We start from the raw sequence: 143,532 nt of genomic DNA, 5'->3' as shown, positions 1-143,532 counted from the left end.
GTGGCATCAAGCATCTCATTTCTGAGCCTTCTCTTTGGAGTGGAACCCAGCGGGAGAGTGTTTAGGAGCATCTGGCTTCCCGTCACCTGTAGATTATTATGTCACATCTCCGAGAGGCTCAGCAGCGGCAGTGACATCAGCTGACGAGGGACATGGTGGGTTAACATGAGAGTGAAGTAATTCCCTTTTTGTCCTTCACTCGGGGTACGGGAGGGCCTTGTTAACTTTATTTAATGTCATCGTGGGTATGCCCACCCAATCCTCACTTTATAACATGCCCAGTGCTTTATAATATTGATTTATTAAAAAAAAAGGGGGGGACTGGGGAGATGGCTCAGTGGGTAAAGTGCTTGCCATGCAAGTGCAAGGACCTAAGTTTGAATCCCCATCACCCATGTGGGTGCCAGGCAGGCGTGGCAGCCCAGTGTATGGGAGGCAGAGATAAGGGCGCCCCAGAGAATGGTGGCTAGTCACCCTAGCTCCATGAGCATTGCGTGCCCCTGTCTCAATATATGAGGGGAAGAACAATGAAGAAGAGACTGTATGTCAACTTCTGACCTCTGCATGCAAACACACACATATTGCGGTAAATAAGGATCAGGATAAACAAATAGGCCGAATAGATGTTTATTCAGGGAGAAATAACTTACAACCTAGACAGATGAACACCAGGAAATTTAACCCGATCCTCTCCTGTCCGAGTCACGCCAGCAAGAGAGCGCCTTCCTCGCCCCCTCCGACCTCCTTCCTCAGGTCACCTCTGCCCATCGCTCCACCCCCCAATGGGCGTGGTCAGTGCTACAGAAGGACTACCTCACTACACACACACATTCGCCTGCACATGTGTAAACACACACACACACATGCACAGAGTTCCCTTGGAAACAGCTAAGACCAATGACCCGTTTCTCATGGAAGTCCCATGGCCACGTATGTCTAGACCAGTCAAGTGAAAATCCCAATACCTTTCCTTCTGAGCTGGCCTCAGTTTCTCCATCTGTGAGACAGTATGAGGGCCCACCTCACGGGTCTCCAACGGCTCCATGTGAGAAGGTGTCAGAGCGCAGGGCTTAATGTTCGGTAGGTGCTCACAGCTAACGTCCCAGGAACGTTAATAAATAGCATTAAAACTGAAGAGCCAAGTTCCCAAATTATTTCATTTGAGAAAATAAACACCACACACTGAATTTCGGTTCTGAGACAAATAATTATGGAGCGGAGTCTGCGGCTGAGCCATGTGGTTGTCAGAGGCTTTTAGTGGCAGTGAAATTAAGGATTGCATAAAATGATTAACCTGATGGGGTGGCTCCTGGGTGGGAAGGCATTTAATTAAACTCCAGGCATGGCTTCTGGGTAACTGCACTCAGGCAGGCATCATCCCAGGTGTCCAGCTCTCTACACGGCAGGCTCTTTTCTTGAGTAACAGTGGCAGTTCCGGGGGAGGGCCCTTCCACCATCTTCTGGGGTGGCTTAAATACTGTGACAGACAGCCCCAGAAAGGTCCCGGTGCTGTGCACTGCCCAGAGCCTGCAGGTGACAATTGCTGGGTATTGGATATGGAGATGAAACATGCCAGCCACAACCTATCTCTGTGCATGACCTGATATGGAAAGGCTGAGGATTGGAGGGCTGAGGATACCTGACAAACAGGGAGCTTGTAAGTGTCTTTTAAAAAATTGGTTATTATGACTAGTGTGTTTGTGTGTGCACATATGATGCCTGTGTGCCACGATGTGCATGTGGGAGGTCAGAGGGCAATTTTTGTGGAGTTGGTGCTCTCCATCCTCTTTCATGTGGGTTCTGGGGATTGAACTCAGGTCGTCAGGGCTATGTGGCAAGCACTCTTACCCACTGGGCCATCTTGCCAGCCCATAACTGTCTTTAGCTCTCTGGAATTACTTTATTGATATCTCTCTAGGGCTCAGAGCAGCCCGACTCCTTTTCCTGGGGGAAGGTTTTATCTTGCTTTCAATTTTCACTCGCTAATGCTCTGTCATTCACGGCCAAGTGGAAACACAAGACATAAAGTCTTTAATTCAACAACAGTTTGGTTTCCGGCACTTCTGAGGAGCTAGGTGCCTTCTGGGGCTGAAGACAGCTTTGAACACAGTGTCTCACACTGTGATATGTGTGACATGGACACAGTGAATGAACCTCACATGCATGGATGGAGGGAGGTGAGAGGAATCCCTTCCCAGAATGGTGTAGGTATTTGCTAAAAGCAAAACAATAACAGCTAAGGTGTGTGTGTGTGTGTGTGTGTGTGTGTGTGTGTGTGTGTGTGTGTGAGAGAGAGAGAGAGAGAGAGAGAGAGAGAGAGAGAGAGATATTTTTGGACATTTAAAAAGTTAGACTTAGAAATGCAATTTTAGGTTTCAAAGATTTAGGGTCCCATTCCCCACTTGTTACTTTTCCCCACCACCTTATAGGAAGGCACATTTTTAACACAAGTGAGACCCAATATTGGGGCTGTTACGTCCACAGGTCCATAGGTTCCCAGAACTGTGTGCCCTATGGGGTAGGGGACCCACAAGGGAAGGGAGAGACCGTAGGAGAGGCAGTACCTTCTGGGCTCTACTTAATTGTTGAAACACAGATTCCACAGTGGCTCCATCTGTGTGACTCACCGGGACAGATATGCCTGGTGCTAGCAGCCCCCATTTACAGATTGAATTTCCTCTCTATTGACTGACACAAAACCACTCCCGAGCCCAGGGCTGTCTATGAATAAGTAAACAGTCTTCCAGCCCCGTGTGGAGCAGAGCAGAGCAGAGCAGCCAGGGTTGGAGCTGGGAGAAGCTGGTGAACACTGGGGTGCTGGAGGGGAGGCCTGGCCAGCCACTGACCCCATATCTGTAAGTACCTGCTATGTGGGATGGGGAGAGTCAGGCAAGTGACTGATCTTCCCCTTAGCTGGACAGACGGAAAGCCTAGCCTCCCTGTGGGTTGTAGCTGGCAGCAAGAGGAATTGCTGGGCCTGGGGATGGGAAGGTGGGGGGAGTGTATGGCAGACTTTCCAGCCTCCATGTGTAACTCATGCCTCAAAATCCTCCAGGCTCTAATTATGGTTTACATTTCTGTTGTGATCTGTGGACTTAGCTATAGACATGTCCCCAGGCCAATGTCAGCCAGGAGAGAGAGATCTGCTGGGTCATCCCATGGGATAGATTGCAAGGAAGATGTTCAACATCCCTCCCCTCCCCATGTCACTCAGGACAATAAGGGCCTCACAGGTAGACCTGTGGCAGGGTGCGTGCTGCCATTCCTTAGAAGTGCTGTTCCTTTTGAGAGCACTTTTGAGGCTTTGCCTTTGCTTATTTAAACAACACACCCGAACTTAAGCATGGAGTCTATTCATCCTGAAGATGCCTTGGGCAGAATCTTTTCTCTGCTTCCTATTCCATTTGAGATTAATGATTTTCAAGTTTTAAGGCTGCCGGATGAGACCAGGCTTAACCACATGAGGAGTTTAGAGGGGCAAATAGAATCAGGGAGTGATCAGGAGGATCTTATCATCCTGTATCAGTGTTAGCTGGAAGCTCCTACTGGCTGAAGAGCAGAGGGTAGTTTATTTTGTCAGGGTAGGGTGAATCCAAGGAAACAGACCCACCCTCATGGTAGAAGTAGCCCCCTGCTTTTCAATGGTCCTGTTTACAAGGCTGAGCAGGTAGCCTGTGTTTGTGTATGTGGCTCAGCATTTGATGTCTGAGGTAAAAGGTACATCAATTAATCATGGCTTCTGTTCCGATCTTCCTACACAGCTCAGTTAATTAAAGCTCGGCACGAAGTGATAGCCTACCTCTGCGCTCAGTTCTGCCATGCACATCTTCTCAAAGCTGTTATCCAGCCGGACCACTTTTGAATTAATAATCCTAACTCCTGGGAAGCCTCTGAGAGCAGTTTCCCACGCTTCCCAGCCACGAGCAGACTATCCCACAGTCAGCCATGTGGGAGATTAGACCTCACCCAGGAGCCCAAATGATGAGAAGCCAGTTGACTGATTCTATGCAGAGACACCCCCTCCCCAAAGTTCCTGAAATGTACCATAGAGCTAGGAATTATTGTTCTAAAAGCACACGGGCTTAGGGGCTGGAGAGAAGGTCAGTGGTTAAAGAGCTTACCAAGAAAACATGAAGAGCAGAGTTTGGGGCTCCAGAAATTGAAGAAATGCTGGGTGCTTGTGACCAACTCTCTGCCACCCTGTAATTCCAGCCTCTGAAGGCTGAGACAGAAAGTCTCCAGAGAAAACCAGCTAGCAAGCTGAGTAGTATTGGTGAGCTCTGGGTTTGATTGACAGACGCTGCCTCAATGAATAAGAGGAAGAGCAATGTCAGCCTTGGGTTTCCACACCCACACCTGCACACATCCGCATATGTATGCCCACGCACATGTAAAACATGCACACGTACATAGGCACACCACACACCTGAAAATGGACAAAGAAGAAGTTATAGGCTTGGGAAAGGGTCCTGTAACTTGCAGGTTACAACGAACTCTGTCATCTTGTTTATCTTACTCTAAATGGTTTTCTTGAGAAAGCATGGTGCCTCCAAGGAGAATGTGAGACAGAGGGAGGGACCAGGTGCTTGGCATTCTGAGGAGGAAGTCAGGTGGTAACCCTGACACATCTCTGCCAAACAGAGGATCACACTGGAGGGCTGGGCTTTGATGCATGGTCGTGTGTGTGTGTGTGTGTGTGTGTGTGTGTGTGTGTGTGTGTGTGTGGCATGCGTACACCTGCACCTGTGGCTCCAGACACTGCTGCTGGTTGTGTTGCTCTTCCTTGATTGTACCCCACCTTGTGTTTTGAGGAAGGGTGTCTCACTTGAACCCGGTGCTAGCTAGTTTGCTCCAGGGATTTCTAGATCCAGGGTGTTTACATTCCAGGTGGGCTGTGAGTATTTACGTGGGTTTGGAGGAATCTGAACTCTGGCCCTCACATTTTTGTGAGCCGTTTCCTCAGCCCTGCATTTTAAAAAGTATATTATTATTATTATCATTATCATCATTATTATTGATTGCTCATGTGCCTCTGTGTGTGTGTGTGTGTGTGTGTGTGTGTGTGTGTGTGTGTGTAGAGGCCAGAGGGCAACCTTAGGTGATCCTCAGAACCCATAAGTTTGCTGCTTGTCTCTATCTCTTCAGTGTAGACATTATAAGTGTGCACTGCTGTCTCTCTCTCTCTCTCTCTCTCTCTCTCTCTCTCTCTCTCTCTCTCTCTCTCTAAAATGTGAGTTCTGGGACATGAATTCCTGTCTCTTGAAAGAGCAACACATGCTCTTAACTGCCGAGTCATCCCTCCAGCCCTATACTGCTATTTTTTGACTAATCAAATTTCATAAATAAACAATAGCACTTTGTGCAATTGACAGATGAGTGGTTGTCTGGCAAGGACAAATTTGTCTTTCAGGGGAAAACCTGTCATGAGAGATGGAGAGCTGGTAGCATCTGGTTTTAGGGTTACTGCTCAATGATCCACTCTGAGAATTATCTGCCCAGAGTGTAGATAGGATGAGTGTGGGAAGCCCTGCAAGGGATGAGGAGTAACCCATTACCCCCATGACTTACACACATGGGTTGCTACTGTGCTCAAGCCAATAGTTAGCATTGAAGTTGTTATCATGTGACATATTAGCTATAGACCCGGCCAGTGGCAGGGATTACAGTTCTATATTGCACAGCTTTTAAATTTTCCTTGGAGTTATCCATCCCCTCTCTTTTTAATTATGTCATATATTAATACTTATTGCTTACACCATGCCTGGCAGAGTATGCAGCCTTCCCTTCTTAGACCCTCTCTATATCTCTAGTCATGTTCTCGCCCCCACCCGGGTCACATACAATTAGGATGAAATTGCATACTTTGGTTGGGATGTGTGGCTAGATGTTCAGGTGAGAGTCCCAGGACCCTCCCGTCAAGAGAACATCAAACGTCAACGAGCCTGTTTTTTGTGGGCAGACTCAGTTGAATTCCCGACCCCACCCTGTCACACACGTGTAGTATCAGAAGGGTTTTTTTTTTTTTTTTTCTTTTCCACACGCACTTCTGCTTTGGATAGTTTGCTGAGGTGAGGGGAAAGCTTGTGGGCCCCAGGGATGAAAGCATCTCTTACCCACTGAGCCACATCCCCTTTGACATCTAGATGGGAGGTTTGGTTTGAATGAAGTCATTGTAGTGGGGAGGAGGCTGCTTGATCCTAAAAAGCTTCACTGGCTGTCAGAGGTGAGTGAGCTCAGTCTAGATAGCTGGAAAGGAACTGTGGAGGCTTCTGGAACTACAGTACCAGAAGTGCTGTGGGGTGGTATTCATGTACAGGACACCTTCCAAGTCAGGAGGAACACCCACAGAAAAATTCATTTCTCTGTTTCTAATATGGTGACCTCTTGTGAGCTCTGCCTGCCCCCTCTTCATCCGGAGTACTTTCATTAAGTAGCTCCGGAAAGCAAGCCTCACTCTCCTGTCTAGACGGTCTTCCCGCACGTCCTCCTTGTATATTGTCCTAATCTTATTAGATTCCAGCTCTAGTTGAAAGTATATGCAAATGCTCCACCCTTCTCCACCAGCCCCGAGCCCTGAAAAGACTGGATAGCATTCACCACTGGTCTTGGGCCTGCCAGGCAGGGCAGAGGTGTGCGGTATGCGCTTGCTTAATTGAAGTAAATTGAATCTCAGCCACGCAGACGGGTTTTCAATTCTGAAGTCTGAGATGAAGCCTGGCTGTCTCTGTTCTTCCTGTCACTCACACCATTTTAATTCCTGCCCTGGGGTCACTTGTGAGCCTGCTGATGAGATCCAGGGCCATTCAAGTTGTCATCTTATCCTCTTGACTCTAGACAGTTGAAAAAAAAAAAAATCTTGTTTTAGCAAAATAAAAGGAAAAAGAATGTTTCATACTTTGTTTATCTCAATTAGAGGGTCTGGAGTGTGAACACAGAAACATAGCTCTTATCTCAAAGGGGATAAGAGATAGTTTATTCCGGAGCCAAATATGAGTGACCATGGCCTAGGAACAAAGACTCAGGTTACCCTAAGTTACTTGTTCCAACAAGCCAACAGTTTCATGAAGTTTTATAGTAGCAAAGTCATAAAGCAAGTTGCTTTTCAAACTCACTGGTAGAAGCACCAGGTAGGCAGGTTATAGCAAAGCCGGAAAACCTCCACTGGAGGCCTCAGGTGCTACTGGATGGATGTCTCTCTTAGCCTTTTGGTTGAGAAAGGAGGGGCTTGTTTATACATTGCAAAGGATTTTAATGATTGCCATGGTTATAGCTCATATACAGAGCTAGGTTATAAATGCCTGTTTATAAGGAGACTAAAGATAGACCAAGATAAATTATAACTGGACTCTGGATCTGCAACATTCCAACCTCCCCCCAATTATGGGGGCTCTAATCAGTTAACCAGCCTTGCAGAAGGTCGGGGCAAAGTGTCCTTCTAGTCATGGGTGACACACAGACATTTCTGCTCTTTGATACCTGGTGGGTAAATGGGCATCCTCTCATGCTTGCTGATTTTTCTGTTGGTTTTTATTTATTAATTTGGCTTATGGAAATACTTTCTGGATGATCAGTCTTGTTCTAATAACAAAGGCCAAGAGTAGAGAAAGCTCCATGTTGAATTCTACCCCCACTCTGGCTGTCATCAGCCCCTTCTGTGGAACGAGCCTCGTGCTGGTTAGTTTTTTATTGCCAGCTTGCCATAATCTAGAGTTGCCTAGAAAGAGGAAGTCCCAAGTGATTTGATCAGATTGGTCTGCAGGCCTGTGTAACAAGGGATTATTTTGATTGACAGTTAAAGTAGGTGGGCCCACTGCGGGCAGTACTATCCCTAGGCACGTGGGTCTAGGCTATATAAGAAAGCTTGCTGAGCATATGCTTGTGAGTGAGCCAGTGAGCAGTCTTCCTCCCTGGTTTCTGCTATGCTTTCCTTCAATGTTGACATCTTAGTTACTTTTCTATTGTTGTGATAAGACACCATGACCAAGGCAACTTATAGAAGAGAAACTTTCTTTGGGGCTTAGAGTTTCAGAGGGTTAGATAGAGTCCATGATCATCATGGCGGGGAGCGTGGCAGCAGGCAGGCGGGCACAACCCTGGAACAGCAGTTGAGGACTGATATCTGATCCACAAGCCGGAGGTAGAGGGAGCACACTGGGAATGGCATGGGCTTTGAAGACCCCAACCCCCCCCCAGTGACACTCCTTCTCTATTTCCACACCTCCCAATCCTTCCCACATGGTCCCACTAATCAGGGACCAAGTGTACAAACATATGAGCCTTTGGGTTGGTATTCTCATTAAATCACTACAGTTGGATGCTGACTTCAAAGTGTGAGCCAGATAACCCTTTTCCTAAGTTGTCTTTGGTCAGCTTTTTTTCTTTATGTAAATCACAACTAAGGAGAAGCAAACGAGAGCAAGCCCTAAATACATTGCTCTTGCAGAGTCCTGAACCTGGAGGACTATTCAAGGGTGTGGCTTAGTTGGTATACTGCTTGTGTAATGTGCAGAAGGCGGGTCCAATCACTGGTACCACATATACTGGGCTTGGAGGCACCTGCCTACAATCTTAGTGCTTGGGAGCTGGAGGTAGGAGGTCCAGAAGGTCAAGGTTATCCTTGGATGCAGAGTGCATTCAAGTCAGTATGATCTCCATGGGACCCTTCTGGAAAGAGCTCTGGAGGAGTATATGGTTTTTCATAGTTGCCAACCAGGAAATCTGGCTGAAGAAAAAGTTCTAGACTTGGACTATGAGTCAAGTCACTCAGCAGCCATTGACACTGACAGAGTAGTGTCACCCCTGACTCCCCTGCCCTTCAGGTATGGAGGACAGTTGAAGAGACTGAAGGCTGACCCTGAAGTGCTTCTGCCTGCAGAGACTCACGTGTGCTCTTTCTTGCTCTTTAGAAATGGCCCAGCACACCTGAAGACAGCAGGTGCTAGAGCCCATTTGACAGATCCAACACGGGGAAGACTCCTACTGTGTCCAGAGACAGGGAACCCAGCTGCAGTGGTTGGTGGTAAGTGGCCCTCTGGCCCTTCAGAAACTCTGTCCTTCTATGTTATAGAAGGGCTGTGCCCGGCCTTCATGGTTCAGCAGTTTAGCCAAGACTAATTTATCATGTGTCAATTGCATGTCTTTGGTTTGGGAAGCTGGAGGTGGTTTGTGCTCTTTTGAAGGCCTATCCTGGGAGGTGGTAGTGCAAAGGTCCTGAGGTCAGATGCACGGGGAGTGGTCTGTCTGGAACATCAATCATGGAATAGTAGGCCAGGCCAGAGTCTAGGTTAGGATGTTAATTGTAAGTCAAGTTTTGTATCTGCTAAAATCATGCCATGTTTTGAGTGTTGTGTCAAAGTCAGTGTGGAGCAAGGAGCATCTTCCAGAGTTTGAAGAGTCTGGAAATCCATGTTCAGGTATGCACTGAAGTCTGTTCCTATTCACTATGATTTCTCTGGGTGATACTTGGTTTGAGGCTTCTCATGCAGACAGAGGTGTGGCCTGAATACAATGAAGTTCACACTGTGACCAAGAGATGGAGTCAGTTGCTTCTGCTGGTTGGCCAGGTATTGACTGCTATAATTGTTGAATTTGCATTTGGGTCGTGAAGCAGGAAGTGAGCCAGTGGGAACTTGTCTATGCATGACATGGGGTGAGTCTCTGGCAGAATCAAATGGTGGAGAGCCTGAGACTCTAGGTGGTAGGTTGTTAGGAGAGGTAATGATGTCACATGATAAATATAGCTACTGCAGATGAGCAGGGGATGGCTATGGTGGGGATGATGATGATAATGATGGTGATTGATGGCAGTGGTGCTAATTGTGGCAATATGAGGATGGTGATGATGGTGATGGTATTGATGGTGATAATGATGGTATTGTGCTGATGATATTAATACTGGTGACAGTGATGGATGATATTGATGGTGATGATAGATGATATTAATAGTGATGGTGGTGATGGTATTGATGGTGACAATGGTAACAACAGTGATGATGATGACATTAATAGTGATGATGGTGATGGCGGTGATAATATTGATGGAAATGCCAGTAATGGTATTGACAGTGCTGCTGAGGAAAGGACCCAGACATTATGTGTTCCATACAATTGAATCTGCACCTAACCCTCTGATTTCTTTTGCCCTGCAAGGAGTCTGAATGGTCTGTTATATGCCTATCAGATATTTTGGATATAGGATGTGTGCTTGGGAACCATTTAGCTCCCATGATGAGAGAGCCACGAATCCTCACTGGACAAGTAAAGGAGATATCCTCAAAGGAGGGAGCTCCCTGGAAAACACCACATAGCTTTTAATTTTAGCATTATCTATATAATGGCATCAACTTAATTCCACAGTAGATATACTTTTTAGTGAGCAGCTATTTGTCCTAAAAAATCAGAAGGAGTTGTGAAGAATGCTGTGGAGGAGAGCTTGGCTTGGCTGGAGGAGGGGGTCATAATTGATCATTTTTTGTTTTGTTTTGTTTTTTCAAGTGTGTCTATTACATGTCAGCTCCAAGACAAGATCTGTAACAGTTACCTTGTTAGGTTATCTTAGGTGTCACAGAAGAGTATTTTGAAGGCTCATTACTTTGGAATATTTTCGAATTTTGGTTGTTCTGGGGCTGAGAGCTATAAAATAGACTACTAGCATGTTACGAATATGTTTTTCAGCTGGCCTGGTCCCAGAGCCGTGTCAGCCCTAAATAACACACAGAGATGCTGTATTAGATATAAAGCTGTTAGCCTGTTACTAGCATTTCTTATTGGCTAGCTCTGTCTTAAATATTAACCCATTTCTATTAATTTAAGTATTTTTACTTGGTCTTATCTTACCGGAGAGAGGGGCTGGCATTCTGCTCCCCCCACCCTACATCTTGAATCTCCTCCCTACTTCTTCCTCTCTCCTCCTAGTCTCCTATTGGCCAACAGGACTTTATTCATTAACCAATAAGAGAAACATATTTACAGAATGACATCTCCCATCAACTAACATGTATGAATCTTTGCTGTGTTTGGAATGGACTGATTTTTTTTTTTTTTTTTTTTTTTTTTTTTGGTGCCAGATTGTTGCCAACTTGAACTGGCCACACACCACTAACAACTGCATCTACATTTAGCTCTTCTCTTCCTTTGGGGGGGTATAAAATGTTTGAATTACTTAACCATGAAGGGAAAGTGAGAAGGTAGATTCCCCAGCTCTTTGAAACAGGGGGTCTTACCCATTGACCTAGGGACTCAGAGAAGGGGTGCTCAAAAGACTGGAGTACCTCAGCCTGAGGGATGTCATAGACTGTCATCTTAAGCATGCCTTTGCCATCACTAGGCATTAAGGTCTCTCAGGGCAGTGTTTTATAAACCGTAAAGAAAATGATTGTCACACCGTTGTAAACATCCCCTCAAACAGAGATCAGGGCTCCCTGGTGGGTTGAAAAAAAAATGTTAAAATGTTTATTCACAGGCCTGAGCTGGGAAAACTGTGGCATCCGCAACCCTTTCACAGAAGTGTGTTGTGTGTCTGCAGCTTTAAATAATTTACCCTGTCTTATTTCAAAGGCAACAGATGTGCCAGGAAAAAAAGAAATCTCGTTTTGCAGAGGGGCGTATGAAAGAAAATGTTAAAATGCTCCTGGATAGCTTTCCCGTTGCTAATCCCACTGACTACCACAGTTAGACTTTGGTATTTCTTTGCTGAAGTTGTAGCCCCAAAGACACAGATATGCAAGTGGCATGGTTGGTGTGATGTTCTAAAATGGACGAGAGTTAATCTTTCAGGTTCCTGCCTGGATGTGCGGTGTACATAGTCTAACATTACTTGCTGGTGTACATTACAGGAGCTGGGCAAATATTTATTAAGATAGGGATCTCTGACTCCGGCAGGAAGTGCCCTCCTCACCCTGTGCCTGAGAACCTTGAAGCACACCATCTGTTATTTTACCTTCTAGATAAGCCTTACCGAGCCAGACTCCTGGCTAGGTACACAACCACTATCTGTGTGATGTCATGAGGTCTGCATGCAGAGGTTAGATCTAAGCATTGAGTTGTGGAGAGAGGAAGAGGAGGAAAAAAGGAGGAAAGAGGGAAGGAAAGATATAGATAGATAGATAACATTTCTTCTGTCTTTAGAGAATTTGAGGGTTTTCTGTTTGGTGAAGCCATTGTGTATATCCATCTCCACAACCTGACATTTTCTGGAATGTTCTGCAGGCAACAAAAGAAACAATAGTGAATAACAAACTTCGTATTGTATTAATGGGGAAAAATATAAACTCCTCATTTATGGGGATGTGTTCTGAGAGTCCCCCAGAGGGTAATGGTTTATATCCTGTTCTGTGTTGGCCCATGGCAAAACTTAATTTACAAATGAGTATCAGGAGCCCAGATGTAGCTCAGTGGCCTTGCATTTGATCCCCAGCACTAAAACATATCAATCAATAAAGCACAGTGAGAGATTAACAGCTAGTGATAAAAGGGAATAGCCATAGCAATATACTATAGTGATCGTTATTTAGAACTTACCATTTCTGGACTTTCCATTTAATATTTTAAAACTGTGTTTGGGTGTGAATAACTGTGGCTATGTGGGAAGGGGCGGGGGGGCATGCCTATAGAATTATTTATAAGGAAAATAAAGAGTTCAGGGTCATCCTCTGCTATTTGGCCAGCCTGGGCTATGCAAGACACAGTTTCTAACGTGTGTGTGTGTGTGTGTGTGTGTGTGTGTGTGTGTGTGTGTGTGTGTGTGTGTTGGGGGTAGGGATGAGGAGATGGAGAGTCCTCTAACTAGCAAGCTAGCTAGTGTTTCCATCCAAACTTTCTTCTTCCCATATATTTGCATTTACAAAGTATCTCATTAAATGAAGTGGCAGTTCCCAGTGGGCACACTCTGGGAGCTATGTCTGAGAAGTGGGAACCCTGTTTCCTCTGCTCTTGGAGATGCACCCTGTGATGCCTTGGGTTGCTTGGTACACGGTGTCTGCTTCCTGAGACCCAGGACCGCCATTCTAAGCTGAGTCCTTGGTGGGTGGTTTGGCGAGAACCCCAGATCTTCCGGTTTGATTATAATGTTGTTTGGGCAGAAACATCTAGTTTAAGTGGCTCTTTATGTCATTATTCTTCCTGGATAAAGCAATTATTCATTTCAAATTGGATTTTGTTTACTCCTTTTACTTAAGTAGGCAAGACAACATGGGGTGGCTGTGTATATGTCAGAGACAGTGTCGGTCATAGGCAGGTGGGTTGCTTGTGACTTCCTGTCAGGCAAGTGATGGAGTTTGTCTGGCTTGCATGCTCAGAGCCTGGGGTGCTCTTGGCTCTGTGTTTGCCTCAAGGACAGTAAAGAGTAGAAGGGGGAGAGGAAAGGGGGAAGGGAGATACACTATTTTAGTAAGGTTTCTGCTGCTTTGATGAAGCACCATGACCAAAAAGCAAGTTGGGGAGGAAGAGTTTTGCTGTTCATCACCAAAGGAAATCAGGGCAGGAACCTGGAGGTAGGAGCTGATGCAGAGGCATGAGGGTTTACTGTCTTGTTCTTCATGGCTTTCTCAACCTGTTTTCTTATAGAACCAGGGACTACCAGCCCAGGGATGGCATCAGCCACCAAGGGCTGGGCCCACCTCCACCAATCACTAATTACGAAAATGCCCTACAGCCAGATCTTATAGAGGCATTTTCTTAATTGATAGATACTCTCTCCTTTCAGATGCCTCCAGCTTGTGTGAAGTTGGTATAAAACTAGCCAGGAAGCATCGTGAGAAGAGAAAAATGCATGTTGGCAGGAATGGTGGTCAGGACTCTGAAGTTGGCAGAGCACCATGGCAAGAGGTCTTTCTGTGCTTTGGAGATAGGTGCTCAAGTAACCTAGGCTGGCCTTGAACACCCGATCCTCCTGCCTCCTGCTAGGAGTACAGATGTGTACTATACCCCATTTGGTTTTATGTGGTGCTGGGTAGAATCCAGGACTTTGCATATCTAGTGTTAGGCAAGAACTCTACTGACTGAGCCACATCTCCAGCCCACAAAGAGACTAATGTCACACTCTCCCACTTGCTCTTGACAATGCAGATTCTGGGCCATGGATGACTGACTCCTCCTTCTTTGTTTGTAGACTAGAAAAAATGAAGCTGAATATGTGGCTGCATATTTAGGTTTCTGGAGTCACAACACCCAGTGACATCATTGATGTTAAGAGCTTTAGCTGGCTGGTGGTGGGAAACCAGCTCAAATCCCCCCCCCCCCCCGTAAGGACTGTAAGCGTGGGAGTTAACTGACCTCTTAACTGAAGTGGGGATTCTCTGGTTCAGGAATGGCTTGGTCCAGGAGCTCGAAGGCAATCTTAGAAAAGCAAACTCCTTCATCTTTCAGGCTGGCTTTGGCTTTAGTTAGACTCCCTTAACAAGTACTTTGCACACAGGTCTGTCACACTGTCACCTTCTGCTAACAGGCAGGGGAAAGGTGCTATCATTGTGTGGTCTCCATAGTTGTCCCTCAGGGGACAGTGTTCTCAATCTTAGCAGGCATTTGTTAAAGAATCCATCTCCTGGGTCCATGCAGAAGCTCAGGCAAGACAGGGTGTGAGACCACCGTTCAAACCAGGGAGGCCATACTTCCCAGGGTGCCACGGGGGATGGGGAGCCCCTCCTTTGCTTCTTCTGTAAAGGTTATGCTCATATCTTTATAAAATATTACATTTGCGTGTGCGTGCCTGCATGCCTGTCTGTGTGTGTACGCTGTGGCTCTTGTGTGGGGTCAGAAGACAACTTATAGGAGTTTTTTCTTTCCATCATAATATATACCCAGGGATCAAACTTAAGGGGTCGTGCCTGGCAGCAAGCTCTCTTAGCTGCTGTGTATCTTGCCAGTCCCTAGCTATCTGTTTTATGAAGGGACCTTGTTGAAGAATCCAGAAGGGCAAGTACCAGAAAAGCCTCGAGAGAGCCCTGTCAGCACAGGAACCTTCAGGGTGGTCCTGCAGGATGGGCCCCCTCACCACTCTCTGTCTGGTCCCTACTGCTTAATGATTAATTTCAAAGGGGCCTAACTGAACTCAGGCATCCTCCTTGGACTGGAGGAGGAGACCTAGCTTCATTTTCCCCAGATCATCCCCAAGCCAAAAGACTAAGCCATGCCTCTGATGCTGCCTCTTGGATCCAGAAGCTGTGTGCTCTTGTAGGATGCTATTTTAGGATCACCATGATTAAGGGCAACAGGGGCAGGAAAGAGGTTAGTCTGTTCACAGTCCCATATAACAGTCCATCATCAGAAACAGTGAGGATGGGAACCTGGAGGCAGGAGCTGATGCAGAGGGCATGGAGGAATTCTGCTTACTGGCTTGCTCCCTACGGTTTGCTTAGACATACACACGTACGCATATATGCATGCATACACGCGCGTGCGCGCACACACACACACACACACACACACACACACATACAAAGCAGGCTGGTGGTTCTCTAAGGATAGCTCTGTCCTACAAGGCAGAGGAAGTCCCTTCATATGTGGGTGTGGTGGGTTCATGTCACATGGTTGATGAGTAGCCCACACAGCATCGACCTACATCCTGTTCCTGGCTCTTGTGCCTGCTTGCTGGGTTGGTCCAGGAAGGGTCCTGCATTCTGGAGTGGGGGTGTGCAATTCAGAGGATGTGTGGGAAATGAGGAGGAGGAGTGTATTTTAGCTGAGCTGTAGCCACCTTAGCCCTCTGATGCCCAGAGTCTGGTAACATGAGGTAGGTAAACCTCCTTGCAGGAGTGAAAGTAGCAGATGTCTGGAATCTGCATACTTGGGGAATCTGTTAGGGGAATCACAGGCGGCTCTCAGTAGGAATCTTGCTATTTCCTAAACAGTAGCTTTGAGAAATGGGAGGTTGCATGGTAGGCATGGCCTGATCAGCTTTTCACTCAGAGACCTATCCCTCAACAACGGTAGACCTCTGCTTCTGGGCATCACTGTCTTTATGCATTATTTAAAAAGGGTAATTAAAACCGCCTGTGACATTTTAGCCTACTGTCTCTAAAGACTTTATGTTGATGGCTTTCAACTGGAGGGAGTGTAATGAGGGCTGCAGATGACAGAGACAAGGGCTGGGCATGGGGCGGGGGGTAGGGGAGATTCAGTTACCTCAGCAATTGCAAAGTTGCTCTGGGGACCAGGGAGCCTCCCAGGAGAGCCACACTGAGCATCTACCATAGATTTCTAAAATGACCAGGAAATCTGCCGCTTCACTCATCTGTCCTTGCAAGTCTTCCCAACAGTTGACCATATCTCCAGGTGACAGAGACAGCCAAGCTCCTCCTGTATGGAAGGTCACTGATACAGATTCAAGAAAGATACTGAGTTAGAGCATTGGGAGTAGTTGACTAGAAAAATTATTAGCATGACGGATGGACAAATAACAGCATGGTGTAGGGGCTCTGAGGGAAGAGGGCCCTTGTGATGAAGTGGGGGCTCTTCTACCTTGGGGGGGCGGTAAAGGTTTCACAGTAGGTGCCTGGAGTGAGGCTCTCTGATTCCCAGGCAGGAGACTGGGGATGGGTAGGGAGCAGGTATTGTGTGAGTACCAGTACCTATTCTGATGTAAACTCACTTCCCCATGTGAGAGACCCTGGCATTGGAGGTGTGATAGCTAAAGATGCATAGACAGTTTCTCAATGAGTGCCCAGGAGAGGGGAGAGGGCTGCTGCAGATACTGCAGCCTGAACAGCAGCCTGATTCCAACACTACATTCTTACACTGTTTTTCCAAAATAATGCAGAGCTGTTGATTTGGAGGGTCTGAGGCTTTGCCAGGTGGTGCCAAGCCAGGACATGCATGCAGCTCACGAGCCTTGCAAATGTCACCCCTCTCTTGTTGAAGGGAAGGTTTTGGATCTTCGGTGCCAGACATTGCAGGTGGCAGAGGCCTGGCTGTCACTTCTGGTCCCAAATGCAGCAGGGTATTCTCAGAACAGGCAGCCCCCTGACTTTGCTCTAGGCTCACATATACTGGAAAACACTGGCAGTCAGAGTGAATAGGGTATAAAGCTATTCTTTTAAAACTGTCCTTGAGAGGTGCAGGAAAATAGCTCTGTCCTGTGGCTGGCTGCCAGGTTGCGGAGACATCATGCATGCATGCATGCACGCATGCTTGCTTGCTTGCTTAAAGATTTGTTGATTTTAAATTACATGCATGTGCACATGTCTCTGTGTGGGTATGAACACATGAGTGTAATTGCCCATGGAGTTCAGAAGAGGGTGCTGGACCCCGGAAAGTAGAGTTACAGGCAGTTGTGAGCTGTCTGACATGAGTGCTTGGAACTGAACTCAGGGCTTCTACAAGTCATGCTTTTAAATGCTGAGCCATTTTTTTTCCAGCCCTAAGACTTAGCCACCTTGTTCCCTCATGACTCCAGAGGATTGGTCTGGTACACTACCAGCCCAGCTAGTACGCTGAAATTTCCTGTGGAGCTTCAGAGCTGGAAGGACTAAGGCCCTCTAGGTTTTCATGAGGGCAGGAGGGTCCCTGCTTCCCCATCTGCCAAGGAGCCATAATGAATGCCTGGTCCAGCATCCTTCATGATCATAGGGGTTAATGCCTGCCATGTGCCTGCTATAAATTGGCACTATGTAAAATGTTCATTAAATAAAGAAATCTCTGGAAACCTTCCATGGCCAGAGGCAATGGAGGTGTAATAGACAGCACTCTCTTTAACCCCTCTCAAGTTATATGCCATTTACTTAAGAGGAGAGCCCTAAGCTTCTCTGGGGAATTATGCCACAGTTGTTTGCATTCTAAATGCATAGTAGCTGCTGAATTAGATGTTTAATTTAATTAATGAATATGCCTCTCCGAAGAACCTTTCTCTCAGCAACGGATTCAGCTCCCTCATCTTTCTCTTTGAGCCTCGACTTGCTGGAGTGAGTCGTTGGAGATACATATAGATCAATAACTCTGTTTCCATTACGTGTGCGCACAGAGAGCCAGGGTGGACTCTCAGTGACTCTGGAGATAAGCAGCCTGTGTGCTAGGAGCTAATTGCATGATAGAGCTTGCAAACCTTTCACCCGACAATGAGGCCCGACTTGGGCAGAACCACAGCATCTCAGTGCTACCCTCACAATGAACTCAATTAAGGCATCAAGCTGGAAGCCAGGCTAGGAGTAAATTAATTTTTAATCTGTGGCCGTAGCTCCTTTTCAAGTGCAATGGATGTCCTGTGGCCTAAAGGCTGCCAATCCAACAAGAAATAAAGGAGATAAACATATTGGCCAGCTAGCAAACTGGCCTTTTCTCTGGTCCTGACTGGTCCATCCAGAGAGGGCCTAGCCTGGACTGGACGTTTGCAGCCAGCTAATGAAGTTTGTCTAGTTTCTGCAGACAGGAGTTCTGGTGGCCTGGACTGATTCAGCCTTGCCGGTGATCTTGATGGTGGTGCTGTTAGATTTGCTGAGTTGTAGGGAGTTTACCTTGACATTGAGACTCTAACCCCTTGTGAGCTTTCCCACTGTGATTAAGTGTGGTTCTGAGGAAGAGGTCTCTGTTTGGGGTCCTGGCAGGAAAAGTGGGGAGCTCTCACGTATGATTTGGTGGTGATGCTTGATTTGTAGAGATGTGGGCAGGGCTCAGCAGGTAGACAGGGATTCAGGTCTGGCCACACAGGGAACTGATATCTGTCCACTTCTTTAAGGGTACAGCTCAGATGAGTGTCCATCTAATAGTCTTAATAAATACTGTTTTTCATATTTTTTCCAGTTAGGTTTCTATGATTTTTTTAATGCAAATACTATTAGTCAAGAGGTAGAACTTGAGAGAATGACTCTATCTATATTAAAAAAGAAATTTATTGTCAGTTGGTGGTGGCACATACTTTTAATCCCAGCACTTGGGAGGCAGAGGCAGGTGGATCTCTGTAAGTTCGAGACCAGCCTGGTCTACAAGAGCTAATTCTAGGACAGGCTCCAAAACTACAGAGAAACCCTGTCTTCAAAAACAAAAAAGCAAAAAGCAAAAAGCAAAAAAAAAAAAAAAAAAAAAAAAAAAGTATTAGAGTGGCTTATAGGCTGTGGTCTACCTAGTCCTACAATGGCCATCTCCCAACTGGTAGATCAAGAATCTCAGTCGTTCCGTCCAGGAGGCTGGATGTCTTGGCCAGTCTTCATTCTGCATTGGACTCCAAAGAAGTATGTTTTAGTTCCAGTGAGAAATGCCTCAGCATCAGAATAGATGAACTTGCCAGTGGGAAAAAGGGCAAGCAGGCAAAAAGCAAAAACTTCCTCCTTCCATGTCTTTTTATGTGGGCTGCCCCCAGAAGTTATGGTCTTCCCACTTCAAATGATCCAATCAAAAAAATCCCTCTCAGGTGTGCCCGGATGCCTGGGATTTAGTTGATTATAGATGTAGTCAAGCTGATTAGCCATTACAAACACACATTTGAATGCCTTTCCCCAAGCTAGGTTTGCTTCTTACAGTTGCTATCTCAGTCAGTGCCTGGGAGGCTGAGGCAAGATGGTTCCCAAAAGTTAGATGCCAACCTGAGCTACACAGTATGAGCCTGCCTCAAAAAAAAAAAATTCCTTTCTTCAAGTGAGATGGTATTCCATTACTCAGTAAAAAATATTTGTTAAGAAATGAACCATGTGTATTTAAAGTACATAATTTAGGAGTTGACACTCACATGTATCCCTGGAACCATGTGCAGGGTTGGAGGGTGGAGACCTTCAGACTCAACAAGCGTTGCTTCATACCCATTGTGTGCATTTCTGGCTCCATCAGCAGGTAGCTGCATCTGCTCTGATTCTGTAGAGTGTATGTATATATGCCCGTATTTTTTGCAGACACGGAGTCCTCTTGCATTATAGCTTGCCTGCTTGTGGGACACTTGTTTCAAGATTCCCCCACTGGGGCAGGTATGAACAGCTTGTGGCCTGCTTGCCCAGCGGGGCCCACTTATAAACATGTCCCCACTAGCAGAAACCTTCCCCGGGGAGGGGACTCAGCTGCTGTGGATAGGCTGCTGGCAGTGCTGTGCTGAGAATCTTCACTTACAAGACTTCCACGTGGATGGTTAGCTCTCTAGAGCAGTGCTTCTCAACCTTCCTAATGCTGCAGCCCTTTAATACGGTTCCTCATGTCATGGTGACTCCCAACCATGACATTACTTTCGTTGCTACCTCATAACTTTAATTTTTCTACTGTCATGAACCATACTGTAAATATCTAGTATGCAAGACATCAGATATGCGAGCCCTGTGAAAGCGTCATTCAGCCTCAGAGGAGTCACCGTCCACAGGTTGTGAGTCACTGCTCTAGGGTGAAAATCAGGAGTGAAAAAATTACTGGCCTGCAAGTTGTCTTCCTCCCACGGATTTCGGGGAATCTGCTGTCCATTTTCACCCAGGCCCTTCTTGCTCTAGGCCCATCCTCTCCCTTCCATAGAGACCTTCTGGCAAGCTGTCCATGACACACCTCAGCCAGTCATGACCAGTTTGACTTGTAAAGGGGAAACTGGATTCTTCCAGCCTTGGCCTTTTCTGGTGGTTGAGACAAGTCAATCCAAAGGCACAGTGAAGGCTGCAATTTCTCAGTGGTTCTTGGCAGGAGGAGGTCTCCCAAAGTTACAGAGACCAGCAGTGTGCTTTGGGGACGGGCCGGGAACCCATCTAAAGACGAAAATCGGGTGCCTTCTAAACGCATCTGTGGCTTTTCTTTAATCAGTGTTTCAGTGTTTTTCCCAACTAAAGATATGTGCACGTTCCCATGATGGGCAGGGTTGGAGTTGAAAGGGAGGCTGTGTGCAGTTTTACTAGAGTTAATTTTGTAATGGAGGGAGGCAAGGGAGAAGGAAGGCCTATCTGATGCCCTTTGTTCCTGTCCACTGGAGAAAGAGGACATCTAAGGAAGGTGGGGACAATTGAGCACCTTGTCACTCAGCAGGACCCTTGGCAACTGCCTCCCTCACGGTTAGCGCTAGGCAAGTGTTCTCCCGCCAAGTTTCACTCCAACTCAAGTTCCCACTCAAGCAGTGCCTTGAAGAAACTTAACTGTACACAGTACTGGGGCATCTATTTCCTTATAGAGAACTGCTTCCAGGGGCCACTCGGTTATCCCTAACGTTCCTTTCTCTAGCAGTCAAGCAACAGCTACAGCTCATGTGCATTTCCCCTCTACCCTGTGTCCCCCTCAGTCATGGAAGGCTCCAGAAACAGAAGGACAGGGGTCCTGGGCAGAGTTATGGATAACTGGATGGCATCCTTCCTCTGCCTGTAGTAATTGTGGCTGTGTCTGAACCTCTGTTGCCCAGGTTTACTCCTCTAAGTGGGAAGCAAGGACAAGAGCTGAGTCACAGGTGGTGGCAAAGATAGAGTAGGGGACAGTACAGACACCTCCCTGAACACATGCCAGGCGCCCAGTGAGTGCTCTGTCACTCTGTGCCTGTGGGCCCTATGGCTGTCACCCTGGAATGGTCATGATGGTACTTTATTTGAATGCTATAGGCAGAGGGGACTGAAATGGAGTCCTGTTGAAGGACACTGGACGATTGACAGGCTGTTCTTCCTATCAAGAGAAAGTGTACCCACCTGTGGGTTTGTCAAACACAGCTAGAAGGGACCCTTTTTTCCGCCTCCCTCTTTTCCTTCCTTCTGTCCCTCCCTCCCTCCCTCATTTCCTTTCTCCCTCTTTTTCCTCCTTGTTCCTATCCCTTCTTTCTCCTCTCCCCCTTTCTTGTGCTGAGATAAAACCCAGAGCCTCCTGAATGCTAGGCAAGAGCTCTCCTTTGAGTTGGACCCCAACTCTGAAGGAAGAATTGTGGGAACCCGGGTTCTGGGGTTCTGGGATGTTGGTCTTTTCTCCTGCATGCACTATGTGGGTGCATTTGATTGACTGCTCTGCCCAAGGGTCCTCCGACTTAAGTCTTTGTCAGGGTTGTGGGATGCTGGGGGTCTGAATCACCAATAAACTCTCAAGTCCCTCTTCTGCTGCTGCTGGCTCAACTTCTGCTTCAGCCTCCACGCTGATGGATTAGGCTCTTGGGGCTGTTAGTAGGGCTGTCCTCAACAGCAAGGGTCACAGAAGAACCTGGAGTCCCCAAGCATGCTGAGCACACCTTCATTACTAGTGTTGCATGTAGAGATTTGATATCTGGAGTTCTTTTTCCGCTTCAGATCCCAGGATCATTATATAAACAGAGCTGAGCTCAAGCACCTGCTGTGCTAACTTGAAAAATAATTTGCAGTTGGATCCCATCTCTGGATGTTACACTGAAATAAATTCCAGACGGACTAAAGGTCGGAAGGAACCAGGTAAAATGCTAAGCCCATAAAAATGGTGAATGATTTACTGGGTGGGTTCCACCAGAGGAAGAGGGGCTAGGCAGGCTGGGGCTTTTATTTGGATGGATACTCACCAGAGACAGCCATCAAGGACTGGGGTCTCTCCGTGATTGGCTGCTGGTGTGACCAACCCAGTGGGGTGAACCCTGGAGAGGCTACAGAAGGAATCTATCGCACTGACACAGCGAGGTTGGTTCTTCTCAGACTGCCTTGGCTTTAGCATCTTTAGAGATGACAGTCCCCATGTTCTGGGTTCCCCTTCAGCCCTCAGGAAACCTGGTAGGCAGGAGCTAGCCACTGTGCAAAAAAGAAGAGTATCTGGGAGAAAGCCTCATGGCTAATACATGTCTCAATCTGAGCTGTCCCTGTGCCAGGAGCCGTACGCCACAGCTTATTGTGTACTGTCCTGTTGCTGACCCATCCTGCAGCTGAGAAATGACACTCATGGTTGACAGACAGGGACAGGACCAGTTGAGAGCATGGATGGTCAGCTGCTACTCAAGGAGAGCTGGATCTCTGGTCAGCTTCTCATTTCAACACAGGAAAAGCATTAGACAAGTTATGTGTACCCTGGTGAACACGTGTGTGTGTGTGTGTGTGTGTGTGTGTGTGTGTGTGTATAGACAGGTCTCTGTGAAAATCTTCCTTTTATGCATGGGTATCTCTTTGTATGTATGTGTGTTCGTGTGTGCAGGTGCTCATGTGTACCTGTGAGTGGAGAGTCCAAAGGACAACCTTGGATGTCATTCTTTAGGTGCCACCCAACTTGTTTTGTGTTTCCTTACTGGGCTATAACTTGCCAAGCAAACTAGACTAGTTGGCCACAAGCCCCAGGGTTCTTCCTCGTCTCTCTCTCCCTACCATAGGAATTACATCCACATGCCATTATGCCTGCTTTTCCTGTGAGCTCAAGGGATTGAATTCAGGTTATCCCACTGACTGAATCATCTCCCCACAGCCATGAGAAAACTTCTGATTTAGCCACAGTCTCCTGGATAGGAATCAGTGGGGTGTGCTGCTTTACTGGATGTGACTAGAATATTAAGATACATCCCGGGAGGTTTACTGTATTGATCTTTTGGTCACTGGGTAGCAGGTGTGACCAGCATGGAGCCACCAGCTTTCTCAGAGGCCAAGGCAGAAGACAATTGCCTGGTGTCCAGTCCAGTGGCATTGGAGTCCTGGAGAGACTAATTTCAGAAGAGAGTCCTGATTCTATCATTGCAAATGCCTGCCAGGGGACTCAAGGGTTGCAGGGGAGAATTTCAATCATGGCAGTTGAATAAAGTGTCCACTGGATGTATATCCTCTGTGAGCAGTATTGATCATAGGGCACCTTTGAAGACCCCTAGGGAAGCTGCAGGCCGACTCTCATTTGCAGAGAAAACAAAAGAATTTCTTAAAGGGCTTTTAATACAATAGTCTAATATATTCAGGTGACAAGCATGAAATTGATGTAAAGGAATATGTCCCAGTGTGTTACAAGACATCAAATCCCAAGGTGCCAACCTCCACTCTCCCAAGACCTCTGTCATGAGGCTGAATGGTCTCCAGGTTGTGTATAGTATCTCTGTGGCCTCTTGACAGGGTTGTATTCCTGCCCCCTGCCCCTATGCCTCAGCTCCAATAGCCTATGTGACCCCAGGTCCTAGTGATGTACAGTGCCCAGCAGGACATGGTCTGTTCTGTTTGTGTTTTTATTTACTCTTTAGAAGGAGACGATACTGGTGGTCTGCCTCACTATCGTAAAATTTAGTGTCCCTGAAGGAGAATTTATTTGATACAATGGTATAAGAATGTTAATTGATTTATATAAAAGTATTCCTAAATGAAGCCAGGCATTGGTGGTGCACGCCTTTAGTCCCAGAACTTGGGAGGCAGAGACAGGCAGATATCTGTGAGCTCTACAGAGCTAGTTCCAGGACAGGCTCCAAAGCTACAGAGAAACCCTGTCTGGGAAAACCATAAACAGACAAACAAATAAATAATTAAATAAAAAGTATTCATACATGAACGGAATAGTCAGGTGTGGATTTGGCATTGGAGGCAGGGGCACCTGCTTGTGTGAGGGTCAAGAGACAGAGCTGGGGAAGAGTTGGAAGCAGGACCAGGAAGAACGACTTCTAGAGTAGGCAGGACCCCAAGCTTGGTTTTGAAGCTTGAAGAGGAGTTGGATGATAGCCTGGGAGGGAAGATATTACGGGCAGGGTGGAGAAATGATAGAAGTCAAGGTTAAGAGTGTGAAGATGCTCTGAGGGCTGAGAGGCCTGTATGGCTGGTGGAGGCACAGTGGGGGCATGAGGGCGCGCGAGGAGGAAGAGGAAGGAGGAGGGGAGAGATTCAACAAGGTGCTCCAGACTTGTGAGAAGCCTGGTTTGGGAGCTGCCACCCAGCTCCTTGGGACAGGGTGGAAGGGAAGGGAGTCTCTCCTCTGAGTTTTCATCCTACTCTGCAAATTCCCCAGGGGGTAGACAGCAAGGAAATGCAGGGGTCTTATTGTTTCCTGATCGGTTACAGGGGCAGTCAGTCCAAGTAGCCACTCCCACACATTACTTGGGTCTTTTCTGGAGACCTTGCTCTTAGAAGCTCAGGACACGGGCTCAGATCCTGTGATGGAGGGGAAGCCAAGAGGAAGACATACAGACAAGGCAAGATGTAAGGGAACTGGTGTATGTATTGGGGACCAAGCCGCCTTAGCCTGACTGCCTTGAAGGGACAGCTCTGGCCTTGACCTAGCGCCAGAAGAATGTGTCAACTTGTGGGGCTACACTATTTGGTTTTAAACAGAAGACAGAAAGTGAGACTTGGGTAAAATCTATTTCCTAAAAATGACTAGTTAAAAAAATAACAATAACAACAAAAAACACCAAAACCCCCTCAGCTTCTAAGTTAAAATGTGAGTGAATGCTATGAGTTTGTTATCTGGGTTTAGATGGAGGTGTATGACCTCTGTTGTTCATATTATGTCCAGCAATTAAACCAGGAAAGGTAAGTCTCTCCACTACTCAGTATTTAAAGCAGATTTTTAACAAGGCACAGGCCCCCTTGTTACTTCAGTGATGGAGGAGATGAAGATGTTGATGACAGTAATGATGGTGATATTGTGGTGTTGGTGCAACTTATACTTTAAAAGTTCCTGATAGGTGCCAGGGACTTTCTGGGCAATCGTCTGTCATTAACTCATTGAACCCTCATTGAACAATCCAAAAAGGGGGACCATATTACCTTACCTTGCAAGCCAATGAAGCCGAGGACAGGGGCATTCTGCTCCTGACCACAAAGCACACTGTGTGTGTGTGGCTTTGGGACTTAGCATTAAAATCTGGACTCAATGCATGGGACACAGTTCCTCGTCCTTCACAGTCTACTCAGCTTGCATTCATACTTTGATGCAGAATGATATAACACAGGAGGGACCCTGCCTGGATCGTTGCTTTACATACTGTGTATACCTTATGTACCAGGTGTGAACCCATGAAGGCATTGGGGCTGTGATTGTGCCAATTATCTGTGCAATGAAGAGAAAATGCAGAGCAATGGTAGAGAGGGTGGTTGGGTGTCAGATGTGGAGGGGAGGCCTCTCTGAGAAGGTGATAGTGGCAGGGAGAGTATATGTTGAGAAAGAACCCAGCAAGGACAAGGTCTCCAGAGAGAGCACTCAGGCAAACAGGAGGGGCTGAGCAGAGGCCCCAGGACCACTGTAAGACTGGCACTTGAGAGACAGAATACAGGTGGTGTGCTGACCAGGACTAGGAGAATGAGGTATGCGTGGATGGAGATGTAGGACAGGGGAGGATGGGGCAAAACTGTGTGAGTTCAGAGGCTGGATAGGCTTGCAATTTCTACTGTTGTCAGTGGGAGCCATTGAGGACCCTTAGAGAAGGGTGTGGTAGTTTGAGTGTATTTGACCCCCATAAGCTCACAGGGAGCATTATTAGGAGATGTGGCCTTGTTGGAGGAGGCTAGATATCACAGCCTTTAATTCAGACCTTGAGGCTGGAGGGCACACCTTTAATCTGAGCCACACCTTCTGTTGGAAGAGCATCACTGGGGGGCAGGCTTGGAAGTCTTTTTCTCAAGCTTCATTCAGTGTGACAGCCAGTCATCTTCCTGTTGCCTCTGAGTCAAGATGTAGGACTCTCACCCAGCTCCAGGGCCACAGCAGGCAGCTGTGGCCATAGCCAGCATGAAGTACCACTTCCTGGTCTTTGTGTGCAGAATTCGAATCTAATCAAACCCATTGCTGCATCTCTCTCCAGAATCAGGCGTGTCCCTGTCTCTGTCTTATAGATGAGAGACAGTGTACAGATGAGAGGCCTCAGGCTGTGGCTTGTGCTCAGGACAGTGTGGTGGTCAACAGGCCACAAAGATTGAGGTGCACTGTGGCCCATCCTGGCCTCCATGCCTGGAGATCAGACCTTTCTCTCTCTCTCTCTCTCTCTCTCTCTCTCTCTCTCTCTCTCTCTCTCTCTCTCTCCCTCTTTCCTTCCTGACTTCTCATCAGTAGAGGTTCACTAGTCACTTTCTTTTTCCTTCCTAAACTTATTTTGTGTATACGAGTGTTTAACTGCATGGACTTCTGTACAGTATGTGAATGCCTGGTGCCCGAGGATGTGGTAAGCCTCCAAGTGGGTGCTGGGAATCAAACCCAGGTCCTTTGTAAGAACAAGTGCTCTCCACCACTAAGCCAAACTCCTCAAGCCCCCATTAATCACTTAAAAAAAATCTCTCCCCTTTCTGCTTTCTTGATGGAGTCTCACTCTAGCTCAGGCCAGCATTGAACTCACTGTGCACTCAAGGCTGCTTTGGAACTCATGGCTTTCCTCCTGCCTCAGCCTCCTAAGGATGAGGATTTCAAGCAAGGGACAGCCTACTTGGCTCATTCTTCAATCCATAGCTGGCTCATTCCTCAGTCTTTGGCCTCGGTGGGCAGAGCACAAAGTGCTCATTCTTTCCTCCTGGCTGCGGTGTCAGCTCTTTTCCCACGAAGGTCTCTGCGTCTTGGCCCCCGAACCTGGCAGGCTGTGATGGAAACCCATCGTCTTGCAATTTCTCCCCTGGTGGGATGCGTTTAGGACTGGGGTTTGTGCCATGTGGTGCCCGCATATGCCTAGGCAGCTCCGACTGCTACCTCCAGCAGTTTGTGCTAAAGAACTTGCACCCCCCTCTCATCCAGCCAGTGCCTCCCCTCGCCTTAATCCTCCCCTCTGCAGCTCTCCAGGCCCAGCGGGACACTTGGCCAGGAGGAGCACTACTGTCTGGCTTGATTCTCTCTCTTTTTTTGGGGGGGGGCATTGACTTGGGTCTGAGTATGAGCAAGTGCATGCGCACGCACACCTCCCCCCCCCCCGCCCCCAGGCACCATCTGCTTCTGCTGGAGGAGGTAAACACCTCCGCTTTGCTTCAGAGATGTGACTACAGGGCTTGAGCCAGCTGAGCTGCTCTTGGGACTGGGGAGGGGGGGGAGGATTACTGAGACCACAGACTTGTGGGGAGTGGAAGCCACAGAACATAGGGGGCCCTGGGTAGGATCAGAAACAATGTCCTTTGTGGGTAGGTGCAGTGGTCTTGCCGCCTGACACAAAGTCTTCCTTTGCCTGCTGGTCCGGCCTCCCAGCTCCTTCTTTCCTCCCTGTCTCCCCTTTCCACACCCTCCCCTCTTTATTTTCTTATCTTACTTTACTGTGGCCCTACGGTATTCAAGTTTGCATTAGAAGATCCAGAGAGATCAAAAAGACATGCTCAAAATAAGATCCCAGGTTCTTAGCTTAGCCACAGGACACGCCCATCAGCAGCTCCTCCCTCTCCCCTACGATCTGCCCCTAGTCACACCAGGGGCTCACTGTCTCCCAGTCTGTCCCCATCCAGTGTCTTCACCAGCACAACTTCTGTCTGTAGCACTCTTCCTTGAAGAGCCACACCAGCTCCTCCCTTATCTCGCTTGGCTTCCATCTTCCTGGTAAGCTGCCATCTGGGGGAGTAAGACACAGGAGGGTTATTTTCAACCACTAGACTCTAGGGGACCTGGGCCAGACAGAGACTCTTGTGGCTGCCTGGGGGCTGATATAAACTGATAGAGGGTGGCCTTTGTGGCCCACCTGTCTAACCCATTCTTTCCGTCCCTCTTACCTATTCAGATTTGGCAGTGTTCTCCCCCAGCCTGTGGGTTGTCGAGGGTGGCACTTTTTCTCTACTGTGGTACTCAGTGCCTGGAACAGGCCTGGCAGTTTGCATATCCAGGGAATTCCAGACGATAGCTGCATAGAGAGGCGTCCAGAGCAGCTGTGTCTGCGACAGCGGCAGCAGACTGGGACAAGGGTGTGCCCATTACTAGGCTGGGGACTCTGCTTCTTTTGATTACAGGGCTGTTGACTCTTGGATCTATCTGCACCGCATATGGCATGCTGTGGTGATAAGTGACCCCCTGCCTCTGCAGCTTTCACAGGGGGAGGGGGTCTGAAGAGATGGGGAAGCTTGCCTCTCACTCCTACCACCTGCCCATTCTGATTGGCTGGAACCTCTGCTCACTGCTGCTGCCCCACAGTGGCCCAGGCTCATCTGGCACTTTCTACCAGGGAGAGAGAGAGGCATTTAGACAACCTGCGCTCCATTCTCCGGTGCTCAGCCCCTCTGCAACACTGTGTTGAGAATAGGCCATATGGTCTATCCGGTGAGTGGAAAGACCCGGTGTAGGCTTTGCAGCAGGGTGACTGTCACAGAGCTTGGGAAAGGAGCACGGAGCTGAGCGTGAGGGTGGGGTTGCAGATTGAGCTGGCTGCTGGATGGAGGTCACCGGGTGCCCCGTTCCACATCCAGCAGGAGAGGTGCTGGGGTCTTCCCATGAGCCCAACAGTCACAGTCCTGCTTGTTAGAGGTGAGTTCACTTCTGAAGCCCCCAGAGGCCCGCTGCTGGTGCCCGGGGCCCCAAGACATTTGGGCTGCACTCAGAGAGGTACAGTCTCAGAGGAGCAATGCTTTCTGGAGGCCACCCAGCCACAGTGTTCCTTTGATATAACACAAATATGGCGATCACAGAAACTGCCTTATCTCTTGGTCTTGGACTCTCTAGCCTGGAGTTTCACTGATGGGCCAGGAAGAGGTCACCTTCCACCTTAGTCTACAATTTGGCACCATGGGTGCTTCTCCCCTCTGAACTAGTTAACTTAGGACATGAAAAAATTCACTGTGTTGCTAGATTGGAAGACGGAGACAGGAGGCTAGTTTGGGGCTCGGGGTAAGTTCAGGGACAACTTGGGCAACCTTTCAAGTCTGTTTCAAAATGAAAATAAATAAAGAATTGAGATGTGCCTAGAATGCACATCTAGTTGCCTAGAATGCATGAGACCCTGGGTTCCATTCCCATCACCAGTACCAAAAGGAAAAAAAAAAAAAAAAAAAAAAAAAAGACTAATGAATTTAGGAAGCCCATTCTCTCCCTGAGCTGGGGCTCTGTTAATCATACACATATGAAGGTGGCACAAGGCTACTTGCTGTTTAAAAGAAGAGTCAGTCTGCTGGGATGATGGCGGGACCAACTCATACATGGTAGCGTGGAGACATTTGCACCCAGTACCGAGCCAGTATGCATGTGGCAGAGGTGGGCTGCAGCATAGACATCAGTAAACATTATGGAAAAGGTGGTTCTTCTGGGAATCTGTCACAGCAAGGAGTTTGTTTAAAAAACTTTCAAATGCTGTTGGCACTTGAACGCAAAGCCAACACAACCTCCATCCTGGGTTGGGTCGACCCGGTGTACTTGGCCTCTTTATGGCTTTGAAAGGCTTCACCGAGAGCTGGACAGAGGGGCTGCGGAGCTGGCTTAGTGGTTAAGAGTGTGTACTGTGCAGTAGACATGATGAGTTCAGATCCCGGCACTAATGTTGGTGGGTGCACAACTGCCTCTAGGGAATCTGATGCCCTCTTGTGGATGCTGTAGGCACTGCATGCACGTATTCACTTCCTCATACACATAGTTAAAAGCAAATCTTAAACAATAGTAAGCATGCATTGGAGACATTGAACCTTACCTTATTGACCATTTTTTAATTAAAAAATTATTTACTTTATATGTATGGGTGTCTTGTCATGTTGTGCAGTGCCTGGTGTTGCCTGTAGAGGAAAGGCAAAATTATCCAATCCCCTGGAATTGGAGTTAAGATGGTTGTTGGCCACCATGTGGTGACTGGGAATTAAATCTGATTGCTCTAGAAGAACAGCCAGTGCTGTTAACTGCAGAGCCATTTCTCCAGCCTCTGTCTGACCTCTGATCTGGTATTCAGGACCACTCACAATGAGGTAACCTTTTCTTTCACAATGGATTTTACAAAGCCCTTAGACATAGGCCCAAACCCTGGGCAGTGATATTTCACTTCTAAGTTCCACATGGCACCAAGGGCTGCCAGCTTGTGATTTTGCCTTTAGAAAGAAGGATACAGGGAGTAGAGTGGACAGGACATGGTTCTGTGCCCACATCAGTCATGCTGACCCAGCTGTCACAGACTTCTGCTTGAATTACGTACAGGGCACAGGGAGTCCGTGCAAGCTCCACAATATTCCTGTCTTCGCCATTTCCTTCCGTTTTGAAAGTGGCTGAAGAGTTGTGACAAGCCGTCACATGCAGACAGCTCCCCAGAGAGGAGATTCGTGTTTACTGTGGCCATTGCCTTCCTCGCTCCTGTCCAGAAGAGCCTTATGTATTTTCAGACATCCGTTACTCATTCTGGGTCTCCACGTATACTAAGAGTGGAGAGAAGAGGAGCCTGAAGGTTCTTGAACAAAGGTTTCCAGCACCACCCCAGCCCCTCACTTCACACGCTGCCATGAAAAGATGCCTAGCTTTGCTGAACCCATTGAACTCCAGCCCAAGTGTCAGTCTCACACATGGGGATGAGTTGACGCTGGTCACTTGTCATTGCCGAGGCTGATCCGCTTTGAGGGAGTACAGCTATGTGTGTGCTCACAATTCTCCTGTATAAACTGATTTGTTGTTTTTTGTTTATTTGTTTGTTTGTTTCTTATGGGCCATTCTTAACTCTCACGGGCTTAGTAAACAAATCAGCACCCAAAGTTCCTAGGGGGGTAGCTTTGAAGTAATTTCACATACTCCATTTTCAGGTTAGACACCATTTCACTTGCCGAGTACTCAAAGAAGGCTAGGAGAATAACAGACACAATGTTTTGAGATCTAAGAAGGTTCACAAAGTGGCGTTTCTTCTGCGGTATCTGATGATGCAAGTCAGCATGAATGTTGCTCTCGAAGAGTCGGTAGAAAAAAAGAGGGTGGGCTGGATAGATAGATGACTTGGCAGGTAAGGGGGCTTGCTTGAAACAGATTTCTAACCTTTAGGAGGCAGGACTCGGATGGACATTAGCCTTCAGGAGCACTGGAAGGCGTAGCCCATCTTGACTTCCTGTCTCACACTCTGCTTCCTGTCTATAGCTGTATGAATAAGAGCTTCATACCCATCTGCCCTGAATGGGGCTTTGCATTCCACACAAGGGTGGACTGAACCCTTTGAACTGTGAGCCAGAGTAAACCCTTCCTTCCTCAAGTTGCTTATGTCAGATATTTTGTCATAGAGATGCAAAAGTAACGAATACTGACTATGAGAACATCGGCTCCAACCCTTCTACCTGGCACTGGTGGCAGCTGACAATCTTGAGCAGTCCTTGCCTCCAGAGACCACCCCAATCTCTATCTCAGTCCCCATATAGTTCTCTATCTCTGTCTCTAAACTGTCCTCTTTAATAAGGTCAGCGGGTATATGGCTGCAGACTATCTTTCTCCAGGGTGACCCCATTCTAACTTAGACTGGCCCATGAGCCTGTCTTCAAAGAAAGCAACATGATGAGATCCCGGAATCTTGATGTAGGAATCTGGTGGTGTTCACCCTTCACATATGCATGTGGTTATGAGGAACTTTTATTGGGTTCTTGGGTGCTGGGTGAGGTAAGATATTCTAGGTCCTAAGGGTTGATTCTTACCAGTGACTCCCCCTTTTAGAGGCTGGTTTCCATTTGGTATAGTCACATATGACATGGATTCCTCTCCTGGCTCATTATGTCAGTCATGGGAAGGAACACACACAGAAAAATCCTGTTGCCATCTGTGTGTGTATGTGTGTGTGTGTGTGTGTCTGTCTGTCTGTCTCCTGCCAAGGTTATTCCAGGTGAGGTTGGGTTCTCAGAAGGCCCCAGAGGACACTTGGCCATGCCTGGTGAAGGGTCTGGTTGCCCTTGCTGCATGTAACTAGGGACTCTGCTCAACATCCAAAGAGTCATCCAGGCTAGGGCTTGCAGAACCATGGATACCCAGCCCAAATAGGTCTTCACCAAAGATGGAGGCAGGCAGGACAAGGTTAAAGAAGGAGTTTGATAGGAGTCATGGCCCAGAATCTGGAACATGCTGAGAAGAGAGGGAAAACAGAAATACACCTGCCATGAAGCCTAGCCTTGGAACGGCTTTCTGTCTTTGTGATTACATTTTATCATTATAGTAACTGTCCTACTTGCCTTTCCCACGAAGTGAAACCCTGGATTGATACCTTATCATCTCAATCCCAGGGAGGGTATGACCTCCTGTTTGCGGTGAGCAAATACTGCCTCTTGATAAGCTGATTTTTTTTTTTTGTTGTTGTTGTTTTCGTATTATAACTGGGGTGAGGGTGGAAGACCAGTGAGCATTAAGGCTTCCTGCTAAATGATCTGTGAACAACTTGGGAGGGGCATGGTATCACTCACTTGCTGAAAGTTAGAACCACAGAGCAAGTAGGATTGAGCGAGGCACCAGATGGCTGCTTGGTGATGGGGCCGGACATTGACCTGTGGTCTCCAGGGTGAAGTGGCCCATAGCTAGCACCCTCAGCAGCCACGCTGCAGCCTCACCCAGCTGAGAGGCTGGAAGAACACATGTGAAACGGGCATTGGAGCTGGTGCCCTGTGCAGTCTCAACCTACCTCTGACACTGAAAGGAATCCAGCCTGACCATGTCAGCTCTGTGGCCAAGCCTGCAAGTCATTTGAGTGATAAAGATTTTGTTAGCAGCAACATAGAAAGCGACAGTTTCAGGAGGGGATGTGTGTCTTGGGGGCTCCTTAGGAATCCAAGGTCAAAGGCTAGGACACTTGCCTAGCATGCATGGGGCTATATGTTCAGTGCTCAGCAAGGCTGGGTAAAAAAGAAACCCAGGGTCTCAGGATATCCCTGGACTTCAGAAATCAGCATCTTCCTTCCCGTTTTGTCATCTAAGCTCCAGGAGTGCTGCTTCCGGCAACCTCTTAAAAAGGGCTACCTGCCCTTGACTTTGAACCAGCCCATCCAGGTAAATTCTGGTTGAGTACACTTTTGCCATCTCCCTTCATTCGTAGGAGTCTCCCAGCTGGGCTAACAAATGCCCTTCCCCTCTGGGGTCTCAGGGATGGGATCCGATATTGTCAGTGCTCATACGCCCTGGGACTGGCTCATGTAGAGGGTGCCAGCAGTTGTGATATGAGTCTGTTTCGGTCACTGGCGGAAGCAAACCAGCTCCCAGCAGCTGTGTTTGTTCACATGGGGAGGTGCGTCTGTCGGTGATCATAAAATATTATGATTCCATATGTCCCACCAATCACAGCTGTGGAAGTGTCTGTTTCCACCCTCATTTGATACGTGTGTTGTCACCCTGTTAAGAGCTGTCCTCAGGGAGACAACGAGGGAGGGCTCGGTGGTGGACTGACTCCTTTGGATGACAAGTATTCAAGCGCAGCTGCAGGAAGCCTGGGCTGGTATCTGGCTATTGCTGGTGAGCCTCATCCCTGGGTGATGGTTACCACCGTCACGTTCAAGGTCAATAGATGCATTCTCTCCAGGCAGGTGCCCTGCACAGGGCACTGGTGGTGTACATATGATGCAAGCATGTCACCCCACGAGGCTGGTGCTCTATCACACTTGCTTTACAGATGGGAAACTGAGTCACAGGAGGTTAAACGGAAGCTTAGATTTTAATCTTTTACTAACTAAAAACAAGTGTGTTGGTGCCTTTAATCCCAGCGCTCGGGAGGCAGAGGCAGGCAGATCTCTGTGTTTTCGAGGCCAGCCTGGTCTACAGAGCTAGTTCCAGGACAGGCTTCAAAGCAACACATAAATAAATAAGTAAATAAAATAAGTGTGGAAGAATTTGTGAAGTTGATCCTCCCCTGTTACCACATTGGTTTCAGACATGAGTCTCAGGCTGTCATGTTTGCCAGCAGCCTTAAGGCCTTAAACAGCTTGCTTACAGATAGCTCTGGGGTACAGGAGCTGGAGGGAGGCCGTTTGGCTCAGCCCATGGGATTGTCCCTTTGGTATTATTATCCTTCCATGAAGACAGAGGTGACAGTATTGTCTGTGGACAAGTCCTGGGAAAGGGGAGGGGCTTATGAATGATTAGTTATTATTCTTTAAAGACAGCTATGTCTGCTGCTATTGCCATGTCATAAGTCACCCCAGGCCTTTGGAGGGTTCCCACTGCTTGTCCCTGTGGGTCAGGAGCAGTGACACCTTAAACAGGGCCTTGCTTTATGTCTGATTTAGGTTCATAGGCAAGGTGTCTCCTGGAGTTGGCCATGTCTTAGAGGGGGTTCTGCGCCTGAGCTCACCCAGAGGTGACCCACCTTCTACTCACATGGCTGTGGCAGCCCTGGCGGCTGGACACTCAAGGCCGAGGTGCCGATTCCTTATGGGCTCTGGGGGAGTGTTCCAGCCCCTCCTGGAACTTCCAGGGGTCGCTGGTTTTTGGACACACTGCCTGTTTTCTAGCTGGTCTTTGTAGGGTCTTCCTGGCATGCGTCTATGTCCGAATGTCCCTTTTGTAAGGAATCTGGGTAGGGGAGGGCCCCCTCTCCTATAGGACTTTCATCTTAGCAGTCATGTTTGCAGTGGCCTGGCTTTCCAAATAAGGCTGTCTTCTGGGAGGTGGAGGCAGGGAATACAGCTCCCTGCACGGCAGGCCATGACAGATCTGTGTGGATAAGGTCACAGAGTCTGACAAGATGACAGGCATCTCCTGGCCTCGTGGCCAGTCCTGCCGCTCAGGCACTGGCCCTGTGTTTTCATCTCCACTCTTTGTCCTGAACCGTGCTCATCCAACCTTGCCTGAGACCCCACCAACCCCCGTGGATGCCATCGCTGTTGCTGCAGCACTCTGCCTTCTGGGGGATGTAGTCAGTGAGTAGCATCCTAGAGCTGGGATTGGAGAGAGCGGATGGGAGTGTCTCTCCTTCATTACTAGGTATGTGGTCTGGAAAGATGCACCTTGCCACAGGCCTTGTAGTCTAGAGCCATACAACTCAGCTCCTCCTGTTTCCCAAGATTCTCCATCCTCCAAGCTCCTCACTCTCCCCAACTCTCTTCTCTTCTCTGTCTTACTTCCCTGGCTCCTCCCGGCTCCTCCCTCATCCCAGCTCCTCTCTCCCTCAGCTCCTCCCTCACCCCAGCCTACCCCCTCACATCCCTTCCTCACACCAGCTCCTCTTGTCTTTGATCTTCTTTTACCCCAGCTACTCCTTCATCTCAGCTTCTCCCTCCTCCTAGTTTCCCCCTCACCAGGGCTCCTCCCTTCTTCCAAGTTATCATCTCACCCCACTCCTCCCCAGCCCCATTGAGCTCAGGGCTGTAATCACTTTCCACAGTTGCTCAGCCAGTTATCTCTGGTACCTGAGCATTCCTGCTGGGACCCGAGCCCTGCCCACGCCCTTCAGAATAGCTCCTTCATTAACTGTCTGGAATCCCAGCTGGCATCTTTGGATGCTGCTTCCTGAATTCCTGTCATTTGTGGGAGACAAATGGCAAGAGGAATGTTTCACAAACAGTAGCTCATGGGTCTCAGGGCTCTTGGGCGTCACCTGAATCACTGGATATGGAACTATTCTGAGCTTGTTCCTTGTGTTTTTGCTGTTAATGAAGGTCTGGCTACGCAGAGAACATATCACGTGTCACCAGAGCAGGTCTGCCATAGTATGATTCAAAAGGAAAGAAGTCTTTGCATTAAAAATGACTGTTTAAAGCCAAGACCCACATATATCAGCATAGCCAGGGTGGGGAATCTAATTCCATATTACCACCGTGGACTCTCCTTTCCTGAAGTGTAGGACTGATAGGCGCACCTGCCTCGCCAAGTGGTTGTCATGACAACCATAGAGTTTCCTTTCGGGCACTGCTTAGCCTGGCTCGCCACCACCACCACATTTATAGAAGCGGCTCTCGTCTGTTGCCTTTTGTGGTTATTGTTCAGATTGCAAGCAGACGCCGGTGAAGTTGCACAGATATGAAGTGTGCTATTTCCAGGGTCTCTGACAAAGTCTCTGCCAGGGCTCTAGTGATTGGCTTTGGTTGGCATGAACTGTTTTGTAGAGCAATCTTCTCAAGGTCCAGGGCCCTGAAAATACCATTAAAATCTCTGCTGCAAAGCAGAGACCAACTTGGGGAACCACTATGCCTCCCTACAGGTAGACCTTAGTTTTAGATTTTGAAAACCTCCGTATCATTTCTGAGAAGTGTTGTTGTCTGGCTTTTGTGGATCTCACAGAAAGTGTTTTCTCCAGTAGAGGCACAGCCCTGCCTGCAGATGAATGCGGAGTATGCGCAGGAACTGTGTGCAGTCCTTGACCCCATAAGGTGCAGTTGACCTCAGAGGTCCAAAGATGAGGTAAGATCACTGTGTCCAGGCCAGCAAGTGGCAGGCATTGTGCAGTCTGGCTTGCCACGTCTCAGGTCTTGGTCACTGTGGCTATGCAGCAATGGTTGTGGAAATGCTTGTTTCCTCTAGGAGCTTTCATGCTATATCCTAGTGTTCTGTGGGATGTACTTCCTGTCTTAATAGAGAGGTCTCCAAAGGGCATCTGGGACACAGAGTAAATGGTTCTGTGAGCAAGCTCTGGGGTCACAAGACTTTTATTGAATTCCAGTTCCACCGTCACCTTCTGGTGTGATCCCAGCAAGTTAGTTTTCCCTCCATCAAATGGGCGTGATGGTGATGCTGGATCCATAGGTTCATTGTAGACTTTGAGGGAGGCATGAGCTGAAGACATGCCTAGGGCCAGCAAGATGGGTTGGTAGGTAAAGGTGTCTGCTGCTAAGCCTGACTGCCTGAGTTCGATCCCTGGGATCCACAAGGTGGAAGGAGAAAACCAACTCCTGCAAGGTGTCCTCTGACCTCCACACAGGCACCATGATGTGCATATGTGCATATGCTAGCATGTGTGTGTGCATGAGCATGTATGTGCACCCCCCCCCACAATACACTTAGTGTTTTGCTCAAGCATGCCTTTATAGTCATATTCTTTTGTATCTGGCTCATTTGGTGTGTGTGTGTGTGTGTGTGTGTGTGTGTGTGTGTGTGTGTACATGTGTATGCAGGTACAGATGCACCTTCATGTGGGGTATACATGTATGTCCAGGTATGTGGAAGTGAGAGGCCAATCAGTGTTATTTTATAAGTGTCATCTGCTTTAGATCCACTTTATATCTTGAGGGAATTTTTCACTGTTCTGGAACTCACCAAATAGGCTATGATGACTGGTCAGAGTTTTTTCTGCCTCTTTGGCTCTAGGATTATAAGCATGTGCCACCATGCTGACTTGTTTTCATGGGTGCTAGGGATTGAAATCAGGTCCTCCTGTCTACAAAGCAAGCAGGTCACCAACGGAATCATCCACCAGTCCTTTGACCAAGTACCTGTTGTTAAGCATGCTTGTGTGCTATTTGTGATGCTAGCAGGGCTATGGGTTTTACTCACAATCATGAGGTTCCACACACACTTCCTATCATTTCCCTACCTATTCTGCTGGCCTTGGCAGAAATGCTGGATTCTTCTGGCATTTTTCTGGACATTTACTGCGAATTTAGCAAATCTGGATTATGCCACTTTCTCTCTCTGCAGGTTAAGACCTGTGGGAACTGAAGGTCACAGCAGAGGGGTGGAAGAGCCCTTGGGGGCTGTTTTCCATTTAGACAGTGCACATGGCTCAGTCAGTCTAGGCCAGAGGTTCTTAACTTTCCCAATGCTACGACCTTTTAATACAGTTTCTCATGTTGTGGTGATCCACACACACACACCATAAAATTATTTCCATTGCTACTTCATAACTGTAATTTTGCTACTGTTATGAATCATGACATAAATATCTGTTATGCAGGATACCTGATATGTGACCCCTGTGTTAAGGTCAGTTGATCTCCTGAAGAGCTCATGACCCACAGGTTGAGAACCACTGCTCTAGGTACTCACAGATCTGCTAACCACTGTCCCAACTCTATGCTATGGACATCACCACTATTGTGGGAAGCTCCCCCTATATTTCAGACAAGCCTTTTTCTGAGAGTGATTTTCTTTCAATGTCTTGAAAAGGAGTTTTCTCATATGAATATATTTACTTTTAGAAACATAAGATGACTTGTGCTGAAGGTAGCTTGGCATTTATGGCGGGAACATATTTGGCTGTTTTTTTTTTTTTTTTTTTTTTTGGTGGGCTCAAATGTCCCCTGACAGGGCTGGAGAGATGGCTAAGTGTTTAAGAGCACTGGCTGTTCTTCCAGAGGACCTGAGTTCAATTCCCAGCACATGTATGGCAGCTCACAACTGTCTGTAACTCCAGCTCCAGGGGGATCTAACTCCCTCAAACAGACACAGACATGTATGCGGGAAAAACACCAATTCACATAAAATAAATAATACGTAAATTTTTTTTTTTTTAAAAAAAAGTCTGCTGACATTTACCCCACGTAATCAAACAAATCCAGAGAATGTGGGTTCTTTGAGCCATTTTGCCCCACACAGGCAGCACTGACATCAGTTGTGTTATAAGCAACTCTTCACAATTTCACTCCATGGACATGGCTTCTAATCACATGGGTCATCAGAAGAGAAGCAGGGATGGTTGGATACAGGCCAGGCTTTTCCAAATCTATCCCATGCCATGATGGGTTCCTAGCGTTGGTTTCATATCTAAAAAGATGGGTCTTGGGGACCGTGCCTTGAGGATGCTATTTCATGATACTGTGATAGCCTCCTTTAGTAACTTCCCTTCCCCTGCAGCAGCAGCTGTAACACTCCCCCCCCCCCCCGCCTTGCTACCCAGCCAGGAGCTTCTGTGGGCTTTATTGTTGAGGCCTTACACAGAAGCCTTAGTAGTTCTGTTAAGAAGTGTTGGTGTGAGATGAAAATCTTGGACAGACATAAATCAAGATTTATCTTTCTGAACAGTTCATATAGTCATGCCCAAGAGCCCCACCCCAACCTATAGCTCAACATCATTATTTGGCTAGAAAACCAACTCCATTATGTAACACTAAAGGAATTCAGGGCTTGGAGGATGCTGCAGGGGCATACACGGGCATACATACACATGCTTAAAAATGTAGGTTGCTGTCTTTAGTCAGAGCCTGGCTGCTCTGAGCTCTGTTGCCTGAGGGGAGAGCAAGCAGACTCTGTCCCCTCAAAGGCCTTGGCAGTGACAACTTGGAAAAAACTGCAGAGCATTTACAGCCTGCACTCCAGGTCACTCGCGCTGCAGGAGCAGGTACAAGTAAATGATCCTTCTACACATGGGACTCTGACAGCACACCGCTCCACTCCTCAGTACCATGGGACCAACAGGGAATAAATAGACAGTGGTTCTCAACCTTCCTAATGCTGCAACCCTCTTATTGTGGTGATAAAATTATTTCATTGCTACTTCATAACTATAATTTTGGTACTATTAAGAATCATATTGTAAATATATGATATGTGACCCCCCCAGGGGGTTATGACACAGATTAAGAACCACCGAATAGAAGCCGAGTAGGCCTCCAGGGCTCCCTCTTTTCCAGCACAGGTGACTTGACTGGGGGACATTGAGGTGGCTGACACTTTCAGTTCCCCTGGAGTAGCCATGTTATCTATACGAAGTGTCTTGTTTTGGAGAGTGGGCTAGTAAATTAAGTACCAACGGAATCTCTTACACCAGCCATCGTGTGTGTGTGTGTGTGTGTGTGTGTGTGTGTGTGTGTGTGTGTGTGAATGATATGCTCAGGTATAGCGATGGCCACACATGATAGTTTTGCTACATGTGAAGATCACCTCTGGAGCAGAATAAAAAGACAAAAGCAAGCATTCTGAGACACATATCTAATCCCCTCACTCAGGAGGCAGAGGCGTGTTGATCTCTGAGTCTGAGGCCAGCTTGGTCTACATCAGGAGTTCCAGACCAGACAGGGTTACGTAGTGAGACACTGCACCCCTGAAAAATAAAAACCCAAATTAGAAACAACAACAAAAACTGAAAACAAAGTTGGCAGGAAGGAACCCGCTGTGATTCTGTGAGCGTCCCCAAAGGGGACAGCCCTATTCCCTGAGGGAAATATTTGGTGTGGATGCCTCCCCTCCCCCTTTTCCTCTCTTACCCCTTCTGAATTTTTGACATAGTGTTTCTCCATGTATCCCAGGCTGCCTTGTGCTGATGACTGTCTTTCCTCATTAGGAGTGTTGGGATTATAGGTGTTCAATACCATGCCTGACTCAATTTCTTTATATAAACTTTGTTTACATTTTTTCTTTTAAAAATTGTCTTTCATAATTTGGAAAAATTCTATTGTATTTTAAGCTTCTGCACTTATTCATTTATTGTGTGTGTGTGTGTGTTCCATGTGCATGCATGCCATAGGTTATGTGTGGTGGTCAGAGGACAGCTTGTGGGAGTTGGTTCTCTCTTTCCACCTTGTGGGTTCTGGAGAATGAACTTTGGCTTGGTGGCAGGCACTTTTACCTGCTGAGCCACATATTGACCTCCTAACTCTTTTTGATAAACCCCAAACTCGTGGCTTTGTGTTTCTTCCTGATAGCATGGAGCAGGGTAAGAAGCACAGAGCTGCAGTGTGTGATACCCCTAATGTCTGTTTAAACGGGAGCTAGACGTGACACACTGCTAAGGCTGGATACTGCTTGGCAGTGTGGCTCAGGGATCCCAGGACTCTCTGGGTCACAGCGTCTCTCCCTGCCAGCTCTCCACCTGTCCACACTGAGCTCAAGCACCCAGCAGGCTGAGCAGCCTCACCCCTAACCCTCCAGCCCTGTCAGTGTGCTGCCAGAACAAAGGACTCTGTCCATATCGGAATTGAAATCTTCAGACTGGAACACTACCTGCTTCCGTCTGAGACTCTCAGGAGTGAGCAGCATGCTAAGGGGCTGAGAAAAGAGAAGGGAGGGTGAGGGAGGCAGGGTCCCCAAGGCAGGCTTTCCGTTGAGTCGGCTGGTATCTTCATAGCTTACTATCCATGAGGATACTGTACTGCCATCCAAGAACACTGCCGAGAGCCCGGCACTGACCACACAACTGGACAGCATCATGGAGAGCAAATGTCCTCTCTACAGGGACTGCGAGGATCTGGTGTGGGGTGGACAGGAAGTGAAGGGGATTGGAATGAAAGAGGAAGAGATCCAGATGGGAGGGCAAGGGAGTAAGCCAAGCTGCCTAGGTGGCTAGAACCAGCATGTCAGGTTTTCCTGGCATCCTCTGAGGACTTCAAGATGAATGGTAGATCAGCAGGTGGTTTGGCAGCAAAGCAAATGCCAGGTCATGACAACCTCAGCAGGTTTCTCTGTCTTGAGAAACATTCTAGAGAAATACACCGACTGCTGAGCAATGACAGTTCCTAGAGTCCAAGTACCCTGAAACTATTTTCGTTTGTGGTCACATTGGCAACAAGGATGGCATGCCACCCTCTTTTATTAAGGGTTTATTTTATTTTTAATTATGTGTATGGGTGTCCATCTGCATGTGGATATGTGCATATTGGGTGCAGGTACCCACTGAGGCCAGAAGGGGGCTCGATAGCTGGAATTACAAGTGGTTGTGAGCCACCCCATGTGGGTGGTAGGAATCGAACTCAGATCATTGGCAAGAGCAGCATTGCTCTCTTACTGGCTGGGCCACCACTACAGCTAACACTTCTTCCAGAAGGCCCACTGTCACGAACCCTTGAGGATGAAAGTGTGACTTGCTTGTCTCAATTTTCACATTTTGGCAAAATTTGTGTGACTCTACCATGTTGTCTCCTTTGGGGGTCCCAAGATCTTGGGAATGGGAAGATCTTTGTTTAGAAGAATATAAATTCCTCCTTGGTCATTGTGGGATGGACCTTTGTTTTTTGTTTGTGTTTTTGGTTTTTTTTTTTTCCTTTGCAAGCTCATGGTCTCTTCACCTACTGTTAGTGTCGTTGGGTCCTGGTTTTCTTAGCAATGCTGTGGTTACAGCATGCACGTTCTCCGATCTGGATCCTTTCTGAAAACTAGTAATGTAAACTTGTGAAGGTGCAGTTTCCCATAAGACAGTTCTCCACCAAACAGAAATGAATAAATGTATTGGGCACTTGGCAGAGGAAAGTCTGAAAAATTTCAAACTGACAAATGCTAGAAATCAATTACATCATCAAAATAAAGCTTTCTATGTTGACAATGTAAAACTTTTGAAAAGAATAGGGTTGTGTGTTGGCAAAGGTGTGGGAAAATAAGGAGCTTCCTGGGAGAGAGCAGGTGGAGCCAGCCATTCTGCTGCAACTCCAAATAGCCTGCACCTCCCACAGAGCGGAAGACCGGAGAACAGGCCCGGGGGTGGGAGACAGTAGGGAGAACCCCAAGGGACAGAGAGACTAAATTGTCTGGGCTTCATTGAGCATATGGCTAAGTTTTTAAAACTTTTTTTTTTTATTTAAATTCTTAAGTTAGTATACAAAGTTGTGGATCCCATCATGACATTTTCATACATGTATGCCATTATATTTTGTTTTAATTTGTCCCCTTTGCCATCCCATCTGCCCTCCCCTTGCTGGCTTCCTTCCTCCTTCCAAACACCCGCCCCCTACTTTAGTGCCGTATAGATTTTATTACCTCTTCCTTTTTTCTATTTTTTTTTTAAAGATTTGTTTTATTTTCTGAATGCTGGAGTAAAGGCCCAATGGTTAAGAGCACATACTGCTCTTGCAGAGGACCCCAGTTTGGCCCGGGCACACGTGTGTGTGTGTGTGTGTGTGTGTGTGTGTGTGTGTGTGTGTGTGCGCGCGCGCGCGCATGAGTGCAGCTGTACACACAGGCCAGCGGAAGGCATCAGATTCCTGGTAGCTGCAGTTGAAGGCAGTTGTGATCTGCCCTATATAGGTGCCAAGAACTGAACTCCAGGCTCTGGAAGAACAGTACATGCTCTTAACCACTGAGCTGTCTTTTTTACCTTTCATACTGGGGAGAGGGTGGTACAGGCCTTTTAATCCCAGCACTCAGGAGGCAGAGGCAGGTGGATCTCTGAGTTGGAGGCCAGCCTAGTGTATAGAGAGAGTTCCAGGACAGTCAGGGATACACAGAGAAACTGTCTTGAAAGAACAAAACAAAAGAGGTTGCCCTTCAGATCTTTTCTTCCTTTTCATGGCTTTCTTTCTACTTTCATCACACACGTGCACACCCCTTGTCATTCTGTATCTGTTTTATCTTCCTGGAGTCTGTATCCCTCCAGTTCCCTCAGTTTCCCTGCAAGTGTCAGGATTCCTTTCTTCTCCATGTATCCACAAACCCCAGCCACACTTTCTGTATCCTTTATATCCACTGGTCGGACATCACCTCACAAGTCAGTCCTGCATCAGGGTACCACAGGCATCTTCTCAGACCCACATAGTGTTGCCTTAAGGGGTTGATGAAGAACAAGGGAGGTTGACCAGGGTTCTGCATCCTCTCCTTCCTTTCACAGGTTGTTGACTCCTGTCTGCTACAGGATCCTGATGAATGAGCCTGGCGTGACATCCCTGGGCCAGTCAGATATGGTCACTAGCTGGGGTGGCTGCTGAATGCATGAGAATGCAGGGCTGCAGCACCTGGCCTTTTTCCACCCTGCTGGAGAACTGAGAACACCATTGCCATTGCCAGACAGAGAAAACTAATCCTTTTTTGTTGTTGTTATAAAGAAAGGCTTATTCCTTTAGCAATTATTTGAAACTGTGGGGTTCAAGGACTCTTTCTTGCCCACCACCCTCTTTTCTCAAATCCGTTTTTGTTTTCTTTTCTGAAGAGGAGGATTAGGTGTTTCTAAAGCAAGGGGATTAAACAGATCCACTGTGGTGGAGAGCCATGTGGACCTCTGAGCCAGGACTCTGAGATGGCAGCGGTGTGAAGCTGAGCCAAGGCTGGCAGACTTGAGGTGACATCTCAGGTCCTGTCTTCCCTGGAGCTCAGTTCTTCAGAAAAAGAACTGTATCTGGGGGAAAACACAGGGTCCTGAGTCCCAGTAAATCTGAGAAAGACTCCAGCTGGGTGCATGGAGGGATTGCAAGTCCCAAGGTGGCAGCTCATTTGTGGCTCTGTCTTTAGCTAGGGGATGCTGTGGCTTCTGCTTCATCTTGCATCTCAGCTGTGGCCAGTGGTACCCTGGTTGCCTCTGCATTGCCTTCCTGGTCACCAGTTAAAGCCCTACCTGCCTCTGATTCTCCCAGAACCCCTGCCCTCATCTCCTTGGGGCCCCTGCTGTTGATACAGCCATGGATTCTTTTTACTTGCCAGGCTTAGTTCATGTCATATCCCCAGACAGTCCTGCTCTCTCGCTTTTTCTTATTTTGATTTGTCTTTCCATAAAGCCTAATCCATCTGGTAAGCTGTGGTCCTTTGTATGTCTCCCCAACTAGATATACTCTACAAGAGCAGGGCTTGTCTTGGGGTTCCTTGGGATGCCCCAGTACCGTGTTTGGGGTTTCTGAGCAGATTGGTATAGGTACCTGGTCAGAGCCACTGACAGCACATTGGAACACTTTATTACCCATAAGAATCTTCAGTTTGCACAGAGCATCCTGAGTCAGGCACCTTGCAAGCATCTAAGCATTTGTTAGACTGATGATGTACACAATAGCCCAAAAGCGGGTCTGAGGCAGTGTGGTCCTTGAAGGTGTGATACAGTCTGAGTCACGAAGTTGCTGCCCCAGCCTCATGATCTGTAGATGCTTCAAAGTGAACCATTCCAACTTCTCTTGTGAAGAAGCCACAGACCAGGAGGCTTTTGAAGTTTTGGCGAGTGTTCAGAGCTCTTTCTTTGAACAAAGCCATGCTGAAACAGAAGAAGGAAGTTGGTGTCTTGGGCCTGAAGTTGGCTGCAGTCAGGCTTACAGGCGAAGGATGTGTAAAGTTGCCTTTGAGCACCTTGCAGGAAACAAAGGGAACAAGCCTCTAAAACTGCATAGCCCCAGATCACAGTTCTATTGTAGGCACCACTTAGGGGAAGTCTGCAGAGCCTCCTTTCACCTGAATACAATGTGTGATGATGGTACAGCCTTGGGAACTGATTGGAGCCTGGATATGGGTCCTACCTGACCTGAGATGTTCAACCTCTCAAACTATGTCCTAGTAACTCTTCTTTTCCTTCATAAAATATCCAGCACCAGGTGTTTCTGTTGCAGCAGCAAACTAGAGCAAGACAGAACAGTGTATCAATTGAGTTGGGCTTTGACGATTTATTTATTTACTATGTATAGTGTTCTGTCTGTGTGTATGCCTGTAGGCCAGAAGAGGGCACCAAATCTCATTGTGGATGATGGGAATTGAACCAGAATCCATATGGTTGCTGGGAATAGAACCCAGGACCTCCAGAAGAGCAGCCTGTGCTGTTAACCACTGAGCGATCTCTCCAGTCCAAGTTGAGCTTTGAAATAGATTTCTGTGTGATTACTCCTTACATCTTCTAGCCTCTTTGAGCTAGTCTCAGGAAGAAGCCTGTAATAGGCAGATAAGTTCAATGGCAAACTCATGGGTGTTTACAGCTAATTGTCTGGAAACACAGATAGCATTGCCAGATTTTCAGCTGGTATTTTGTTTGTTTGTTTGTTTTTGAGGTTTTTTTTTTTGCGAGAAAATATCAGTCCTTATTTTCCTATTAAATCTCTTATTTTTAAAGGTCGGTCATAATCTCTAAACCTTGAGAACACTTAAAGGCTGTGGGCCATGTATAGCCATCTGCTGCCACACTGGTTACCTTCACTCCCTGGGCTGTGGGGGTGCACTGGGGGAGCCGTGTCTCACCAGGGTTCTATGGGCATGCTTATGTCAGTTTTCAGATCAAGCCTAGTGCCCCTGAAGGAAGAAAGGACCACAGGTTTGTTTGCAATGCTTCTAGCTAGCTGGAGCAGAACTTGCATGCTTAATGTTGCCCTTTCCTTCACTCGAATCCTGCTCATACAGGGTCAGTTTCAAAACTGGCCCAGGCTTGTTTCTAAACCTGGTGGTTCCTCTGTATCTTGTCCAAATGGGCACGATCACCTCTTCTCATTTTGGGCATTGGAAGGCATTGCTCTGAGTCCTGGGACTTGTGGATTTAGTAGAAAAGGGGTTTTCTTGCAGTGTGACAGATGCCCTATGAAGGGCCTGGATAGAGGAAGTTCCATCAGGGAGATGGAGGCACTGATTTTCTATAGGCCTGTACCACAATCTGTCACCTAACACATGGTGGTCACATCAATCACCCAAGGTCTTACTAGGTAGCCCTAGCATGCCTGGTGCTTATAATGTAACCCAGGGTAGCCTCAAAGTCATGGCAACCATCCTTCAGCCTTCTAAGTGGGTGGACTGCCACACTGTCTATAACATCATTTTCAAACAAGGATTGGTTGATTTTTGGTTGTGTTGACATAAGGAGGCTGGTCAGCCATCAGTCTTAGGGGCTAATCTTTGGGAAGGGGATGGGTCCTTCTGAGTGCTGATGAAGTTTTCTCTGGTAATGAGGATGTCTACTCTATATGTATATCATATACCACATCACCTCTTCAGGGTCATTTTGCCACATCAGCCTGAAGCAGCCATCTTGGGAAATTTATAAGGCCATGCTGGAGGCTCAGGGCTGGAAGGAGAGAGGAGGAGGAGGCTGGTGGAGTCTTAATGGAGAGTGTCATCATTTCCAAACCATTAATCAATCATCTCTGGAAGAAGCAGCACCTTTTTAAAAAGTCACTTAATGTCTTCATGGCCTTGTTATCTGTGGAGAGACCCATGGAGGCTCATCTTTTACAGTAACAGATATAATTGATGCACCTTCCTTCCTGCATTAGTGGCTAGTATACTCTGAGCTTAGCCATACCATGTAGCAGCCAGCTAATATTCTAGGTGTGGGATTCCAGCTGTACAATTTCCTACACATTGCCCCTTCCTTCTCCCAGCTTACTGTTCTGATCAGTCATATTTCATGACTATTTTATTACAGGTACCCTTCAATCCTCTTTAGGAGTATGGGACAGTTTACGTGTTCTTGTGTGCAGTTCAGGCTGACCATCTATGGGGTCACATTTCCGGCAGGGCTACATTGCAAGCCCACAGGTAATGCTGAGGTCACAGGGAGTGAAAAATAACTCAGAAGTTATCTCAGGCACGAGTGTCTCAGAGGGGCTAAGCACCACATGTCTCATAGGCGTCCTTGGCCAGCTTTCCCAGGCAGCTATCAGCATCATTAACACAGGCTTTCCATCTCTATGGAAACACATACCTGTTGTGAATTTTTAGTAGGGTAGAATTAAACAATGCATGACTTTTGGGGCCCAGTTTCCTTCACCTAGCAGCGTGCTATTGAGAATTTCCTCAGAGTAGAAGGAAATGGGAGCTTAGCATTGCCTCCCTCCCCATCGTTCTGGAAGGCAGATCATAGTTTGGGCTGCAATCCCCCTCTCACATAACGGTATTTCATATTCAAATGCTCGCACAAAAATCACCAAGAATTGAAGGGTTAAATGATTTTTTCCCCTAATCAAACGTGGAATTGTTGTGGCTAGACTTCCAGACCAGGCTCTCTGGGTATGATTATCCAGATTATCTTGCAGGCATAAATTAGCTGGCTGTCATGGTGTCGACTCTACTGGGCAGATGTGGCTGGAGATGGTCAGGACCCTGGACAGAGCAAACTTTCCCTTCTGTTTGGCGTGTGTGTGTGTGTGTGTGTGTGTGTGTGTGTGTGTGTGTGTGTGTGTGTGTGTGTGTGTGTGTGGTTTTTTGTTTTGTTTTTTGTGTTTTGAGAATTTCGAGTATCATACTGTGTTTACATCACATTTCCCACCCCTCCTACTCCTCCAATGCTCCCCACCCCCTCTTAAATTAATAACATTTTTTTCTTTAGTTATTATTGTTACATATATTTATTATATAAATAAAGCCCCCTAAGTCCACTTAGTGTTTATCATATCTATGTACATGTGTTTAGGGCTCATTACTTGGAACTGGATAATCCATTGGGGGCTTGTTCCTGGGAAAGACTGATTCTCTCTCTCTCTCTCTCTCTCTCTCTCTCTCTCTCTGTCTGTCTGTCTCCTCTCTCAGCAGCCATTAATTGCATGTAGCTCTTTACCTAAGGGTGGGGTCTTGGGAGATTCCCCTCACCCACTCTGGCAAGTCAACTGGTGCTGTCGTTTTGTGTGGCCAGACTATTGAGATTTCATGGGTGTAGCTTCCTTGTCACATAGAGAAGACACAGTCTCACAGTAGCCATCTTGTCTTGGTCCTCTGGCTCTTACAATTTTTCTACCCCATCTTCCCTTTTGTTCCCTGAGCTTTTGGTGGAGGAGATGTGTTGGATGCAGCAACTGAGGATGAGCACCTCAGGGTTAGCTGATTTGTTCTCTTCATTTCAGCCAGCTGTGACTTTCTGTGATGCTCTCCCATCTGCTTCAAAAAGAGGCTCCATGATGAGGGGTGAGAGCTACGCTTATCTGTGTATACAAAGACAGGTGTTAAGAATGCAGTTGGGAATTACACTGGTTTCTCCATTGCTCTCTCCTTTGCATATTGCACATTTCTCTACCCCCAATCTACCTTCAAGACCCCTTCTCCCTGCAGCAACTCCATCCTCCCTGCCAATGTCACCAGGCTGGCACCACTTGCAAAGTCTTCCTAGAAAGAATGAGATAACAAGCACCACCCAGTGTTGGCTTACTTTGTCATCAGCGGTTCCATTCTTGTAATATTAGACTAGGCTTCAGGTTGTAATGACTCAGTCTATATTTGAACCCAGCGCTGTTGTAGTTTATCATTCATAAATCATCACACATGTCCAGACATGACAGTGAGTTTAAAACTTCTGCAGCTTTTCTCAGATGCCAAAACCAAAGTGGATGACTCATAAACAAATTTGCAAAGCTAACCAAGTTCAGGAAGCAAACCCAGATTCTTTGGTATGTCATTACAATCCTTAAGTCAAGTTTCCCTTTGGAGATAAAGAAGTTACAGTCAGGGCTGGGTCCATGGCTCAGTTGGTAAAAGGCTTGCCATGCAAATGCAAGGAGCCAAATTTGATTCCTAGAACCCACATAAAAAGCCAGACTCAGCAGAGTGAATCTGTAATCACAGCAATGGGTAGGCTGAGGCAGGAGGATCCCAGGGACTCTCTGGCCAGCAAGCCTAGCTAATCAATGAATTTTAGGTTTAATGAGAGACTGCCTTAAAAACAAACAAATAAACAAAAAACAAGGATGACACTCAATACAACCTCTATGCTCTTCACCCCCATGCATGCACACATGCATTGAATACCCATAGCGTGCACGCGCGCACGCACACACACACGCACACACACACACAGACACACACACATACACACGCACACACAGACACATGGATAAGCATACTTACACACATCCACAAAAATGTTGCATTTGAAAGTTTACATTGTTGTGCTTAGCCTCTTCCAGGTTCCTGCTGAGTCTTTGCTGTTTAAACTCTTGTAAAGTCATTTTTCACAAAATAACTGTTGAGACTTGGCTTGGCTGTTAACCCTGGACAGCCAATGTGGCAGTTGCTTGAGTCCATGAAGTAGGATGTGGGTATCGGCTCTATGTGGAGTTTGGTAATGTGTATGTATGTTCATTTTTTGATTTCATGGAAATGAAGTTTCCCCTTGAGATCTTCCTAGGCCCCATTCCCAGGGTGTGCCTGCAAGTTCCTAGCTTAGGTGTAACCATGCAGCCTTCTAGAACCTTCTGGTCAGAGACTCTTCTGGGCTTGCCACCAGGAGCCTGTGGTGTGGCAAGATTAGGTATGTTGGTGTGTGTGTGTGGGGGGGCTGGAGTTGGAGATCCATGCTGCCTGGCTCAAACCCTGGTGGTTGCTTACTGTGTAGAGGCTTCTTGCTCAGGCTGTTAATGAATCCCTCCCCCGCACCCCCCCCCCCCCCGCTGCCACCTTGTGCCTTAATTTCTGCACAAGGCAAGAGAGGTGCCACTCTGCAGTGCTGGTTTGGCAAAGGTTTGGAGGACTGGGGAGATTTTAGGAGGCAGAGGGTGAAAGCAGCCTGCTCAGGCACTACAGCTGTTACAGAGTCAATTGTGAGCCCATCTGGGCACCCGGCTCTCTCAGGGTCTCCCTGGAGGCTGAGAACACGGTCTCTCCACCTCTGGTGTCTTCAGCAGCCCCCTTTTGTTATGGCTTCAGCAGCAGGTATCTACGAGAAGTGTCTGTCAGTGCTGCCGGGAGCCTGGCATTTGGGTTTCCCACGGTGCCTGTGGTGTGAGGTCCCTGAGACAGAAGCACCACGAGCTCCTATTTTTGTGTCCTTCCTCTGAGGGACTCTCTCATTTGTCTCTCACTTCAGATTCCCATAGGTTTCCCATGACTACCCTGCGTTTCTGCTTCTGTCGATGTTTTTACGTGCCCTAGCTTGTCTTCCGTTCTCACTGGGCTGGGGACAGGGACTATGTCTAGAACACACGTGTGTCGGGCACCCAGTGAGGCCAGAGCATAGAGGAAGCAGAATCTTCAAGTTCTCCAGGCAGCTCTTCCCCTCTTGCCACAGTTTCCCCTTCTCCCCATCTTGCCACTGAAAGGTGGGTACTCTGAGCATCCCTGGGGGAGAGGAGACACCAAAGGGCTGGTTCTTTCCTTGTCAACCACTTGATACTCTCATGCTCTTTGGGAATTAGGAAAACCTGGCTTTACCTCTAAGTGCTGCAGCAAGGTGCTAGACCAGTCTGGGAGCCCTAGGCTGGGCACACTGAATGAGAGACACTCGAGAGGCTGAACTCCAAGGCCAAAGAGCTGGCTAATCTCTACTATGGCAGTTCCCTTTATGCTTGCAGGAGGCTTTATCTTTACATGACAATGTGTATGGGAGGGACAGAAGAAAGAGGGGAAGGGGGGGGGTGTTACCCTTATAGCATCATTTAACTTTACGGATCTCCTAAGAACGCTGTCTAAAAATTGCCATGTTGAGGCTCCAGGGTATAAATTTGGAGAGAACAGTTTTACCCGCAGTAAGTGCATATGGCCTCACCAGGCTCAGGCGAACAGAGCTGCCATAGCCTGCTTTCTCCCTGCATAAAGGGAACTCCTGCCCAGCAGATCTCTGTGCCCTCACTTGCCAGGCTATGGATTCTACATCTGCCTAACTTCTCTAACAAAGAGCCCCACGTTCAAGCCCGATCCAAACTGTAAATGTGTCTGTTTTGGGAACAAGTATACTATGCCTATTTTTGTTTGAGTCACTGGACCATACATCAAAACAGGAGTAATCGAGAGAGAAAGCCATGGTGATGGCTGCTGAGGGCATAGCAGCCCCAGTGATGCTGGGTACCCTCCTTCCTGTGTGGCTTCTACTGCTGCTGACTGAAGTGGGCACATCCCATTCACCATCAGTCTAGAATGTTCTTGCATCTGGGCCAGTTGTCTATGTGTAGTGCCTACCTTGAGGGTGGCTGAGATTCAAACTCTGAAGTAGGTCTTTCCTTCCTCCCCCATCCTCATTGGAATTTCTTTCTTTTTTCTTTTTTTGTCCACAATTTTGCTTGACACATCAGGAATTCAATTCAGGCTTTTCTTAATGTATCGGTGAATATTGAAGCCTTGATAGGGCCTTATTTACTAGACTTTCTGCTTTGACCCAAGATTTCAGGATTGTATTCCCAGGAGATCTCAACTCTGATCCTGGGACCTTCTGGTCACCTGCCTGCAGCTGCCCCTCATGGCTGTGTGCCCATATGAGGGTGTAAGTAGATGGTGCTTTCCTGTCTGCTGTGTAGACCTGGGGCTTCACATACTCACTTCTCTCAAGTGGATATACTATCTCTTGGGCATAACAGTCTGGTGGTCCTGAGCTCTGTTCCTTTTCAAAGGCTGCAACTATATGAATCACTTAAGAGTTAACTGTCTGAGGTCTAGGGAGATGGCTCAATGGGCAGAATACTTGCTGTGCAAGTGTGAGGATCCAAGTTCAATTCCCAGAACCTGCATTTAAAAAAAAAAAAAAAAAAGCCAGTTACATACTATGGAGAGGTAGAGCTGGGAGGGTCCTTTAGACTTGCTGCCCAGCCCAGCCCATCAACAAACTTCAGTTTAGCGAGGCATGCTGCCCCAGAAAAACAAACTGATAATGGCTGATGTGTGACAGTTGCGGTCATTCTCCGGCTTCTACCTGCATGTGCCCATATGTGTAAACATACGTACACAGGTTTAACAATCTGAGGCAGCTAGGAAGTCTGTGCAAGCCAGATTGCCTGTTTTTGTGATGCTATTCCAGGCCAGAAGAGACTGGGAAGGAGGGACCCTGCTCCCTGAATCACTCCTCAACATAGTCGTGACAATAAGTGAGTCACAGTCTCCACATCTCTAGGCTGTGGGTGTGTGTCACTGAGCTTAATTACTGAGCCCTCAGATGTGGTCAGCAGCCAGTGGTACCCACCTCCACAGGGAGACACAGAGGAGAGTCACATATATTATGTGACAGGGGTGTCCAGGACCTCAGCCTGCAGAAACCCTGTATCAGACTATGTCAAATCCCCAGTCCTCCCTGCCATGTGCTTCTGTTTAGCCTCAGCTTGGATGTCACCCATGCTGCCTGGGAGAGATGGATTTGTCGTGTTGCAGCTGCAAACCCACACATTCTAGAGGCCTTCTAGAACAAGCACGAACTATATATATATGTATATACATATATATGCATCTTTGTTGGGTACTTCTTACATGGGGATTGTTAATTAGAGTGGCTTAAGCGCCAGAGAGGCTCAGTTTAACTAGAGTGATGCTGGTTAACCTGAGCAGACCTGGTCCCCTCTGGTGTTGCCTATGATGCCTCTTAGGGTGTATTTCACTGTCTAAGAGCTTGGTAGGATAAGGGTGAGTGCTGAGTACTTGCTGCGTTGTCCCCAGGTGCAAACCACATGTGTTCTCTGCTACCACAGGGAACACCCAGAGCCTGCACGGCTTAAGCAGCCACATTGAAGTCACAGCCAGGTCACCTCCCTCCTTCACTCCTATCTGTCACTGGCCAGGTTCTTCAACATCACTGCCCAGGCTCTTTCTTGGCTGGTCTATTGCTTATTTCCCATCACCTTTTTCTGTGGCTGACCCCTTGCCTTGGGGACTAATGCCGTAAGTGGCCCCTGAGTGCTGTTCGTGACTGGACTGATTTGGAAACATTGCAGTAGTAGGACGAGGAGGTGGCATGTCTTTTCTCTTTGCCTGGAGCTGTCTTGGAGTCGTGTCTCCTGCCTTGAATTAGACAGTCTGTTTTCCCCGCACTGGCAACACCCACTGCAGCCCCTGAACCCACTGAAATGGAATTTGATAAGGGAAATCAATTTGACCTTTCTACGGCTGCTGGAAGACTGGATGGAGGAGCCTTGCCCCCTTAGCACCAAAGAAGCACAGTACAGGTCACCAGTCCCATTCCACAACTGGGATATGCATGGCTTAGAAAGAAAGATGGGGTCCTACCCGGCCGAGGTTCCAGAGTCAGCACCAATCCTAGATCTAGTCTATAATCCGAAACTGTGTGTCCCCATGCTCTGCCTCACCTCTCACCATACCCTTTCCTTCTTTTCCAGAAAGATGAACTGAAGGCTGGTGTGTAGAGGGAGCATCAACTGAGGCCCCTGCAGAGGCCTTCCCCGGAGGGCACAGCAGCATGACCAGGTAATAACGCCACTGTTACCCCATTTTGGATAGCTTGGGAGGGCTTGGGAGGAGCCGCAGGGAAGGGAGAGCATGTGGAACGGACAGGCTCTACCCAGCCAAATTGGCCCGAGACCCCAGTCTGCTGAATCACCCAACAGTGTCTCTCCAACATGAACCTCTACCTAGACATCTACCAGACACTGAGACAGGAGCCCAAGCCAGAGTGTGATGGCCCATCCTGAATTCTGCCTGCTCCTCTATCCTCTGCCCTTCTCTTCTGTGCGGTGGGGATGCTGGCCAGGCCCCCAGCTCTCCACCTGGCTTCCAGCATTCATTCATACCAGGCTACTGTTTTCGCTTACCCAGATGCAAAGGTGGCTTCTTAATTAGACTCTCTACCTCCCTGCTTGCCACCCTGTCACGATCCCCACAGCGGATGGAGTGATCTTGGCTTCTTTAATGCACCCCTTCCCGTGCCCCCCATATATACATAAGAGTTCTGGTGACCTCGTGTGGCCTTTGTATCTGCCACTGCACCTCGTTCACCAAGCTTCAGCCACCCCAACTTGTTTTGCAACTTGGAACCTCAGTTTGGTCTCAGTTCCAAAGAGTTTCTGGCCTCAGAATGCCCTATCCCCCCCCCCCACCACCTCCCCAAAAGCCCGGCCACTGAAGCCCAAACGCCTTCCCATAATGCTGCCCTCGCCACCAGCCTGAAGGCTCCCACTCCACTTCTTCTGTGGGATCTTGTCTCACCTGGTTTTTATGTCTTTTAGTCTGTCAGTCCTTTGTCGATTTGGCATATCTCACTGCTGTATCAGTCTGTCTGTTTCCTCTGGCATGGTCCTCCATCGTAGATCCTCCAGCATGTGGAATGCAAAGATTCCTTCAGTATTAGTCGAGTAGTGGATTAAGTGCTTCTGGGTTTTGGTTCTTTTTAGAGTGTGTGTTTCATTATACATATCAGATGGTTCTAGAACTCCCTGTCCCCTGATTTAGCCTCCTGAGATGTAGAATGACAGGCCTGTCCCACTGGGGCAGTTTTTAAATTTTTTTTCTTTTTTGTTTTTCCTTTCAGTTTGGGGAACTGGGTCTTGTACATGCTAGGCAAGGGCTCTCCCATGGAGCCACACGGCCAGTCCCCTAGTCCCAACTAGATGGTTGTGAGCTGCTGATGTCACTGCTTCACCTAACTATATGACAAGGACTAGCCAAACTCTAACCATTTGGCGCCTATGTCCCAGCCTTTCTACCTCCCATCTTTTCAAAAATGTGTGTTTTTTTTTTTTTTTTTTTTTTTTTTGGATTAAGGATAGACCACTTGTGTGTAAAAGGTCTTCAAAAGAAAAAACAAACAACAACAACAACAACAACTTGGGGCCAGAGAGATGGCTCAATGTGAACTGAGTAAGGACCTGAGTTTGGTTCCCAGCACTGATGTCTGGCTCACAGCCTGTAACTCCAGCTCCAGAGGATCTGTCGCCCCCTTCTGGTCTTGATGGACATTGCACTCATATGTACAGCCTTCGAAGGCTCATAAACACATAATTAAAATCTTGAAAATGTGAGGTCCCCTCGCCCCTGACAATAAGTTGCAGTGTCAATGAGAGTAGGGATCCCTGTACATTGCTGGTGGGAACTGGGCAGCCACTGGGGAAAGTAGGCTGGATGTACTTCCAGAATTTAGCTGGGGGAGGGGGTACTGTCTAGCAATACTACTTGGGGTCTATGTTAGCTCCTTTAATTGCTGCTGTGGTAAAATACTGTGACAAAAGCAACTTAAGGGAGAGAGAGGGTTTTTTTTAATGGTCCACCATGGCAGGGGAAGACACAGTGGCAGAAGTCTGGAGTCTGGGGCAGCTGGTCATGTTGCATCCACAGTCAGGAAACAGGGAGCAAGGGATGATGGCATGCTAGGGTCCAGCTCACTTTCTCCATCTTATATAGACCAGAATCTGCCCGTGGAATAGTCCTGGTCTATGTAAGTCCCAGTTGTGAGATGAGTTTTCCTACATTTGTTAACTAAATCAGATCACCTGCCCATAGGTATACACAGAGGCCCATCTTCCAGGTGAGTCTAGACTCTGTCAACTTGATAAGTTAGCACTGCCACAGGCTGTGTAGCCAAACAAATCAAAAGCAGGACCTCAACCTGGGTTTGTGTGCCCATGGTATAAACTTACAGTGGCCCAAAGCTGGAAGGAACCCATGTGTCCCCTGATGATATATACATACACAAGGAACTCACAGGTAACCCGGCTTGACTTTTCCTAAGACCAGAAATGTCTGCTCCTGCTGCCTGCTCTCCCTGCTTTTTAAAACAGGCTTTGAGGTACCTAGTAATTGTACTCTCTTCCCCCACTTTGCAGGGGTGTCGGAGGAGCCCGGTGACTCACAGGGTACAGATGTAACAGTGCACTAGCAGGGGTGTGCCCAGACCCTTCCCACCCCCACACAGCCTGTTCCGTGTTCATCTGTAATGAGAGGTCATTCCAATAGGAGCTGTGGCTTGGGTGGACCTTGGGGACATCAGGGGAAGCCAGCAGCAAAATGATGGCTACTGAGCAATTGAACTTATCTGTTTGCTTATTTGAAGTCTGGGGGGGTGGAACCAAGGAATTCTCGTATGCCAGGCAAGAGTCCACAACTGAGCCACACCACCTGCCCTCTTTTCACTTGTCATCTTGAGACAGGTCCTCAAGTTGTCCAAAGTGGCCTTGTCCTTGCTCTGTCGCTGGGCAGACTTGGTGCTATCAACCCCCTGACTAAGTTTCTTGAATAGCTGCTGTTCTAGGCCTGGCTTTGATTGTACTTGAGCGAGGTCCCTGGAGTAGCTAGAGGCGAGACAGGAAGTGGAGTGGTGGGTGCTTGGGGCTGAGGGAGCAGAGGTTGGGAGTCATTGTTTAAGGGGACAGGGTTCTAGACATGGGTGGCAGCCATGGGGGTGGGGAGAAGGAAGCTTGATTAGGTTGAGGCGTTCTCATGATAGTTTAATCACGTCTTAAAAACAGATGTGCTTTTCAGTGCTCCTTTGCCTGCTCCCATCAGCCTCTCTTCTTCAAAGCAGCTCTTGGGGAGACTAGAAGAAACTCAGGCACACACACCGAGGATGCACACGGGAGAAGGCTCCGTGACCTTCTCAGCCCAGGAGTCACATCCATTAATGGTGACATTTGTTTTATGGAACGATAGGGTTGGTGGGGAGTTGGGCCATGGGATAGTCTTCTTCCTCCTTTTCGAGATGGGGTGGGTTCCTGGCCAAGCCAGTGCTCCCCCAGAAGCAGGTACTGTCTCAGCTCTGAGGCAGCCTCTTTGACCAGCCTCTGGGATGCACCTGACATTCCTGTTTCTGAAGAGTAGGACTTACTTCAGCTTCCTGCTTTCCTTAAGGCCTGGGACTTAAGGGACCCCTCCCCAGCATTCCCTTTCAAACAGGCTGTTAGGGGCCTGGAAAGATGGCTCAGAGATTAAGATCGCTTAATGCTCTTATAAGGACCTAAGTTCAGTTCCCAGCACCCATAGCAGGCAGCTTACAGACGCCTGTTACTCCAGCTTCAAAGGGACGTGTCATGCCTCTGGTATCTGGGGGTATCTGCACTCATGTGTATAGTCTCACACACAGACAGACACACATAGACATAATTAAAATTATATAAAAAATAAATCTTTGTGTAGGCTACTGGGTGCTTCTGCTTTACAGGGATGTCAGCGGAGCCTGGTGACTCATGGGGGCTCAGACAGAAACAGCAGGCTGGCAGAGACGTTCCCAGATCTGTCCCGCCCCCTTGCCAGCCTGGCCAGGCTCTGTTCTCTTCCCAGTTCTGGGTGAGCTAGCTTGCAGACTTAGAGCCTTCCATGGGAGACAGCAGCTCACCAGATTGCCCGTGGGCTGAGCATCTTGTGTCCTCGAGTAGCTGGGAAGTCCCAGGACAACAGTGAATGTTACATCTGATTCATAGCAGGCAGGGGCTTGTCAATACAAATTTGGCTCAAGGGAAGATTTCAGGGGTCTACTTATTTTCCTTCTTGCAATTTTGCCTGGAGTTGAAATCCGCGTTTTAGTAGCCCTCATGAAGAGAGCGACATTAATTATGGATGAGAGATGTGTGGCTCCACTCTTCCTAAGCTCAAGCAGAGGTGATAGATTCTGAGACCCAGATGTGGTCCAGACTATTAAACACAGTCCTCTGGCTGACAGTCTTGTGGAGGAGCATCGAGGCCGCAAATCTCAGACAAGGTACAGAAAATGTTCCCCATTTCCTGATCTCACAAACTAATTCTAATGTCTTTATTGGCTGAGCTAAACAGAGTTGTGAGCTGCCCCCAGGCAGGACAGCTGTCCCATAGCAGGTTGAGGTTTGAGGCTTTGTTTGCTTCAGGTAGCTATGGCTAATTGTGGTGGGCATCTCCCTGCCAGGCACCTTGTGGCTCCCTCTAGAATCAGCTGTGAACTGGAAATGTTTGAGCAGATACCCGGCGGCTAATGTTGCTGAGTGTGCTTTCCTGATGGGGCAGCATACGAGCCTGGAGGTGCCAAGTCACCAAGCCCGGTATTGCATCAGTGAGTCTATAGTCCAAGGACTTTGAGCTGCAACCTGCAAACCCAGTGACCCCCCTGTTGGCAGAGGCCACATCCAACTATAGAATGCCAGTATGAAAAATAGTGGCATTAGTTCAATTGAGAATATTATGGAAGTTTGTGAGGATGAGACAGAGACATTTAGGATTTTGATAGGCTAAGCAAAGGAAAGCATGTGACCCACCCCGGTTTTTATTTCCAATTTTGCTCCAGAGATAGTTACACATACATTTAGGGACCCCCCAAGGCATCTTTATGTTTAGGACAAAGGAGAGCAGCATGGCCTTGTCCTTTGGCCATCTGGATCCTGTACTGTCTGTCCTGGGGAGGTCTCTTTGGGTGCCTTGTGGCTTTGAGTACTTCTCTTTTGCAGGAAGCAGCTTGGCTCAGTTCCCAGGAAACCATTCTAGGCCAAGCACATCTCCGACAGCAACTTGGAGAGTTTTAAGGGGTGCTTTATGGTCATAGGCACATGGGCTGTGAGGCTCACACCTTTGTACAGAAACACATCTGTTCTTCTTTCCTTCCATCCTGGCCTCCCTCCATGTACTGGGCTCTGCTGAGACCCGCGAACCAAAATGCTAGGTTCCTCGTGTGCCCTGGGCTCTTGCCAGTCGGGTCACTTTCACTCCCTGGGCCCGGAAGTGGCAGCAGGGTTCAAAGTGCTAGCATGTAGAGACAAGTCTGTCCCTCCCATGAAACCAAAGGCCACTTGACAGAGCCCTTCTCCAGCCTGTGAGCTTCAGTGCCCTTCCCCATCTTTACCCAGCAGAAACAGGAGCCAGCCCTCTGGCTAAGGCAGTGTGTTCAGAGATGCATAGGAGAAGGGGGAGTTACCAACTAGAGAGGGATGTGATTGCAAGTTGAACCCTGCTGAGCTCGGCCCTACATGGCCAGTGGCTTCTGGGACATGGTTACATGGTTACAGGAGGCTCTTCCCCACTCTGAGCACTGTATCCTCAGTGTCCAGCCGCCTCTTATGTGTTTTTGTCCTCAAAGCACTCTGTCACCAGACTCCAGTGTCAATGGGGGATTGTGTTACATGGATTTCTGACTCCTAGCTATAGGGTAAAACAGAGTCCCATCCCTTGATAAAGCAATGGAGGAGATGGAGTCAGGTTCCTTATGAAGAATGGATGGTTACAGGACAGAGGGCTAATAGCTGTGGGTTGGTAGTTGGGGTTATGTTAGGAATTAGGGTACAGCCTTTAGAAGTAGCAATAGGGATGAGACTGGGTAGGATCCCACCTGAGGGCAAAAGCCCACCTGGACAGTAGGCTGTGTCTCCATCAGTATAAGATCCAGGATAGCTGATCCCACAAGGTTTGACCTAGGATGCTGTCTGGGGGACAAGCTGAAGTAACACAGGGTGCTTTCTGGGGATAGTTCCAATGACATTCACCAGGAGCCAGCTTCCATGCAGGATCATCGCCCACATGGCAAAGGCCCTGGAAAAAAGGAGTGTGCCAAATTGGCAGTGGGTGGAGGCAGGTGGTAGGATGAGGCTTTCATTACCTTCTGTGGGCAGGCTGCCAGAGGGGGCTCTGTCCCACAACAGGGCTGGACCAGGATTGGAGTGGTGCAGGATGGGTAGGTATATCACCACAGTTAATGGAGTCCCTGAGTGCAAAAGATCAGGGTGTGAGAATGGGTTTGATTTCTTTAGGGAACAGAGGCCAGAGTGTCCTCAGCATGTGACATCCCAGACCAGGCTAGCAGAAGAGAGGTAGATCTTGTAGAGGCTTGTACTCCTGAGGAGTTTAGATTTTATTTTGATTTCTAGTGAAACCCCAGGAAGTTTCTAGCAAGTTCTAGCAGGGAGAGCCTAGGCTTGAAAACACTTCATAAAGCTGTACTGGGCTCCAAGTGAGACCAACATCTGAGTGCTCAGAGCACCCCCCCCCACACACACACACCACTTTCTCTTGACAAGTGGGAACATGAGACATGGCAGCTTCCAGCAAACCTCTGCCCTGGGGTTGAGGCTCAAGAGCGAGGACCACTTGACTGAAATAGACGGCGACATCTTCTTCCGAGTCTGTTGCCAGAGGCCTCAGGTGGCAACAAGATGACTTGCATGAGCTCCTGCATGCCAGACACCCCCGTGACCCCCAGTAGCAGCCCCTGTAGCCACTAGGAGTGCCACTTTCGCCTGGAGTCAGGGAAATTGTGTAGTGGGGTAAAAGCCTCATAACTCACAACATCTCTGTGACAACAAGGACTTGGGAGGTGGAAAACACAGCTTTGTGACAGTCTGTTCCAGCATCCAGGGAGGAGGGAAGGAAGCTAGAAGTCCTCCTTTGGGTTGGAATACGCTGTTTCTTCCTAAGAATTAATAGGAGCTCAGTTCAGGGACTTTTCTCATCAACGGCATGCCCTGACCTGCTTTAGAGAAACAACATCAATACTGGGCAAAGATTTTTAGACTTGCAGACAGTCTGGGTAGCACTTTCTTGTCTATTAGGATTCTCATGGGATAAGAGGCAGAAAATGACTTCAATTGGCCCAAGTAACCTTGATAGAAAGATAACCGGCTTTGGGTACTGCTGGATCTATGTGCTCAAGCCTTTTCCCTCTGTGTGTCTTGGCCCTGTGTGCTTCTCATTGACTTCATTCAAGACCAGTTCTTCTCTTGTGGCAGCAAATTATACAGTAGCTGTAGCCCTTCCCCCTAATTTCCAGGCCCACTGAGAGGAGAGTCTCCTTTGTGCTAGGTTCATATACAAGGGTCACAGGACTTCTCCGGTCATTACTACTACGTCTAGGGGATAGAGTATTGCCCCTATGCCAGGATCGGGTCTCATTCCAAGTTGGAACCAATTCACTATGGGTGTAGTGATGGTGGGTGGGGGCAGGAGGGATGTCGCCTCTGGGTGTCTGGTGGCCCTGACTTGTATGAACAGCATCAGACAGTCTGTCCAGAAAAACCCAAGACTCTTTATTGTTTCAGGCACTGGAGGGGACCAGAGTGGTACCTTTCCCATTCTGGGCAGATTCTAATGGCCTCCGTGTTTCCTGTCCTGCTCACAGGTGAAGGCTGAACATGCCTGGCTCCCCGTGGTGACCTGAGAGGAGAGTCAGATTCACTGTGAAAGAGAAACGCCAGCCCCAAGCCAAACTGGAGAACTTGGAACAGGTCCTGAAGGTAGGACGGCTTCATGTGCCATGACTACCCTTTTGCAGCCACAACGAGAAACCTCTTCAAAATGCAGGGCTCTTGGGGCCACAGTTACTCCATCTCTGGTGTAAATGTAACAGCTGAAGATCATGTTTCTGGAAGCCACCCTGACTGTGCATTCCATTTCTGAGCTTGGGAATGGGTATGCTTTAGCTAAGACCAGAGGCATCTTCCCAGGTTTCTGATCTCCTTGAGTTTCCTATTGTTATCAGAGGTTTCTAAGGGAGGGTCTGTAACTGTTGCTACGGTTAGAACAGCAGCATCCCTTCTACTGATGCATATCAACATCAACAGGGTGCTGCCTACAAATTCCTGATGTGGACGGAGCCCCCTCTGTAATAGGAGGGATGGTTTTGCGATTGTCCCAGATTGACACTGAGTGAATTCTTTATCTTTTTTTTTTTTTTTTTTTTTTTTTTTTGTGTGTGTACGATGTTCAAAATAGATTGACTTCTGATCATGAGATGTTAGAAGGATACTATGGTGGCTAGCTTTGTGACAACTTGACACAAGCTAGAGTTATCTGAAAGGGAACCTTATTTGAGAAAATGCCTCCATAAGATCCATTTTCTTAAGTAGTGATTGATGGGGGAGGGCCCAGCCCATTATGGGTGGGGTCACCTCTGGGCTCTATAAGAAAGTAGGCTGATCAAACCATGGGGAGCAAGCCAGTAAGCAGCATCCCTTCATGACCTCTGCATCAGCTCCTATCTCCAGGTTCCTGACCTATTTAAGTTCCTATCATGACTTCTTTGGCTGATGGGTTTTGGTCATGGTTACAATAGAAACCCTAACTAAGACAGAAACATGGGGTGTATCATCTCCAACCCTACTGGCCTTTTGATCATTTTTGTTGTTTGTTTGTTTTTCTGGTGTGGCCCTCACTGCCACACTCCAGATCAAGCAGCACTTTGAAACCTGTGCTAATTCATTTGGAGACTCACAACAAGTATATGCCGCACAGCATTTTGATGGAGACATATCCAAGCTATTCTGGGGTGCTGGCTCCTCTGTAGGCTTCCAGTTCAGGAGGCTCTGAGGAGGAAAGGAGAGAGGGAGAGAGAGAGAGAGAGAGAGAGAGAGAGAGAGAGGGAGGGAGGGAGGGAGGGAGGGAGGGAGGGAGGGAGGGAGGGAGGGAGGGAGAGAGAGAACCGTATGAATCATTAAGCCACTGCCTCCACCCACTGGGTACTACTCTTCAGGATACATGCTGCCCATCCCCCAGCTCACCTCTGTTTATAGTAAAGAAAGTGTCTAGTATATTTAATGGAGAGCGTGCCTTGAATCGTGGCTCTCTGGAGCTCACTCATAAAAGTGACCAGGAGGGACAGTTTAGATTGGCCATTCTCAAAAGACTACAACAGTGACTTGGTGATGCCAGAGGCATGTTGATTGGTACAGGAAAGGGAGCCAACCCTCCTGCCATGCCAGTCAGGACCCAATAGCAAAGAATTGTCCCACATCAAATGCTGGCAGTACTGAGACAGGCCTGTTCTTAGATGTCATCTTTGTCAGCTAAGGACCTGAAGTACTCATTAGAGGGACACCTGGGTCCCCATACCACATCCTCTACTGTTTACACATATGGTTGTCAAAAAAGAATCTTCATGAAACCAACCTGGCCAAAATGGGGGGAGGTGGGGCTGGGGACACTGTTTTGGTAAGACTCCAGTGAGAATAACACAAAATGGATTGGAGTCCCTCATGCGGGCCAGGCCTGTCAGGTAGACTTCTCTTTGGCTTGAATCCCTCTTGATTCCCATGCTTTTAAAATACTAACTGGCTGGGTCTGGAGAAACGGCTTACCAATGAAGACCAATTGCTACTTTCGCAGAGGACCCAGGTTTGGTTCCCAGCACCCGCATGGTAGTTTAGAGCGGTCCCTGTCTCTAGTTCTGGGGATATCTGTCACCCTCTTCTGGGCTCACTGGGTACCAAGCAGGTATACAACGTATACACATACAAATGAAACACACACCCATAAAATAATAGATAAATAGCTCTCAAAAATGTAATTACTGGAAGCTAGGGAGCTGGCCAGTCAGTGAAATGCTTTCTGTGTGCAAGTTTAAGGATCTGAGTTGGGGTCCCCAGCACCTACATAAAAGCTCAGTGTGGCTAGAGCACACCTGGAACTCCTGGAGCTGGAGGGTAAGGAGGAGAGTTAGAGTGGGGGGTTGGCCCTGGAGTTTGCTGACCAGTGGTCTAAGTGAATTGGTGAGCTCTGGGTTAAGTAAGAGACCCCTGCCTCAAGCAGGGCCTGAGAGGTGGCTCAGCAATGGGGGGGGCTTACTGCCAAGCCTCAAAATCCAAGCTTGATTCTTGTAACCCACATGGCAAAAGAGAGGACTCTCAAAGATTGTCCCCTCACATCCACAAAAACATGTACCCTCACCCATACACCACACACACACACACACACACACACACACACACAGTAATATTAACAACAATAATATACATACATATGAAGATTGTAGAGAATAACGGAGGAAGACATGGCTTCTCCCAGAGTCTAACTTCGCTTTGAGTATCCAGGGAGACTGGATATAAACAGAGATGTGAACCATTCCACTACCCACCCCCCCGACCCCATTCTGGAGAAAGGAACTGTAGTTTATTAAGAATGACAAATCCTTAATAAAGCCAGGAATGGACTTCCCTCACTTGAATGTGGGTGAGATGCTGAGCATCACCAAGGACTCTGGCAATATTGTCCCTTTCTTTGGGGGGGGGTGTCCTATTTTGCTTTTTGTTGCTGTGATAAACACCACAACCAAATGCTACCTGATGGGAAAGGATTTATTTAATTTTATGTTTCCATGTTATAGTCCCTTCTGGGGACATCTGGGCAGGAACTTGAGGCCGGAACCATAGGGGAATGCTGCTTACTGGTTCACTTTTTAAGATTGTACTCAGATAGCTTCCTTATTCAAACCAGGACTACTTGTCTAGGGGTGGCATTGTGAACAGTATGCTGGGTCCTCCCATGTCAATCAACAGTTAAGACAGTTCTCATCACACAGGACTTGACCTGGGCCATTCCTCAGTTGAGATTCCTGCTTAGATCTTGACCATGGTTAAACTACTAAAAACTCACCAGAGCCTGGCAGGGGTGGTACATGTCTTTAATCCCAGCACCCAGGAGGCAGAGGCAGGGATCTCTGTGAGTTTGATGCCTGTCTGGTCTACAAAGTGAGTTCTAGGACAGTCAAGTCTACACAGAGAAACCTTGTCTTGAAAAATCCAAAATAAAAAACCTAAACAACAAAAACTCAACCAAGGCGGGGAATCATGGAAGGGAAAGGACAGACAGCCAAAGGCAGCATGTTGACCTTGAGGCTCCCTGTTCAACTGAGCAGGAAACCTTGTCAGGGGAGTGGGTCAGGCCAGGTTGCTCCCACACAGGAAGAATCCAGAAAGCATCTTAATGGTGGAGACTGGAGAAGGGAACCTATGATGCTCCCGTCTCCCAAGTCCATACCATTTAAAACATGGTGAGATGCTGTCCATTTTCCGTTGGGGATAGTTAGCTTGTTTAAGGAGACTGTGTGCTTATCTACCCTTTTTTCAGGGAATGCCAGGTCCAAAGTGTCCTTGTCAAAGCGATAGAACAGTTATAGTACTTCTGAATGGTGTCCACACACAGCAAGATTTCTCAGTGGTACCATGAATGGCCTGTGAGGGTACCGTGTGACCACTCCCAGATGCCATCAGGTAGTGACCATCACCCATGCACTGCAATTAGCAAGCTGACCAAGAACCTGGGACAAAGAGTCTCCCTTGGTGATGGGTGATGGCACTCTGAAGAAAAGCCCACGGGTAGATAGGGTGACGGGATGCATCTTAGAAATGTGCTTGGGACCTTCATATGCAGAGCAAGATGTTTCCAAGTGAAGTAAGAGAGGGTCTTGTCAACATCAACAGGATAGCTCTGCCATGTAGAAGAGTGGGGAGCCCGAGATGTGTAGATTTCATCCTCAAAGTCTTAGGACACAAAGTCTGCTTTTTATTATTACAGTGGCACCATGTGATGGACTGTCCTCAGGCTTGGTGACTTGAAACAGTTCATTGTTTAGCTACTCATTGTTGCTCTCCAGTCCAGGTATGCAAAACTGCTTCTCAGCATGCCTGGGCTTGGCTGGGGGATGTCACTGTCCAGCCAAGGTTACTACTCATGTCTAGAGGCAGCTTTGCTTTGATGACAACTTAGCTCCTATCTAGCTCCTGGCCCTCTGTCCTCCAGCTATGTGTGAGGTCTGGCCAATGGCACAGTGGACTAAGCAGGGCAGGAACAGTCATGTCCCCACAGGGAGAAGCTTGACTCTGGCACAAGGCTGGCTCTGACACCATAGTCTAGAGGCAGAAGCAGGTTCCAAGCTGGCTAAGTCCCAAAGGATGTGAGAGGATGTCCCCGTCACCAGGCACACAGGTGCTGTGGGATCTGAGCACCTTCAACATGGTTTGTCACAGCCACTCCTGAGGGCTGAGTGAGTGGATCCAAGGTCTCGTTGATGTCAGGGGCAAAGAAAATAGGCGCCAGGATGATGGGCAGTCCAGCCAGGAAACGGCGGCAGTGCCCCCATCAAGATGAGAGGGGGCCACATTTGGAATCTGAGCTCAAGCTGAAGGCCACAGGAGCTGCTCATGGCTGGAGGTGGCAGTAGGAGTCAGGGCAGAGTTAGGATGTTCCAGGGCTTAGGCATGGGGTTTTGCTGAATTTAGAGACCATGCCCTGTGACAGGGATCCTAGGGATGGACATCTGGACTAGGCAGTCACTTTGTGTTAGGAACTGTTCACGGTGACCACGGATCCTCGGTACAGAGGGCTCTAGGCTCACGCTGGGACATCCTCATCAACTACTGGGAGATGTCTTTACTCCCTGCTGAGTAGAGCATAAGGAGGAACTGATCCATTCAGCCTGGTGCTGGGACGTTGATGGCAGGCGAGGTAGACATTTATGTCTGTCAATGTGACTTACCCATCAGGTGTCTGGTGGTCACGGTTGTCTGAATCCTATGGCCTTACAGCTCACACCACCTTCCGAGTGTGATGGTGTGAACCTGATGTTCAGTAAGTGAAGGATACCTGTCTTGTGTTTTATGGTTTGACATCAGTCTGTGGCTAATTGTTCCAATGACCACATTCACACATTGGCTTTTCTGTTAACCCTGATCATTTAATTTAGCCGAAGACACTAGATACTGCTTCTCTGGTGGCTCTTGATTGATTGGTGGAGCAAATAAGAAAAACCAAAGCCCACAGAAGCGTGTCCCTTGTGCTAGAGCATACAGCTGGCTAATGTGCTACAAGTGGCATTTGAAGACAGTCTGCCTCCCTCCTTCCCAATTCCTGTTCTCTATCCCTGGGCCTGGGGCTTGGGAGCCACTGATGTGGCATGTGAATTGTATTAAGAGGAGCTTTTCCATACTTATGAGTTACACTATCCCTGGTTTTCAGGATCCACTGGGGGATAGATGGAATAGAGAAATGTTGGACAAAAGAGTGGCTGGCAAAGCACGGATATTTTGTTTTAGTTTTCCCACTTTATTGTGTAATGTGTGTTTGTATGTGTATGAACTCATGTGTCATGGGGAGCATGTGGCGGTCAGAGGACACTTTGGTGGGAGTTGATTCTCCCTTTCTACCGTGTGGGTTTCAGAAACTGAACCCAGGTCATTAGTCTTGGTGGCACATGCCTTTATCTGATGAACCATCCCAGCAGCTCACGGGGAGACTCTTAAAGGTCCCTACCTATTTCCTTCCCCTTAGTTTGAGACACTAAGCTACTTTTGGTGAAAATAGATTCCAGTTTCTGGAACTCTCAGGACTCTCTCATTGTGATGGGTAAATCTGATGTATGGATGGGACAGGAAGTCATGCACACTGAACACAAATAGTTTGATATGTTCCCTCCCATGTCTGAAGATGCAGACTGAGAACCTGTGTACAAAAATGTTCCCCCCACTCCATTACTGCTATGGTATAAGAAAGTCCCCAGTGTGGGTTTCCAAGCCATCACATTGAAGATCTGCCGAGGGAAACTCTGCTCAAATGGGGCTGCCCACAGCATGGGGCCCTTGATTCCCTGAGGAGGAGAGGAGGGGACAGCTCAGCTAGCTCTGTGTCTGCTCCTTATGGCAGCCATGCTTCCTCTGGAGGTCACCCTTGACATTTGTAGGCAATTTAAGCTCCACGGTTAATGTTGACATCCAGCTATAAATACCATTGCTTTAAAAATAAATCCTGTCACAGGCAGACTGGAAAAATGGTGATTTTTGTTCCCCTATGGTGTATAAGGTTTTTGTATGGTAAGATTTTTCTCACTGTGTAGCACTAGGCCTTGGGATCGAGGCATGGCACTGGGCAGATTCCATCTTGGGGGGACCAGAGCTTTTAGTTGTCCTTCAAGGGGGGCCTTCACCTTGTGTGCTTGGGGACAGCCAGTATTAGTTACTTCTCTATTGCTGTGGTAAGACACCATGACACAAGGCAACTTACAGAAGAAAGCCTTTGCTTGGGTTTACGGTTCCAAAGGGTTTGAGTCCATGATGGCTGCAGGAACAGCAGCTAAACACTCACATCTTGAACCTGTGCATGAAGCAGAGAAACCAAACTTAAGATGGTGAGAGTCTTCACATTATCAAAGCCCACCTCTGGTGACATAATTCTTCCAATAAGCTTACACCCTAAGGCTTCCAAAATAGTGCCACCAACTGGGGACCAGGTATCCAAATGCCTTGAGACTACGTGGGACACCTCATTTAAACCAGCATGGATGCCGTGTTGAGACAGTGAGAACCATTTGGTGGGATTCTGTGGCTACCAGTTTGACCACTCTGCATGCTCCAGAAGCGGAGATACTTGGTGGTCTGGTACAGTCTAAACTTTTCCCAAGCTGGGTGGTGGCTACTGCACCATTTCTAGTGAGGGGAAGAAGATGGCTTGACTGAGAACTGTCTCTCAGGGACCACTGAAGGAGGGGGGCAGTCCTGAGCCAAGGAGATATTTGATCGTGACCTGGAAGGGGAGGGCTGGGACTCACCTGGTGGCAGCTGCAGACACCAGCAGGTGTAGGGGAAGACTGGATGGTTAAGAGGCCTTTTACTGCTTGAATATTGAGTGATGATGGGAGGAGACCGAGAATGGCTCCCATGTCCTTAGCTACAGAAGCTGGTGGCTTGATTCTGGTATCTGCGGAGGTCTTCCGACATCACTGATAGAGAAATCAGGACTTGTTTCTGGGATGAGCTGAGTCTGGGTTTCATTGATTCGTAGGGGCTCAGAAATAACATCTGGCAATAAATAGAGGGAGAAGATTCTTCTTGAAGCCAAGCAAACAAGTGGTAACGAGGATGGGGAAGCCGCTCAATTCACCTAGGAAAGACAGACGCAGAGTAGTGGCCATTCCCATTGGTATAGACCCACAGGAATGGTAGGATCCCCACAGATCGATGTCCAGGGACTGTGTCCAGGAGGACTGGCCCAGAACTCATCAGAGTTGCCGAGGGATTCTGTCTGAGGGGACAGGGAAGGACACAGCAAGGGGACACCTCTGTTGTCATGTTTGCAGCGGGGATTTCAGGTGAAGGACAGAAATGATGGGGAGAGGAACTCAGTAGGTATGTGAGGGGGATCCCTTCTTTCTGGAGATCCTGTGACCAAAGAGCTGGGTGTGACTCAGTATTGAGTGGATAAGGGTTGGCTGGAGAGTCTATTGTCCTTTGGGGATGTATTTTCTACCTCATCTGTTTGTGTGTGTGTGTGTGTGTGTGTGTGTGTGTACATGCTAGAGGCCAGAAGGCAACCTTGAGTATAGTTTTCCAGGCACTTTGATGGCTTTTCTTGGTTATCAACTTGACTACATGTTGAATTAACTAAAACTCAAGTGGCTGGGTACACCACTTGAGTGTACACCACTTAATTAAATAATTTGAAATGGCAAGACTAATCTGGATCTTTTGAGGTGGGAAGATCCATCTTTAATCTGGGCCACACCTTCTTCTGGCAGCCTATGTAAAGGACATGGAAGAAGGAAACTAGCTGTCTGAGTTAAGGTTTTTATTGCTGTGAAGAGAAACCATGACTATGGAAACTCTTATAAAGGAAAACATTTAATTGGGGCTGGCTTACAGCTTCAGAGGTTTAGTCCATTATCTTCATGGCAGGAAACATGGTGGCGTGCAGGCAGATGTGGTGCTGGAGAAGGAGTTGAGAATTCTACATCTTGATCTGCAGGCAGCAGAAGTGAATTATGTATGAACCACTAGGAAGGCTTGAGCTTCTGAGACCTCAAAGCCCACCCCCAAAGGCCACACCTCCCAATAGTGCCACTCACTATGGATCAAGCATTTAAACACATAAACCTATGGGGGGGGGCGTTCCTACTCTAGCTACCACAATAGCTCTCTTCACCTGCTCGCTGTCATTCTTGCTGGCAAGTCTATTCCTTCACTGGCATTGGAGCCTGCTTATTTAGGATTCCAGCATATACTGAAGATCAGCTGAGCCATCCAGCCCCATGGATTGAACAACTACTGGGTTCTTGGACCTTCCTTTGGTGGATAGCCATTGTTGGAGTAGCTAGACCATAGTCTGTAAGCCATTCTAACAAATCCCCTTTCTATACATACATAGTTCTTTTCCTCTAGACAGCCCTGTGTAATGTAGGCACTGTCCCCTTCTTGTTTGATACAGGGTCTTTAACTGACCCTGAGCTCTCTGATTAGTCTAGGTTATCCAGCAAGCTCTAGTCATCGTCTTGTCTCTACCTCCCTAGTGCTGGCATTATATAGACACCATTGTACTTAGCTTTTTAATGGGGGTTTTGGGGTTTGAACTCAAGTCCTCAGGCTTTTGAGGCAAGCGCTTTATTGCCAGAGCCATCTCCCCAGTGCCCTTATACCTCTCTTCCAACACAAGGGAGATGAAAGTGACTTACCTTCACCTGGTGGTAGAGCCTATATCAGTTTTGCTCCTCCCAGCAGGAAGGCCATGTGTCTGTTTTCCCTGCAACCTCTGAGGACCCACTGCCTGCAGCCCCACATCTGGAGCTGTGTGAGCATTTGGCTAATATGTCTTCTGCATCCTCGTGAGGAGTGTGGTCTCCTCCTCTCACTAATCACTTCCTTCCCTGCACTAAATAAAGAGTGTCCAGGCTGCATTTAGCAGCATCCACTTCCAAAATAAACAGAAGCGCAGAAATTAGCTGGGATAATAGTGCAATTAAACAGCTGCAAGGCGGCGGCTGCACAGGGTCCGTGGCATGGGAGGAAGCCCACCTGCCCCTCTTGGAGTTTGGAGATGGCTATGGTGGCAGTCAGGGATGCACTAGCTTTGCCCTTTGACATTCTTGGATGCTGTCCGGGCTCTGCTGTGTTCTAGCTGTGTGGCATTAGGCAACAAATTTGGCCTCCCTGAGATTGTTGAAAAGTAGCAACCACAGCGGCACCGAACTCAGCATCAATTTGGTATAATGCTGGAATGTGGCTGGTCCAGCCTGTGTCTCTCTTCCCATCATTATCTCATCAAGGCTGCTGTGGTCACTTAAGGGCTTGTGGCAGAGCCCCTGGTCACCTGGTTAGTCAGTGTTTGGGGATGCTGTGTGTTGGAAGTGAAATGTCCCTCCCAGGATCATATGCTTGAACCATTGATCCCCAGATGGTGTTTTGGGACATTGTGGAGCTGTTTATAAGTTCTACTGCTTGGTGGTGGTGTGCCACTGTGGGCCTTGGAAGGCTGAAGTGTCACCTTGCTTCTGCTCTGTCTCACTACAGATAGTCACCTGCTACCTTGCATTCCCCTCTATGATGGTCTGATGTCTTTGAAACCAGGGTCTAGGCTAACCTTCTCATCCTTAGGCATCCTATTAGGAACTGGTAATGGATATAAGGGGTCCCAACGCTCTCAGAGAATTTTGATGGGTGTGTCCAGGGGCTCTGCTGGTGAGGGATGGGGATCTGCCATACCTTGTGTCGTAAGAATGCATTATGTTTTGTGCCGTTGGTCAGTAAAATCCTACTGAAGCACAGGGGATGTGAAGGCTGGGTGCAATAGTTATGGTTAGATATCTCCAGGCCCAAACTGGGAGCCACGGCCAGGCAGAACCAACCAAACATGTAAAGACTGACAGACAGGAGAACTCCATGAAAACACACCTACCCCCACCCCTGGGAAGTCAGACCTGAAGGACTCAACACTAGAGTAGGCAGCAAGGGTGGCACACTGCTTGTGGGTCTCCTGTCCAAGGATTCAGCCAATATGGATGGAGATGTCTGAAAAGCGTGCACCTGAACCAGAGTGCAGCTCTTTCCCCTTGTTCCCTTAACACACTGACTGTTTACACAGCATCAGGTGTTCCATGTCATCTAGAGATGGTGGGAAGGACATGGAGGAAGTGTGTGTCAATGTTGTGCCTTGGTGTACGAGGGGTCTGAGAAGCTAGGGTTTGGTGTCCCCGAGGTTCTGGGAAAATCCACCAGGTGCCTCTCAGGGCTGCCTGGTGGTCCTCTGTCTGCCTTGTCTTTAGTCAGATGGAATGACCCAGCCCAGCCCCAGTGTGAACATATTATAGTAACTGTCTTATGGGATTTTGTTCATATCTTGGGGAGTTCTGTTTTCCCAGCATCTTGAGTTCCTGTGAGCATTTCCATAGCAACAGTGAAACCGTCACTTTTGTCTGTGGAGGTGCAGGATAATTACAGCTCTGGAGTTCCCTGGGAATGACTTATGGAGACAGTAAAGGGGATGCAGAGGTCATGGTGCCTGAACACTGCACGCAGGGAAGACTTTACTTTTCCAGGCTGACAAACAACCTGCTGAAATCATGTGTCCATTGAAAACAGAGGCTCAGCCCAGGCTGTAGGCTTGGCTCAATGGGAGAGTGTGTGCCTAGAATCTACCGGGGAGGGGCTAGGGGTGTGGCTTAGTGGTAGACAACTTGCTTAGAAACCTCCCAGAACAGGGCAAGAGGCTTAACACAGTAGTAAAACACCTGCCTAGAATCCCCCAGTGAGTGGCTGGGGTATGGCTCAGTACTAGAGAATTTGTCTAATATACAAGTTAGATTTTGTCAACTTGACATGAACTAGAGTTCAAAGTATCAATCAAGGAGCTGCTTCCATCAGATCAGCATGTGGACAGGTCTGTGGGACATTTTCTTGATTGATTCCTGATGTGGGAGGGCCCAGTCAGTATGGACAGTGCCACTCCTTGGAAAGGTGATCCTGGGTTATGTGAAAAAAGCGGGCTGAGCAAGCCATGGAGAGCAAGCCAGAAAGCAGCATTCCTCATGGCTTCTGCTTCAGTTCCTGCCTTGAGTTCTGATGGTCTGTAACCTGTAAATCTAATAAACCCTTCCCTTCCCAAGTTGGTTTTAGTATGCTTTATGATAGCAACAGAGAAGAAAACTACAACACCTAGAATCCCCAGTGAGGGGCTGGGGGTGGCTCACTGGTAGAGCACCTGCCTAGAATCCCCCAGTGAGGGGCTGGGGTGTGGCTCACTGGTAGAGCACCTGCCTAGAATCCCCAGTGAGGGGCTGAGGTGTGGTTCAGTGGTAGAGCATAGGTCTACAGTGCAGTAGGGTATGATTTCATCACTACTGTGGCAAACAGACTCTACAATGTTTCTGAGGAGAATGGATCTTTTAGTGCCATGAGGTGAGGATGCTCAGGGAACAGTGTCATTTGCCTTCCCCCAGAGACTTGTCTCTCATTTCATGATGTAACTTTAAAACTCTAACTCTAACATGTAGTTTGGTTGGTAGGGTATATACTATCATGCATGGGTTCTGGATTCAACTCTAAGTAATGTACAAATCAAGTGTGATGGTTCACACCTGCATCTTAGCACTGGGGAGGTAGAAGGAGGACCATCAGAAATCTAAAGCCTCAGCTATATAGTTAGTTCCAGGCCAGCCAAACTGTCATGAGCACTCTGGAAAGTTGAGGCAGGAGGATCACAATTTCATGGCCAGCCTGGCTACCTATCAATCCTGTCAATCAATCAATCAATCAATCAATCAATCAATCATCAATCTAAAACCAACTAAATACAGTAAAACAAAACAACAACAAAAGCCCGAGACTCAATAAAGTTGTCAGATCAAAAATAAATTGTAACAAATCATCAACTGGTTCAAAGGGAAGAGTCAGGCAGCCATGCTGAGTCTCTGTCCCAGGTGCTAGGGTTCCCCTTCATCACACGCATAAGTTAGAAGATGCCTGGCAGGAGGGTAACAGGTCTGTAGGGTCCACTACAGTTGGAAAGCCACCACATGCCTGTGTTTGAGGGAGCAGTTGGACTTGCTTCTGTCTCCGCTACCCACATGTTGTGTGTTGAAACCTTCCTGCTTGGGAAGGAACCCAGACTTATAGGTAAAGAATTTAGACTTTAAGGGATTAGCTCAGTGGAGAGAGTGCCTTCAGTGCAAGTGTGAGTTCAGATCCTGAGCACCCAGAAAAAAGTCAGGCATGACCTATATCCCCAGCCCTGAAGATACAGAAGGTTCCTGAGGACTTCCTGGCCATACAGCCCAGCCAATCAGTGAGTTCCAAGTTGATGAGAGAGCTTGTCTCAAAAAATAAGGTGGAGAGTTATACAGGGAAGCACCCAATGTCATCCTCTGCTCTTGAGGATACATGTGAGGGTGTGTGCATCTGCATATGCATACATATACTACATACATACACACGCATGCATACACAAATGCACACACGTACGAGATTCAAACTTTGGAAAAAGTGGCCATATACATACATATATGCATACATAGTACAAACTAAATGTGAATGTTTTGTTTCCGGCAACCTCCATGCTGGGAGGCATCTCAAGTATGAGGTTCCTTCTCACACATGTGCTGCTGTGGCCAAGCTGGTGGTTGGACAAAGTGACAGTGTTTGGGTTCTGCAGCCTCTGACACTTGTTGAACCTCATGACTGGGATTCTGGGCTGGGCTGGTGATGATCAGAGGTCAAAGGTGAGCATCAGTCCCTGAGTTCTGAGGGCTTGAACTCGTCTTTCTAATGAAGATGGCTGGGTGGTCCCCAGGCAAATGAGAAACTATCTCGTGCACTGGGACCATCTCTGGGGGACATTCCAGAGGTTGGAGCTATCGGTGAGTGTCAGTTGGGACTCTGAGGTTTGTGGTAGGTGTGAACTCTGGTGTTGATCCTGGATAGATGTGCACGTTACCTGTTGTGTGAGACCATGCCTCAGTTTCTCCATGGTCAAGAAAGGAGAGTTACAGCACTCTCCTCCAGTGTTAGTGGAGGGTCATGTGATTTTGAGACAGGTAAGAAGCTGGAAGCAGTGTTGGCTGGGCAGGAGCAGATAGGAGCCTTGTCTGGTGTTTGCAAAATACCTGAGCTAAAGCAGAGGAAGAGGAGCGAACGCCTTCCCACGCCACACTGGGAGAAGAGGAGGTTCCCTCTGCCTGAGCAGCAGCTCTGCCAGATCTCCTGTGCTGTGAATATAGACAGCCAAAGCAGGGGAGGGTGCCTGGGGACCAGGGTTTCCCAATCTCTCTGCCTCCCAGTGAAAAAGCCTGGGAGAGGAGGCGGGCGTGTCGTGCCGCTCCTGGGGGTGGGGGCAGAGAAAGCCTGCTGTCTGTGCATAGTGGTGGGCAGCAGGTGCTCAGGGTCCTCCCTGTCCCCACAGCATATGCGAGAGGCTGCTGAACGGCGGCAACAGCTGGAGTTGGAGCATGAGCAAGCCCTGGCTATCCTCAATGCCAAGCAGCAGGAGATCCAGCTTCTGCAGCAGGTGAGCCCAGGAGAGAGAGAGAGAGAGAGAGAGAGAGAGAGAGAGAGAGAGAGAGAGAGAGACAGAGACAGAGACAGAGAGAGACAGAGAGACAGAGAGACAGAGAGACAGAGAGACAGAGAGAGACAGAGTCTGTGTGTCTGTATGTCTCTGTGTGTTTCTGTGTGCTTGGCTGGGTGGGCTGTATGTATGTGCTAGGCCTGGGAGCTTAAACTATGTGTATGTGTGTGTGCATGCCTGCTGAGCCTGGGGAGGTTTTTGTAACTGTGCACCGGGCTGTGTCTTAGGGGCCACAGAGCCCTTTTGTGGCCTTTATTCTACTCGGAGCCCTGGTTTCCCTTAGGCAGACATGCAAAGCTGTCCCATCGGATGCCAGGCTATGGCAGGAAAAGCATGTAGACAGTTCCTGCCAGGGGTGTGTCTTGCCTTAGCTTTGGGAAAGCAGGTTGCACACTGACTTCATCCTGGCCGGCCTGGGATGAGATCCTGTCCCTGGGAAAGGCAAAGGCCAGGCCAGGGCTGTGGCATGTGGTGGAGAGATGGGGACCTAGACTGTGGCTGTGTGAGTCTAGCACATTCCGGTCGTGGCCTGTTATAGCATCACTGGATGGAAGGATTTGAGTTCATAGCTGCTGTTGTTATTAAGTGGTTTTATTAAATGTGTTATTAAGTGGTAAAACTAGATGTGTTCATGGCAGATTCCCTTATTGGGGGTGGGGTGAGAGATTCCAAGAGAAAAGAGGAGAGACATCAGGAAGAAAGGAAGCAGGGCCAGATGATACAAGGTATGCCTTCTACACTGTGATGGGTAGGACCGAGGAAGCCCGCCCCTACCTCAGTCCAAGCTTGCCTTGTTAGCTTGTCTCTTTTCCAGGTAGGAAGATCCCTATTGCAAGAACAGGGGCTGGGAGGGAGGGGCATAAAGAATTAGAATATGGAGACCAGAGACTGACTGACTGTCATCTCTCTCTTCTCTTGCCTGAAGCCCCCCGGGTCCCCATCTTCCTTGCCACTCATTCTTTTAGCAGGGCAGTTGCCCCCCCCCTCCGGCAGTCACCCACACCTGAGCTTCTATGGGATTAGAGGCTAGGCTGTGGGCATGGACTGTGGGTATTTGCTCCTTGGCTCAGTGCTGGCCAGGATGGGTAGTAGGTGACTCCTGTACCTTCTGTGTGGTCCCATACCCATCTGATGATCGTCATGGGTCTTTGATCTTTCAGGGATACTCAGTCGCTTGACCCAACTGAGCAGTGATAAAAAATGTCTGCTTTTCCCAATCAGAGTTATCAACCAGAGGCAACAGGTACCCAAATTTTGAAGCCCCCTTTTTTGAGTCAATATCCAAGACCTTGCATTGGATATAGATTTAATTAAGCTACTGTTCATAGGGACTGTCACAGCTATACTGCTGCCTGTCATAACAAGTTAGCCAGCATACTGAGAAACAATATTTTGTCAGGATATTATTCTTATCTTCCTCCCCAGGGCTGGGAGGAGCAGGATGCTCTTCTCATCTATTCATTACAACTTGGAAGCTGCATCCTCTGGCCGGGTCCATCCGAGACAGATAAAGAGTCTGCAGACATACAAATAATATCTAATAAGGGTGACAGGATATGGCTTCTCCACAGATGGCTCCCTGGGAGCCTGGGGTCATATTGACAGAGTAGCTATCTGATTAGAAAAGGGACCAGCCCCACCGGTTTGCTCGTCCTCATCTTCTCTTTTGTCTGTCATCCAATTTCCCTTGAGCCTTTTGTCCCTTCATCATGTTCTTTATTTTGGACATATGGACACTTCATCATTTGTGAGGACAGAGGAAGAGAAACTGTATAAAATCAAATGCCAATATCTGTAATTTCTTAGAAACGACAGCTCAAATGAGAAAGCATTAGGGAGGGGTGCGGAAGGTGGAGAGGGACACGACAGTGAACTCTTCCCCAAGTTCATGGTCCATTTTGTCTTCTCTGGATGGCACAGTCTGAGCTCTGCCCATGCTGACCATTGCCTTCCACACAGAGTTGGCTCTTTCGTCAGACACTGAGCCAACTCAAAGTGGGAGATAGGGTATCTGGGCAGCCTCTGACTCTGCCATCTCAGGATGGAGGTAAACAGAGAACTACATGACAGAACAAATCAGACCCCATGATGACTAACACCTTGAAGGTAATCAAAACCTCTCAGGGTCCCCAGGCCATTGCATGTTGCACAACTGTCATGTTGTGTGAGTTTACTCCTAACCAAACTACACTCTAGGCACCAGCATGGGATACAGGTCCACAGCGGACAGTATCCAGATGTATCTGCTTGTTGGTTTGGGAGCATTAGGGTTCTGGGAAAGGTCATCTTGTAGTGGGTACTCAGTGATGACTGGGTGAACTCCAGAGCTGGGGGGGGGGTCCAGGTTGGCACAAAGAGTAGGTAAGATGCTGCCCCAATGCAGCCTTCATCACAGCGCCTCTGTGAATTCTTGTCATTGCACACACACTTCTTCATATCCCAGTAGCAAGTGCTGAGTGACTTGTGACCATGGCAATCAGACCTCCTGGAATCTGGGGTATGGAGCCTTGCTCTTCTACAGCTACAGCAAGGAGCTTAGGGTTGCAAATGGGCTAGAGGTCCTGCCATGTAAGCCTGACCCTATGATGACCTCTTCAGAGCTATTCTGTGATCCTAGAATACCATTTCCATGGCCTCAGACTTTTAGAGATTTGGGCCATCTGTGTCCTTGTTCCACAACACAACAATCTACTGTATATTCAAAGGTGGGGCCACATGAGGCCTTGTGCTTCAGAGTGACAGCTTTCAAACCTGGGTCGGTTTCTGAAGTGGGAAAGTAGGAGGTGCAGATGAATGAGCCAGTCAGCCAGCGTGTACTGCACGAAATATTCTTTGTTGATTTCTGCACTTCCAGTAGAAGCCTAGGCTTTGTTATATGTGGAGAATGGGGTATGCACAGACCAACACTACACCTAGACTCAGGACAGCATGGGCCCTGCTATTGTTTGTGTTTCTGGGGATGGAAGCCAGGACCTTGTACATGCTAGGCAAATGTTCTGTCACTGAGAAGTACCTGAAGCTTGGCACCACACTTCCATTTTCCCAGACCTGCCCCGGGGATGTGGACATCTCAGCCCTGACGGGTGTCAACTCACAGCTCCCATCTGAGGACCTGCAGCTCCAATAGTTTCAAGAGGTTTACTTAAACTAATTTAAATAAGAGCAATAGAAATGACTCTGCTCAGTTCCATCCCACACCAATTGCCCTGGGACAGGATGGCTCCTGGGCCAAGTGTCCTATGCCTGAATCCCTCCTGTGCATGTCTGTCTTGAATCTGTCACTGCAGCTGTGGACTGTCCCTTTCTCCTGGACAATCAACCCTGCAGGTGATAGGTCCCTTCTGTTCTGGAGAGAGCATTGTGGGCATCATGGGAACCATAAGTTTTCCTCTGTGCTCCTCCATCTGCAGGCATCCAGTCTCCGCAAAGGTCATACTTCCCCCCACATTGGCAGTGGCCCCGAAATGAGTCTCGCTTGAGTTACTGCTGAGATTTTTTTTCCCTGAGACTCTGGAGCTGCCAACATGGAGTGTTAAATTTAACAATCTATTCTGATCGCCCAAATGGCCCAGCTTGGAAGTGGCCTATGAAAATGAACTCCTGATCATCATCCAGAGACAGAGATGGAGTCATTGCTGCCAAGTTGGCCAGGCCTCCTGGGCCTGCCTGAGTGCTTTGTTGATTGAATTCTGACAGTTGAAAACTGTCTTCGACTCCATGACAGAGAAATTTATAAAAATCTCTGTTTCCTGGCTGTTCCTCCACCCCTTCCCCCACCACCCCATTTTGTAATTTCTTCTGTCATTGTTGCTGTTTTGTTTTGAAAGGAACAACTTCAAGTGTCAATGCATGAGCCGAATTCAATAACTGTGTGATTAGCGGGCCGGGTTCTAGCGGCTTGTCTGGCTCTTATACCCTCACTGGGAATCTGTGAGAATGAGATGCATGGTGAATGTGCTTCTCAGAAATCTTGGGCTTAGGCTCCTCTGAGTCCATGCCATGGAGCTGAGTTCTTGCCTCGGCCCAGCCCACACACAATCTCACAGCGGAGGAGATGAGGTAATGTTCCCTTCTCACCTGCGACAGTGCAAAGTCCAGGCTGATACTCTCCGGAAATGGAAACCCCAGTGTGAGCCCAGATGGGCACGTGGCTTCTTAATTAGAGCAGGTGATGAGGCAGGAGACTGGAGTGCCCAGAGACAAACTGATTCACAAGCTGAAGAATACAGCCTTGGAGGTGTAACTCAGTTGGTACAGCACTTGCCTAGCATGCCTGAGGCTAGGTCAACCCTTGGTATGGCAAACATTTGCTAGGATAGCATGTGCCTGCCACCCTGGCACATGGGATGAGGAAGGAGAAAGATCACTAGTTTATCTTTAGCTACATGGTGAGTTTGAGGCCAGCTTGGGCTGCACGAAACCTCATCTCAAAACAAACAACAAATGAAGCTGAAGAATGCATGGGCCCGCTGATGAGCCCAGGTTAGTCAGACACAGCCTGGTGAGGCAGGGGCCTGAGCTGTCTCTTTACTCCTTCCCATGATGTGACCTTAGACCTCCTGAAGCTCAGTTTATCCACTTTTGGCGGGAGCACCGTATTCTTAACAGTGGGTAGCATTTATCCTAGAAAGTGTATCCGCCTATATTACTACAGTGTGACTTTGGGTGTAGTCAGGCCCAGGGCCTTAAGCAGCTGCTTCAGGCACAGCTGAATCCCAAATGCCATCATAATCCATTTCTCTCTGCCTTCCTCTGGGCCAGCTTCTCCTTTGGTTTTAATGTGTAGGCCCATGGCCATTCTAGCCTTTTCCCTCATGATGGTAAGATGGCTGCAGTTGCTCCTACTTCTCATCTCTAGTCCCAAAGGAAAGGGCCCTCCTATTTGCCCAGCATCTCCCAGCAGAGCTCCTGGCTGGAATTAAGCGCTATAGTCATCAAATAAACTAATTGAAGAGAGTCTGGGATTATACTTATCCTCTTCCTTCAGTGGTACAAATTTAGGCCTTCTCCTCAGGTGATGAGGCCACAGAGACAAATATGAGGTGGACTATCACTATGCTGGGACCTCGGGAGGATGGGGACAGGAAACAATGAAGATTGCACTTAAATTTTCTGTGCCAGACAGGGGCTCTCATGCAAAATTTCTTCAGCAAAGTGCTGACATGTCTTCTTTTGTGTAGCGTGACCTTAACTGTGGGAAAGGGGCAGGCCCCTGCCACAGGCTGAGGGTACAGGATTCCACATACCACAGTGCCTCCTTCAGGCCTGGGTGACCTGAGGAGGACCTGGAGCTTAAGCAGGATAGTGCCACGTGTCCCAGGAGGAGGATGGGATGAGAAGACAGAGCTCTTCAGGCTTAGCATGGAGATCCCAGTGCTCTGGTTCAAACCCATGTGGTTTCTTCTCTGCTACAGGAACAGAGCCATCTCTGTGTAGCCCTGGCTGTCCTGGAACTTATTCTGGAGACCAGGCTGGCCTTGAACTCATAGAGATCTCTGCCTCTGTCTGCTATACTATTGATGCTGGGCCCTCACTGCTCTTGGATACCCTGCTGTCCTGTGTTATGGAGATGCTGCAGCTTTGGGTATGCAGGACCAGCCCCTTCACGTGCTCCAGCACACTGTAGATGGGGTGGATGTTGGGGTGGGCCTGGGTAGTTGCGGGGTTGGTCAGCCCACCAGCTCTTCCCCAAGCAAGGGGCCAGTTCTCCTTGCAGCTGCCATTCTTAAGGGTCCATCCTTTCTCTGCTTGACTGGCCGAAGATCATCAGAACCAACCGAATCCTCACATCTGGTGCAGCTCAGGGGAAAACCTGCAGAATCTACCCTCGTAGTGGGAAATCAGGACACCCCCCTCCCCACCACCATGGGCACACTCTGGTCATGCAGCTTCTGACCCAAGTCTCTCCTCTCCTTCCTAAATACTCTTTTCTTTCTCCACCGTGAACAGGCTCAGGTTGAAGCTAAGAAGGAGCATGAAGGTGCTGTGCAGCTGTTAGAGGTGAGCATGGGTGGGTGGGTAGAGGCTGGGAGGACTCTATAACTGCCAGAAAAGAAATGGTACCTACCGCGTGTCGGACACTAGACATGGCCACACACCCCCTCACTCACATCGTCCTCACAAGCCTGTGCTCTCCTATGCACAGTCACCATTCCTATCTCTACCACTGAGGAAACAGCACAGAGAGGCGACTCAACTTTTCCTTAGTCACACAGCTGGGGCCAGAGCTGTGTGTCTCAGTGGGCTGTGCCTTTTGGCTAGCTGCTCTCAATAGGAAATGAGGAGGGGTTTCTTCTAGGGTCAGTGTTGGGTTATTCCTGGGGGCTCCATCCTCTGAGGGATGGCATGGGGGACATTGCTGAAGCTTTGTATTCTTGCTGGAGAGACACTTGCAGGATCAGAGAAAGGAGGGTCGAGGACATTGGTTCTCAACCTTCCTAATGCTGTGACCCTTTAATGTAGTTCATCATGTGGTGATCATAGCTGTAAAGCTATTTCATCGATACTTCATAACTTAAATTTCTACTGTTACGAATTGTAATGTAAATATCTGATATGCAGGATATCTGATATTTGAGCCCCCCACAAAGGTTGAAGACCACTGATCTAGGAACGAAGTAGTTAATGCCACACCAGCCACTTCTGGGATCATTGTCCCCATGAGAGTGGCCATCTCCGCCACATGCAGACCTTTCTTAGTGGTCCTGAGGTGGTTCTGGAAACAGAACAGCCACTGGACCCCATCATCTGGGGTGGCACACTGGGAGTGACCACTTCTGGTCCGTGGCTTTAGTCCTATGTCAGTCTCCCTGGAGAATGATAGGCAGGTAGAAGGAAGTTGAGATCTTGGTGTCCTTAGGAGTCTTTGCCATTCATTCCTCATGCATAGTGACCAGTTAGCCATGGTCACACTGTGATTGGGGTAGTGGTGAATTGTACTAGCTATGTGGCCCCCCTGCTGCCAGGGAAGGGGACTTTCCAAGTAATTGCAAGATGTCCCCTTCCCTGGGGCAGTAGCTGCCACTGAACACAGAGTGTGTGCACCTCTTGCGTCAACTTCCAGAATCTATTCCTCCCACAGGGAAGGTTCTCTGGCCACTCTCCCATGTATTAACATTGGTCTTTGGAAAGTTCCCATTAGTTAGTATCAGGAGGGGCATGTGTGTATTGCAGGACAGAAAGATACACATCCTGGGAAAATGGAACAGGCTACCCCCAGATAGACATCCACCTCCCTGAGGGAGCGGTTTAGTCTGACCTCCCCTGGCTAGAAATGAGTCCCTTTCTCCAGTTGCCTGGAAGTTTACCATCTTGGTCACACATGTCATTTCCACCTCCTGAGTTGTCACTGCAGCCTGTTACAGCACTGCTGGGTAGCCTGTGCTTTGAGCTATGTTAACATCCGTGACACAACATGCCTTCATTCGGAAGCTGGGGAAGGCCACTCGGCCGTGGGCTGTACTGGGCACTTCATTCACGCCATCTTTCTGTAATTGTCTTGTCTGGCTCTCCACCCAGAACACTCTGGAGTGCATGCAGGTATTCAGTGTGGCTTTCCCATCCGTGCATGTGCCCTGTGGTGCTTTCCCTATGTGGGCAGCCCTGGATCTGCTCCTCCTCCTCCTACAAAGCACCCCGAGGGTCTGACCCTGCACAGGTGCCTGGTATGGGTATGGACCAGAGCTCCTCAGGCTGGTGCCAGCTAAGAAGTGGGAAGAGGCATACACAAACACTTTCTCAGAGTGCTGAGCTGGCCCTGTGCACACGTCTTCCTGTTGCTTGCCAATGCTGTGAATTCCGATGATCGTGGGAAGGAGGCTGGGACTGATGTTCTTGGGATTGGTGCGTGGATGGGAGGGCCTGGAAATATGCTTAGAATTCTATTATGGGTCATCAGAATTCACCGTGTGACCCATGTATGCTTATTCTCCTATCCCATCCATCCAGAGCCAACAGCAAGCTCCTTCCACAGGGGACAGGTTACTCTTTCCATCTACCCCTGGTGTGGTCCCTGGCTCAGACCAAGGACTGATAGATATTAAAGTCAGAGAGGGGTAGCCTTCCTCATTGCGAGATGAGGGGCTGTCTCTCAAGAGGGTTCCTTAGACTGACCATCATGGCGTCTCTGGGAGCTTGTCACAAATACTGATCCCCAGGCCGAGGAAACTCACAGATAGAGCTTTGTCTTATGCAGCCCTTCAGGATCCCAGGTAGTTGGGTCTGAGCCATGTGTCAGAGAACATGGTAGAGGAGGCATCAGGCTATCCGTTGAGAAAGAGGGACACTTGAAGTCTTCACCAGTGCCCATCCAGTTGTTATAACTGAGAACTCCTGCCCTCTGCAGCCCAGGCCAATCCCAGACCCCACCCTAGCTCTGTGGAGAGACTGGGAGGCAAAAATCCCACACACTAGTTGTCAGGACACCTTCTAAGGGTGTCTAACTTTGGAGTATGTGGAATAACTAGATGTCACCTGGGTGATGGTCTTTAGGCAGAAGCACTGCCAAGAAAAGTAGTCTTTTCCCCGTGGCATCAGCAATATAGCCACTAGAGGAGGCTGAGTTGGGATGTGTGTTGCAGCAAAGCCCTCTGCATACCCACCAGCTCCACAGATATTTGAAATTCCCAGTGGGTGCATGGTCAGTGTGTGGGATGGGGAGGCTGCTGCCCAAGACACCCAAGAGAATGCCAGTTTCAGGAGTTGATGAGAAACCCAGTGAGCATCCTTTAGTAGGGACCCCAAGGGCAAAAGGTAGCATACCCAGCACACAGCTGCATCCCTCTACCTATAGCAGGTGAAGTGGTGGCAGCTGCCTTGCTGAGTTGCAAGGGGGCTTTAGAGAATGCTGGCCCTTACTTAGCCCATGTGCCATGTGTTCCTGATAGAAGGGGAGAGTGTGCCTGGTGGCATCACCTCCCTGCCACTGAGAAAAGTCTCAGCCATGAAAACGTATGGTGGAGACCACTGTGTGTGTGTGTGGACAATGTCAGAATGCGAGCAAGGGGTCTGGGCCTTGAGGACAAGGCTATTTCCACACAGATCTGTTCCTATGGCAACCATAATGGATGCACAGGACTCCATGTGCTTGTGGGTGACTCTGCAGGTGATTTCTGCGTGCCCCATTGTCTTTAATTGGAGAAGTGTCCTTTACCTTCAAAGCTCTTTAGCTTGGACACAAGCCCAGCATGCAGCCACACACCACAGGAAATTAAAGTCAGAGAAACTCTTGTGGAGGCAGCCGGGAAGCTGGCAGTCATGTCTTCGGATATTTGCCTCTGGCTTTTAAATGCTCTGCCTGCATTTGTAAGCTGCTGCTCTTAGTCCAATTATAGAACGCTTTGCCATCTGCCACAGCCATGGTCACAGCACAGACCCCTCCATCCCCCGCCTGCAGGTGGTGGTTCTCTGAGAGGCTTGGACTGGGCCAGGAGAGAAGAGTGGGTGGGCATACCCATGAGGCTGAGTGAACACACACAGGCAAGGTTCCCACCATGCAACAGAGACTCCACAATGCTCCGGATAAACTGAAAGAAACACCACAGAATCAAAGCAGTAGCCAGGAGCAGAACTGCTGTTCCTAGAAGTGGGTGACTTCAATCTATCAGAGCACCTAACCAATGAGTGGCCCAGACACGCAGCAGCTGCACCCAAGGAAGGCTGGGGGCCATGTGCATACAGCCTCTTGAGAACAGACCAACAGGGATGCCTAGGCATTTGAGGTTAGTATGGGCATCTCTTCTGTGCTGTTGGAAGCTGCTGAGACCTGAGTTAGCATCTCACCTTTCAAAGCTGTTTTCTCTGATGTTTGAGGAGAGACCAGCCCAAGAGGCTGGGAAGAAAGGTTTGTCAGATTCTGTGCAGTAACCTTGAGGACTAGACTCTACCTACCACTACCTTTCAGTTTACTGAGTCACCCCCAAGTCTAGGCCCACTGCAGCGCCCTTTGTGGACATATTTTACAAGGCAAACAGTTACTGACACATGCTCAAGAGGGGACATTGGCCTGCATGCCTCAGTTGGTTCTGCCAAGAAGTCCCAGGCCTCTTGATCATGCACATCTCCACCATCAGCTCCCTGCATGCTTACTGGAGGGAAAGCTGCTTGAAGCATTGTCTAGACACAAGGATATTAAAAATCCCAGCCTTAGCCACCAATTCAAGGACAGCTTTCACCTTCCTGTTTCTTATTTATTCACTGATGGGACAGTGCTTAGATATGTGAGCCAGCTCCAAGTTTAAATACTTTATTTTATGTATATGGGTATATACCACGTACATGCTGTGCCCACAGAGGTCAGAAGAGGGTGTTGGACTGACTGGAACTCAAGTAACAAACAGTTGTGCATTTCCATGTAGGTACTGGGACTCGAACCTGGGTCCTGTGGAAGAGCAGCTCTAAATCACTGAGCCATTGCTCTAGTGCCATGTTCATATACTTCCATTTTCACTAACTAACGCCACATTTTCCCATGCCTCACACTTGGGAAAAAGTATACCTATAACCCTGGCATAGAAACTAGTCCGCTTGACTCTGAGACCTCTGGACTGGTTGCTAGTGGCCTTTGGGGGCCAGGGAGGACACAGACCTGGAGAGGCAGGCTCAGATGGTCTGAGCTGGTCATGCTCCTTGGACGCAGAACCCTAGTCAGTGCATACTGACCATCTCTTACTTTGGTTAAGTGAATCAGTTGTTCATGTATGAAGTCATAGCTCCTGAAATATCTATACAACACTGATACCAGCTTTTTTATTTAGTAATTTGGACTTACATAGCTACAACCAGATGTATGGAGTCTGTTGCCCTTGAATAGTTACACCCTCTCCCAAGCTGAAGGCTGGCAAGCACTGGCCAGCTCCCTAATGAACAGCATTGACATTTTGTGGTGTGATTGGAGAGTCCTTCTGCCTCTCCTTAGTTAGGTCTGGTTGTTGTGCAAGATGCTCAGAGATGCTTTTCAGAATGTGGGATTATTCAAATGTGGTTTCCTGCTCATACTCACATGCAGGGGACCTCACTGGCCTCTGTAAGTACTCAGGGCACATTTGATAACTCGGGTGATCTGATGGCTTTCCTCTCATCAGGACAGTTGATGTTGGTTCCTCTGATGACCCTGATGTCACCATCCCACACATGGATTCTGCTCTTGGGGTCATTCCTATCCTGACTCCTGAATCTCCCTACATTCTCCACAGCCCACCTGTGCAGCAGAGCCCAGAGATTTGGTCTCTTGCCTCCCTTTGAGGTGAAGGCTGTCTGAGCCAACCTCATTCAGCTTTTAAAAAGAGGAACCCTGCTGATTTTTTTAATGAATTGAAGAAATTAATTATAGGCTTGGGATCCATTGCGGTTATTTTTAGAAACCCGTGATCTCAGACATAAATAGCACTCTGTTCTGGATGAAAGAGCTGGGATACTTAATGCTTATGGCATGGGAAAGAGGGAGAGGAGGTAGAAGAGGAGGGGAGAAGAGGGGAGAGGGGGAGAGAGAGAAGGGTGAGGATGGGGAGAGAGAAAGAAGAAGGGATGGAAGGACAAAGAAGAGGGGAAGGAAAAGGAAGTACCATGTCAGGAAGTAGAAGAGGTGGAGGAGGATGGGGAGGAGGAAGAGGAAGGAGAGGGGGTAAAGGAGGAGGAGGAACAAAAGATCTGGAAGAGGATGTAGAGGAGGAAAAGGAAAGAAAAGAGATGAAGGAAGAGGATGACGGAGAGGGAGAGACAGAAGGGGATGGAGGAGGCAGAGATGGGGGAGGAGCTAGAGAAGGGATAGAAGGTGGAGGAGGGGGATTGTCCACTCGTGAGCCCCTATGAAGCCAGGCAGCACATTGACTCACAGTCATTTTTCTACATTCCCATTGCCTATAATAAAACAAGACTCTATTGAACTAGGTACTTAGGTCAGGGTCAAGTTCTTGGGGAGCAACAGGAAGCACACAGATTAAACCCTTGCCTTACCTCATGATGCTGAAATTCCAATGGAGAGCCCCACAGCACCCAGGAGCAACCTACCACACTTGTCCTGCCCAAGGAGGGAGCTTGCTGGCTACCCTTTTCTTCCATGTGTTTTCCCGGGAGGTTCTTGTCTTTCCAGGTGTCATGGTGGTGTCGGCCAATGACAGTGGTGTTTCTAACCCAATAGCAAGGAGAATTTCCCTGGTGTTGGGGCAAACCATGGTCTTTGAGGGTCTGCAGGCTCATGAGATGGCATTGCATGATGGGTTGGCAGCTGGGCTGTTCCCTAGTCAGTGCTGTTTCAGCCTCACGCTCCAAACATCAAGCAGGCGTGCCAACCACAAAGTGCCCAGGCTGCACGCAGAGCCTGGAACAATCCACACTTGGCTGGGAGCTGAGCGATGGCAAGATTTCTTGGCACCTGTTGTTCCCCATGGTGGCCAGCAGCCAGGCTGCCTGTGAGGCTGGGCTACCAGACACTGCTGTTCTGTGGAGGTGGAAGCAGCCCCCGCCATACACAGGCGCACAGCATGTGCACGCACACACACTCTTAAAAGACACATGTGCCCCCGTGCACATCTGCATCACTGAATCACCCCGCTTTGACTACTATCCTGCCTCTGCTGTGTAGTCCAAGGTCCGAGAGCTGGAAGAGAAATGTCGCGTGCAGAGTGAGCAGTTTAACCTTTTGTCCCGGGACCTGGAGAAGTTCCGGCAACACACTGGGAGCATTGACTTGTTGGGCAGCAGCTCAGTGGCCTTGCTGGATGTCCCCTTGGCCCCTGGCAAGCCTTTCCCACAGTACATGAATGGACTAACCACCTCCATACGCAAAGGTAAGTGGCAGATGTTTGCAACAGCTGGGGGAGGGTGCCTATGGTGGAGAGTATGAAGACTTACTACAGCAGGACTAAGGACAGCCCAGGCTGCTATGTCCTTATCCATTCATAGAGTGGCTTGAATACTCTAGTATCGGGGGGAGCATGTTTGTGTGGGTATGGTGCACACACATGTGTGAGTACATACATGTAGAAGACAGAGGTCAGTCTTTGATGATGTTTCTCAGGATCTATCCACCTTGCTTTGAGACAGGGTCACGCATTGTCCCAGGGTTTGTGGATTAGTCTAAGATGACTGGCAAGTCCAAATGAACTCCAGGAATATGCTTATCTCCATGGCTCCAGCACTGGAATTCTGAGATATGCTGCCATGTCTAGCTTTTTGCATGGGTGCTGGAGATAGAACTCAATTCTTCATGCTGGTGTGGCAAACACTATCAACTAAACTATCCCCCCCCTTTTCCTCCAGATTATAGGCTCATACCTGTAATCCAGCACTTGAGTAGCCGATAGCAGAAAACTGCAGCTACTTCCTGAAGAGTCTTGGCTATAGTGCAAGACTCTGTGTTAAAAACAAAAACATACCCCCAAGTTGTTGATTTATTTCAATTAGGGGAGCAATTAGGGATCCAAATGCCAGACTTCCTTTTGTAACTATGTTAAGACAATTTTCAGTCTCTCCTGGTTCTTATCAAAATGGAGAGGTGCTCCTGGTATTTTTTTTTTTTTAATTATAAAAACTAGGCAGTGCTCATTGCTCTGTGTCATCATCAATGGAGTTCTTTTCCCCAGCTCCTCAGCTATTAACATCTTTCCTTCTAGCTCTCGAATTGCAGGGACTGACAGACAGCACTAGTGACTTTGCTATGAGAAACAAGATGGAGGGAATGGGGCTGCCCAAGGCCTTCTAGTTGTTTACTGAACAGAATTCATCCAGGAGGTGTCTGGGTGCCAAGATTGTGATGTCTGTTAGAAGGCAGGGTCCTGTAGGAAGCCTTGCAAGAGATCAGATAGGCTTCAAGGTGGCTTCTGGCCCAGACAGATGCTTGCATATAGACTATGAGGTAGAAAGAAGACTATTCTAGAAGGGATGGTTGGGCTCCGTATTCAAGCTATGAAAGGCACAAGACAGCTTCTGTTCTCTCCAGAGAACCTGCAGCTTCCTATTTTGCATCCTAGCTGCAAGGGAGTCACACAGATCACCCCTTCAGGAAAGGCAAAGTCCTAGAAGGCCACCTAACGCTTAGCTGAAAGTTTCTTTGGGGGAGGGGTGGTCACCCAGGTACCTCTACCTGGCATGTGTCCAGTTTTGACTCAGAAGGAATGCAAATTCTTGGCACCAGCCACAGGTGTGCACCGACCGCTCTTCTCAGGCATGAAGTGGCTGATGCCCTCTTGAATTTTCAGCAGCTGCGATCATCTACGGGAGAGAGCTGCACAAGACTGGGTCCATTAACTTCCTGCTGTGAATGGCCTCATGAGGCCCTGCCTCCTCTCTGAGGATTTATAGACAGTTCATGACTGCTGAGGGAGGGTCTTATAGAGTTCCCCACCCAATAAGAGAAAGGCGTTTTCTTTTATGGTGTATCTGCTTGTGAACACCCTCTGCTATTCTAATTAGCTCTAACATATTGGTTTACCAACCTAGATAGTCCCTTAGAGATGTGCCCATGTGCCATGGGACCGAGAGTGTGTGCTTCTTGGTTGTGTTTGGGAGCAATATAGTCTGATGCACTGTAGATGGAGTATTGAATACCAAGACCTAAACCTATTCACCTTGAAGGTCAGGACTTTGCCACTAACATTTCTCCACCATCCCTCTCCCTTGCCCCGCTGGCCACCACTTTCTCCCTCTGCTTCTAGGACTCTGACATCATCAGAGTCCGCATGTGACTGGCCAGTGTAGTCTGCATCTTCTGGTATCTAGATTATTTTATTTTGAATAAGGCATTCCAGGTAATTCCACACTGGTGGGAGCGGCAGGACTTTCCTCTTTATTTAAGGCATTTACTGGGTAGCTAATTGCATTGGCTTTAGTCACTTTTTATTTCCTGACTTGGCCTTGGAGGTAGTGGGGGGGGGTGTCCTGTCCCTGAGTAAAGTAACTTCTTGATGTGGCAGTTCAGGAAGAGGCTGGATGTCCCAAACAAGAGACATGCTGACTTGGAGGCAGCAAAGGACGCCAGGGAAGGACAGGCCGTACTTCATGTTTAGATTCTGATTTAATAGAGTGTGGCTTTAGAGTGTAGATCAGGCCATCCTGGGTCAGTGTGCTCCAGACCTGGCCTTAGTAACACACTGTGAGGATAGTACATGCTTTGGTACTGAGAAACCTATCAAATAATTTCTAGCCAGAAAGTTGGTAATTGAACAAGTTGGGACTTTTTTATTTTTGGTCCAAGTGACAACAGATTTCACCATAAACCAGTATGAGTAGTAAGGTAATTGTCATCCAAGAGGTGAAAAGCCAGACTGTAGCTTCAGATACAGGTTTACTCAGGTACCTTTGGTGATGTCACAGGCTCTGCCTTTCCATATTACAGTGCCCAGCTCTGTGGGCACACTGTGTTCTTTCCTATCCCAATCAGAAAGGCTGTGGGGTCACTGAGCCTTCAAGCCAACAGAAGGAAAAGACCCCATGCTCAGGATGCACTAACCTTCCCTGATTGGACCTTCTTGTGGCTCATATCACATGTCATCGCCAAGCCTTCAGTCCAGCCAGCCTGTATGCTACCCATGATGATCCGGGGCTATAGTGAACCAGCCCGAGGGAACTGGGACATGGGTGGACCTGACATGGACACCAGAGAGAGGAAAGTACAGGGAAGGAAACTAGCTAGCACACTGATCTGATGGCCCATCTCCTTCCCCATCCACTATTGTGTCCTGGCCAGGTCACGAGGGCCCCACTGGACACTATTCTGTGATTGGTGACTATATCCCGTTGTCTGGGAACAAACTGGAGCCTCCGTGTGTGAAGCCCTCCTTCCTGTTACGATCCAGCAGCCCAAGATGCAGATTTGAGTCCGAGGTGAGTCCCACTTAGCCAGCTCCAGACTGAATCTGGAAGGATGGATGTCTATGCCCCACTCCTTCATCCTTCCCTCCACGCCCTCTTCCTTTCTCCCACTCACCCTGGTCCTGCTTTGTTCCACTAATTTTCTACATCCCTCACCATGGGTCAGGAAGTAGGGACCTGCTGTTGAGAGGCAGAGGAGACCCTGGATATTATGAGGGGGATACAAGTGGTGGGTAAGGATACAGCACCCCATCAGTATCTGAACAGCCAAGCCCCCGTGAGGGTTCTACAGACAGCAGAACTGGCTATGGGGACTTCTGATTGGACAGGGAGGGGCTGTGAAACCAGGAGGGTTCCTCCTTGGTGTCACTGTATGCCTGAGAAGCCAGGCTTTTGGTTGGCTGAGTAGGGCTGGGAGGTGGTGGGGGTGGGGATAGGTGTCGCTTTGGTCCCTTGAACAGCATTAGTCCCTGTGTAAGTCAAACAGGATGGTGCTGGAGCGCTCCCAGGAAGGAGTGGCATGGCTTGATAGGCGCCACGAAGGAGCACCCTGCCTCCCACACACATAGGGGATGGGAGGGGACTTGCCTTCTCTAGGACACTATAGCTCAATCTCCCTTTTACCTGAGGCTGAGTGAGAGTGCCCTTATCTCAGAGGCCTATGGCCGCACGCCCTGGGATTGCTGCAATAGGGACTGTGCTGGCAGTGGCCTTAAATTCTGCAGATGCCGAGACCCCAGGGTGAAAGAGAGGCAATGAGAGGTATTTAGAAGGGAGTTCTGCTTTGGCTCCACCTCTCTCTCTACAGACCTGTCCCTGAGAAAGCAGCAGCTCCCTCCCCCTCCCCCAGATGCTCAAGGTATTTAAGACCAGGCCCATAGCCCTGACACGTGATTTCTCTCCTGCCTTCCTCCTCCAAGAATCGCCCAGGAGTTGCTTTGCTCAGATTAAACCTGGTCTTATTAATTTGGCTGGATTTGGCTTACTGCGTGTGGAGAAACCCCACAACTGGGGATTTTCAAAGTACTTATCAAGAGGGTTCCTACTTTTCCCTTTCCCGTGGGTCCCTGTGGCTTACTGAATGCCACTGGAGATGGCAAATGGGGTCCTCCCTAGGAAGAGCCCTCTGCAAGCAGAGGGTGTGGTCACCTTTGTCTTCCGCCATGACATTCCGGTGTCTCAGGCTATAGTACATGGGGAGGGCACCCAAGTCTCTGCTGATGCTCAGGCTAGGGTTCCAGCAAAGGTCAGTGGATGTGGTTCCTATTTCATGAGAGTGTCATAGACTGGGCTATTTTCCCAATGAAGCTCAGTGAGGCTACGGACAGATTTCGTGAATGTCATCATGGATGGTGCCGTGTCACTGTGTGTGTGTGTGTGTGTGTGTGTGTGTGTGTGTGTGTGTGTGTGTGTGTGTGTGGTGAAATGCAACCTTCGGTAGCATTAACTACAAACCACCATCACTGCCCTCACAGATGGACAATGACCGGAACTCTAACAACTCCAAGCAAAGCAGCTCGGGGAAGGTGCACCTGTGTGTTGCCCGATACAGGTAGGGATGCAACACCACATCCTCCACCCTGAGTGCTGAGGCAGAAGAAGCAGGTGAGAGGCAGAGAGTGCACATGCACAGGATGAGACCACACTTCGTTCCACCGAGCCTCTGTGACTCAGTGTCTAAAGTTGAGCACCCAGGGGCTTGCTCCCTCACACTCCCGAGGTCAGCAGCTGAATTAAGGTGCCCCATGGCCATGGCTCCAGGAAGACTCTTGGGGAGAGTCTTGGGTCCTTTTCAGGCTCTGGTGGCTCTAGTACCCGTAGCTTGTTGCTGCATCTCTCTGGTCTCTGTCTGCACTTTCCCATGGCCTCCTCTTCTATGTGTGTTCCTGTGTCTCATGCATTAATCTCCATCCTGGCCAGTGTGATATTTTCTCACCTGGGTGAAGTGTGCAGGGAACTCTTGGCAAACGAGGCCACATTCACAGAGATCAGGAGCTGAGACTTGTGGCAGATCTTTTTGGGGGATATCACTTAATCCACAACAGGTGGCAAACAGAATGTCACTGGGGAGACCGTGCCCAGAACCTCCATCAATGCCTCCCATTCCCCACCCTCTATTATCTTGCCCAAATCCCAGGCATCGTATCTTAGAAGTACTCAGTAGATCATACGGTTGATCAAACAAATGCAGTTTCTGGAATTTTTTTCTTTGTGAAAGTGTGCAAAGAGATGTCATAAGGACATTTGATAGGATACTGAATAAATTACTATTTAGGAGTTAGAAGCAGTGTCTACATTTTGATATTAGAAAAAACAATTACATTAAGTTTGGTGACCTCAACAGTGAAATTCTATACAAAAACTAAAAAAGGCAATGGCAGACTTCATAAAATAGAAATACAATGTCCTACATTGTAAGCTGAAAAAAAAAGGTAAGTAGCATGCATAATGCTCTTCTTCAGTTAATACATATTTAGAGGCAACATAATTGAACTGGAGAGATGACTTAGCTGTCAAGAGTCATCAATGTCCTTCCAGAGGATGCAGGTTCAATTCCAAGCACCCACTTCAGGCAGCTCGCAATTGCTTGCAACTCCAGCTCAGTGCCCTCTTCTGGCTTCCACAGACACCACACATGAACATGCACATATACACACCCAGACACATACACATAAAGAAGTAAATCGTAACAAATAAAAGCAATGGTGTTTACTCTGTTTGTAGCAGCACACTAATTTGGAAATGTATAGTTCAGGTGAAGAGACGCATGGAAACAAGATGTCTGGACAAGATGTCCTCAGATTCAAAGAGCTCTCAGGGGCTTCAGAATTACGTGTAGCATAAATAATGAAAACCAGAGACAGATATTGGGGTTCAAGCTGAAGATCAGAAAAGCAAATCAGCCAGCTACTAGAGAGCTCTTACCTCTACAAAATCTTCAGAGAGAGAGCGAAAAAGAGAGAGAGAGTTCCTGTCTCATCCTTCCTTACATTCCTCTCTAATGTTGGGATTAAAGGTGTATACCACCACTGCCTGGCCTCTATGGCTGACTAGTGTGGCTAGCTTTGCATTCTGAACTTCAGGTTAGCATTATTTGTTGGACAATAAACAAAATATCACCTTTAACTATTGGTGTGAGCTAGCCAGAAGAGACTTGAGAGAAGACATAGGATCTCACTAACATGAGCTATGGCACCATTTGAGGGGTAACAGATGTGAGGACCACATGCTGGCAGACCATGACCAGGGCCACTAACATGCAAACTGCTTCTTCCCACAGTTATAACCCCTTTGATGGGCCCAATGAGAACCCGGAAGCTGAGCTGCCTCTCACGGCGGGAAAGTACCTCTACGTCTATGGGGACATGGATGAGGATGGGTTCTATGAAGGTCTGTGGCTGTGCTGCGGTTGGTGGGCACTGGCTTGTTCCAGGCAGAAGACCAGCATGCCCGGGCCCTGGGAGATGCGCCAGGTTCCCACATGTTCCTGGCTGCTAGCTCTCTGTTCTGTCCCTCCCTATCCCCAGAGGTCCCAGTCTCCCTCTGTGTTAATTGCCAGGACAGTAGAGCTGTCTTTCCAAGTGTTAATGGCAATAGATGGCTGGTACTTGGGAGCCTCAAGTATTCATCTTGGCAGAGTTCCTGGGCATCTGCGCACTGACATTGATGCTGATAGATGCTCTATAGCCACCTCTCATTATCCATGGGGAACAGGTCAACACTCAACCTCAAGGATGCTTGAGTCCATTTTAAAATCATGCGGTGTTTGCATATAACCTGGGTGCCTCCTCCTGTGCACTGGGACTCCTTCCTAGATGACTTCTGACACACACAGTAAAGTACCTGCCTGTGACAATCAGACTGCAGACAGACTCTGTACATGCTCTATACAGATAAACTTATTTTTCTTTTTATAATTTAAACTTTTTATTTATTTTACATACCAATCAGTTTCCCCTCCCTCCTCACCTCCCATTCCCTCCCCCAACCTCTTTTCCACCTCCTATCCACTCCTCAGAAAAAGTAAGGCCTCCCATGGCCAGTCAGCAACACCTGGCATACCAAGTCGAGGCAGGACCAAGCTCCTCCCCACTGTGTCAAGGCTGAGCAAGGCATTCCCTCCCATAGGGAATACAAAGAGCCAGCTCATGCACCAGGGACTGGTCATAGTCCCACTGTTAGGGGCCTCGCAAACAGACCAAGCTATGAAACTGTCCCCCACACACAGAGGGTCTAGCTCGGTCACATGCAGGCTCCCTAGGTGTTAGTCTGAAGTCCCTGAACTCCAACTCCTATGTGCTTGGGTCAGCTGTCTCTGTGGGTTGGTTCCTGTTATGATCTTGATCCCAAACTTATTTCTTAAACCTTTTCTGTAATTCTGAGGACAGGGGACTGGTGGGTAATAAGAACCATCCTGTTTCCCAAAGTGCCCATCTGTGTCATCTATGGTGGAACCATCATATGACCTCACTGAGTGCGGCTTTCCTGTTCTTGGGGGCCTTGAGGCTGTTGTTAGTTCAGAGGTCCAACCTCATTCCCTGACACCCCCTTCTCATTCTTCTCGCCCCTAGAGTTTACAGAAAGGAACTGGGCTCCGTCTACCCAGAAGCCCTCTGCTTTGTTGCCTTTTAGCCTGACAGCAGTACTGCTGCCCACAATCAGCTTTCTGGTTTTATTTGTATTTTATGTGTATGGGTGTTTTGCCTGCATGTATGTCTGTGTATCACATGTGTGCAGTACCTGGGAAGACCTGAAGAGGGCATCAGACCCCCTGGAACTAGAGTTGCAGGTGGTTGTAAGTCATGGAGTGGGTGCTAGGAATTGAACCCAGGTCCCCTGGATGAGCATCCCATGCTCTTAAGCATTGAGCCATCTCTCCAGACCCTGCTTCCTGAGTCTAGTTGGAGTTGTCCATCCCATGGCCCTTCTGCTCTGTGGGAAAGCCTGGTCTTGTCCTAGTGTCCTGAGCAGGAGGGACCATTGTTGAGCTAGTTTTCTCTTGCATGAGTTTGGATTGCATCTCAGAGTACATGGGAGCTCTGGGTCTCATTTTCTGGATGCCCACTTATGGGAGGTTGCTTTGTTCCTGTGACATCATAAGCTGAGGCCGAGTGAGTGGGCAGCCCTCTTCTTGGATGTATAGCCCTAGCAGATCTCACCTTAGGGTCAGCAGAGTGCCCAGCTCTACTGCCAGATGACCTAGTTGAAGTCCCTGAAACTTTGCCATCATGCATTGTACCCACCTAAAGGCTCTGAGGGCCTCACTCAAAGGGGTTCCCAAACTCAGGTTTTGATGGTCTGTGTGACCGTGGGACTTGTTTCTGTTCTCTGTGCCTCCATCTTTCCCATTGCAGGATGGCGAGAGCAATAGCACTCACTGTTCTCAATGTCTACAAGATGGGTTGGATGCTAGGAAGTGCTTGGAACATTGCCTTGTACATGGTCATTGCTCAATAATGTTAGATACTGTCATCACCATCCACATCATCACCACTGTCATAATTACCCTTATCACCTCTGTCTCCACCATCATGGTTCCCATCAACATCACCACTATCATAATCACCATCATCACCATCACCATTATCAATCACCATTATTATCACCACTGGCATCATTATTGTTATCATATCATCATTACTACCACTATCATTATTACCATCATCACCAGCACCACAATTATTATCAACAATATTACCATATCACTATCACTACCATATTATCATTATTATCACAACACCCACCATCATCATCACCACCACTATCAACTCCATCTTTATTGTTAACAACGTCATTACCAGCATCACTTCCATGTGTCAGACTTTGGTGCAAAGGATTGACTGCCTTAAGACCTATACCCTAAGTAGAGGTTAGGAACAGAATACAAATCTTAATTTGCCCTGTACATGCCATGTCACAGATCTCTCAAGGCAGGGAGAAATCCAATGGTCATGGTGCCACAACCTCCTGGGGTCACCTGGCCTCTCTTGGAAGGTATGCTATGATAAATGAGTCCCATTAATTCAAGAGCACATGCGTGCGAGCGCACGTGCGCATGTGCGCGCGCGCGCGCGCACACACACACACACACACACACACACACACACAGAGACAGACAGACAGACAGACAGACAGACAGAGAGACAGAGGCAGAAAGACAGAGTTCAGCTGCTTTCTAGAATAAAAAAGGCCACTCACCTCAACAAAAGCTAGGAAGTGTTTGGAACATATAGCATTTGCTTATGTCACACAACTTAATGGCAACTCTAATTGTCTCTGACACTTTGATAACAATCCAGTGTTTTTATTTCACATTGGATGGATGCTAGGGACCTAGGTGCTTGGGTGATTTACCCAATAGGGAGCTACCTTTAAATCCCTATTCACATGATCCTATGATTAAAAATGGTAGACATTTGTTAATCTCCAAAAGCCATGGATTTGACATGTTTCTTCATCTTGACATTTATTGAACACCAACTGTGTGCTGGGTTTTTCCAATGCTGGGCACTCAGTCAACATGAGCTTTTATTCCTATTGAACAGCTTCCTTGTTACTAGCATGTGCTTGGTGTGTACACCCAGATTCTCATAGGGCTGACTGAGGAAATCAGACTTGGTGATGGATGGGGTTATTGCAGACAGAAGGTATGGAGGGGACAGGAATGTGAACTCCTGTGATGCTTTGCTTTGTGCCATGCTGTGGGGTCCAGAGTCCTGGGGGATGGAGAGTAACATCTGTTCTTGTATCCTATAGGGGAGCTGCTGGATGGGCAGAGGGGCTTGGTGCCCTCCAATTTTGTGGATTTCATCCAGGACAATGAGTCACGGTTGGCTGGTACTCTGGGGAGTGAGCAGGACCAGAACTTTCTCAACCACTCTGGCATCAGCCTAGAGCATGACAGTATCCTTCATCTTCACTCCCCAACTCAAGTAGACTCTGGCATCACCGATAATGATGGGGGGACTCTGGACATGAGCATTGATGACATCGGAGAAGACATTGTGCCTTACCCTAGGAAAATCACCCTTATCAAACAGCTTGCCAAAAGTGTCATCGTGGGCTGGGATCCCCCTGCTGTCCCACCTGGCTGGGGCACTGTGAGCAGTTATAATGTGCTGGTAGACAAGGAGACACGCATGAGCCTAGCCCTGGGCAGGAGAACCAAGGCATTAATTGAGAAACTTAACACAGCCGCCTGCACCTACCGCATCTCTGTGCAGTGTGTCACAAGCCGGGGCAACTCAGATGAGCTACAGTGCACACTGCTGGTGGGCAAGGATGTAGTAGTGGCACCATCCCAGCTGCGTGTGGACAACATCACACAGATCTCTGCCCAGCTCTCATGGCTGCCTACCAACAGTAACTACAGCCATGTCATCTTCCTCAATGAGGAGGAACTGGACATAGTAAAGGCAGCCAGGTACAAGTATCAGTTCTTCAACCTCAGACCTAACATGGCTTACAAGGTGAAGGTCTTGGCCCAGCCCCATCAGATGCCCTGGCAGCTGCCCCTGGAGCAGAGGGAGAAGAAGGAGGCCTGTGTGGAGTTCTCTACACTGCCTGCAGGTGAGCCATATCCTCAGCGGGGGTGGGGGTGGGGGTGGGGTTCTATGAGGAAAGGATGCTAGAGCTCATCCTGCGCGGGTAGGAAAAGGCAGGAGGAGGTGACCATAGGAGTCTGTGTTATCCTTGAAAATCCTCAAATCCTCTGGGAAGTTCAGAGCATGGGTGCCTGTTCATGGATTTAGAGTTGGCTCTTGGATAGCATTTGGGGATGCACCCTCAACACTTGATCTGTCAGGGGCTGTCCTAGAATAGATGGGAGGGAATGAGGCCACATCTAGGCCTGGAAAGCCACACTCTATACCTCATACCTCCTCAAACAACCCTAGGGGAAGTCATGAGTTGAAGAGCTCACACCTCTTTCTAACGCTGTCCCTTCTTTCTTGGTTTTGGATATAAATAAACATTTACCAACGGACGGTGTGAAAGACAGTGAAGCAGTCCACCAAAGCTGCCGCCGGGCAGACTTGTCTCTCCTCTGCCTTCTTGGCTGTAACTGGGAGAGAGTGTGCCCTCTTTCACCCTCTCCAATATGCTTGGGGCCAGCAAACATCAGGCTTCTGGAGGTGCCCTGGTATAGAGAGGACCCAATGCTCCTATTTCAGTGGGTTCGCCTCTTCTGTGTCCCGGAGTGATATTGGTGGCTGCTGCATGCACCCTAATAAGTTTGTGAGGCAAAGGCAGCCCACACAAGTACAAGGCACACACATGCATAAGGATGTTTTTATGTCCAAAAGAAGAATAAAAGACTAGATGGTTCTCTGCCAACCCAGTGAGACTATCCTCAGGAAGAAGACTAGAACAAAACCAAAATATGCCATGAAAACTGTGGAATTGTTTACTGTTGGCCATTGGTCACGGGAACTCTGTAACTATGTGTTCTAGTTAACTTTAACCGTCGACATGACACAGCCTAGAGTCAAGTAGGAGGAGAGCCTCGAGGAGTTGTTTATCACAATGGCCTATGGGCATGCCTGTGGGAGATTGCCTTGGCTGTTAATTGATATGAAAGGGTCCAGTCCACTGTAGGAGGCACCATTCCCTAGGCAGATAGCCATAGACTGTGTAAGAAAGCTAGCTGAATATGAGCCAAAGAGCCAGTCAGTAATCAGTGGTCCTCCATGACTTTGGCAGCAAGTTCCTCCCATGACTTCCCTCAGAGATGGAATGTGACCTAGAAATATAAGCTGAATAAACCCTTTCCTCACCCAAGTTTTTTTTTTTTCTTTTGTCATTGTTTTATCACAACCATAGAAATGAAACTAGAACACTGTTCTTCATCGGGGTTTGATACTTCCTTCCTTTCCCCAGTGTGCCCACACTTTTATCAGGATTGAGTTAAATTTCCAATCTTGATAATTTCTTCATCTATCAATTCATGGTTATTCTTTATTCGGTTAATGTGGTGATTATGCTTCTTTTGAATATTCAACAACTTCATGCTTCTAGGGTTCAACTTGGTGTTTATGGGTGGATGAGCCCTGTTTTTAAATGATTTATTTTCAATTATGAGTACATGTGCGCATGCACTCAAGTGTGTGCACATGTGCACATATGTGTGTTAGTATAGGTATGTGAGCCGTGTGTGTGCAGTTACCCAAGGAAGCTAGAAGAGGGCATCAGATACCCAGAAGCTGGTATTATAAGTGTTTGAGAGCCAGCTGCTATGGTGCTGGGAACTGGACTTAGGTTGAAGAGCAGCAGATGCTCTTAACCCTGAGCCATCTCTCCAACTTCATTGGGGGGTTTTCCATCTATGTTCATGGAGGATATTCACGTACAGTTTTCTTATAATATCATTTGGTTTGAATACCAGGCCTCTGCTGGGGTCTTGTAGTGACCAGGGAACCTTGTCACCTGCAAGCACCTGTGGAGTTTTTTTGTGGCATCTACCATTTGATAGATGCAGTGGAAATCATGCAGACCAATAGTTTTCTTTGAAGAGATGTTGAAAGTTAGGTTTAAGGTAGTTAATAGACATGGTGTTTCAGCTCTTGTATCTTCTCATTTGTCAGTTTAGGTTAAGTACATCTTTTTCTTTAAGTTTATAATACAATGACATCACCTCTCCCTTCCCTTTCCTCCCCCAACACCATCCTATATATCTATCTATGTTCTTTTTCAAATTCATAACCTCTGTTTCCACTTATTGCTATTACATGTTACACACAGAGAGAGACACATATATTGGGGGGGCAGAAATAACACCCAGTCTTACCTTTTAGAGATTAGTTTTTATACATGTACACTCAAGGTACTATAAATTGCCTTAAATTGTGACATAATTCCTTTTGTTCTCTTGAATTTGCTTTAATATGCCCTGCTTTCACAACGCTGGAAGTGCCTGCTCTATACGGTCTATAGAATAACTACCATAGCTGAACTTCCGGTTTTGGATGAGTTTGTTAAGTAAATAGCCAGCAGATAGAGAGAAGCACACACAGGTAGAACGCATCATCAAACTGGACACTTAGGATAGGATATTCTACCAAGGTGACAGGAGTAGCCGGACTGAGGGAAGGAAGGAAGAACAAACAAGAGTAATTTCACCAAACCAAGGGCTTGCAAGCATCCAGCAGAAATCAACAGCAGAAGCAGCTGGCTGGAGTTTCGGGCTGAGTTTTCTCGCTGTGTTTGAGGTCCATGCCCCCCAGACCCCCTCTTCCCCTACATTTTATTATTGTAGGATAAACAGTAAAGTTTGTTGAAAATGATTTATCTTCTACCTGTTCACAAGGCACACAGTGCCTTTAATCCCTTAGCTATTTGCAGTTTTTCTCCCTCCCTGTTAATAGAGCCTGGCCAGCCTGATCCATAGGGGGAAAAGTAGATCTTGAGGCAAACATGCTCGGATCTGAGATAGTGTGTGGGACCACCCCACTTCCAGAACCAATTCATTAGCCCAGGCAGCTCGTGGTACTTCACAGCCCCCTTAATACATTGCTTTTCTCTTTTTTCAAATAATGATTTCTTTGAAGAAATTTTTTTAAATGTCCTTTCTTATTTCCTCATGCAATTGCCACTTACACTGTGTTCTGGTCTTCTTTTTTGCAGCCCAAGTTCCTGCCCGTTCTCATCTTCTTTTAACCCTGATGAGTCTCCTTTAGGATTCCTTATGCTTTTGTTTATAACTCACTATTTACCTTCAATGTTCAAATGTATCTTCTTACAGAATTGAGTTCTGGATGATTTGTTTCTCTGAGGGCGCCATTCCCCCTTTGGTTGACCTGTCATTGTCTCTATGATGAGTCAGCTGTCATTCCTACAGGGTACTTTGGCTTTTGAAGCTCATTCTGAACACACCTTCCTTAGACAAAGGTCACACATGAGCCACCAGGGGAAAATAGACTCTGATCCAGGCTGAGATTCTGAGACCTTTGTCACAATAGAGCAGTGTGGACCTGTGCCACCAGAAGGATCTAGCTTCTAACTTTGGGTAGCACAGTGGATTTTCTGAGCCTCAGTTTCTTCATTTACAAAATTATGTTGAAGACATCATTTATAATATCATTATGAAATAATGTGGATAAGTCCAAGGACTCTGGCAAGGGCCAAATATTACCAAACATGCAAAGTGCATAGGATGACTGACATGTGGACATTCCCCAGTGAGTGGTATTCTCTTCTGGGATGCCTTGGTCAGGTCTCTGATGTGTATGGCTTTCCTCTTGAGCTCATGAGTGCATTCTTTCCGAAATGAAGCCATCTGGACTCAGTCAAGAAGAGGTGGGAAATGCTACCCCAAGTCTGGAGTAAAAAATGCTATGTTCTGGTTTCTGAGGGCATATGGGCTATCCCACAGCCACTGGAATGGCTTGGAGACCTGGGAAGTATTTCCCTACTACCTGAATTAGTGGCTCTGGGCACTTTTTTTTCCCGAAGAACCAGTGAGCATGGTTCACATGATATCAGCCTCCAAGGAAGCCACCAGTCTAGACCCTTGAAATATCTGGGTCAGGCTGAACTCTTTTGACACCGAGTTTTCCCAGTTCCATAGAATGGTATGATGGGTGGTGTGAGGTCAAAGGTTGCTGTCTCTAGAGATTGGTGATGAACATGAAGATGGGGGACATGCAACAGCCAGGAGGAGAAGGAGTAAGAGAGGTGGGGAGAGGAGGTTTGCTAGAGGTATCTTTCCTCTGGAACCACCCAAGGGCTGCTTGGCTTCCAAGTCCTTTAGCAGAAGGAGCTCCATTCAATTGGAGCATAAAAGCAGGTTTCTCAGAGGCAAATGGGCCCCTTCCCTGGATGCAGGTGAATAGATGCCAGGTCTGGGAAGCAGCACAGCTTGCATGGGCATCCGGCTGAATGCTTGCCTTCATTACCTACAGACGCCTGTTAGCGTTCTCCCCTCCATTTTCCTTTCTTCTCTTCCTTGTCAACCATATGGACAGCTCCATTTTCAGGTGTGACAAAGCAAGGGAAGAAAGGCCCAAGGACCATGTTCTGACAGCATCTGTCCCTTTCTCTCCTTCCTTAGGGCCCCCGGCCCCACCACAAGATGTCACCATCCAAGCTGGAGCCACAGCCGCCACTGTTCAGGTCTCCTGGAAGCCCCCTGCACTGACACCCACTGGGCTGTCCAATGGAGCAAATGTCACAGGATACGGCGTGTATGCCAAAGGGCAGAGGGTGAGCATGGGGTGTGAGGCTCAACCCTGCAGGGGCAGGCTTAGGGAGGGAGGGGGGACAAATTCTCAAGGGAGAATTCGAGGATCTTCCAGCTTCAAGTCTCCACCAGCCTTCATGAGATCCCAGCTGGGCCTTCACTCTGGGGTCTGTCTGCCGCAAGTCTGAGAGTGAGGAAGTCCCATTCTGTTTTGGTTCCCACCTAGGTCCAGTGTCCTCTCTGCCTCCCTCACAACTGCCCTGCTCCACCTAATACTGAATTCACCAGCATCAGGCTCCCAGGCAGTTACTGGCTTGCCAGTTTTTAACAGACTGTGTGTTTGCAAGTTAAGACCCACGTAGGCAACCTTCCATTTGCATGTGACCAGGCCTGGACTCTGAGAAATAGCTGTGTCTCTGGTGCCCCTGAGTGGAGAATCCACCATCTAAGCCTGCCATCTCTGTGCCGGCACATGAAGGAGAAATTCTACCCCGAGGAAGTCTCTAGAAAGCTTCTGTTAATCTGTTCACTGGAGTTTTTATTGCTGTGAAGAGACACCATGACTACAGCAACTCTTATAAGTGAAAGCATTGAATTGGGCCTGGCTTCTATTCAGAGGTTTAGTCCATTATCCCATCTGGAGGCACAAAGGCAGATGTGGTGCTGGAGAAGTAGCTGAGAGGTCTACATTGGTATCCACGGGAAGCAGGAAGAGAGAGAGACACCGGGTCTGGCTTGAGCATCTGAAACCCCCAAACCCACCCTTAATCACTCGCTTCCTCTAACAAGGCCGCACCTCCTAATAGTGCCACTCGCTGGTGATCAAACATTCAAATATACGAGCCCATGGGGGGGGGCGTTCCTATTCCGACCACCACAACTGTTGCCACCCCATTCTCCCCTCTGGTGACAGATTGGGCTGATGGACTTGGGTATGAGGCCCCCAACCATTTCTCCCATGATTCACCTCTTGCAAGCTGTAGGCTGTCCCAGTGCAAGTTCCGTGATCTCTAAGGGCAGGTTTCATGCTAGCTAGCTCAGCGAGTGACTTGAGCCAGATGTTGGGCTCAAGATATTGGACTTTTTCTGCCAGACATCTGGCTTCAGGAGAGGCCACTGCTGGGCCAACAGGTGCCAACAGCCTGTGCAATGGCTTTCTCTGTGTGCAGGTGGCCGAGGTCATCGCCCCCACAGCAGACAGCACGGCAGTAGAGCTGGTCCGGCTTCGCAGCCTGGAGGCCAAGGCTGTGAGTGTGCGCACCCTGTCTGCACAGGGCGAGTCCATGGATTCTGCCCTGGCTGCCATCCCCCCTGACCTCCTGGTGCCCCCAGCCCCCCACCCGAGGACTGCTCCCCCACCAAAGCCATTAGCAAGTGACCTGGATACCAAAGACCAACACCTGGGTCCCCACGTCAAAGTAGATGAGGCCTGGGAGCAGACCCAGCCACCAGGCCCTGCACATGGCCATATGTTGGAACCACCTGACATGCATAGTGCTGGCCCGGGAAGAAGGTCACCCTCACCCAGCCGGATCCTCCCTCAGCCACAAGGAGCCCCTGTGTCCACCACCGTCGCCAAGGCCATGGCCCGTGAGGCTGCACAGAGGGTGGCTGAAAGCAGCAGGGTAAGTTGTGTCTTCCTAGAGGGGTTGGTCCAGGACTCTTGGGGTGAGGTATGACCTGTCCCCGTGCCTAGCAGGTAGAAACAGATCTACCAGAGAGCTCTCTAGACCTCAGCCTAGCACTCTTGTCCTGAACTGGGCAGGGCCCATTCTTTCACTGCAACGTTCCTGCCTGGGTATTTGTGTGTGTTGGGAAGGGGCTATTGTGACTGTGGAGACTGAGTGAGGTTAGGACATGCGCCCAATAAATCACCTATAGGGTGCCCCTCCCCACCAGGGGGAGTAGGACCCAGGACTGAACTGGCCCAGGACCTTCCCATCTCTCCCAGGTATCCACCTACCAGATGCACATATGTTTGGGGCAAGCTCAAGTGTCTCCAGCAAGGTTGTCAGCGGGACCTACTGGCAGGACCCTCTTAGTGTTGGTTGTTCTGTGGGTCTCACCAGGATGGTGACCCCTGGGAATGTCTGCCAAGGCTAGGGCACCCTCCTCCCAGGGTCAGGGTCAGGGTCAGGAGGGTGAGGATACATGGCCAAGGGTCAGTAATGGAGTTGTGGGCACCTGGGAGGATGTTTTTAACACATGTTCAGCCCTGTGTACACCCATGAGGACACAGAGCTACCCTGACTCCAGGGCCCCAGAACCTTTTAGGAAACCATCTGTGAAATCTGGTATTTCAGTGGCCACTGATACAATACATACTCATGAACTTGGGGACTCTGCTTGAAGGGTAATCTGAGGCTCAGTGAGGCTGGAGCCAGGTCTGAATTGGGGTCACTGGGTGTTGCTTATGGCTGAGGGGCAGAGGAGCCTAGTGCAGTCTCAGAGCAGATTCATGAGAGCCCAGAAGCTGCTAGACTGGGTCAGAGACCCTTCCCGGGCTCCTGCTTCAATGCAGTGGTCACTGTCCAAATGAAAGCCAGGCGAGGCAAGCAACAGAGGAAGAAGTTTCCCACTGAGGTGTAAGGTTCCCTCCAGTGATACTCAGAGTGATTGAGGCCTCATAGAGAGGGTAGCGGAACAGAGGAGCTGGCCCCAGGAGCCTGGACCTCATGGGACCCACTCTCCAGCAGCAGCCTAGAGTCACATGCTTAAGGAGTCACAGCTCAGCATATTTCATGCATCTGTCCCAAAGGCTCTGCAGGGCTCAGTGTGAGAGAGGCCTCCCCAGGGTACCTCTGGAGATCTCCTTGCCTCTCTCAGCACTTGGGGTAAGGATAACAACAATGTGTGTTTCTGGAGTCCCCTCCAGCCCTTCTCCTCATGGCCACTCATCTTTGTCCCTTTCTCTTTCCAAGTTAGAGAAAAGGAGCCTCTTCCTAGAGCGAAGTGGTGCCGGGCAATATGCCAACTCAGACGAGGAGGATGGCTACGCCTCCCCTGAGGTCAAGAGGAGAGGGACATCTGTGGATGACTTCCTGAAAGGGTCAGAGCTGGGCAAGCAGGTGAGAGCATGTACCCCGCATCAGCCTTTGGCTGGCGGCAGCTTTAGCTGGAGGCATGGGAGTTTGGAGTTATGAAGATAGTTCCCTAAGCTGCCTTGGGTGTGTGCCCATGCATAACTGTGTTTATGTATGCACATGTGTTTGTGTGTGCACTTGTGCCTATTTGATATGTGCATGTGTGTACAAGTGCATGTGCCTGTGTTATGAGTGTGTAAGGTGTGTGTATGTGTTCCTGTTTGTGGATGTCCCTCTGTGTGTGTGTCTGTGTGTCCCTTTGTACATGAATATGTATGTGTATGTGTGTTTCTGTATGGACATGTGGAAATGTGTTCCTGTGTGTTTACGTGGGTGCACGTGTGTGTGTTTTTATGTATGTCTGTATATGCTTGTATGTGTGTATGCATATTTACTTGTCTGTTTAATATGTATGTGCATGAGTATGCTTATTTATGTGCTCATATATGGTAACTGTGCACATGTGCTCATATGTAAGTACATGTGACTAAATGACTGAATTCCCATGTAGCATTGTGTACATGTTTATGTGCACTTGTGTGTGGAGATGCATCTGTGTGTGTCAACATATATATATATATATATATATATATATACATATATATATATATATATGCTTGTCAGTATATGTTTCTATGTATCACTCTATGAATATGTGCATATGTATTGTGAGGAGTGTGCATATAAATGTGTTCCTATGTGTGTTCTTATATGTGGACAAATATATGCACATGAGCATGTGTCTCTGTATGTGTGCATACATTGTACATTTGTTTGCATTACAATAGTTCTTTTAAAAGTCTCAGTGTCACCCCATGTGACTACTTGCCCTGTCATGTTCTCTTGTGTGACACTGTATAGATATGTACACATGGGTGTCCTGGCCCTCAGTCATCTGAATTGGCTATGTTGGCCCTCTGTTCAGCTGGTGAAGTACAAAAGTGACAGTTTGGAAGTTGAGCATCATTTAATGTGACTTGTCAATATTGCTTGCTCTGCCTTTTCCAGAGTCCAGGGCCATGCTCATGCCTGTCAGAGTGGGGTGGCCTGTGCTGTCCTCTCTCTGCTGCTTAGACAAAGTTGTATCAGGCTTTGTTTTCTTCACCAAGATGAGCTGTGCATACACTCTGTCCCACAATCCTTGTTACATGGGCTCTACCAGTTGGCAAATACAGGTCCAGGACTCAGGGAGGATAGCCTGGGAGCCTGTGGCATTTACAAGATGTCCCATCAGGAGCTGGAGATAGCTCAGTGGTTAAGGATAGCTCTTTCAGAAGACCGAGGTTTGATTCCCAGCATCTCCATGGTGGCTCACAACTGTCTGTAACTCCAGTTCCAGGGGAGCCAATGCCTTCTTCTCTCCTTCCATGGGCACTAGGCACACATGTAGAATACAGTCAAAACACTCAATACACATAAAAATAAAAATGAATAAATAAGAAAAAAGTACCATCTGTGTGCCTGTTTGACCATAGCCCCACTGTTGCCATGGAGACGATTACCACACCGAGAGCAGCCGGGGGTCAGACCTGTCGGACATCATGGAGGAGGATGAGGAGGAGCTGTGCACAGAGATGCAGCTGGAGGATGGGGGCCGGCGCCGGCCCAGTGGCACCTCTCACAACGCTCTCAAGGTGAGCACTGAGTTCGTGACAGGGTGCCCCAAATTTGAGGGCTGCTCCCTTCTGCCCCTTTGCTGGGATTGTTTTATGGATGCATTCAGGAGTTCCCTGCTGCTCCTGTCTGCTTCGCCAAGAAGTCTGGGTACTAGAATTTCAGGGATCCATTTGGAACCCCTGGACACAGCCAGCACAGTCCCACAGTAGTGGGAATAGAATTATAAACAACAAAGCTAGCCTGAGCCTTACATGCTCAAACAGCAGGTGCAGCTTCTGGGTTTGCACTCAACTGACACTGCGGGCCTGGGCTACACATTCTTGCATAAGAGGAGGAATCCATGCAGGCTAGAGCCACGCGGCTGAGGCCAGAGGAGGCCTAGGACAACACACTCCTGGGTCTATTACCCGAGCCCCATACCAGGAGAGAGTCCATTCCATCCACCCCTGGAGATCTGAGATGGAAGGCTGGCTACTTTGTGAGAAGGGGGTAGGGGATGGTGAAGCCTGCGGGGCTTATTTCTGCAGATCTGCAGTATCTTGCGCTGTGGTGGACAGAAGACAACACGCATCACAGCTGTCTGCCCAGGGCCTCTATGGGGACATATGGACGTTTCCCCTAGAGAGGTCCTTGCAGGGGCTTTTGGGACCTCCATGTGGCCCTGCATGGTATGGTTCACACCATTCCCTGTGCCCCTCTCCCAGTGGGTTCCACACAACTCTCTTCTGAAGACTCCTGGCCTGAGACTCCTACCTGCCCTAGGCTATGTTCTAGAGCAAGAGCCATGGGTGGATCAGGGCAAGGCATACACCTGTGCTTTCTACCTTCCAGACACTTCCCTGGACAGGGGAAGATATTAAAAGCTGCTTCCCAGGAACTGCTTAACAGAGGAAGGGCCAACAAGGGTGTTGTGAAGCGGGACGTGTAGCCCCATCCACCGCTCTTCCTCTTATAAACAGCCCAACAGTATCCTAGGGGAAGTAGGAGCAGGGTAGCCACAGGTGTGTGCCACTTGCCCACCGGGCTTCTTGTGGGTGTGGGTTTTGAGAGTCTCCGAAGAAACTGCTAGGGGGAGTTGGAAGCTGTGGCCATACTAGACCCACAGCCCCACATGGCAGTGACTGGCTAAGCCAAGCCAGGTTTCCTGGAGGGACCAGAGCACATGACCCTTCATCTCGGACTGTTCCAGCTCACCTGCCTACCCCGTGTTACCCTCTTTTTCAGCTATCATTCTTCACCCTTCACCTTCATAGAGCTCAACACACCTGAGCCAAACAGCCATGAATGTTGCGCTATAGAGGAGAAAGCTACATGAGTTATCAGATCCTGCGCCCACCCACCTGTGGACAGTCGCAGAGCATACAGTAGACTATGCTAGGAAACAACCCCCGCCCACTCCCCGTGGACTGAGGTGTCCACAGACCAGTGGGGGCAGCTGGCAAGGCTGGCAACCCTAGACCTCAGCAGGGGGTGAGAGCAGCTTTCCTAGAGCTAGCCACATCTCCCCAAAGGAGGGTATAGAGCAGTGATTGGCACCAAAATATGTCCTTCGGAACGAGACAGAAGCGGAGGCCCGGGCTGGCAGGCAATGGTGCATGTGGAGATGCAGGCTAAGGCTGGAATGCAAAAGGGTTTGTGTAGCAATCTCAGAGTGGCCAGCTCTGTGCCAGCTTCTGAGCCCAGATGGGCCAGACATGGTAAATAAATGTCAGGTGCAGAGGCAGAGGAGATGGTCCTTGGATCTTTGTAGGTACCAAGTAGGCACTGGGTCTGTTAAGGCAACATTCATTAGAACACAGGTTCCCTTTAGCTAAGGGAGAGGTGGATGCTCAGCTGGGGTGCTGGGAAGGCAACAGTCCACAGGACCAAGGGCACTGTGGGGCCACCTCCAGCTGCACTGGGCATTCAAGGGTAATTGTCCCTGGGCTACAGAGAATCAGTGACCATGACAGATAAATTCCCCTCATTACTCTGGGTAACTCATCATAGGGGCAGGCAAGGGCCTGGGAGCATTTTTTCCTCCCGTCTGGGCCACCCTTTCCTCCCTCTGGCTCACCCGCATGGCGTCTGCTCCTGACGTCCCGCTGGCTCCTCTGTGTGCTGTCCCTCACCTTCTGCTCTGCGCCCACCACGTGGCCCATTTGCTCCATCCCAGAGCCCCAGCAGGCATGCTGCAGGTCCCCCACAAGCAGAGGCTGCCTCACGCTGCCCTCCCCCCGCCTCCCTGCCAAGACTAATTCTGTGTGTGTTTTCTCTCCTTCCTTCACCGCCTCATGTCTGGTCATACACCGCTCTCTCACACATGCTGTCCCCAAGGAATGCCATAAGGCTAGGAGCTTGGAAGGCGCTTTCCTGGAGCAGCCCGAGTTCCCCCAACAGCCCCACCGCAGTAAGAGACTGTTCAGTATCCCTGAGGTAGCTGAGGAGGACACGGAGCATGGCGAGCCGCTGCTCAGGCAGGGCATGGGGTCCTCGAGAGCCAGGGCCTTGCTGGCCATGGAGCGTGGGCCAGCGAGGTCCTGTTGGGGACATCCAGTCCTACAGGGATCCTGGCTCCCTGCAGAGCACAGGGGCCTGGGCATCCATATGGAGGATCTCTTTCTGGAAGACAGAGGCTGTCGGTTCAGCCGCTCGGCCACCAGGAGCCCGGACAGTGGTTTGGACTGCGGCAGTGAGGAGGAAGAGTCTCGATTTAGTTTCAGGAGCACCTCGGCCAAGTGCAGTCCAGGCCCTGGTCACTGTCCATGTAGGAGAAGCCCGAGGCCCCTGCTGGCCCGGAGGCGGACGCTGACCCGACAGAGCAGCATCGAAGAGGACTTTGGGGAGCAGGTGGATCCCAGTGACGTCATCAGGAGCGATGACGCCCAGCTCAGCCCGGAGAGGCCCGTGCCCAGGAGGGATGGCTGGGACGAGGCCAGCGACCGCGAAGATTTTCGGGGTGTCTGGAGGAAAAGCCCAGCCATGCCCGACAGTAGGGCAGCTGAGCGGCTGGCACAGCCTCCTCCCCGTGTGGCAGACGGCCCTTTGGTGTGTCAAGTAACCACCCTCCCCACACGCTTGCCAAACCAATCCGTGCTCTCATCCTTTTGTTGGTTTTTGCCTTTGGTTCGGGTTTTGGAGTGCATCTGGGGACTCTCTGGGCCGCTCTCTTTGGTTCTCCCTGCATTTTTTGATTTCTTCAGCCCCATTGCTTCCCAATTGCTTGACCATCCCGAAGGTTTTCTTGCTTTGGAGTAACAATCTCCCCACAGAATCAGCGATGGTTACGGCTGCTTTACTTAAAGGACAACTGAATCTAAGTTTTAATTAAGGGTTAGCTGAACTGCTGAGTATCTAGAACTTGGGAAACATGCATCCCCCTTGCCCCCCTAAAATGATCCTTAGGGACAGACTCATGGAGGACTACTGGTATGATCAAAGGGTTTTTTGCCCTTATTGTTTCGGCTTTTTAAGTTTTTCTTTTTCCGTTTTGGCTTTCATCTATAACTTTTTAAAAATATGGAGAATAAGCAGGGAAGAAACTCATTTTTGTAAATTGTTCCCAAGGACTTCCTCATCCCCCAATCTTTTCCCTCCTCTGTGTCTCCTGCACAGCATGGGGTCACCCAAGGCTTCCTATATCTCTGTGATTGTATCCTTCCTACAACATCTGTCCCCCCCACAGCTGTGCTCAACTGTCATTGGGCACACATGTGGGCCATCAGCATGGCGGCAAGCCTCCTCCTGAGCCATGCACTCTGTGATGATGTGTCCACACCAGCGCCAGCCACTGCCTGCACCCCATGGTGCCTGCCCAGTCTCACCCATGCCTATAGGCTCAGATACCTTTGCTCCTGTGTCCTGGGAATGGCTGCCATTAGCCCGATTCCTAGTGATCTACTTCCCTTCAGTCAGTTCTGACCCCTAGTCCAAATGAGAGGTAGATATCTCTAGTCAGGGGGCCTGCTCAGGTCCAGGTTAAGCCCGGAGCAAGATTAAAGCTGATAGCACACAGGTACTGCCCTCTGAGTGTCCAGAATCCTCTGTACCCCTTCTGTCTATGATGGACTTTGGGAACTATGGCAGTGTATCTCTAATAGTGTGACACTTGGAGAGGGGGGGTGGGACAAGAAAACCAGGAAAAGACTTACCTGAAACAGAGCCTGAGCTGTAAAACAAACCATAGTCAATTTGCTTCAGAGGATTTGGCTTCAGGAGCAATAGCATCAACCGAAAGCTTCCTCTTATGACTCGTTTTTTACTACTAGGCCCCACTGTGGTGTGTCCGGAAGGGACCCTGATATAGAAAGCCAGTTCCTGGGCCCAGCTGGCTTCTCCCCCCGGTCACTCAGCTAACCTTTCAGTTAAAAGCTACGTTTAGTTGCCTTTAGTGCTTCTGCTTCCAATCCGGATTGATTTGGCTGTAACTCCTCTTTTCCTTCCAAGGCCGGCCGTACCTAACTATGGTGTTCTTTTGGGTCTAGATTTTAGGAAACCCTGCTTTGATGGGGCGAGCAGACCGGATGGATCATGTGAGCCGAAGGTATTCTCACAGTGGCGGAGGTCCTCAGAGGCACCGGCCGACGATGGCTCCATCCATTGGTTAGTGACCTGATCCGTATCATTCACTTCCTGCCCACCACCTACTTAAAAACAATCAATGATCACACATTAGGATTTTGGTCCCTGGGACAAATGCTTGAGAAAAACAACTGAAGGGAAAAAGGACAAGAGGACTCATAGTATCAGGGTTTAGTCCACCATGGCAGGGAGAGTGTGGGAGGAGAGTGGCTCACCTCATAACCGCCATCGTGTGGGAGGGCAAGGCGCAGAGAGAGTGGGGAGAGGAGGAGGAGAGAGAATGAAATACTGCATCTACTGGCTTTACCCTTTCCCTTCCTATACCATCAACCGCAGCCCCTTGGATGGCACCTCCCACATTCCCACACGGAGGACACAGTTCCTCCTGCTAAATCCTTTCTGCACCCACCCTCAAAGATACACTCAGAGAAGTGCCTTAGGAAATTCCTGAGGGGGGGGAGAGAGAGACAGAGACACGCCGAGTTGACTCTGTACCCCAGATATCACTATGAGCTCCAGGTGAGTGCATAAGCCACAATGGTGCAGGTCTTGGGAACACTTGGAAGCTGGAAGTGTCCTCAGCACATGTGCACCCTTCCCTATTCACCGCTGGCCCTTCCCCTTGTCCATCCCAATCACATTCTCCCCTCCCACTTCATGACAGCCGGGCTTCCTTTTCTTACAAACTGTTTGGGATTCAGCCAATGGTGCCCAAAGCTGTCAGTCATTTGGTTGTCACCAACTCAGGATAAGGGTGGCTGCAGATCGGGGGGGGGGGGTATATTGCTGCCACTGGCATGGAATCATGGGGACAGTAATTCTAAGAAGTGGTGTTCATGAGGCAACAAGTGTGGAGAGAAGGCATACAAACCAGGCTTTTGTGACACACACAAATGTGCATGCATACACACACACACACACACACACAGACACCACTACTGAGAAAATAAGTAGGAATGGCTGGAGGACAATACCAGGTTTGCCATTTTGGAGAGGAAGAAAACCTGCTCAGGTGACCCAAACTGGAAAGGATTTAAACCCCAGCAAGTGGGAAGGGCTGGAACATGGTTCTTTTCCCAACACCAAGAGGAAGCTAAACAGCAGTAGGAACCCCTTCTGGGCTTCTTCCTCCTGCAGCAGCAGGGAGGAGACATTTGCTTTTACAGTTCTATAGTCTTCACCAGGCGTCTGCTTTACCTTTAATGATGTCCTGGAATGTTGGACATCCTCAGCTGGTTGTGTATACAGCTGCGGATGAGGCTCAGCTGGGGGAATGTGAGGCCTCAGATTCCATCCCCATACCCACAGTGCCAAAACAACACCACCCCACCAAACCCCACATAACCACCACCAAAACCTGTTTTTAGTGATCTAAAAAACAGCAAGAGGTGTGTGGCCAAACAAAAACCACGGACCCCAACATAGAAGATCCGGCAGGGCTCTGTGCTCCGATCCTAGCCTGGCCAATCTACCTCAATTAGCAAAGTGAGCAGAAATGGGTTTGGGCTGTCCCATTCTAACCTGAGGCATGAGAGCCAGGGCTGGCCCACTCAAGGCCAAGACCTTGCTCTGCTAGCCAAGTTAGGGACAGCCTTTACTGTCTTGTCTGGAACCCTTGTCATTGAATCTTGTGCAAGGTGTGTCTGGGATTCGTAAAGTGAAGAACTCAGGAGGCTGCAGGCATGTCACTGCCCCAAAGGGTAAGGCTGTGTAACGAAGATCACACCCTTCATCCTAACACTTGAAAGAGCATGATCCTGTAAGGTTCCCTTGCCTTTTCTTAGTTCTTATAGCCACCCAAGAACCTGTGTGAAAAATGTAATTTAAACCCAGCACTTTGCATGGTGTGCCCATGTATGGGAGAACAAACCTAAGTGCCTGTGAACACCTCAGAAGAAAACATCCATGTGATAGGCCAGTCACTCACCAAGAACACAGGCAGGTGGGCCAAGGAGTCAGTGACTGATAACCAGGGGTCAGGGGTCAGAGAACATGTTCCTCTGGTCCTTAATTCTCTATGCATGTTAAAACAGTAGCAGTTAGTGTCCAGAGAGATGGCTCAGTGGTTAAGAGCAGTTGCTGCTCTTGCAGAAGACTGGGTTCATTTTCCAGCACCCATATGGCAACACACAACCTGCTGTAACTCCATTTCCAGGGCATCTGGCAACCTCTTCTGGTCTCTACATACACATAGTGCACATGCATACATATAAAAGGTAAATTTTGAAAAAAATTAGTATTTTAGAAACTTGCTGTATCCCAAAAGCATCAGTTTTTCTTTCCAAGAGATAATGAAGTCTTTATATCATATTTTCCTGGGTGTATTTTTAGCAGACTGTGGAGCCACAACTAAGTGAAGTATGGTGGCTATTAATACTCTGATTTCTAGAACTATTATTAAGTGAACCATGTTCTGCGTGATTTAGAAAGATGGGTTCCTTAGCTGCCCGTCTAATGGCCAGGTTCCTTAGTTGGCTGTTTCCAAAAACCTTTAGTTGAGCTCATTTTTTTTTTCTTCAGAAAATCTTATTTACCCATCTTATTACCCATCTAATCTTATTTACCCATCTAATGCAAGGCCTGTGGAGGGGTCACCTTTCTGAAAATGAATGGCCTCACTCGTTCAAGTGTTAATGAATCTGTCTTTCTAATCAACTTGAACTCTTCCTTCATTGTTTCCCATTCTCTGGATGGTTTGGGGGAATACAGCACAGCCTATGTCCATAGGAAATGTTGACAATTGAAAACTAGTTGGGCAAAGTCTAGTCCTTCAGATGAGAGTATCCATCCCTGCCAAGAAAACATTGCATGCTGTAGACAGCATCAGACATTTAAGTAAGCTGTTCCTGAGTGAAGGCACCTCTGTGTACCCCTGAGTACTTAATGGTCATGTCCAGGGGAAGCTGACCACAGGCCTCCATCCTCATTTGTGTGCATGTCTGTGCTTTGTGTACATGCAGTGCCTGTGGTGGCCAGAAGAAGGTGCCAGATGCCCCTGGAACAGGAGTTATAGGTTGTTTGGAACCATTGTGTGGGCGCTGGAAACTAAAGCCAGGTCCATTGCAAAAGCAGCCAGTGCTCTTAACCTCTGAGCCATCTCTCCAGCCCTTGAGGCATGTTTATAACACATAAATAAGAAAGGAACAGGGGCCAGGACAAGAAGGCAAAGTGCAAACGGCTTCAGAGAAATAAAGACAAGGGAGATGTGGGGGTTTCTCATTTAACCTCATTTTAAAATCTGGAGTATTTTGCTTCTTTTCCCCTTAGATTTTCTGACACGGGACAGGTGAACATTACATATATTTGGGGTCTGGAAAATGGTGACTTGGGATGACAGGGTGATATCCAAGCTTCATGGCCACTTCATAGAGAGAGCATGCATCATTAAATCCTTATTATTTGGTGGGCTAAAGAATCCACCTCTTTGGTGTTCTCTGTCCACTTATGTTATCCCCTGAGTCACAGGCTAGAGATAGTTGTCAGGCCAGGTTGATCTCCCAAACCTCTCTTCTCCTGCCAATTTCAGTTTCTGACCAACAGGATCAGGAGGCTACCTGGTCACAGATGCTATTGCAGCAGTTTTCAGCTTGTGGTTGTGACCTCAGGGCTGGGGGTGAATGACCCTTCCACAGGCTTGCATATCAGGTATCCTGCATATCAGGCCATTCCTCACAATAGAAAAATTATGTTATAAGTAGCGGTGACGTAATGTTATGGCAACATGAGGAACTGTATTAAAGGGTCGCAGCATTAGGAAGGGTGAGAACCACTGCTCTGTTGTCTCCCTCTCTTATGAAATGCATGTCCATATACATGTGTGTGCATGGGTACACAACTGGCCTCTGTATTTCAGGTTCCACATGCTTGATTTGACCAACTAGACATAGAAAGTATCTGAAGGGCACTTTTACCTGTCCCAAACATACATGGACTTTTATTTTTTGTCACAACTGTGGAACAGCCAAGCATTGACACTGTACTGGGAATGCCCTGGAGTCAATTAAAGTGTCTAAGATGGGTGGGGGGTAAGGGATGGCTAGAGAGGTGCCTCAATAGTTAAGAACATGTTTTGATCTTCCAGTGGACATTTGACTCCAGAAACTCACAACCACCTGTATCTCCAGCTCCTGGAGGACTGGACTCCTCCAGCCTCTGAAGCACCTGCACTCATATGCACATACCTACACATAATTAAAATAGATCCTTTTCTAAGAGTGCCCAACTGGGAAGTGCGCGGGTTGTTCTATCTGCCATCTTTTTAAGGGGCAGGATCATTGTGGAGTTTAGTGTCTGCATGGGTTGAGTCTGCAATGAGCATCTTGTGGGTATAGCTAGACAACCACACACCTCATGATATCAAAGTGACACACACTCACACACATTAGGACCCATAGAAAAATCACAATTAGATACTGAAAAAGCACGAGTTCTGGTGAGGGGAGATGGAGAGGTGTATCTGCAGCTGGTTAAACAGTCAGAGCTGGCAGAACAGCCCTGTCAGCCATGTTGAACTCTGAAATGTGAGCACATGGAGAATAAATTTATGGTTAGCCTTGTGTTCTGCTGCAGATCTGAAGATCCAGAAGGCATCTCACAAGGGTCACATCTGCATTCTCAGGGGATCAAGCACCTATTCTGGCACAGCCACTGACTGAGGCTTCTTGCCCCCATGGCTTTCGCTCATAGTATGGCTTGGTTTGGAGTGAGGTCTTGTTCTGAAGCAATCACCTGCTTCCACAGACCACCTCTGGGGGATTTCTGGTCCCATGCTGAGCCTAAACACACAGAGAGAAGCAATCAGAGATGCCCTTTCCACAGATACACCCATAGGTGCTACATGATCCCTGTTCTCTGTCCGCTGCATGCTCCAGATGAATACACCGGGAGAGACCGCCTTTCTCCAGACTTCTATGATGAATCGGAAACTGACCCTGGTGCTGAGGAGCTCCCGGCCCGCATCTTCGTGGCACTGTTTGACTATGACCCACTCACTATGTCCCCAAACCCTGATGCTGCAGAAGAAGAGCTTCCCTTCAAAGAAGGACAGATCATCAAGGTAGTGATGGCAGCGGTGTCATGGGGCAGGAGGCAGAGACTAGCAGCGGGGTTGGAGCGGTGCTCTTGCAAGCTTGGGAAGTAGTAGCCTTTTAGCCTCAATGGCTGTTGGAGGAGTAGGCTCAGGACTGTGAAAGCCTTGGATTGCCTCTACTCCACCCAGGAGAAGGGCCCCTCCCTTCACCTGTCTGCCTGATATGATTGTGCACATACCTATGTATACGTACCTGCATGCCTCAGTGTTTCTTCTGTACTAATGTGCAACCAGAGCCTAAATTACAGACCCTGAATTTGAAAAGCAGGTTTCCATGCCCTGCACCTAAACTTCAAGCATGCATATCAACAGGGGCTGGGCTAAGAGAAGGGTGCAAGGAGCCATGGTCACTGGGCCCGTGGACCTGTGACTGATGGAGGAGAAGGGCGGGCTTTGAAAAGGGTGTTCTAAGCAGTTTGGGCTTTTAGGTGACTCTGCTGTTGGTGGGGCTGATGTATAGCTGAACCAGCCTATCAAAACGCTGTGTTGTTCCCTATGGTTCCAGGTATATGGAGACAAAGACGCAGATGGTTTCTACCGAGGGGAGACCTGTGCCCGGCTCGGCCTCATTCCTTGTAACATGGTCTCCGAGATCCATGCAGATGATGAGGAGATGATGGATCAGCTGCTGAGACAAGGCTTCCTGCCCCTGAATACACCCGTGGAGAAAATAGGTGAGCACAGTCCCTCGGGCTCTGCTGCGCTTACACCTTGCACTAGTCCGGTGGGGGTGGGGGTGGGGTGGGGAAGCTGCAGCCCCCAGATGCACAGGCCACACAGTACCTCTGAGTACCCAATTCATGGGAGGATTTGCTAACCCTTCCTTCTTGTTGGGTAAAACTCACTCTGCAAGCCAGTACTGGAACACACACACACACACACACACACACACACACACACACACACACACACACACACGATGGGAGAAGTGCAGCTAAAAATCTGCTCCAGTTTGCTTTCTGTTGTGATAAAACATTACCACCCAAAATGACTTGGGGAGGACTTTACACTCTGCAGTCCAGCACTGAGGAACACTCACTATGGTGGGACCTGAGACAGACCATACTAGACTGCTGCTTACTGGCTTGCTCAGCCTGCTTTCTTTATAACCTAGTACCCATGGGGTTCATTGCCCACAGAAGGCTGTTCCCCACCCTTACGTTAATCGTCAATCAAAACAGATGCCCCCACAGACTTGCTCACAGGCCAGTCTGATAGAGGCAAATCCTCAGTTGAGGTTCCCTCCACCCAGTGTACAGCTACATCAATAAGAGGCCATAGGCCTCTCTGAATGACAGTAAAACTGGCCAGTGGCCCTTCTTCGTGGGACCAACCTTACTTTTATTATTTATTTATTTATTTTCCTTCCCTTTATTCAAGGGGCTTTGAATCTGTAATTAGCTCAAGTCTGGAAACTGGTTAATGGGCCTTGGTTTTCTCTTAGTATGATCCAATATAGCCTTCTTTTCCTTTGGTTTTTAGTTTTTCTGCCTATACAAATTGGCTTATCTATTTTGTCCCAATAAACATGACTAATTAGCCTGTCCCCAAAGTCAGGCTATTGTAGGCACTGTTTTGCCGATGCTGTCCATTAGGATAACTGTGTTCACCTTGCCTTTGGTTAGTGGATGCTGACACCTGGCCAAGTTACTCTGGGTGACTTAAAGACACCACCCCAAGCATATGTGATGACTCACCAAAACTGCACCCGTGGAGCTCACTTGCAATTATTCACGGCTTTAGAGGCTTGGGGAGGGGCCTTATAAGTCTTGTAAACTTCAGAATGTTCTGAGCCTTGTAAGTTTCCTTAGCTTTGTGAGTCTTCAGAGCCTCCATTTCCCTCCAGGAAGGAAGGTTTCAATTCAAGGGACAGCTGTGGCTTTTACCCAGAGCAATGGTCAGAACCCCGTGGTGCCTACTAGGCTTTCCTAAGTCATAGCCACCTGGTACCTCAGACCTCTTGAACTCATTTTGGTAGGAGGTCCCCTTCTTCATGGAGCCCCGACGGTATGGTGGACATAAGAAGAATGCCACTGTGAGGGTGAAAAATCTAGAAAAAATACTAAGTACTGGACGCTGAGACAGTTCTCCCAGGCTAGGGACATTAGCAGTTTACACACACTCTTTGGGCACTGAGTGGAGTCACCACTGATTTGGGCATCTTCACAGCTAGATCTTATGGTTTTGCAGAGAGAAGTAGAAGAAGTGGCCGGGGCCACTCTGTGCCTACACGAAGAATGGTGGCTCTCTACGACTATGACCCGAGGGAAAGCTCCCCTAACGTGGATGTTGAGGTACCAGCCTGGAGTTCTTTCATGGAACTACTACCAATGCCTTCCTGGCTGAGCTTGCCGTGGGCACCATCCTTAGGCCATGTATGTGCCTTTAGGTCTCACTCTTGTTTGAGCATTGTAGAAAGGGAGACTCAGTGACAAGCCACTCCAGAGGAGATGGCAGTCACATTGTCTGGCTCCCAGCCAGCCCCAGAACTCAAGTCCACGTTTTCAGTTATATCCATAGTCCAAGGATGCCAGTGGAAACTCCAGAAATCAATGATAACTGAGCAAATGGCCATTCTTAGCCATGCCCACAAACTGCCCCACCCCATTCTACCTAGCTGGGAGTCACCTGGCCCAGCATAGTGCTGAGAACACAGATATGTTTGGCCTATCCAGAGTATGGTACACTTGCTCCATTGTGTTTTAAGTTCTTACTCATCTCTTGGGGTGTCTAGTTTATAATCTGGGTCATGCAGATATATGCCAAAAATACACTTAGTCTATGTGCAACATGGCGGTCATTGGGTGTGACTCTCATGTGTTTGATGTCAAGTGATAGATGTAGTGGCAAATCCTTGACCTTGTGGCCCGGGTCTCCCAGCATAACTATTGGAAGAGTGGCCCATGACCCACACTTATTGGGCATGGCAATATGGAGTCCTTTTAGCAAGAAGCTGATGACAATCCCTCACATGCATACAGAAGATGAGAGGGGGCTGGTGTTCTCAGTGCCTGGGATAGCCCACACCCTGTGGCACACAGGCAGAACGTGATCAGAAATAAGGCTGAGGTCCTCGCCTCCAGCATTGCCGCCCCCAAATCAGATTGATCTGGATTCCTGTCCACAGCTTTGCTTATCAGCCACTGGCTGGGGGACCTTATCACTTCACTCTTATTGGAGACACAGCTACATCTGCAGTTATCCCCAGCTATCTTTGTTTCTCCCTTCTGCTGGGCTCTATGGTCTGAAGAAGGGTCTAAGGACAGTTTGACTCCTAGGCACAGGGGCTTGTGTTCACCACTCTCTGCTCTCCCCAGGCTGGGACCTGACACTTGACAGATGGGTGTTGAAGTGACTGTGGGGTTGGGCTATTTCCTTGGTGCTGAGAGGGTGTTTACCAATGGTCCTCACTCTCCAGGAATGTTCCCCAATCTTCTAGGTGTGTGGAGTTGCGACATGGCTATATTTCCTGTGCATTACCAGAAGGAGGCAGTGGCCTTTCATCTACCGTTTCTCTTGGGCTTACTTAGAACAGACCGCCCCCCACCCCAGTCCCTCAGCTTTGCACCCTATGTCTTGACTTAGTTGAAAGACAGGTTAATTCCCAAAGAGTGGGAAGAATCCAGGCTGCAGCATTTTCTTAGCTCTGTCGTCTGTTTTGCAGGCTGAACTTCCGTTCTGCACAGGAGACATTATTACTGTTTTTGGTGAAATTGATGAAGATGGATTTTATTACGTAAGTGTTTGGAACTTCAAGAAATGCTGTTCGTCTTGTGGGTCCCATCACCTGCTTTGCTGCTTCTTACATGAACACATGCACTGTGGTCTGCATATGTCATGTTCTGAAGCACTTGCCTGGCTTGCTGCCTCTCTGAGCTGAGTTCTCTTTTGTATATGGTATAGAAATCTGGGGGCCAAAGTGACACAGGCCTGCAATCCTGGTACTTAGGAGGATGAGGCAGGAGGATTTAAGTTCAAGGCAAGGCTGGACTATATAGTTAGATACCATTTGAAAAACAGAAGAGGCGTAAGGAGGAGGGGACAGAGAGAAAAGGAGGAAGGAGAGGGAGGAAAGGAGGGAGGGGGAAAAAGGAGAGGAGGAGGAGGAAGGGAAGGAAGCTAGCATTGTGGTCTCTTGATGTTCCCTACTAATTACAGTATTTTCTGTGTCTACAAACCATAGACAAAGCAAACACAAAATTGCCGCCGTCCAAACATTTACAAAACAATTTGATCTTCTAGGTTATTTATGGCCTGGGAGGTGGGGTTTCTTTCATGGAGAATAGGATGTAGAAACAAAACAGGCATGTGGAGCAGCCCCAGCTTCACCCACCTCCCCACACGTCCCCTCACCCATAGCCAAACCCTCAGGTAGACCAGCCCTGGCTTCCCAGCACCCCCTTCACCCACAGCCAGACACCAGAGTCACTCTTCCGGCTCACTTCCTGTGCCAGCCATGGTGCTTGCTTCGTGTTCTACAGCTATCTAATGAATAGGGGAGGCCATATGCAGGGTGGACGGAACTTCTTGCTTCTGCAACTGGGTGTCCTCTTCATGCCCCCCCACCTGTGGCCACTCCCCATTGCACCTCTGTGGCCTCCTGAACATACTTGGAAGTCTTGCTTTTCCATGCAGTGGTGGGTGGCCCTGAGGTCCCCCTCCACAGCCTCAGGCGTGCAAGGCTTTAGAGCTCTGATCCTGTCAGTCACCAAGATTTCACAGCAGGTTTGGGTGGGATAGCACACTGCTCTGCAGATTTTGGTGAACTTTCCACGCCCCCATGTGGATTTTTGTGGGATGGTCACACCTTCTTGCACAGAGTAGCAATGTCTTTCTGTGGGTCAGCGTCTACTCATTAGCTTTTCATTGTGGGAGCAGCCTTGTTCTATGGCTCTGTATGAGGTCACAGTTCATTGTCCTCGTGGACAGTGTGTAGAACTCATCACAGTGAGTTAGTTAATCTCACCTCCTTTCTGTGCTTATTCCTCACGTGCTAACTTGTGCCTATGTTTAGTTTGTTTTCTGAGTTAGAGCACTATAAAGATGATTTCTATAACCTGTCCTGTAGCTGGAGAGCTGGCTCAGAGGTTAATCATACTTGCTTTTCTTGCAGAGGACCCAAGTTTGGTTTCAAGCACCCTTGCCTAGTGGCTCACTACTGCCTATAACTCTAGCTCCCTCTGCTAGCTAATGTAGCATTCATTGTATACATGTTGCATATACTCACACAAATACATCCATATCATATATGTTAAATTCAGCTTGTATGGGGAATTGGCTTTGCTTTTTCAAACTGTATTTTTATAACTTATTTTATGATATATTCAGGGGAAAAATTTGGTAGTGAGCTTTGCCCCTTACAGCAAAACCTTATACCTCTGTTAGTGAAAGCATACGCCATATTTAGGTTAGGATCAGGGGAAGCCGTCATGTCTGTCTGACAGTGAACACACTTCCTGTCATCTAGCAAAAGGCTGAGAAAATTTTACTCCTTTAAAAAATGTGTCTTTAAGTCATCCTTAAGAATGTATGGATCTTAGTGTTATCCTCTACCCTTAAGCTAAATCCCCAGGCTTTAGTTTACTTTTGCATTTTGAAACACGGTCTCCCTATGCTTTTCAGGCTGGCCTCCTGAATGGTTCTGCCAGACTTGTGTCTCCAGGTCTGGCTGCAGATGACTGTGGCGGCACTGAATCCCACTTGGGGATGTGTGTATTCTCCATGAACTACTGTCTGGAGTGCACATCTGTTGTCATCAGCTGATTCTCTTGAGTGCTCCAAATGATGATTGTTAGTCTCTGAGGTTTATAGCTATCACCTTCACTTGCAATCTTACTGTCATAATAATGTTGAGTAACACTTCAATAGCAGATATGTCTGCACAGGGTAGATGTCCGTCTTCCTGATACAGAGTCCTGATTTAGTTTACTAAATTCTTATCATTAACCTATTGACTATGGAATATACATGTACATATAGAGATATATGTGTAGTCATATCTACATGCATGTATGCTGAATGGGCTTGTTTTCCTGATTGCTTAGTACACTCATCACTACTGCATGGGAAGGCTACTAATTTTCGTATTTCAATTTGCATTCTGCCACTCTTCTGGTAGTACTTATCAACTGTAGGGAGTTTCTTGTTGGAGTCCTGAGGTCTCTCACATATAGGATCATGACATCTGCCACAGAGACACTCTGACCTCTTCCTCTCCAAAACCTTTGTTTCTCTTGTCTCACTGCTCTAGCTAAGACTTTCAATACCATATGGGATGGAGAAACAGACCCCCTAGCCTTGTTCCTGGTTTTAGTAAAAAGACTTCCAAGTTTTTCCCATTTAATATAATGCTGGCTGTAGGTTATGTACAGGTTTTTATTTCAAATGTCTCCTGAACTTAACATGTAGGGTGTTATACCTTGTCAAAAGCTTTTTCTGCATCTATTGAGATGTCATTTCTCTCCTTGACAATTTCTACTTATTAATTTACATATCCCCACATCTCTGGAACAAACCCAACTTGGTCCTGGTCAATGATCTTTATTATTAACTGATTAACTATGGAATACATATGTGCATGTATGTATACATGTGTATATATATATATACATGCATATATATACTAAATGGGTTGTTTTCTGATTCCCGTCTTCATACACTCCTCATTAGCATATAAGAAGGCTCTTGAATTTGGCTTGCAAATATTTTGTCAAGAATTTTAGCATTTGTAATCATCAGAGAAATTGTGCTGCAATTTTCCTTTGCATTGCATATTTTCCTGCTTTTGGTTTCTCTGTCATACTAGTTTCGTTAAAAGACCTTGGCAATGATCCTTTTCTATTTTAAGGAATAGTTTGAGAAACGTAGGTCTTACTCTTTAAAAGTCTGGTAAGATTCACCAGCGAATCAACCTGTGCCTGAACTTGTTTTATGTTGGGAGATTTTAGTCACTGCTTCAGTCTCACTGACTGTTACAGATCTAATTAAATTGTTTATCTAATCCTGGTTTATTTTTATGGGTCATAATGTGTCTAGAAGTTCATTTCTTTTAGATTTTCCAGTTTATTGGAATATATGGTTTTTAAGGTAATAATGATTTTCTGAAGCTCATTGGTATCTGTCATAATGGCTCCCTTATCATCTCTAATTTGGATCTTTGCTTGCTTTCTAGTTGGCTTACGGTTTGTGAATCTTGCTCTGCTCTGTCTTCAAAAAATCAACTCTCTGGCCATTGATTCTTTGTATCTTTTTCCATTTCATTAATTGCTGCCCTGATCTACTTACTTCCTTCCATTTGCTGATTTGGCATGCTCCTTTTCTGGAGGTTTCAGGTATCTTGTTAAGGTATTTACTGAAGATCTGATTTCTTGATGTAGGCCTAAATGTAGCTATAAATTGTCTTGCTAGGACTTCCTTCGTTTTATCCCAGAGCTGCTGGCATGTTATGTTTTCATTTTAATTTGATTTTAGGGATGCTTTTATTTTCATTTTGATTCTTCGCACTCAACTGTATGTTGTTTAATCTTTGTGAGTTTGTGTATGCTCCAGGGTTTATCTTGCTCTTGATGTGTATAGTCTTATTCCACTGTGATCAGAAAGGATACAAGGACTTGCTTCAATTTTCCTGTATTTGGTGAGACATGCGTTGTGTAATATGTGATGTTTTAAACAAAGTTTCATGGGTTTCTGAGAATAATATGCATTTGACAATGGTTGGATGAAATGTTCTATAGGTGTCCGTTTGATCCATGGTGTCATTTAATTCAGATGTTTTTCTGTCAGAATGACCTGTCAGCCATGGTTACTGTGCTGGAGTTATTCAGTGACATCTTAACAGCACTTGCTTATGAACTTGGATGCTCCTGTGTTCAGGAATGTATAAATGGTGATGTCCCCTTGAAGGATTGCTTCCTTAATATGAAGCCACCTTCACTCTTACTAGTTTAGTTTCATATCTATTTTGTCAAATGTTAGAGCAGCAACAGCTGTATTGGTTTTTTCTGTTGTTGTTGTGTTTTTTTCTAGTTTCCATTTGCTTGGACCATGCTTTCCATCCTTCTGTCCTAAGGCATTGTTGACCTTTTTTGGTGAGTTGCTTTTTTTTTTTCTTTTTTTGAGGCAACACATAGATGCTTCATGTGTTGTTTCAATCAAATTTACCAGTCTGCCTCTTTTGATTGAATTCTCATGGTCTCAATTCCCCTAGAGTTATTATTGATCAGTGGGTATTTATTCCTGGCATTTTGTTGAGTTTTGCAGTGCTTGGTCTTTCTTTCCTTAGTTGGTTGGTTCTTCAAAGTCTCATGGTGGATTTGTTTCTCTCTTCAGTCTTAAGATCCCTTCAAATATTATCTGTAGGGCTGGCTTAGTGGTCACAAATTCCTTCAGTCTTTACTGGGGAAAGTTTCAACTCTAATCTTGACAAATCCACCTGCTGTGCATAGGAGTCTGGGTTGGCCAAGTTGCCTTTCAGAACCTGAAATGCATTTCCAGACCATTCCGATTCTAAGGCGTCAGTTGCCACAGCTGCAGTTACTCTGATGGGCCTGTGTTCTTTGTGACTTGGTGTTTCTCTTGAACATCCCTTTTCTGTTCTGTACATTTAGTGTTTTGAGTAAAACATGATTAAGGGAGGGTCTCTGGTCTGTCTTGTGGCCTGATGGGCCTCTCTTCCCTAACTCTGGAGAACTGTCAGTTTTGAAAATGTTTTCTGTACCTTTAGAACAAGATTTTCTTCTTCATGTGCCTGTCATCCAAAGATTTGGTCTCCTTGGAGTATTGCTTGTGGCTTAGAATTCTTACTTAGCATAGATTGTGTAGCTCAGTATTTTGTCATTGTCCTTGTTGGATTGTTCCATTTCTTCTACCTTGCCTTCAAGCTCAGATATTGAGGTGTTTTTGCTTTTTTGTTTTGTTTTTTTCTCCTTATTTCTGGTACTTTAGGCAAGATTTTCTTTAGCATTTCTCTTTGTTAAATCTTTTTATACTGTCTATCGCCTTCCTTAATTTCTCTAGATGTTTGGATTTTGAACATCCCTGTGATATATTGAGTTCTGTGCCTGGGATTTCATTTAACTCATTCTCACTAGCTACCACTGCAGCAGAATTAGTCATTTTTGGAGGGCTTCTGTGTCTCAATTTTTCATGTTTCTTGTGTCACCATGGTGGGACTTATGTATCTTATTTTTGTTGCTTGGTTCTTTCAAATTTGCTATTTCCTTTCAGTTGCTGTATTTTTAACTTTGCAAGATTGGTACAGTTGATTGTATAGTTCATAAAATAACTCTTCAGTCCAGGAGCTCTGAGTGCTTGGGTAGGCTCTGCATTATTCCCTGGGTGGCATGTTAACCAGAAAAAGCACCATGGCTGTTGTCACTATCCAGTTAACAGGAGCCCTTGGGATGTAAACAACTGTCAGAAGATAACCAAGGACAGTATGAAGTGTACATAGGCTCATTTAATGAGATTGGGAGTGGAAGGGCCATATGGTAATAAGGAAAATAAGTATTAAGTTGACTTAGAAAAAAATGAAATGGATAAAGTGGCAAGAGGGAGGAGCTAGCATATTGTTAGGGTTCACAGAAGTAAAAATGGGAGATGTAGGAAGGGGAGTGTGTGAGGTATGGCTGAGGAATATAGTAAAAATAGTGGTATAAAATAGACATCTTCAAATATGAGCAGTATACAAACAAAAGCAAAGCCATGTATGTGTATATGCAAGGTTGACATTATGTAACAGAAAATAACAGAACATTTACAGTTTGACTTGATGGCATAGTTATGCTGAGTTGAAAGGGGTAAGTAAGTTCTCAGATCCCTCTGGCTGTAGAAGTCTTCTGTTGCTGTGTGCAGGAGGGAGCCAGTCATCTCTGCTGGTTGAGGAATGGGAATTTGTAAGTCCTTTCGTGGTAGTTCTCTTGGACCCTTGGGCCCACTCAGGCCTCTTCTGTCCCTGCAGGTGCGGTGTATTCAGGGAGCAGCTTTTCCCTTGCACTTTGTGCTGCTATCTCCAGGGCAACTTGATTGGCAGGCAGGCAGGCTGCTGTAAAGAGAGCTTCCAGCTGAGCTCTGCTTCCAGCAGGGATCTCCCTGGCTTAACAAGTTCCTTGTCTCTTCCTGGAGCGTGCAGTGAGCACTAGCTCTTTTCTTTTGTCAGGTTTTAAGGGTAAGACTTCCAGCCTAGCAGCTTACTCAGAAATCCCTGAAGAATCACTATCATTTTTACAGCACCCACTTCATTTCAGCACACCACCATTGTGTAGTGTCAGAATGGGGACTTCCCTCTTAAGCTTGACTATGCTGTGGCATGCCTATGTTGGTTGCATTTGGCTTTTGGCTGGTGCATACAGTGTAGGCACAAACAGTGCATGTGGCTCCGAGAGCCCTCTCCAGGTTTTGAGGTGCTCACCCTGAGGTGGAGTTGTGCTCCACAGAGCAGCATTGCTTCATTCCCACCAGTGGGATGCGTGGGTCTGGTTTCTCGACTTCACCAAAGTTTGTTTCCTGGTTTGGGGAGCTCCTGGGAAGTTCTTGACCATACCCTGATCTTGAGGGTGCATTGGCAGGGGTAGGGAGTGCAGTAGGTACCATGTGGAGGTCAGAGACAACTTGGTAGAGTTGGTTCTTGCCTTCCACCCAGTGGGTCCAGAGATTTAACTCTGGTTGTCATGATGGCAGGCACCTTACCTGCTGACCCATCCTATAGTTTAATCTGTGTTTGCCGTGTGACCAGTGGTGTGGTGATCTTCCCAAATGGTTTTGGGCCATTTCTCTTCATTTGAAGAAATGCCCATTTTCAGATGTCTTTTGTTTGGCTGTGGTTCTTTACATATTCCTGTTAATAACCTCTAGCAGGAAGACCAATATAAGTACATATCCCTCCCTTGGGTCTATCATTATGCACAACATTGTGCACTGTAATGCTTGCGAGTTCTTTGTTTGAGGTAGGCAATTTGGGTCCTGGACCATCAATGAAGAAACACAATCCCATGTTGACAGGACCAATCAGGTTTTTTCTTTTGGAGCCAGGACTATGCTGTTTTCCCCAGGCTAGCCTCAAGCAGTCCTCCTGCTGCAGCCTCCCAAGTAGCTGTGATCCCAGGCAATGAGGTGCCATGCCAGCCAAGTTTGAACTTGGTTTGAACACTTGCAGGCAGGCTAGTGTTGGGAGCCCTGGGAATGGAGTGGTGTGACTGCTGGGGAACTGCACCTTAACCTGGTATGTGTACAGGTGTGTGAACACAGTTGCAAGGGTTTCTACCATCCTGTAGCAGAGATCTTACAGGGTGGACACTCATCTTTGCCTTGTTGGTTCATCTTTTACAGTAATGGCACACTCATATATAAGAAGGCAAACCAAGGGTTGGTGACATGAGTTGGTCTGACCTTCTTTGCCCTTTTGGATCCTTGGCTCCCACATTCTCCAAGGATTGGCATTGGTCAGGGTCACTGCTGTCTAAGTTGCTGAGATTGGCCTTGAACTCCCTCAGTATCCCAAACTGGCTCAATGGAATGCACATACCAGGCATGCACTTCACCGCTGAGTCATTCTCCAGCCCTAGAGGATGTTGGGTTTAAGAACCAAGAAAGGCTCTAAGCAGAGCTGAATCTTTTAAGATCTACTCCTCAGTCCTGAAACAAGAGCTCTACTTGATGGGCCACAACAAGACCTGTAGAAGACTGAAGTTCCCACTTCCCAGGAGGGCTATGAGTTCAAGGCTGGCCTGGGCAACTTAATGAGACCCTGTTTCTTTGTGAGAAGAGGGCTGGGGGGGCATGGCTCAGCTCTGCAGTAGAGCTCTTGCCTGAGATGTGCAAGGCCCTGGATTCATATACCTTATGTGTGGCTGGGGTTCTTCTCATGTAGCAGACTCTGGGGAGAGTGCATATCCACCATTCTTTCAAGTCCTGCCACTTTTAGCCAGAATCAGATGGTCACATCTGTCCTCTTAGGCAGAGTAGTATCCTTATGAGAGAATAGGCTCTGGACAAAGAAGTGTCTCCCCTGACCCTTCCCTTACCCTTTGTTTCCAGGGAGAGCTGAATGGGCAGAAAGGCCTCGTGCCTTCCAACTTCCTGGAAGAAGTGCCTGATGATGTGGAGGTTCACCTTTCTGATGCTCCGTCTCACTACTCCCAAGACCCACCCATGCGCTCCAAGGCCAAAAGGGTAAGCCAGCCCCCTTAGCCTGCCTGCCTCCTCCTTCCCCTCTCTGTGGTCTGGCGCAATCTTTGCATTGCTGCTTTCATGACTTGGGCCCCACCAGAATCTGCCCTGACTTCCGAGACCCCCCTCCCACATCCTCCTTTGGGCATTGTGTCCACAAATGCTTAGCTCCAACTAGTAAGTTGGTGTCCCACAGAAGGACCCTTTGGTTTCAGTCAGTCTGCCTGACTCCAAGGCCTTCCCTGGCCTCCATAATAGGCACACAGTTCAGCTGACAGAGAGTGAGGTTTGGAGACCCCAACGCCGTTGGCCGCCCCTTAGGGTTCTAGATGGCAGGACTTCTGTAGGGTAGCACGCCTGCCTGAGACTGCATTCTCTTGAGTGTCTCATCTTTAAGTTTCGCCATCACTGCGAGTTCTTATCTGTTGTATTTTACGTATATGTTTTTATCTCTTCGCTCATCTGCTTGGACATAGAAGAAGAGTGTTCATTTCACACCCTAATCAGGCATGTAGCCTTCACGTAAGTGAGCAACCGAAGACACCTTAGAGAGATACCGGCTTAAGCTACCCTAAGCGGACAGCACGGTAGTCTTAAGACTTCAATGTGGGCTTAAAGAAAGAGAAAGAGAGAAAAGAAATATGTCTCAAAAAACCCATTGGACCTAAAATATTATAGGCTATCTCACCTGGTCTCAGTTGCCAGGCAACTGGATTCATAGTGAAACGAGTCATCTTGAACAATCATTTCTAAATATGTCCACTGAGAATATGGGAAAGGCTAACCTTGGGAACATATTTCTTAAAAGCTGTTTGTTTACACAGAGTGCGCCAGCGTGTACTCACAAGGAAAGCTGCCTATTGCATTGTAAGCCACCCTCGGTAAAAGCACAACCCGATCCATGTGTTTACTGTAAGCAAGTTTGACTTAGACTAATAGCCAAGACAACACTTTGATCCCAGATCAAGCCCCAAGGGGCAGCCTTGGCTCTGGGCATGCCAAAGCTGGCCAGAACATCCCGCTGCTGCACCTTGGCCTTGGGAGCAGGTCTTCCCTCTCCTCAAAGCACAACTGTTCAGAGCGCATGGGCGCAAGAGAGGCACTGGCACACCAATGCAATACTGTCTCCTGACTTGGCAGCTCCCATGATTGCACTAGCTGGCCCCATGGTATCTTCAGGTGTGCTTTGGGGTGCGCCCTAGGTGTTCTCCATTAGAGTCAGACCTTGATTTTAAATCCAAGCAAGCTTGGGGCCCCCTTGCCTTGTATGGTCTATATGCCCGCCAAGGGCCCAGCTCTCACTTGCCAAGTTTTGCTCTGGGGAGTTAAGAGGACCAGAGGCCTGGCGTTTAGTGGCCATGCTCAGGTGTGTGCCTAGCTGCAGAATCAAGTAAAATTTGTACTCTGTCCCTGAATCAAATTCCACCCCTCTGAAACATGGTTGGCTTTTTTTTTTCCCACCTAAAAGTCTCTCAAAGCCCACCATGTGCTGGGGAAAACACACTGCTCTGTCTGGAAACCATCAGAGTGTTCAAGAAGGGCCTTTGAGCTTCCTTAGATTGTGATTAAGGTTCATTTCAGATTTTGTTTTTCTTTCAAACAGTGTGCCATCCCCAAAGTTTCTGTAGGACTCTACCTGACCCAAGGGCTCACTCCACCATGGCAGGGTCTTATCTACCCACCTAGTTCACGATCCATCCAAATTTCCATTGAGAGCTTTTGCTTTACGATGATTGATGGGTACTCGGCCACCTTGCCTATCCATCTGATTGACAATAACTTCCCCTGCTTTTAGTCTGAACTTTCAGAGTAAATTATGACCTGGCTTTCTTTGCCAAAGCGATGGCCACCCCGTCTCCCAAGACAAAGACAGCGAAAGCCCATGGAGGCCAGTCTCTCTCTCTCGAGGGGCCTTGGGAGCGGGCGTGTGCTTCTCATGGCATACTTTAAAAATTGAAAGAAGAAACGAACCACCCACCCTTTCCCCTGGCTGGCGGGAGATGGGGCAGTACGCGTTACCGAGTGAATTGTTGTTGGCGCTGACACACTCAATAAAACTGTCGCAATGTACCTACTAGGTTCCTCCCGAGGGTTCAGGGACAGCAAGGAGAGCTCCATCCCCCACAGCCCATCTCCATTCGGGGTCACCTACGTCATCTATGGGTTCTGGTAGTCCTGGGAGAGGCAGGGAAATGTCCTCGAAAAAGAAAAAAGGGCTGCTCTCCAGAGGCAAGAAACTGCTGAAAAGGCTGGGTGCGGTGAAGTGACCTGTGAGCCTCTGAGCCTCCGGACAATTCCAAATCCATGTCACTTGCTTTAATTCCAAACTAGGGCTTTCATGACTCCCAAAACCCAACCTTGACCCACCCCCCCACCCACCCCCAAGCAGTAGAGAGATGCACTCTTACACTACCATACACATAATACCATTGGAGAGATCAGAGAGGGGCTGCCTTGTGGTCCCCTCCTCCACTCCCAAGATTCTATTCAAGGTCCGGGGTGGGAGGTGGGAGGGGCAGCTGGCTGAGCAGCAGGGGAGGGTGGGCTCTCTGCAGCGCCCCCTACCTGCAGTTCCAGCCTGTACACACTTGACATCAGCCCTTACAGGAGTTCTGACCTCCCCCACTTCTCAAGATGCTTGCCTCATTATGCATTACTGTCATTCCCACTCTGGTCTTGAAATTCCTAGTTTAATTCGCCTTGATGTTCTGCCTTATAAACTGCACAGTGGTTTGTACTGTCGAATAAAAACACCGTGTATACTTCGCATGTGTTGTGCATTCCTGGGCTTCATCCTCACTCATACAGTGGCCTCACATCACAGTGGCCCCCGGGCCCTACATTTTCAGATGCCTGCCTCGGGTCTTCCAAAGCCAGCCAGCACCACACAGGACATGTTTACTTATCCCACCACACAAAAGAGCAGAGGAGAGGGAGTGGCTGGCAGCATGCATGCCCTCTAGCCAGCCAGAGAGCTGATAAGCTTTGCGTTCAGTGTCCCATCCTGTGGCTTTTAGATTTCTGTTACTTTCATTGTTTGCTCAAATGCCTTGCCCCGATACACCACCAACAGCACACATAGCAAACCACCACACGCTTCATTAGCCAGACCAGGCTGAGCCTAAATTGAAATCTCTCAGACACAGCCTCACACTCACCTTTATCGTTAGCCTTGAACAGCAGACCTCCCGGGATGCTGGCAGGTGTGTGACGGTCACTACTTTGTACTTCCTGTCCGCTGTAAACTGTTTTTACTCTTTATACACACTTTTCAGACTGCCTTTCTTTTGTAATTTCTGGAAGGTTTCTAAATGAATGACAAAGCTTTCCCCATTGTGTCTTCAAAAATGATATTGTACATTGTAATATAATTGTATGTGGTAGATGGATTAAAAGGCTGTTCCTCGGTGTGTGAAGTGCTGTGTGGATGTGTGCATGTGTACAGTTAGGGTGACATATTTTCTAGAAATAAACTTTGTTATTTTGTACAATGCCATGTATTCTGAATTTTTATTTTAAATACTCTTGACTACGGCAGGGGAACAGAATTCCCTTCTGCTCCATGCACACGCAGAACTCCATGGGCTTGGATTTTCTGGGACTAGTTAAAAGTATGACTTGGAACCTTGTTCTAGGAGTCATTTATGTGACACTGTCGGTGGCGATCTTCATGGGAAAACAGCAGTAATTAGTCTGTGTGTTACTAGAGACAGGCGCACAGAGACCACAGGAATCTGCGGATTCAAGACAAACTGCTTAGCAGCAGCCCCCCTCCCCCCAATACCTTTTCTAGAGATATTAATAAAGAACTGCTCTGACTCAACACAGACAAATGCAGCCTCACTTACCACACAGCTCTGTAGGGGTCTCCCTTGCAGGCTCCAGTCTGTTGGCCACATTTTTCCTGGGATTTGGTGAGATGGAAAGGCATGGTAGAGAAAAGGCTGTTCTCCTCAGTGTGGCCAGAAAGCACAGGGAACCGGGGGACAGGCACTCCCCACACAGCCATGTTCCCATGGAAACACTTTCCTCAGCCAGGCCCGGGCGCCTATGAACTGACTCGAAACTGTCACCCTGCCTATCCAGTCACTTCTCAAGAGCCCCTCAGATGGCAGCCAAGCCCTGAACACATGAGATAGTTTTAGGTTCGATCCTCAACAAGAATTGTTCAGAGAAGGAGAGAAAACCAGGCTGTTTATGGCAAGATGAAAATAATAGTTCAAATCCATCACTTTAAATCTGACTGTACAATTACATAATTATAGCCACTGCTGCAATGTTATTCATGTAGAATTATACTGTTACTTACTGCATTTAAACAAAATTCTCAAAATGGGGAAAGCCAGCCAAGATCACTAGGATAAATGTTCTCTGTACTGGTGACTTTCCTCGATGTTCTGGCCACAGCCTGGGGGCACATCACACCATGCTACAACCCAGTTGGGCTGCAGAGAGATGATGCTATTCCTCATCCTCAGCCATGAGATGGTTCTGTCCAGCTTAGTAAGGCGGGTCTCCTAGTTAAACTTCTAACACCATCACTGACAGGCCCACAAGCATTTCCATGCAGAGTCTAAAAACCTTCATGTTCACAAGGAAGGGGAACCATCATACTTACTCACCTTTATTACACTTACAACCCTCCCCCAAGAAAGAGACAAATCAAAGGTGATAATGAGCTAGACTGAACTTTCTCCCCCAAACTCTTGGCTTGAAAGTGACTAGAAGTTTCTCATGATTGAGGTTTCTCCCTGCCTAGAAGGAAGGGGCTCCCACCACTAACTCACTGGGCCAAAAGTCTAAAGCCAGTATCCTTTTAGGAGATGCCATACACAGAAATGCCTTTCCTACAGCTTTAAGCTTCATCAAAAATTATCAAAAGTGAGTTCGTATAAGACACAGACAAAAGACACACTCCCACGTCACTGGATGAAGGAACGCAAACTGTAATACAGGCCTTTTAGCTTGGACAAGGACAGAGGGTCCTGCATGGCCAAGCTGCTGACTCAACAAGATACATACCTGGCAAGTGTGATGCCCTCTACATGAGCTGTGTTTCCAGGACTCCAGCTTAGGAAAGAAGAGATGTGATCAAGGACAGATAAACGAGACACTTCCCATGACATGGTCAGAGTGTTCACTTTCCCACACACAGCCCTGGGCGAAGTAGCGTTCCTGTCCTGAGGGGTATGGGCCCATGGCAGCTCTGGAGACATCATCATCTGTCTCTCCTCCTGCTTCTTCCCTGATAGCTCAGGCCTACTTGGCCTCGTTGGCCATTCACAATAGCTGATGTCTGACTCCCCCATTCTACCTAGGAAATATGCAAATGATAAAGGGTAATGTAGCCCTCCCTTGCTCAGACACCTCCTCCTGCTGCTTGTCCCTCCAAGGCTCAGTAGCCACAATGATACACTTCATTTTTCCACCCTGCAAAGTAGGGCTTCAGCCTAGACACAAAGGGATGGTTTTTATGTTCCCAGCATTTCCTGGCTCCCTCAACTCCTCACTGGCTGGGTTCTTTGTGAAGGTGACTATCACCCCCTCCCTGGGTTCTGGGTCCCATTAATTTGGGATGTAAAACCTTATCTTACACCCTGCGTCTTGAAAGTACCTCCTTTTCAGACAGTGTGTTCTGCCTGCAACTTTTCAACCCAGGATGAACAACAAGCAGGCAACAGCTGCCTGCTGGGGAGGACAGGGGTCCAGTGCCTCCTGCTTGTCTGATTGTCTGATGAACCATGAATGTACCTGATCCTGGACCATAGTGATTAGTTTCTTGCTGTTGGGAGAGGATGGAGAAGGCTAAGTCCCAGAGGCACCTCTGCCTCTGTGCTCAGATCTGGGCCTCCCAGAGAGTTCTCCCGTGGACTGCTGAATTCATGTCAGATTTGGGGAACAAGTTCTATCTCAAGAGCTTGGCAGTCTCTGGTGACACTGTGTTCCCCTTGGTGGCAGTTTCCCCAGAAAGAAGGTACCATCCCTGGTCACAGATGCAGCAGCCGCTCTGCCTCTGGCCAGAGTGCTGTCTGTTTCTGTCAGTGTCTGACTCCATCATACCCATGACTTCCTGGTACAGCATGGGCTGTCTGAAGGAGTGACCAAGGAGCCACAGGCTAGAGGAGAGGGGCCGTCCCACCCCACCCGAATGTCTTTCCCCTCTATACCGTCCATGCAGGGCACAAGGGCTAGCAAGGAAAGGAAAGCTGTGTTGCAGACACCTGTGCATCAAGTAAGGTGAATCTAGTCGGCCCACAGAGTACAGAGAACAGACCAAGCCAGGACACAATGCTGTTGGTAACAAGAGCACTGCAGAGCCTTAGCTCGTGAAAAAAGAAAGGGTGGGGGGGTAGGGGTAGAGCAGTGCAGGGAATTACGGGCCACTCCCTAAGGAGTCCTTGCCTGGTATTATAGGCTAACTACTGCCTCTTCCCTAAACAGACATGATCCTTAACTGCATTCTAAATGCTTACCCATATCTCCACATAGCTCTCACCCTCCTCAGAGAAGCCTTTTTTTTTTTCATTTTGGGCAGACAGAAAACTACTCCGGAAAGCTACAAATGATCAAAATGCAGAGAACAAATGACCACGGAGTACCTGATCCCCAGTTACCATCTCCAACACAACCTATACGTAGACCCAAGGCACAAGAGAGCATCAGGGAAGAGGTGGGGTGGAAAGATTTCAAGAGCCAGAGGACCAGGATATCTGCTGTGTGAAGCTGTCCTTTGTATGTGATAGGGAAGCTCTGACCTAAATAAGACCTGCATGATGACACATGCCAGTATGAGTGGGGGGAAGCTCACAGGTACCCCCACCCCTAGATGAAGAGCTACAAGTAATCAATGGCTGCTCACAGAGGGAGAGCAGTTTTCTCCAGGAACAATCTGATCCTGATTATCCAATCCCAAGAGATCATCGTCCTTAAACACATACAGTCATAAAGCACCCTTTCCTACCAGATATTGAGAGCTAAGAAACAATAATATTCAAGCATGGTACTGATACACCAGGGCGCACTGCCTGGCCAGTGTTACCCCATCATGGGAGGTTGGTGTGAAGCTGAGGCAGAATCACAGGTCTGTGGAACTGGCATGCTGGTGGGATGTGCTGACAGAACAGTGTGAAGCTGCACCCCTGTGGGTTGCCTGTGATGTGTCATGAGATTCTAGTCACTACACCTTCCTGACCCCTGGGAGGCACATTATCTATGGGGTGCTACACCTAGTGCAGAGATGGCAGATGGTTGGCTGGGGCTGGAACTGCCCTGAAGCAATTTTGATGAGCCATCAGCAGGCTGGGAGAGCTTCAAGTCACCCATGCACATCTGTAGGTAACCCCAATACACCCTGGCTCACTGTGTACCTGTAAGCAACCCCAATACACACCCTGGCTCACCTGTGGACCCAGATGGAATGGCCTTTTGGGAATGAACAGGTGGTCTGTGTGTTGCCCCAGAACAAGACATGTAGCAATCCCTACTAAGACCATACAAAAAGTCAAGGACTTGCTTTTGTTTAGGGCATAGGTCTGGGCTAGCTTTAGACTCATGGCTATCTTCAATAGCCTCAGCTTCCTCAGGGCTGGCATTTCAGATGTAAGCCTCACATATGGTTAAAAGTAAAAAAGAACTGACTACAAAAATAAACAAACAAAGGAGCCCTGGAAACCAGGATTTGCCCAGGGAGTCTCATGGCTAGAGGGAAGGAGGAGGATAGGAAACAGGTGCCAGCCAGGTGGAAGCTTATGGCCTGGAAAGAGATTTCATGAAGCTCTGACAACCTGTCTGATTGTCTACTGTGCAGAAGAATGAGGCCCAGGCAATGGTGGCGGTGACCCCTGACCACACCCACTTAGCTATGCAAACGTCTTGCCCTCTATGAAATATAAACCTTCCTTCCGGATCCTGTGTCTGACAACCTGAGGATAGCTTCCAGTCACTGGCTCTCTTTCCCTTCCTGGGTGGCCACACTGAGTAATTCTTTAGTGGTTCTTCACTGTAACTTGCCCGATTCCTTGGTCTTTTGGGCATGTGACTGAGTCCAGCTTGTCAGGGCTGGTAAAGATCTATCCTCTAACCTTGACATCTATGGTAATGGAAGGGCAGGGTCTCCTGTTAACCTGAAGAGCCACTCTGGAAGGGGGGGACCCTGCAGCAGGGGCCCACCATGGAGCCAAGGCAGGGTGGCCCTCTCCGGGTGGGTGACTATGCTACCCTGGAAGTTTGGGTCCCCAGGGAAACCCCCAGGTTGGCTCTCCCACCCTACCGAAGAAGGGGTGTTCTCTTGGGGTGAGGTGACTACTTTGCACCTTATGTGAGGGGCCTACCGACACCATGCCAGACCCTATATAGCTATATACCTATATACCAGTCATCCCCTGCCCCATTTTCTCTGGACAAATCAGCTGTACCTGTCTAAGTCCTAATTCCTAGTATAACCCAGAGCCCAGGGCCTGTGTCATAGCCAGTAGCCAAGGGACAACAGCAGGTAACACTGGGTAGGGGCATCAGAAGGATGAGAGCCAGGCCTCTTTGAGAACCACCTGAGCACCTATAGCTATGGTATGACATTTCTGGAAATGGCTATCACAGGTATGTTGTAGCTCTGAGGACACTGTAGCCTTCCCTCCAATCCTTGGATAATGAAGCTGTGCTGGCCTGTCAGGCACCCAGATCTGAGTCTGACACTAATACTGTCCTTCCCTTCTCAGGGTCTGACAGCCAGAGTGTCCCTCTCTGATGTCAGACACAGGGTGGATTAAGGGCCACATGCCAAGAGCCCAGATGGTAGCTCAGGAGCTGGCCTTGAGAACTGCAAGGAAACAAAATGCTTTTCATTTACAGGGCATCAGTAAGGCCATATCTGAGAGGCATCACAGAGAGACCCATAGCAGTAAAGTAAGACTGAAACTTTATTGAGCTGTGCCAGAGGCACACACATCACCAATGAGTAAAACTCATCACACGGTAGCCACACTTCAAGCCTCCTCTTTGCAAAAGAGCCAGACAAATGAGTATGGTCACACCTTATGGGACCTGCCTGTTCCACCAGCCACAGCCCTACAGACCTTAGGGACAGAGACAACAACTCTTACTCCCAAAGGTTCGTGCAGACACTGGCGCCCATAACTCATACTACTCTATTTTCCTTTTGGTGAAGGTCGCACCATGTAGCCTAGGCTGACTGTGAACTTGGGGTCCTCCTACTTAACTTCCCGAGTACCGAGATCACAGACATGTGCCACCATACTCAACATATTTACATTTGGGGTAGAATTTTACCCCTGAGGGATCTCTAGTAGTTAAAAAACAAAGAAAATGGAGGTGTTCAAAAACTAAAAACTAGCCAGGCTTGTGGTGGTGCACACCTTTAATCCCAATACTCGGGAGGCAGAGGCAGGCAGATCTCTGTGAGTTCGAGGCCAGCCTGGTCTACAGAGTGAGTTCCAGGACAGTCAAAGATACAGAGAAACCCTGTCTCAAAAAATAAAAAAGGAAAAGGAAAAATCTAAAAACTACTACCCTGTTAAATAAAGTGATGGTCTCTAATTTTACTTGATAAGAAAATTGCAAAACAAAACAAATAACAACATTCACTACTTTACCACCAGTCTCGTCAGCCTCTTCCATGGAGAAAAGTTTAAAGCTTTTCAACAATTCTTTTCATTCTTTATGGCCTAAATCTTAAAAGAAATAATGAAAGGCACTCCAGCCTTTATCTGTTAGCCTTGGGGTGTCAGAGACCCACATAGCACCTGCCTACAATGCTGCAGGCATTCTTGACTTACACCTTTTCCTCCTTTAAACTCAAACATGCACAAAACAAAGTTAGCAGTGTATGGTAGGATGTGCTCCCAGGAACACCTCTGAGATCCTGCCAACATGGCTGCTTTAGGAAAGTCTACCTGTGGTACCAAGGGCCTTGCTACCGCTCTGCCAAGCAAGCTGTCCCAACACACTATGAGAAACAAAGCAAACATCAAACCTTAGCTAAATCTATAGCTGCTACATACCAACACTAGAAACAAAACTGTGGCTCCCGACCCCCTCTCCCCAGCATCCCACTAGAACGATAATTGTGTGTAAAGTAGAAGTGGAAGGATGGGCAGAGTTCCAGAAGGAAACCAGCACGCAGGCCCTCGCTGTTGTTTAGAGGTAGTAGAGGCGGTTGGACAGGGAGAGGTTCGGTTCTCTGTGGATGCTCTGGCCCACAAGGAAGGCCAGCTTATGTGCATACTGGCAGGGTGCAGGGACTCGGATGACTCCCTGTGGGGGGAAAGAGGGCCAGTCACTGGGCTGAGCTGTGTGGGACTCCCAGGGTCCCTACCACACAGCAGGCTCAGCAGGGCAGCTGGTCCTGAATAGGGCCCTGAACAGTAATGCACTCACGGGCCAATTGTAGTACACATGGCAGAGCTTGTAGGTCAGCCGCTGGATGTGGTCGGGCTTCAGGCCACTGCTGTCATAGATGACATTGTAGTGTGTTGGAGACACACTCCCACTCCTTACTGCCTGGCTCACGATGAAAAAGTCATACCTGGAAAGGCAGGAAGAGCCAGGCAAGGCAGGGACATGCACTTTTTGAGGAGGAAAAACCTCGTGTCCTAAACAACTTCATTTTTCCTCCAGCCCCAGTGTGTCTGCAATGGCCACGACAAGCTCTTCATGAGACACCGTGGCAGCGTGTACAGAAGACTATGAAGGTAAGACTATTTCCGCATGGGTCACCATGCCAATGCCACGGAGCATGCTGTCCATACTCTTGGGCCTTGTGTCCTGCATGCTGTAGGGAGGGAGGGGACTCTCACTCATGGACACACAGCAGTGGCACAGAGAAGGGCAGAACCAGTTTCCTTCCTGCTGCGCCCATCTTAGTAACAGCAATGCAGCGCACTGAATCCCTAAGGACTCAGAACAAATGAGCAAGAGTCAGGTAGAGCAACTGTACACTGCTATTAGAGGACCCAAGCTAAGGCCAAAGCCAACGGCCATCAGAGTTCTTCGTTCACTGGCACCCACCAATGAATGCCATCAGGAGGCTCCTGTGATCTGACACTATTGGCAAAAGGAAACTAACCCTGATGTTACCTAACTAGACAAACCAGAAATCAGAAGTAGTGTACACTGAGTCTGCCTGGGAGAGAAAGAGAGTCAGAGATGTCCAGTGATGTGCCTGCCAGGAACAGAGGATCTCTGACCAAGAGGGAGATCTATGTGTGTAGCATCCAAACTGCCACCTTCAAAGGTCCTTGTCACTGGCTCCAAGGGCCTAAGAGGCTCTCACAGCTTCAGAGCTTGAGTAGCATCTGGTGAGAACACATGTCTTCTACTTTTAAATCACATGGGTGTTGTCCTTGAGCTCATGGGCTACCAACTGTCTTCTTGTCTAGTGCCCTGAACACTCAGTGACAACACCAGGTTCTACGAAGGGTGAGAGAGACCTCAGACAAGGACTGGCCCTTCCTGGGCATTGACCTTATCTGTTTGCCCCACTTGGCTCATGAAGTGACAGAGCTTCCTTACAGAAACATTTTCATAGGCAACCTCTGAGCAAAAGAAAAACCCAAAAAATGGTATATTTCAAAATAAACCCCCTATTCAATCACATGGCTAAGAAGACAACACCAAAACATTCTGTGGTCATTCCCATCTCTTGGATGCTAGGGCCTAGAAATATTTCAGAGTTCAGATTTTGGAGCATGTGCCTAACACTGGAGAAGTAAGCACCTAATTTGGTTTGCAGATCCATGATGTTCTTCTACTAACTGCAGCTTGCCCACCTGAGTCAGGGAATGTGGGGAAAATAAGGAGATTCCCAGCCCTCACCGGCAGTGCTGGAAGCCTTCTATAGCCTCACACTAGAACAAAGGGAGCTTCAGACTAGTTGATGAACTGCTATGCTCCAGGGACAAAGCTTACCTTCTTAGACAGCCATCCCAACCCCAGAAGACAGCTGCTGACACATAGACCCTCTTATCACCTCGACCCCAGAGGACTGTGCAAAGTGTCACATATCTAAAGATCTGGTAGGAACAATCATGGATGGGTTATATACTTCAAACTATAGATGCTGCCTGCAGAAGCTGTTCCTAGAGTCTGAAATGCCACACATGAGAAACTTCTCAACTATCAAGGAGCCAGCCAGAGGGTGTTGCCTCCCAGGGTCTCAACACTGAGAAACCTTGTCTTTAGGGAGCATGTCAGACCAGCTTAGCTGAAGAGTTGGGACTTCTATGGCAGGAAGTAGAAAGCCAACAAGCTAACATTGATAATCATGAGGCCCCAGAACTTACCACTCTGGCCTAGTGACCTCCACATCGATGACTGTCCCTGGAAGAGGGTTCTGGAGTCTTCCCCCAGACTGAGCAAAAAACCTGGCATTGACACGTTTCTTCACCACAATCACAGTCAGTCTTGGGCTAAGGACAAGGACGAACATGGCCACGCTGAGTTGGTGGCCTGTCTGGGTAAGAAGCCACATGCTCAAGCATCCCTCAGGGAAGAGCCCTCACCCCCTTGACACATCATCTCGCTGTATGCCGGAAAAGGGTCAGCACCTTCCTCCAGGACGGACCAAAGGCCAGGAGGGACCTGGATGTGGACAACCACATGTCTCTTGTGGGCCCCATGATAGGCTACTCAGGTGTAGGCACAGACCAACTCTACTACACCTGTCACATCAGAACACCGCCTTCAGCAGGCTTCCAAAGTACCTGGTGTCAGCACTACAATGGGCGTTTTCTACTGTGACATCTGTCTAGGAGAGTGGGTTCAAGGGCATGTACACACCAGTTTCCTCTGCATTGCTCACACTAAAGGGAGCTGTTAGATGCATAGCCAGAACATGAGGCCTGGGGGTGGTTCTTCTCCCTAGGGGCAGCGAGTGAGCACCTCACCCTCCAACCTCTTGAGATGCTCATCTTAAATTCCTTGGGACAGTCATTTGTGCATACACAACCCACGTTGAAGTCAGTGAATCAGCTGAGGCTGCAGCTAACTTGATTGGCAGCCCCGAGCTAGATAAGATCAGTTCCTTCCAAGCAGACATGGCTGACCCCCCCCTCCCCCAATTCTCAGGCAGCGTGGGGTCCTAAGAGCACACTACTCAGTAAACTGCTTATCCTCCAGTGATAGGCAGCTCCTGAGGCCCTGGGCATGAGGCTCTTGTGGCCCACACCGGTGGCTTCTCTTTCACAACATGGTGGCAATGAGCAGGCAAAGACTTTTCCGAGGGAAGCAGGGCCCTGCCAGAAATGTCACCAGCT

The 143,532-nt window shown here is 48.2% G+C and overlaps 2 protein-coding genes across 8 annotated transcripts in view; one reads left to right on the top strand and one right to left on the bottom strand.

Annotated features, from left to right (window-relative positions):
• Window positions 1-54,132: 54,132 nt before the first annotated feature.
• Rimbp2 (RIMS binding protein 2) lies at window positions 54,133-133,755 on the top strand. Of its 7 annotated transcripts, none has more exons than XM_051205080.1 (21): window positions 54,133-54,204; window positions 61,796-61,910; window positions 75,604-75,708; window positions 81,718-81,768; window positions 88,349-88,553; window positions 91,451-91,587; window positions 93,051-93,127; window positions 94,856-94,965; window positions 98,332-99,144; window positions 103,622-103,773; window positions 104,920-105,375; window positions 106,672-106,818; window positions 108,309-108,467; window positions 110,767-111,477; window positions 112,914-113,031; window positions 117,882-118,066; window positions 118,605-118,773; window positions 120,290-120,393; window positions 121,764-121,835; window positions 130,133-130,267; window positions 132,343-133,755. In XM_051205080.1, exons 3-21 carry the CDS (start codon window positions 75,607-75,609, stop codon window positions 132,529-132,531), a joined length of 4,092 nt encoding a protein of 1,363 aa, XP_051061037.1. In that variant the 5' UTR covers window positions 54,133-54,204; window positions 61,796-61,910; window positions 75,604-75,606; the 3' UTR covers window positions 132,532-133,755. The 7 variants fall into 7 exon arrangements, with proteins under 7 accessions (XP_051061037.1, XP_051061040.1, XP_051061039.1 ...); XM_051205083.1 differs by lacking the exon at window positions 132,343-133,755 and adding an exon at window positions 132,060-132,287; XM_051205082.1 differs by lacking the exon at window positions 132,343-133,755 and adding an exon at window positions 130,744-131,296.
• A 6,374-nt stretch (window positions 133,756-140,129) lies between these two features.
• The window catches only part of Piwil1 (piwi like RNA-mediated gene silencing 1), an 18,214-nt gene continuing 14,811 nt past the window's right edge, over window positions 140,130-143,532 (bottom strand). The window contains exons 20-22 of the mRNA XM_051205087.1: window positions 142,561-142,686; window positions 140,657-140,804; window positions 140,130-140,533 (exon numbers count right to left, since the gene is read on the bottom strand). Of these exons, the coding sequence (XP_051061044.1) occupies window positions 140,417-140,533; window positions 140,657-140,804; window positions 142,561-142,686 (391 nt within the window). The 3' untranslated portion in view covers window positions 140,130-140,416. The remainder of the gene's footprint in view (window positions 140,534-140,656; window positions 140,805-142,560; window positions 142,687-143,532) is intronic.

This window comes from Phodopus roborovskii, unplaced genomic scaffold (genome assembly GCF_943737965.1).
Source record: "Phodopus roborovskii unplaced genomic scaffold, PHOROB, whole genome shotgun sequence".
Lineage (NCBI taxonomy): Eukaryota > Metazoa > Chordata > Mammalia > Rodentia > Cricetidae > Phodopus > Phodopus roborovskii.
This window is presented reverse-complemented; position numbering and strand designations above follow the sequence as displayed.

Bases quoted from the DNA above. Each gene is read 5' to 3' on its own strand.
- Rimbp2 (XM_051205080.1), top strand. From the start codon at position 75,607: ATGCGAGAGGCTGCTGAACGGCGGCAACAGCTGGAGTTGGAGCATGAG. The intron at 118,067-118,604 runs GTAGTGATGGCA...CTATGGTTCCAG, and splicing joins AAGAAGGACAGATCATCAAG to GTATATGGAGACAAAGACGC. The intron at 118,774-120,289 runs GTGAGCACAGTC...ATGGTTTTGCAG, and splicing joins TACACCCGTGGAGAAAATAG to AGAGAAGTAGAAGAAGTGGC.